The sequence below is a fragment of the Nyctereutes procyonoides genome, unplaced genomic scaffold (assembly GCF_905146905.1).
Source record: "Nyctereutes procyonoides isolate TBG_1078 unplaced genomic scaffold, NYPRO_anot_genome, whole genome shotgun sequence".
Lineage (NCBI taxonomy): Eukaryota > Metazoa > Chordata > Mammalia > Carnivora > Canidae > Nyctereutes > Nyctereutes procyonoides.
Window position 1 is genome coordinate 69,516,363 of NW_026575126.1, and position 136,913 is coordinate 69,653,275.

At 52.0% G+C, this 136,913-nt stretch overlaps 10 protein-coding genes and 1 pseudogene across 14 annotated transcripts; 5 read left to right on the forward strand and 6 right to left on the reverse strand.

The window, feature by feature from the left end:
* Positions 1-6,800: 6,800 nt before the first annotated feature.
* On the forward strand, positions 6,801-10,326 carry TRIM56 (tripartite motif containing 56). 2 transcript variants are annotated; one of them, XM_055339986.1, is made up of 3 exons: positions 6,801-6,944; positions 7,751-7,883; positions 7,996-10,326. In XM_055339986.1, the coding sequence occupies exon 3, from the start codon at positions 7,997-7,999 to the stop codon at positions 10,310-10,312; it is 2,316 nt and encodes a 771-aa protein (XP_055195961.1). In that variant the 5' UTR covers positions 6,801-6,944; positions 7,751-7,883; position 7,996; the 3' UTR covers positions 10,313-10,326. The 2 variants fall into 2 exon arrangements, with proteins under 2 accessions (XP_055195961.1, XP_055195962.1); XM_055339987.1 differs by having other exon boundaries at positions 6,801-6,929.
* A 22,013-nt stretch (positions 10,327-32,339) lies between these two features.
* On the forward strand, positions 32,340-39,876 carry SERPINE1 (serpin family E member 1). Of its 2 annotated transcripts, none has more exons than XM_055339991.1 (9): positions 32,340-32,451; positions 33,243-33,551; positions 34,202-34,435; positions 34,988-35,182; positions 35,776-35,974; positions 36,915-37,015; positions 37,133-37,219; positions 37,752-37,835; positions 38,174-39,876. In XM_055339991.1, exons 2-9 carry the CDS (start codon positions 33,281-33,283, stop codon positions 38,209-38,211), a joined length of 1,209 nt encoding a protein of 402 aa, XP_055195966.1. In that variant the 5' UTR covers positions 32,340-32,451; positions 33,243-33,280; the 3' UTR covers positions 38,212-39,876. The 2 variants fall into 2 exon arrangements, with proteins under 2 accessions (XP_055195966.1, XP_055195964.1); XM_055339989.1 differs by having other exon boundaries at positions 33,280-33,551.
* Positions 39,877-48,260: 8,384 nt separating this feature from the next.
* Positions 48,261-54,261, forward strand: AP1S1 (adaptor related protein complex 1 subunit sigma 1). The gene is made up of 5 exons (XM_055341273.1): positions 48,261-48,362; positions 50,135-50,313; positions 50,976-51,084; positions 52,096-52,233; positions 53,500-54,261. Exons 1-5 carry the CDS (start codon positions 48,360-48,362, stop codon positions 53,545-53,547), a joined length of 477 nt encoding a protein of 158 aa, XP_055197248.1. The 5' UTR covers positions 48,261-48,359; the 3' UTR covers positions 53,548-54,261.
* A 910-nt stretch (positions 54,262-55,171) lies between these two features.
* On the reverse strand, positions 55,172-58,189 carry VGF (VGF nerve growth factor inducible). The gene is made up of 2 exons (XM_055341272.1): positions 58,056-58,189; positions 55,172-57,553 (listed from the first exon to the last, which is right to left on the reverse strand). The coding sequence occupies exon 2, from the start codon at positions 57,531-57,533 to the stop codon at positions 55,683-55,685; it is 1,851 nt and encodes a 616-aa protein (XP_055197247.1). The 5' UTR covers positions 57,534-57,553; positions 58,056-58,189; the 3' UTR covers positions 55,172-55,682.
* Positions 58,190-63,375: 5,186 nt separating this feature from the next.
* Positions 63,376-67,482, reverse strand: NAT16 (N-acetyltransferase 16 (putative)). Its single transcript, XM_055340735.1, is given in 8 exon segments — positions 63,376-64,985; positions 64,988-65,071; positions 65,074-65,209; positions 65,996-66,147; positions 66,418-66,439; positions 66,831-66,916; positions 66,919-67,102; positions 67,178-67,482. Coding segments are annotated over 8 exon segments (1,002 nt in total). The 5' UTR covers positions 67,253-67,482; the 3' UTR covers positions 63,376-64,722.
* Positions 67,483-76,118: 8,636 nt separating this feature from the next.
* LOC129519101 (proteasome subunit alpha type-1-like) lies at positions 76,119-79,917 on the forward strand (annotated as a pseudogene).
* A 984-nt stretch (positions 79,918-80,901) lies between these two features.
* Positions 80,902-84,969, reverse strand: MOGAT3 (monoacylglycerol O-acyltransferase 3). Its single transcript, XM_055339287.1, has 7 exons — positions 84,709-84,969; positions 84,314-84,421; positions 84,147-84,217; positions 83,671-83,875; positions 83,198-83,372; positions 81,391-81,593; positions 80,902-81,298 (listed from the first exon to the last, which is right to left on the reverse strand). The coding sequence occupies exons 1-7, from the start codon at positions 84,779-84,781 to the stop codon at positions 81,144-81,146; spliced, it is 990 nt and encodes a 329-aa protein (XP_055195262.1). The 5' UTR covers positions 84,782-84,969; the 3' UTR covers positions 80,902-81,143.
* Positions 84,970-88,775: 3,806 nt separating this feature from the next.
* Positions 88,776-96,273, reverse strand: PLOD3 (procollagen-lysine,2-oxoglutarate 5-dioxygenase 3). Its single transcript, XM_055341361.1, has 19 exons — positions 95,851-96,273; positions 95,411-95,502; positions 95,136-95,272; positions 94,860-95,023; positions 94,589-94,701; positions 94,384-94,447; positions 93,974-94,071; positions 93,657-93,758; positions 93,346-93,471; positions 93,035-93,156; positions 92,632-92,736; positions 92,410-92,535; positions 91,953-92,094; positions 91,757-91,870; positions 91,479-91,547; positions 90,623-90,727; positions 89,950-90,096; positions 89,545-89,670; positions 88,776-89,214 (listed from the first exon to the last, which is right to left on the reverse strand). Exons 1-19 carry the CDS (start codon positions 95,963-95,965, stop codon positions 89,059-89,061), a joined length of 2,223 nt encoding a protein of 740 aa, XP_055197336.1. The 5' UTR covers positions 95,966-96,273; the 3' UTR covers positions 88,776-89,058.
* A 667-nt stretch (positions 96,274-96,940) lies between these two features.
* Positions 96,941-101,902, forward strand: ZNHIT1 (zinc finger HIT-type containing 1). Its single transcript, XM_055341401.1, has 5 exons — positions 96,941-97,011; positions 100,227-100,397; positions 101,162-101,241; positions 101,374-101,543; positions 101,647-101,902. The coding sequence occupies exons 1-5, from the start codon at positions 96,990-96,992 to the stop codon at positions 101,666-101,668; spliced, it is 465 nt and encodes a 154-aa protein (XP_055197376.1). The 5' UTR covers positions 96,941-96,989; the 3' UTR covers positions 101,669-101,902.
* Positions 101,903-105,229: 3,327 nt separating this feature from the next.
* On the reverse strand, positions 105,230-113,021 carry CLDN15 (claudin 15). 3 transcript variants are annotated; one of them, XM_055339344.1, is made up of 6 exons: positions 112,914-113,021; positions 112,106-112,563; positions 109,301-109,465; positions 108,283-108,364; positions 108,075-108,191; positions 105,235-107,629 (listed from the first exon to the last, which is right to left on the reverse strand). In XM_055339344.1, exons 2-6 carry the CDS (start codon positions 112,320-112,322, stop codon positions 107,509-107,511), a joined length of 702 nt encoding a protein of 233 aa, XP_055195319.1. In that variant the 5' UTR covers positions 112,323-112,563; positions 112,914-113,021; the 3' UTR covers positions 105,235-107,508. The 3 variants fall into 3 exon arrangements, with proteins under 3 accessions (XP_055195320.1, XP_055195319.1, XP_055195318.1); XM_055339345.1 differs by lacking the exon at positions 112,914-113,021 and having other exon boundaries at positions 105,230-107,629; positions 109,301-109,396; positions 112,106-112,901; XM_055339343.1 differs by lacking the exon at positions 112,914-113,021 and having other exon boundaries at positions 112,106-112,901.
* A 1,477-nt stretch (positions 113,022-114,498) lies between these two features.
* On the reverse strand, positions 114,499-118,461 carry FIS1 (fission, mitochondrial 1). Its single transcript, XM_055340446.1, has 5 exons — positions 118,318-118,461; positions 117,305-117,437; positions 115,647-115,723; positions 115,098-115,203; positions 114,499-114,804 (listed from the first exon to the last, which is right to left on the reverse strand). Exons 1-5 carry the CDS (start codon positions 118,360-118,362, stop codon positions 114,707-114,709), a joined length of 459 nt encoding a protein of 152 aa, XP_055196421.1. The 5' UTR covers positions 118,363-118,461; the 3' UTR covers positions 114,499-114,706.
* Between the last annotated feature and the right edge of the window lie 18,452 nt (positions 118,462-136,913).

Genomic DNA, 136,913 nt, shown 5'->3' on the forward strand with positions numbered 1-136,913 from the left:
GCTGGAAAAAGAAGAGCACATCAAACCCAAACTAAGTAGAAGAAAATAAATAATAAAAATCAGAGTGGAATCAATGAAATAGAACATAGAAAAGCAATAGAGAAAAATCAATGAGACAAAAATTGGTTCTTTGAAAACATCAACAAATAGCAAGACTGACCAAGAAAAAAAAAGAAAGAAGACACAGATTCCCCAAATCAGTAATGTCAGAGAAGTTACTACAGACCCTAAATAATCAAAAACATTATAGAGGTCATTATGAAAAGTTTTATGTAAACAAATTAGGCAACGTAGATGAAATGAACAAATTCCTATTAACACACCAATTACCGTAACTGTCTCTATTAAGAAAATCTGAATTGACCAATAGCCTGAAAAAAAAAATTGAGTGAATAATTTTAAAACATTCCCACACAGAAAAGTCGAAGCCTAACATTGCTTCACTGAAGAATCTATCAAACTTTTAGGGAAAAAATAATACGAATTCTATACAAACCCTTTCAGTAAACAGGAGAAAAGAACACTTCCCAACCTTTTATAAGGTTCATATTACCCTGATATCAAAGCCAAAGACATGACAAGAAAATAAAATAATAAACCAATATGACTCATGAACTCACTTTTTTGTCTTTATTGATTTATTTTTAGTAATCTGTACACACAATGTTGGACTTGAACTCATGACCCGAGATCAAGAGTTTCGTGTTCTGACTGAGCCAGCCAGGTGTGGCTGGACACAAAAATTTTTAACAAAAAAAAATTTTTTTGAAGATTTTATTTATTTATTCATGAGAGACCCAGAGACAGGCAGAGACATAGGCAGAGGGAAACTGCCTGGGACTCAGTGGGACTCAGTCCCAGGACTCCAGGATCACACCCTGAGCCAAAGGCAGCTGCTCAACCACTGAGTCACCCAGGTGTCCCAACAGAATATTGTCAAACTGTACCCAACAACACATAAACAGGATTATACACTATGACTAAATGGAGTTTATTCTAGGAATGCCACGTTGCTTGAACTCTAAAAATAATATATCACATTAATAGGACAAAGGAAAAATGCATGATTTTCTCAACTGATGCAGAAAAAGAATTTGAAAAATTCAATTCTCATTATGATTTTTAAAAGCTTCAAGACTCTCAACAAAGCAGGAATAGAGGGGATTTCCTCAATCTGATAAAAGACATCTGCCAAAAACATACAGCTAACATCATACCTAATGATGAAAGACTGACTGCGTTTCCCCTATGACCAAGAACAAGACAAGAACATCTGCTCTTACCACTATTATTCAACATTTTTTGTGGATGCCAGCCAGTACAAAAAGGAAAGAAAAATATTAAAGGTATACGGATTACTTTTAAAGAAATGGATCCTTGGAAGAAATTAAACTGTCTTTATTCATAAATTGCATGGCCTTGTACATAGAATATCCTAAGGAACTGATGAAAAGAAGAAAAAAATCTATTAGAACTAATAAGTGAATTTAGCAAGGCCATAGATCCTAGATCAAAATATAAAAATCAATTATAGTTCCATAAACTAGCAATAAACAAAAATGAGATTTTTCTCTCTCTCTTCCTCTGCCCCTCCTCCCCTCCCATCTGTCTCTCTCCCTCTCTAATAATAATAATAATAATAATAATAAAATTCTAATTAAAAAACTGGCAAAAGATGGGGAATCCCTGGGTGGCTCAGCGGTTTAGCACCTGCTTTCGGCCCAGGGCGTGACCCTGGAGTCCCGGGATCGAGTCCCACGTTGGGCTCCCTCCATGGAGCCTGCTTCTCCCTCTGCCTGTGTCTCTGCCTCGCTCTCTCTCTCTCTCTCTCTCTCTCTGCGTCTCTCAGAAATAAGTAAATAAAATCTTTTAAAAAATTGGCAAAAGAACAGACATTTCACAGAAGATGATATATGGATGGTTAAATCAGCATGTGAAAAGACAGTCAATGTCATTAGCCATTAGGGAAATGCAAATTAAAACCATGATGAGATGTCACACCTATTAGAACTAAAATAAAGAAATCTGACAAAACTAAATGCTGGTGATGATGTAGAAAAACTGAATCTCATACATTCCTGATGAGAAGGTAAAATGGTACAATCACTCCGGAAAATCCTGGGGCCGTTTCTTTTAAAATTAAACCAATGCTTATCACACAACTGAGAAGACTCTATCCCAGAGACTTGAAAACTTAAACACAAAACCAGTAGAGAAATTATTATAGTAGCTATATTTGTAGTAGCACAAACTGGAAACAATCTGAATGTGTTCCAAGAGGAGAATGGATACACAAACTGAGGAGTTCCCAAACAATGTATTATTATCCTGTAAGAAAAGGAATGAACCATTGACATGTATATAATAACTTGGGTGGATCTCCAAAGGTTTCACGCTTTATGACTTTATTTATGTAACATTCCTGAAATGGCAAAATTATAGAGGTGGGCAACAACTCATTGGCTGGCTGCCAGGAGTTAGGGATGGGGGAAGGGAGTTTCTTTGTGTTGATAGGGTAGTTCTGCATGTTGATTATGGTGGTGATTACATGCATCTGCACTTTTAATAAAGCTGCATAGAACTATACACGACACATACACATACAGTGAAAAATGAATAAAGTCTACAATCTAGTTAACAATTTGGTCCCAAAGTCAATTTCCTTATTTTTATATTGTACCATATATGATTGTGTTGGTAATGAGTAACGATATGCATTTGTCAAAACTCACAGAACCATATACTTAAATAGGTGATTTTAACTGTGTGTAAATTCTACCTCAGAAGGCTAATTTTAAAATATAAAATAATAAATTGTACATTTACCGAAAAAGGAAGGAAGGGAGAGAGGGAGGGAGGGAGGAAAAGGTGAAGGAAGGAAGGGAAGAAGAAACAGCTACTTGGGAGTAAACAGAAACCACCCAAAGTAAAGGAAACACACACACACACACACACCACATTCATGTCCTCAGAAAGGGAGTATTATTTTTGTATTACTACAAAAAATGATAATAAAAATAGGATACTCATTAATTAAAACTGTGACAGCAAAATAAAATAAAATAAAATAAAATAAAACTGTGACAGCAGATTTGAAAAACACAATAGTTAGAGGCTTAAGTTGAAGAAATCTTCCAGAAAGTAGTACAAAAAGACAGAAATGGAAAATGGAAGAAAACACAAAATTGGAGGACCCATCTGGGAGGTCCTGCATCTGAATGGTGGAAGTTCCAGAGAGGGAAATGGAGGAGAAATCGGAGAAACCAAGGGCAGAGAATCCTCAACAACACAGGAGAATTTCCAGACCTGAAGGAAAATGTGCTTTGAGACTGAAAGAGCCCAATAAATGCTCAGCATGATGCTACTTGCTGCTAAATGAAGAATCCTGGGGACAAAGAGAAGATTCTAAAAACTTCCAAAGATGACTGGCTCCTGAAAGCTCATTGTTAAATTTTAGGAATTTTGCAGCCAGTTGTTAAATGATTGGGAGCATGAAATCAGCCCTACTGGGAATATTTACACCATTATTTACATCATGGAAACTGCTAAGAGGGAAAGCTGGCTTAACAGCATATTGCTAAACAGTTAAGTACATTACAGCATATAATTTCTGCAGCTGTTAACAGTAATAACTATGAAGAATGTATAGAAACACCAAAAATGTTGAGGCACCTGAGTGGCTCAGTCGGTTAAGTGTTCGACTCTCAATTTCAGCTCAGGTCATGATCTCACAGTCCTGGGATTGAACCCCGAATTGTAGGTTTCCAAGCCGGGTGGGGAGTCTACTTAAGACTCTCTCTCTCTCTCTCTCTCTCTCTCTCTCTCCCTCTGCTCCTCTCCTTCTCTAAAATACATAAGTAAATAGCAAAAAAAATCCCACAGAAAATGTTGATATAACATTGTTAGGTAAGTAAACAAAAAGTATAAGCACTCTATAAATATAATTACAGTAAAATATATTCATAGGAACAGAGACCAAAGGAAATAAACACAGGAAAAAAGTTCTTTTGTTACAATGATGATAGGAGTGTTTTAAAGTTTACATGATCCTTATTATTGATATAAATTAAGATTAAACATGTTTGCTCAGCTCACCCTCCCCAAGTACATCACAAATCTCAAACTTTCTTAATGGAAATCCTATAAATGGTGACTCACTGCTTTAAGGCTTTCTAGGATTCTAGATAGGTAATTTTATTTTTTTTAAGATTTTATTTATTTATTCCTGAGAGACACAGAGAGAGAGAGAGAGAGGCGGGGGGGGGTGGTGCAGAGATACAGGCAGAGGGAGAAGCAGGCTCCATGCAGGGCCGAAGGCAGGTGCTAAACTGCTGAGCCATCCAGGATGCCCTAGGCAGGTAATTTTAAATTTTGTTCTGCCTCCCCAGCCCCATCTCCTACCACTTCCCTCCAGCCCCTTGCACTCCAGTTCTATCAGACCAACTGCCACCGTGAAAGGCCTTCCTTCCCCCCTGGGGTTATCTTGAGGAACCCCCAGCATCCAGGGAGAATCTTCACACCCCACTCTCATGTGTGTCTCTGTGGTAATGCTTATCATTTCGCTGGAGGTGAGTTATGTCTTTGCTTAGGAGTCTGTTCTCTGCAGAGGAAACTGTCTTCCTGGAGCCTGGCTGTACACCGTAGGTGCTCTGTAAGCAATTATTCAGGGTTTGGGGAGGCAGGATAGGAGGCTGTTGTAATGCCACCTCTTCCATGAAGCCCTCCTGATTCCCACACTACCACCACCCTTCTGGGAGAAACCACTCTCCCTCTCTCATATTGGCATGGCACTCGATGTGACCTTGGGTGATGGACTTATTCTCTCCGTAACTTAGCTTCCTCATCTGGAAAGCGGAGGCAATAACCGTACCTATGTCAGCAGATTATCATGATGATTAAACCAGGTTGTGGGGACCGCTGGCTCAGGGGTTGAGCATCTGCCTTGGGCTCAGGTCATGATCCCGGCGTCCTGGGATGGAGTTCCACATCGGGCTCCCCGCAGGGAGCCTGCTTCTCCCTTTGCTTATGTCTCTGCCTCTTTCTCTGTGTCTCACATGAATAAAGAAAATATTTTAAAAATTTAAAAAGAAATAAATAAACCAGGTTGTGTTTTCAACACCCGTGCCATGCTCACAGTAAATACCCAATAAAAAGAAGCCACTGAGATGATGATTTTGACATTTGCCTTGCTCTCTCATATTGCAATATGTAAAAATTCTCACCTCTCCTATTAGATTGAAAACTCCTCTTGAGTGGGGAACATATCCTGTTTATCTCTGTCTGGCCACAGCAGACGTCTGACGGATTGTTCCTGGTGTTCATAAAGAAGCACACACAGAGGCCATACACACATGCAGGTGTGTGCATATGCTTGTAGACACACATGTACTGATATGTCCATCTGTTGGCTAGACTGGCTGGTCTGCAGCAGTTGACCACCTCCGTCTTCTGGAAGTGGGGCATTCCCTAGCATGGCTCCTGCAATCTTCTCTCTCTTAGGGTTCCCACCTGCTTCTCTGGCCACTACTTCTCAGCTTCCTTCACGCCCCCACCCCCACCCTGGCTTGCCCTGAAATGTCTGCTCCCCATGGTGCCATCTCAGCCCTGCTCTTCTCGCTCTGGGCACTATTGCAGGACTTCATCAAAACCACAGGAGAGTATAGAAAGGTCACAAGCCTCGGTGTCCTCAGCCTTACCCTCCCTTCTGACCTCCAGACCTCAAAGCCTGCCTCCTTCCTTCGCCTTCCTTCCCCAGCACCTGTCACCAGCGCCATGGCTTCCTTGCCTTCAACAATAGCGGCCTTATAAGGATCCCATCCTCCACCCTCTCCTATGGCCACCATCTCGGCTCCAGATCCTTCCACGTTTTACCTGGACCCTTCTGCCAGAATGAGCTTTCCTTGGGTCAATGTCCTGCTGAAATTCTGCCACTGTGAACGGAGGGAGGCACACATTGATAGACAACATAATACATCAATGGTCGTTTCTTAACTGTAGAATCTAAGTGGTATGTATATGAGTGTTTGTGGCAATTCTTTCAACATTTTCTGTGCTTCAAATTTTTCATAAGATATGGGGGAAAATATCCTTCAATGGTTTCTTTTGACTTTTTGGATAAAACACAGACTCCATCACGGAGAACAGAAGATCCTCTACAATCTGGCCACTGCCTCCCTCCATAACCTCACCTGATGCTGCTCACATGTCCCCTTTCCCGTAAACCATCCCAAATTACTTGGAGCCACTGGGAAGAGTTGAGGGTATTTCATTCTTCCGTACCCACGGGCTTGCTGCACTCGATTCCCAGAATATTCTTCCCTGTGTTCTTCCCAAAATCCTGCGTGCCCTTCAAACTCAACTCAAGTGATGCTTCTTACAGGAAGCCTTCGCTGACTGCTCAGCTCCAAAGCTCCTCATCTGGTTCCAATGCCTCTGTCCTGGCTCTGCAAAAGTCTGTGGCATGAAGGGCCACACCTAGGCCTGGATTTACAGCTATGCTGCCTCACTGGAGACCTGGCCCTAGGACTGGGCTCTAGTTACTGCTTCTGAATCACGGAGGATCTCTAATTTCTCCCCTCAGAGGACTCGTCCTCAGGCAGCAGTTCCTCTGCGTGTGCCACAAATACACTTAGTTGGCTGAGCTGGATCCAGAGGCTAGATGCGGCAGGCCCACCTGGGGAGGCCCCTCCAGCCCCCTGGGGCCTGCAGGAGTGGCCTGGCGGCCAGGGTAAAGGCCCCCCTCCTGTGGAAGAGGTCCTGGCTGGGGTAGGGAAGAAGGCGGGGCCTGAAGCCGTGCAAGTCGGTGTCCCGGGCTGGGGACGGAAGTTGCAGAAGTACCATTAGTTTCAGTTTTGTTTCTCCCTCAGGCACCCAGCCACAGCAGCGTCCTGGTCTCGGGGGGCTCCCCACTCCCCATCCTGGAGCCCAAGGTCAGCTCAGGCCCGGTAAGGAGGGCCGGGAGGGCAGAAGAAGGAGGAGCTGAGCTGGAGGGAGTGGGGGGAAGGGAGCGGGAGGAAGAGGAAGGGGGAGGGGAGGAGCCCGGAAGGCGGGAGGAGAAGGGAGGGGGTGCGGCACACCCCAGATCGCCCCACTCTGGAACCAGAGGCCTGATGCTTACCTGGGAGAGACCCTCTGTCCCTCTGTTGGCCTCTCCTCCCGGCCCCCACTCCCCAGAAGTTTGGGGGACACTCCCTCACCACAGTCTCATCCTGGGGGATTTTTCCACTGTGCTGGCATCTGGGGAGAGTCACCGACCCACACAGCTCCCCCTTCCAGAGGCTTCTAGGAAAGCAGAAGCCCCTTGCAGGAGGCAGGCAGAAAGGCCTCTAGCAGATGAGGCACAGGCTCTGGTGGCCCTGAGGTTTAGCAGCTAGAAGGACAGCAAGACAGCCCCTTCCCCATAGCCTGCCTTCCTTCTGCTTCAGAACCCCTACCAAGGAAGTCCAGCAGGAAGGAGGGCCCCCACCAGGTGCTGCTTCTAGGGTCTACTGTATGTGGGATGCAGGAACTGGGCTTCAGCTTCCTGCTGGACCCTCCCCTGTGTCCTCTCTGCCTGCCCCAGCTCCCCCCTGGAGCCTACCCTGTGTCCTCTCTACCTGCCCCCACCCCAGCACCTGACCCTAGCAGGACCTCAGGACCACTCACACAGGGCTAGCATCACACTAGCTATAGGCCTGTCACCCTGGGGTGCTAATCATTTCACTCTTAACTCCCTAACGCTGGACTTCTTGGTCTTATCATTTCTTATCAGCCCTAGGCACAAGGCAAGCGGTGTTTGCTTTTGCACTTTTGTTGAATGTATGTACGGAGCGGGGCAGCTCCCTAGCTCAAGAGCAAGTGGCCACAAGCTCTGCAAGATCAGAAGAAGATTCCTGGCCATTCAGGTGAGACCCCAGAACCTGGTGGGGGCTTGAGGATGGGGGGAGAGGCAGGCTGGCAGGCTGGAGGTACTGTGGAGGTACCCTCTGCCCTCTGACCCTGACCCCTCGCTTGCAGCATGGTTTCCCAGGGATCCTCGCCCTCCCTACTGGAAGCCCTGAGCAGCGATTTCCTGGCCTGTAAAATATGTCTGGAGCAGCTTCGGGCACCCAAAACGTTGCCCTGCCTGCACACCTACTGCCAGGACTGCCTGGCCCAGCTGGCCGAGGGCGGCCACCTCCGATGCCCCGAGTGCCGGGAGACGGTGCCTGTGCCACCGGCAGGCGTGGCCGCCTTCAAGACCAACTTCTTTGTCAACGGGCTTCTGGATTTGGTGAGGGCCCGGGCTGGTGGAGACTTGCGTGCAGGGAAGCCAGCCTGTGCGCTGTGTCCCCTGATGGGGGGGGCCGGCACAGGGGGGCCAGCCACGGCCCGGTGCCTGGACTGTGCGGATGACCTGTGCCAGGCCTGTGCTGATGGGCACCGCTGCACCCGGCAGACCCACACCCACCGGGTGGTGGACCTGGTGGGTTACCGGGCAGGCTGGTACGATGAGGAGGCCCGGGAGCGCCAGGCGGCCCAGTGCCCCCAGCACCCCGGGGAGGCTCTGCGCTTCCTGTGCCAGCCCTGCTCTCAGCTGCTGTGCCGCGAGTGCCGCCTGGACCCCCACTTGGACCACCCCTGCCTCCCACTGGCTGAGGCTGTGCGCGCCCGGAGGCCAGGCCTGGAGGAGCTGCTGGCAGGTGTGGACAACAACCTGGCTGAGCTCGAGTCCGCCCGGATGGTGGAAAAGGAAGCCTTGGCCCGTCTGCGGGAGCAAGCTGCTAAGGTGGGGACACAGGTGGAGGAGGTGGCTGAGGGGGTCCTCCGGGCCCTCCTGGCCCAGAAGCAGGAGGTGCTGGGGCAGCTACGGGCCCATGTGGAGGCTGCCGAGGAGGCTGCTCGGGAGAGACTGGGGGAGCTGGAGAGCCGGGAGCAAGTGGCCAGGGCTGCGGCTGCCTTCGCCCGTCGGGTGCTTAGCCTGGGCCGCGAGGCTGAGATACTCTCGCTGGAAGGGGCGATTGCCCAGAGGCTCCGGCAGCTGCAGGGTTGTCCCTGGATGCCTGGGCCAGCCCCCTGCCTGCTGCCCCAGCTGGAGCTCCATCCTGGGCTCCTGGACAAGAACTGCCGCCTGCTACGGCTCTCCTTTGAGGAGCAGCAGCCCCAGAAAGACAGTGGGAAGGATGAAGCTGGAAGCCAGGGAGGGGATGAAACTCAGAGCCGGAGAGAGGATGGAGCCAAGTCAGAGAGACAAGGTGCAATCCAGCCCCAGAGCAGGGATGGAGCTTATGCCCCAAAGGAGAACAGAGCCCAGACACCCCAGGAAGATGGAGCCCAGACCCCAAAGGAGGACAGAGCCAAGACACCCCAGGAAGATGGAGCCCAGACCCCAAAAGAGGGCAGAGCCCAGACACCCCTAGAAGATGAAGGAGCCCAGACCCCAAGGGGTGGCAGATCCAACAAAAAGAGGAAGTTCAAAGGCAGGCTCAAGTCAATTTCCCGGGAGCCCAGCCCAGCACCCGGGCTGAACTTGGAGGGCTCTGGCCTCCTCCCCAGGCCCATTTTTTCCTGCAGCTTCCCCACACGGATGCCTGGAGACAAGCGGTCTCCTCGGATCACAGGGCTCTGTCCCTTTGGCCCCCGGGAGATCCTGGTGGCCGACGAGCAGAACAGGGCACTGAAGCGCTTCTCCCTCAGCGGTGACTACAGGGGCGTGGTACCTGTCCCTGAGGGCTGCTCCCCGTGCAGCGTGGCCGCCCTGCAGGGGGCAGTGGCCTTCTCGGCTGGTGCAAGGCTCTACCTCATCAGCCCTGACGGCGAAGTGCAGTGGCGCCGGGCCCTGAGCCTCTCCCAGGCCAGCCACGCTGTGGCTGCGATGCCAAGTGGGGACCGGGTGGCCGTCAGCGTGTCAGGCCACGTGGAGGTGTACAACATGGAAGGCAGCCTGGCCACCCGATTTATCCCGGGGGGCAAGGCTAACAGGGGCCTGCGGGCACTGGTGTTCCTGACCACCAGCCCCCAGGGCAACTTTGTTGGCTCCGACTGGCAGCAGAATAGTGTGGTGGTCTGTGATGGGCTGGGCCAGGTGATTGGGGAGTACCGGGGGCCAGGCCTGCACGGCTGCCAGCCAGGCTCTGTGTCTGTAGATAAGAAAGGCTACATCTTTCTGACCCTTCGCGAGGTCAACAAGGTGGTGATCCTAGATCCGAAGGGGTCACTGCTGGGCGACTTCCTGACAGCTTATCACGGCCTGGAAAAGCCCAGAGTGACCACCATGGTGGACGGCAGGCATCTGGTCGTGTCTCTCAGTAACGGGACCATCCATGTCTTTCGGGTCCGCTCTCCTGATAGTTAAAGGGCTAGGACTGGGGACGGTCTGGGGGAGGGGTGGGGGGGCTGTAGGGAGGGACGAGGGAGGCAAGGCTGCCATGGGATGTGGTGGCTGAGGGCATTTCCCAGAGGGCAGGGGCTGGCAACCTTTCAATGTGAAGTGCCAAACTGCCAACCCCTCTTCGGTGTGCAGGGATGGGACCAAGGGTGGTGGTATGACCACGGCTCTCAGAAACAGGGGAGGAGGGTGCCGGGGGCTACCTAGGCCTCCTGCTTTTTGTGGGTGACTGTCTGCCTCTGCTGATGCCCTTATAGATTAGGTTGCTGAAATTCGTAACCCTGTGCCAATTTGCGTTCTTCGAAACCATTCCCCAATGCAGTGGCTCAGGGAGGGTTGGTAGAAGGAATCCTCTAAGCCAAGCAGGGCTCAGGGTATGTCAGGTGTGTGCCCTCAGGGGCACGCCAGGTCATAAGAGGCGTAGGATTTTGAAATGGCTGCAGCCAGGAAGTAGAGGCTCCTCTGGTCATGGTGTCCCCCAGTGAAGGACAGAAAATCTGGCTTTCGTTTGGCTGAACTGAAGGGTGACGGGATTTGCCCTCAGGTAGGCTGTTACTGCTGAGGGAAATAACCTAGTCCTAGCCCCGAGGGCTAGGTGTGGGGCCATGGGGCCAAACCAGCTGGAAAACCTGAGAAGTCGGTAGTGGGTCTGGGCTGGGAGGAGGAATGAAATCTACAGGGAAGGATTCCGTTGGAGGTGAGCTGTGACCACTGGTCTCTTGCATGGGCAGTGACAGAGCCAGAACCGAGGTGGACATGTTGAGCCAGGGGCTGTCTTGAGACCACCAAAGGGAATTTAATGTAGGGATTGTGAACGATGGAATGTTCATGGGAACCAGAGGGATTTTGGACAAGTCCAGAGGGAAAGTGCAGGGCATTAGGAGTGGGGAGAAGAAGCCCCTTTTCTGGAGAGGTCATTGCTCATTCATTGAAGCAATAGAGAAAATCATCAATGTCAAGCAGATAAATTCAATTATATAAGAACTTCAGACATTTGCACAGCAAAGAATACTGAAAGATGAAAGGAAAACCAGTTAAGGGGAGGAAGCTATGTAGAATTGGTCCGAATAAGGACCATGAGCCTCTAGTAGAAGCAGTGACCAAGAGATCTACTTGGTTCAGAAGACCAAACAGGCTGGCCCCCAGGAGGTAACTCACACAGGCCAGCGTTAGGAAACAATCAAATAAAGTCAACCCCTTGCATCCATCAGAAATACATTTTAAAAATATGTCGTGGAGAAATAGACTCCCGGCACCAGGGAGTCATGCTTTTTTGGAGAGCAGTTTGGCAATACTTGACAAAGGTAGAAAGAAATGACTGTAAGACTAAGTTATCTCACTTTGGGGAATACATTCTGGGAAAATAATTCAAAAGAAAGAAAGTATTTGCACAGAGATATTTGTGGCCACCTCTATATCACAGTCATCAATTGGAAACTGCTTGGCTGTGGGGGACAGCCGAGTAGATTGTGGTCTATTAAGACTATGAGCTATTGCCTTCACATATGACAACTATGAGAACTATTTTGAAAAATATGATGCTATGTGATGCAATCACAGCAAAAAAAAAAAAAGGGAGAGAGAGAATTTGGAATGATGATCACATAATGATAGCAACAAGGTAAAAGTATTTCTGAATAGTTATCGAGTGGAAATAGGTTCAACATTTGTATATAGTGATTTGGGAGACTGGGTTCTGGTCCTTTCGGCTGTTACTCATATATACACATTCCTACTTCAGTTATTATTGACCATTACATAACACATATGCTTGAATATTTGCATCAAAAAAATAAACCTCTATAAATGATATTCGAGAATAGCTATTGGATTTGCAAATGAATGTGTCAGTTAGCACAAATGAGACTGTCCGGTTGAAGAAGAGGGAGGAGTTGGGGGAGAATCCCAACTGGCCAGGGCCCCGCAGGGAAGAAGAGCCTGTCTGGTGAATGACCATGAAACCTGCCCTGGGAACGTATGCAGAGGTCACAGAGTCCTCTGGGGTGATCAGATCATTGTGGAGTGTCCACAAGGCAGGGGAAGGTCTTGCTGAGCTCACCAACTAATTCAGACCATTGGAAGCCAAGTGGTGTTTCTACGGAACCAATTGTGTAGGGTGAGTTGTACGGGGATGGGGATGGGGACAATGTTTTCTCTTCTTTGCAGCTCTACTTGCAGAGAGCACAGCAATGGCTCATAGTAGGTGCTCAATGAACATTTGTGAAATGAATTAATGCCTAGAAAAAGGACACTTCAGATGTCTCAGCCCCAGCCAACCAAGTTGTCTAAAATCTTGGCTGGTGGGAAATCTCTGGTAGGGGGCACTGTGGACACAGTCCACCTAAACCTCCCAGGGGGTGGCCCAGCTCTGGGTCACACAAGAGATGAGATTGGGGTGCCTTGCTTGTGTGTGAAGGGGAACCTGGTGGGTCATAGGCTCTGGGGGATCATATACCTTCTAGAGCTGCAGGGACCACCTTACTTTCCTGGAAGCTGTAGGAATCCTGGGAAGGTGGGCATTGGAAGAATGATGAAAGTACTAACTTTTCCTCATTAAGGGACAGGGGTAGGAAGGCACAACACACTGACAAAATGTGAGAGGGAAGGGAAATGCAGCACTGAGGATAATTTGGGGGCAAAACTGTAACCATGACCTAGGACCACTCAGCACAAGAAAGTCCTTGGTTAAACTACAGATGTTACGAAACCAGGAACATCCTGAAAGATACAACACCTCCCCCATACACACACACACACACACACACACACACCCTGCATTGGACTATGACCATTAACTTGATCAATCATCCCATTTCGTGTCTGGAACTTTCGAGGTTGTGGATATACTGGTGAAAGAAGCATGTGGTTTGGGTAGAGAGAGAGGGAGTAGAAAACTTCTCCCATAGTCTTTGTGTCTCATAAAGGGAAGGGAATGAGACAGCAGAGACCTGGGTTGAGTGCCGGCTCCTCTATGAAATAGCTGTGTGATTTGGGCTAGCTTCCTAACTTCTCTGAACCTCAGTTGGTATAGCAGTAAAATGAGGATCACATTAGGCACCACACCCACCTCACAGGGTTGTTTGTGAGTCCTGGGTGAGGAGCACGGGGAAGTGCTTTGTGTACCATACGGCTTAAATCGGAGGTATGGGTCAGGAGCAAGCTCAGCCGACCCATACTGACCTAACTTAGACTCTTCTAACACAGAAGCCTGTGTGGGGATGTTATATGAACGTATTGTGAGGTCAAAGCTCAAGAAGGTCCAGGTAGAGTTATGACCCGTTTTTCCTTTGGAGGAGGTGTTTTGTTTTGCTTTGTAGCAGCTATTTGAAAAAGCCATATGTAAGACACAGCAGTAACTGTAGGAGCAGAAGGGACCAATGGCTCGCTTGCTAAGAGTGCTGTTCCTAAAAACCAGCAGAGAACCAGACTGCCAACAAAGGACTGATAACGGTAGGCTCTTAGGAAAAGTTCAAAATAGCAGGCGTGGCCCGATCTTTTGATAGTTTAGAGGTAATATAATGTGGGTGGGGCTAGCTCTCCTGCCATCGTAATCTTATTATTGCTGTATCTATAAAGCCATGTCATTCTTACACACGCTATAGAGATAGAATTCCAGAGGGGCGGAGGTCTGAGAGGGAAGGCAGAAATCTTCCGAGGACATTGGTGCGGCCAGTGATCTGGGCTGGGCGGGATTCAATAGGTGGGTGCCAAGAGCAGGTGTTGGACCATCTCTCCGTGGCAGGGCAGCTGACGATCGCAGATACCCTGCAAATGAAGTGGAGATTGAACAGGTCTGCCTCGGGGGTGGGCTGGGGAGGGTAGCGGTTTGGGACTAGCTGGGGCAGAGGGCTGCTGGAGCGCACTCGAGAAGACGATCGAGCCAGAGAAAGATCAAGTTCAGTGGCAGGCTTAGGAAAATAGGTGATTTGACTCAAACTAGCAGAACCAGCCTGCCCAACTGGTTCACAAATATAGTTTAATTAAATGGATCAGGATAGGAGCAAAAATAGGTTTTTCTGGGGACCATGGATGCCTTTTACAGGAGTGGAGTAGGTTCAGTGGGGTCGAGCAGGACCTCACCTGAAGCCCCAGGTGAGGAACCTTCAGGACCAGGTAGAGAAGGGCCTATATATAAGGAGGTGATTAGGAAGGAGTTTTGGGAACATAACCTGACTTGTCTTGGGAGAAAGTTTGAACTGGTTGGCTTGGCAGCCAAGAGAGATGAGGCTGAAAACAATCGGGACCTCAGTACCCATGGTGTCAGCCCAGTGAATTTTTCTTAGTTGCTGTGGGCCGAAGGATATGCGCGGTAAGCTTTCCTTCCTTTGTATACTTCATATCATTCTTCTGTTTCTTAATAAATTGGAAAATCATGAACCTTTTCTTAGATGGATTCATGACTATGGGGAACTGTCAACACCAAAGCTCAGAGAGCAAAGGGCACCAGATGTCATGACCACCCTGCTGTAGCTCCAAAGATGCCAACACACAGCCCTTGGAGGACACTGTAGGAGCGGAGTGACTGGCACAGACACCACATGTGCCCTCCCCAGTCCCTCCACTCCCACTTATAGACAGAGGGGGCGTCTGGGCAGAGATGTGAATCTTCCAGGATAAGCCTTGGCGGGAGCCAGCAGGTGACCTGGTTCTGTAAGACTGCATGTGGGCACAGTCAGGTGGGGTACAATTGCATGAAGGGGTTGGGGGTTGGGGGAGGCAGGCCAGGGGCCCCAGTCAGGGTGCCTGTGCCCACCACTGGTCTCCGCTTGTTTTCTGGTTTGAAGGAACCAAACAAGGATCTGTGGGCACCTTCCAGCATGCACAGTGGGCCCTGCAGGGCTGGGAGGTATCAGGGTTCTAGGAAGATCTGCCTGCTAACCAACCCTGCCCGCTCTGACTAGTCTCCAGAACCCCTCAAGGAGCTCCTGCAAACACACACCACCACCACCACCACCACCACCACCACCACCCCACCCCCACCACTGGCTGTGCTGAGCCAGAGGGGAAGGAGCTCAGGTGTTTCTAACTCACACAACCTCTGGCTTCCTTCTCCAACACAGATAAAATTGCAGTTACTGAGAGCCTGCCTACCTGTGTTTCCTACCCCTCGGCTTCCAGAAGCCTCCACCTACAAAGTAGGAATCATTAACATGATTTGACAGAGAGGGACACCAAAGGTGGTGAGGCTTGCTCGTGATAAGTAGATTTAAATTCTGACCCCAGCCAACTCTGAATCCCGAGACCGAGTCGCTCTTCCTCTGTTCATCAGTGACAGCTGAATGGAAAGAGATCGGAGGTTCTTTCCTAAGCTCACACACCAGGCCCTTGTCCCTATAATAAGTCTGGAATCTAGACACAGGAAGGGAAACTCAGAGATACTTCTGAGCATCCCACTGTCTAGCGCTCACTGGCGGGGGCGGGGTGGGAGGCGGGTGGGGGCTTGGTGAGCAAAATGGAGAAGAAAAGACAGCGGAGGAGAGAATGTTTTGAGTGGCTTGGTGGGGAAGCAGGGGGTGGGGGGTCAGGGCCCACCACTGCTGCGGTGACAGGCTGAATAAGAATTCCACAATTCATCATCGAATGACTCAGCCGGGCTTTGGACCGGCGCCTCTGTGAACCCTGGGGAGCATGACTCAGCAGCGGAGGGGGCCGGGCGCAGGAGACACAGCCAGCCGTGGTCCATGTGAGCGGTAACTGCGGGCAGAACGGCCTGTTCCCAGCTCCAGACCCCAAGGCGGAGCATCTGCCTCTGTGGTCAAACGCACACGGCCTGGGGTTCCTGGCCATGTGGCCAAACCTCCTCCCTCAGATCTGGGTCTCTCCTCCTCTGTGGTTGAGAAGGCAGCCCTAGAGACAGTGGGGCTGCTCCTTTCCCCCTCGGCCTTGGGGTCTGCAGCAGGGTGCCATGGCCATAGACTCTAGGGGCCTCTCTCCCCTTCACTGCGTGGCCAGGGTGAGGCCAGCCTCCTTATAAGGGCCTCACTGTAGGGGCGGGGAGGTGGGCACATGTCATAGGCTGGGCACACCACTGGGCAGATGGTCACAGCATCCCTCCTCTACTGCTGAGGGCAAGGGAAAGGGGCTCTCTGGTTGATTTTGTTCAAAGGTCTCAGAAAATGTCTCTTCCCCCTCAGACATAAAGAATTGTCTCCCCTTAACACTAAGGTAGGGACAGTCCATCAACTTACCAGCAGAAAACAGCCCCCAGATCCGGGGGAGGGAGAGACACAGAGGTTGTAGGTCATCATGCAGAGCACACAGATCTGCTTGTCCCCGCCAGCGACCCCAGTCATTTTCTCACCTAGATTATTCACACACAGTCCCCTCCTCCCCAGAACAAGAACTTCTCATTCACATGGAGCATCCCACAATCAGGTGTTCTGTAAATATTTGTTGGCTGAAAGAACAAATGAGTGAATTTGTGCTAAAACCTAGTCAGCAGAGGGAGGAGCAGGCTACTCCATGGCCTGGGCAGGCCCTGGGGCAAAAGGGGTTTATCCCTCCTCCTTAGAAAGGAGGCGTGAATAAGAGTGAAGTTATCCAAAAACTGTAATCCCACTCTGCTGTCCCTCCCACCCCAGTCCTTCAAACTTCCACTTCTACTATTTAATTATTTGTCCTGTTTATGTATTGTTTACCTTTTTTTTTTCTTCTCCAGTTGCCACCCTGGGAAGGATGCATGCCCCAGAAGGACAGGGCTTTTTGCCTGTTTTGTGCACTGATCTATCCTACACCCATAGAATAATGCCTGGGATATAGTAGAGAATGAATGAATGAATGAATGATATCCATTGAGCATTTCCTCTGAGCCAGGCCCCTTCCTACCTGCTTTGCACTTTACATGTATTATCTCATTTAGTGCCCTCAACGGCTCTAGAAGGTAACTATTACTATCATGAATTTAAAGATGCCCTGGTTTAAAGATGAGGAAGGTGAAGTTGGAGATTATGCACCGAGAACAAGATCTCGGGGATCTGGGCAAGGGGCTGGGCAGAGGCCAAGGCCAGCTGTGGTCTGTCTGGGGCCAGCTCTCCATCACTCCCCCAGGAGGCGCTGTTCACGAGGCCTTCCAGGGAAGCCACATCCTGCTCATCCAACCCTTCTTGTCGATGTTGTTCTTTATCACTCTTCCTACCGACTTCCCACATCAACCCATCCCACCCCCAAAAGATATTTCTGCCCTGAAATGCAGCTCTCCAGCTTCCAGACTTTTCCTGGTAGAACCACAGAGACTTTGAGGGCAGAGAAGGGGACTAGGAAGCCTAGGCCCGGCTCTTGTCCCCAGGGCCCTGCACAGCTGGGGCAGGGCTGTTCTGTGGCCCACTCCCTAACACCTCCTTTCCTGCTGTGCCCCAGACTATGTGCAGGACTGAGCCCCAAGCTGAAGGAAGGCAGAACTGCCCCCTTCTCAGATCACTTTTCTGTGGTTTCCTACTTCTGGGAACTCAGCTAGAACACAGGGACGCCCTGCTTATGCCAGGGCGCCAGCACTCCCAGACACCGTCTCCTCATCCAGGTGGCTCTGCAGAGCGCCAGGCAGGGGGACCTGAGTCCCTCATCCCCTGCTTTACCCCCCAGTCCCCTTCTCTGCCTCCAAGGCTCTGTGGTTCTCCCGCCAGGAAGACTCTGGAAGCTGAGGAGATGCTGTGCTTCAAGGAAGAGATATCTTTTGGGGGTAGGACTGAGTCATGTGGGAAGTTGGTAGGAAGAGTGATAAAGAAAACCATCAACCAAAAGGAATGGAGGAACTGGGGTGGGCTTCCCTGGAAGGCCTCCTGGGCAGCACCTCCCCGGGGGAGGGATGGAGAGCTGGCCGCATGCAGGCCACAGCTGGTGCTGGCCTCCGCCCAGCCCCTTGCTCCCAAGTGATCTCTGGAGAAAAGAATGGAGGCCCAGGAACTTCAGGAATGGAGAGAAGCCTGCAGTGCAGAGCCCTGAGGGCACACACATCCCTGCTCAGGGAGACATAGCGCCTCTGTCTCTATCTAAGGGCTCAGGGAGGCAGTCAGAGAGGAAAGGAAGGAGGCTGGGATGTCTAAGCAACATCTGGAAGTGGGTCATCAGAGGAGGCGGAAGGCGGATCGGAGGTTGTCAGGGAGAATCTGAGTCCACATGTTGGAGAAGCTGTACCACACCTCCCATATGGGTTTCTGCATGTGGCTGGACCCAAGCATCCTCTCTGGTGTTTGTATGAGGGTGTATCTCTGTGGTCTTGTAAACATGTGGGGGGAGGCATGTTGGTAGGGTGTTCCCGGGCAGGGCGCCATGCCAGCTTACGCCTCATCAAAGAATCAAGACTGGAATTTCCCTGAAGCTCATTTCCTATCATTTAATCCTCAGTCGAGGACCACAGCTGCCAAGTCTGCCCACCACTCCAGGACAAGTGCTGGGGAGCAGGGCAAGGAGCAGAGCCCCCCAGGAGTGCCTCTGTGCCCTGCCTACCTCTCTATCCAGCAGCCCCCTCTCCTACCACAGAAGGTTATATGCCTTCCCTCTGGGGTTCCTCCTCCTTTCCTCCAAGAAAGGGATTCAGAATGAGGAGAGCCACATTTTTTTTCCACCTCCATCATTCATTAATGAGTGACCCCTGCATAGGTTTTCTTTTTCTTTCTTTCTTTCTTTCTTTCTTACTTTCTTACTTTCTTGCTTTCTTTCTTTCTTTCTTTCCTTCTTTCTTTCTTCTTTCAGATTCCATTCATTCATTTGAGAGAGTGTGTGAAAGCGAGCAAACATGGGGGTGGGTAGGGAGGGACAGAGGGGAAGGGAGAAGCAGACTCCCCATTGAGCAGGGAGCCCAGCTACAACTTGACTTAGGGCTCAATCCCAGGACTGGGAGATCATGACCTGAGCCGAAGGCAGAGGCTTAATCAGCTGAGCCATCAGCATCCCCCCACCCCACATAGGTTTCTTAACCTCTCTGGACCCTGTTTTCTTGTCTGTATAATGGAGGCAGTGAGATATCCTGTGGGGCCCCCAAATGAAGAAATCAAAACCACAATGAGATACTGCCTCACACCAGTGAGAATGGTGAAAATTAACAAGACAGGAAACAACAAATGTTGGAGAGGATGTGGAGAAAGGGGAACCTTCCTCTTGCACTGTTGGTGGGAATGTGAACTGGTGCAGCCACTCTGGAAAACTGTGTGGGGGTTCCTCAAAGAGTTAAAAATAGACCTGCCCTATGACCCAGCAATTGCACTGCTGGGGATTTACCCCAAAGATACAGATGCAGTGAAACGGCAGGACACATGCACCCCAATGTTTATAGCAGCAATGTGCACAATAGCCAAACTGTGGAAGGAGCCTAGGTGTCCATCGAAAGATGAATGGATAAAGAAGATGTGGTTTATGTATACAATGGAATATTCCTCAGCCACTAGAAATGACAAACACCTACCATTTGCTTCGACGTGGATGGAACTGGAGGGTATTATGCTGAGTGAAGTAAGTCAATGGAGAAGGGCAAACATATATGGTCTCATTCATTCGGGGAATATAAAAAATAGTGAAAGGGAATAAAGGGGAAAGGAGAGAAAATGAGTGGGAAATATCAGTGAGGGAGACAGAACATGAGAGAGTCCTAACTCTGGGAAACAAACAAGGGGTGGTGGAAGGGGAGGTTGGTGGGGGGTTGGGGTGAATGGGTGACAGGCACTGAGGGGGGCACTTGACGGGATGAGCACTGGGTGTTATGCTATATGTTGGCAAATTGAACTCCAATAAAAAAATATACAAAAGAAAGAAAGAAAGAAAGAAAGAAAGAAAGAAAGAAAGAAAGAAAGAAAGAAAGAAAGAAATGAGAATGTAGATGCACCAGCCAGTGCCTGGCACACAGGAGATGTCCAGTCAGAAGTCATCATTGCAAAACAAAACAAAAAAAAAAGGAAGTCATCATTGCTTCCTCCTCTCACCCCTTGGGACCATGTGCCTTTTCCCCACACCTTCTGGGGACAGAGACCCGGGCTGAGCTGTTTACCTCCCACTCCATGCACAAATCAGTCAGTCCACCATACAGAAGGCATTTCCTGGGCCCTGCCTCTAAGGGACTGATGCAAACAGCAAGTGCAAACATGTCGAGGGAAGATATGGCCAGTTGTGGAAAGCGGCAGGTCACCCAAATGAAGTGACTTTACTGTGTACTTTCATCACAGCCCCTGGGAGGGAGCCCCACCTGGCTCCCTACTAACGTTTTGCACACCATGGACAAACCTATCTCGGGGTCAGCTGACAGCAACTGGACCCACAAAGAGTAGGGCTGGCAACTAAATGCCAACTTATTAATTTGCTGACAGAGCCACGATCCCCAGGCACCTGGACACACCTCTTCGGGTGGCTTCAGAATCGAATGGCTGAATATGGGATCAGAATGAGGCCAGCCTCATTGGCAATGAGGCCAAACCTCATTGATGGTTTCAATGGTTGGATGATATAGGCCGAGACATCCATACCACCTCAGGACAACCCAGTCCCACGACCTGACCCCTGAGGTTTTCAGGACAGGGCACTCACTGTCTGGCACAGCCTAAGACCCAGACCCCAGGTGGGTCTCCTGGAAACTCCATTCATGAGGCGGGGTACTCTCCCCTCTCTGTTGGCATCTTTCCCCAGGCAGAAGACAACATGGTTAGGTCCCTAAAATGCATTTGCAATCTTATCTGTCCTTCTGAGATTTCACCCAGGTCTCCTTAATTGAATTTGGGATATTTACAGACAGACAGTCTCCTAGGTAATTTCTACAGAGGGCTAATATCCTCTCCTAAACTGTGTTTCTTCCTAATTGAATTTTCAGAAGGCAATGTTAACTTCAAGGTACTTGGCTGTCAGGCCTGAGGTCCTGCCCACGTGGGGTGGTATGAAGGCACAGAGGAAAGCGAACACCCAGACAGTTCCTACCTCTAAATGGCACGCAGCCCGGCATAGAAAACAAATCAGCACGTGTGGTACACTTGAACAACCATCCAGTCCTGAGTGGTGTGGCTGACCACGTGGGTCTGATAGCAAGAGTGCTCAAGTTCACAGGAGAGATAGCTTAGGGTGGCCTGGAGGAAGCTAGAAGGGCTTTGGAGAAAAGGTAGGATCCAAGGCCCCTTGGGAGGGTCTGGGATGGGCTGATTTACATAAGAACAGCAGGGGAGATGGGTGGAAAAACCGGAAGTCAGGTGGCAGAGAAGAGGAGACACTTAAGGAAGAATATTCTGTCCCCATCAGGAATGCCTTCCTACTTTCCCTCTTTCACCCATTGTTCCTGCTGATCTTCTTCATACAGGAGTTGGGTTTGTGGAGAAGCCCAGGAAGCTTAGGGAGGCCCTGCGATGAACACAGACCTAGCAGGTGCCCAGCACTCCGGTCCCCCTGCCACCCCGGCCACACACCGCTCAGGCTCAGCCGCAGAGCTAGTGTCCACCAGCAGGAAAGCCCTGTCACAGAGGCAGGGCAGGGAGCCTCTGCCCCAGACCAGAAGTGACAGCCTTGCGCCTTCCACCTGCTGCACTGACTCTGTGCCTGATTCAGCCGGGAAACCAGCCCAGAGTACCAGACACAACAGCACCTCTTCCCCTTACCTACAGTCCCTTGGGGTTTGCAGAAGTGACAACAGGAAGTTCCCGAGTTGGGGGCTTTCCATCTGGGATCAGTGGCTGCCTCCCACCTCAGCACATTTCCCTGAGTGAGCCACTGCTACAGAGTGCATGGGATGCCACTTCCTGAAAGGATAAACCCTTGAGGATGTAGGTCCCCCAAGCCTGTCCTAAGAGTGTAGGTCTACTTGATACATCCAGAGCAGAATGGGCCTGTCAGCAGCAGTCAGCTCAGAATAAGAAGCACCCCCACACTCAATTTCCTCGACCCCAAAGCTCTCCTGTTGGTCTCTCTATAATTTCACTGGTGTCCCCTCTGAAGGGAACCTTGGAAATAAGACAATTGCCCTTCTGCTTCTCTAGACCACTTGATCCTTTGACAGAGCCGGCCAGGGCAGGGCAGAAGGCTCTGGAGGAGGGTGAGGTCCCCACCTGCAGGGTACCCGCACCCCACCCCCAGCTCCTACTGACCCTGGCATGACCCACACAGGCTGTCTGGGTCTGGGGCCAGCCCTATTGGGTGGTGAGTTGGCAGACTGGGCTGCACTCTGGGGAAGAGGGAGTGTGCCTGAGGGAGCCAGTTGTCGGTCCAGGCTGTGAATAACGGGGGCCTCATCACCGCCTGGAGCTGCAGGGGCAGGAGTACCAGCACCAGGGCTGACTAAGAAGAAAGCAGGTCAGGGCGGGTTCATGACAGGCAGGGAGCAGGGAGACTCCACCAGGCACCTACACCCAGGGCAAATCCCCTGACCTGCTCTTGGTGCTCTTCCTTCCCATACTCTTCTCCCCACTCAACTCTGCTTCCACAGACTGACACGTCCTCCCCATCCTCTCCACCATGTCCCTCTGCCTTGTTCCAAAGGTCGGGTCTCCAGACCCTTTGTTGCCTGCCCCAGGCCACAGACATCCCTTGGCTGGATGCCTGGGCTCATGTGTCACTCAAGAGGCATTTGGCACGCTCTTCCTTGGAACTCCTTGTCTTTATAATTGCCTTTTTCTCCAGAACTGGGCCCTCAGTCCTTCCAGGGCCAGAGCCCTGTCTCCAGCCCCAGACCCTTTACATGTTCCACGGGCAGAAAGGACAATAAAAGCAGCTCTCCGCCAAAGCTTGCAGATGGCAGTTATGATAGTGACCATCTTGCAGATCCAGCTCATGGGCTGGCTCTCACAGGGGCTTTCCTGAGCATTCTGTGTGTCACTCTTCTAAGGCCCTCGAGGCCCATCCTGGCTTCTCTGGCTCTGAAGGTTAAGACAGTCCCTCCATGCCCTGGACCAGCTTTTCATCTCCTCTCTGCCTGCTCCACCCATCTCAAAGTCTGGCACGAAGTCCGAGGTCAACAGAGTAAACAGCCCACAAACGTGACTGGGACCGGGAAAGTTCTGAGTAGATGGGTCAAAGGGCAGGGTGGCATGTCTCCCTCCACAGCCCCTTCCAGAGGCTACGGCTCCCTGTCACCATGCAACGCAGGTCAAGGCCTTGGGGAAGACTGTCAGGTAGATTCTTTCTAGTGGGTTGAGGTCCCCACCTCCCAAAGCCACTGGGGGCCCCAGAGGTCTGAAATTGCACACCACTTGCTGGGGTGGTCTTAGATTATACTTGGTCTCTGGATGGAGCCAGTAAAGACAAAACCAAACCAAACCAGCACCCCCAGGATTCTGATTCAAGATTCAAATCATCAGAGGTGGTCCTGGCTCTCAGAACTTTCAAATGTTCCTGGGTAAGCCTCGGGTAAAGCTGGGACAGAGAGTCACTGGACTGAGACACAGAATGTCACAATCTCCAAGCAAGTGTGGCCAGGTAGAGTGGGAAATCATTGTGGCTTGAGTTGGAACCAGTTCCTTGCTCAGCAACTGCTCTGGGGGGCAGGAAGAAGTCAGGGGTGGGAAGGGGAATCCTGGGGCATAGTGAGGGTCAGGGGTTGGGGGTGAGGGCAACAGGTATGCAGGGGCAGCCAAGGCAATGAAAAAAAGAAGGGAGGCTAGTTAAGAGCTGGGGGTGCTGGAGCCAGTTCTTCTCATTAGCTGAGTGATCTTGAGTAAGAGATCCAACTCTCCTGTGAGTCTCCTCTGTCCCTGAAACTCTAAAGAAAAGGCATGCAGACCCCAGCATCCTCGGAATGAATGGAACTGCAGATCAGAAACTACCTGAATAGATCAAAAGGGACAGCCACGAATCCACCTGTCTGAGTTTTCAGACACTCAGCATTCTCCTTCCTCCAGCCTCACCAGCATGGGAGGCTGGGATGCATCTCGGGGGCTCTGTGGCCCTCTTGGGTTGTCTCTTTCTGGCTCTTCCAGATAGAAGCTTCTTCTAGGCTCTGAAAGAGGAAGGAACCTCGCCCTCTGACCCTGCACACAGTGGGGGACCTGGCCTGGCCTCCTGTATCCCAAATGGAGCTCTCACAGGCTCTGACCTCCGCAAATCCTGCTCTAGAACCTAGAGTTATCTTACTTGGTTTCCAGCAGCTGACTGGCCATTTGGGGCTGGGGCTATCCCAGCCTTCGCATAGCTGGGCTTCTCTGCCAAGTGCCCCTTCAGTTCTGCCTTTGGCCCCCCTTTGATCCTCCTAACCTTGGCAGGAGATCCTGTCCCCTCCACCCATCCTGCCACAGATGACTGCCTTAGAAGGCCAGAAAGGGTACAGGGGACCATTTCTCCCAGTTGTCCCAAAGCAGGTCCCAGATCTCTAGCTTTCTACGCCAGCATCCATACCTGGAAGATAGTTCATGTTGGGGCTTCCCCAGTCTGGAAGTTGTTTACCTGCTCAGGGCAGGAAGGCCCTGTCCCTTTCCTTGCCCCCTTGTTCTCTGGAGTGTGACTCTGTCTCCCATGTATTGTTTTCTTTCCGGTGGAATTTTGCTCTTGAGGACTCAGTGTTCTGTGTTACTACTCCTGCTGCCACCACCGCCAGTCCTCACATCCTGGTTTCCTCCTGTCCAGACAGTGCTGGCCACTGGCCAGGACCTCAATCATTCGTGGCGAGGACAGGGGTCGAGAACAGCAAAGGGGTTAGCAGGAAGTGGGAAGTTGACATTCCTCCTTGGTCAGGGTCTTGGGCCTCTACTGTGGGGCCTGCGGTATGTCCACTGTGGGTGGCATGTCCACTGTGGGTGGGCGAGCCCTCCCTTGCGGTGGGCAGTGTGAACCCAAGGAGCATGGGGTGGATACATGAGGAGGTTTCACACAGATGCCCCCCCTTCGCTCCCCAACAATGTGGGACTTTGAAATCCCCAATTGGTTTCTCCTTAGATTGGTGCAAGACCTCCTGGCTCTAAGGAAGTCAAGGGGACCAAATCAACAGGCCAAGGCTAAGGCCACAGGGCAGGGGGTGGAAGGTGGAGGTGATAGGCAAGACTGCCCAACCTGTGCCAACTCCCCTGCCCACAGCACTTCCTGTGGGGTTGCACAAGGTCAGGAGAAGGGGCAGATATGGGTAGGGGTAACTCATGCCTCCTCTTTCCTGCCCTAGACTCTGGCCCATAAGGCGGCTCCAGGGAAGAGCCCAGGTCCGATTCCTGGGGTGTTAAATGCACCCCAGGTCAGTCTTTATGCCAGCCCCGGAGCCCTTGTCAAGCCCGAACCACTTCACCTTGCCACCTTGCCCCCCCTCACCCCCACAGCCATGGCTCCTTCCCCCAGCACCCCCAACCCCAAGACAGAGCTACAATGTGAATAGGTTACTCATTCTGCCTGCATTGGCCTTTACCCCCAGTCCTGCTACTTCCTGACACACTTGGGAGGGGGGATGCACAGCAAGGCCCCCCAGATAAAGGACCCAGGAGGAGGGCATATTCTAATTCTGGGTCCTGGATGAGGAGGGACAGCAGGCGCTGCCAACCTTGAGCACCTGCTTCAGATCCAAGTTCTTAACATGGTGACAGTGCTTTCATCAGACACTCATAGGAAACCTGGTCCTCTCCTGCCAGAGCCAGACATGGGCCTGATCCCTTGGTGGACCCTCCTTGCCCAGTGGGGGGCTTGTCCAGTCACACTTGCTGACCTGCTGGAGTTCCTTACCTGAGGGCCTGATTAGCTGACCCCCTGTAACACAGGAGTCCCAGTCTCCCCCTTGGGAATCAAAGGGCCCAAGAGAGGACACAAGAGAGAAAGAGAAAGAAAAATTAAGAATACACATTTTTTCCGTTTGTTTTTTGAGCCCAATGCAGGGCTCAAACTCATGACCCCGAGATCAAGACCTGAGCTAAGATCAAGAGTTGATACCTTCTGTAGAGAGAGACAGCATCTCTTTCCGAGCCTCAGTGTCCATCTTAGGGAGATGGAGGCCCTAGGAGGAAGAGCCAGGACTGTCTGGTTGCCCTGATGACCATCAGGGAATCCTGTGTTGAAAGTGAGCACACTGCACTCATCCTCCCTGACCCTGTTGCAAATCCTGGGAAGGTTATGGGAAGACTTCTGGGCCCTTGTATATCCAAGCATGCCAGAAACCCTAATGCATTATTGCTCAGGGAGCCAGCTGCTCACCAAGTAGCCCAGGGTGACTCAGATGGAAAGACATGCCGAGAGAGCCTGCTTCCATATGGCAAGGAAGTAAGGGAGAAGGAATGATCAGTGACTCGAGAGGCCCCTGACTCTCCAGTGGCAAATTCCATCTGTGCTACATCACCCAGGCTACTCCATCCCCGGCACCTCCGCCACCCACAGATCCCCCACTGACCCAGGGTCACTGTCTCTCTGGGCATTTGTTCAGTAAAATAGTGGTGTCCAGAGCCAGGAACCAGACTAGAACGAGAACATCTATTTCAAGGAGCTAGAAGGCGGGTACAGAAAGAGCAGAGGCCTGCAACAGTACAGAGCCTCCTAGAGAGAGCAAGAGACAAGAAGCCTCAGGCAGAAGAGAAAAAATTGCTCCCTGGAGATGAAGGCGTGGAGAGAGGAGGATGGACACATTTTCTTCCCTTTCCCAAAGCGGCTCTGTGCCTCCCGGGCCCACCCCACCCATACAGACCTCCCTGCTTCTCTTCCAAGACCACACTGCCTCTCCCTCATAACCCAGCACCAGTCCCTCTTCCTCTAGGGAGCCTTCCCCCCCCCACATTCAAGCCTGCGCCCTGACAGCCTGGCTCACAACCTGGCACACAGATGGTTTTATGCTTTAATCTAATTATCACGAGAATATTAGTCTTCTGCCCCAGGAAGTGTGTACGTTCCTTCAGGGAGGGAGAAGTGTATATTCCTCTAAATCACACCAACAGGCCACCTGGGTGGCTCCATTTGTTAAGCATCTGGCTTCAGCTCAGGTCATGATCCCAGGGTCCTGGGATCGAGCCCCTCATCGGGCTCCCTGCTCATCAGGAAACCTGCTTCGCCCTTTCCCTCTGCTGCTCCCCTCGTTCATGCTCTCTCTCATTCTCGCTCACTCTTTCTTTCTCAAATAAATAAATAGGGACGCCTGGATGGCTCAGTGGCTAAGCTCTGCTTTCAGCTCAGGGCGTGATCCTGGAGTTCAGGGATCAAGTCCCACATCGGGCTCCCTGCATGTAGCCTGCTTCTCCCTCTATGTCTCTGCCTCTCTCTCTGTGTGTGTGTGTCTCTCATGAATAAATAAATAAAATCTTAAATAAATAAAATCTTTAAAAAAATAAATCACACCAGCAAGCATTCACCATCAATAAATATTGGGCTGTCTTAGAGAAGCCAAGATTCACACAACAGCCACAGTAAAATAAAACAGGATGTGTCTAGAGAAAGTTACAAAGGGAGTTTCAGGAATTTAGAGAACGAGGAACAAGTTCTGGTAAAGATGAAAGAAGTGAATCAGAGTTGGACAATCCACATTCGTGAGTAAAGAGAAATGGAAGGGGGCCCTGGGGTATCCCTGGGGTGCCCCACAGGCTTGTGCTGCCTTGTTCTGGCTGACACCAGCAGACTGTGGTCACAGCTACTCCAAAAATTGCACACTCCACCGTTCCCTGATCATCAGACTTCCCCTTGTGGCCCCACTGAGCCCCATTCATTCCCTCTGCCTCTTTTCCCCTACCTGGGGGCGTGGGGGTCTTGGTGCTCATTGAATAGTGACATTGGGAGAGAGCCCCCAAGGGGATACTGCCCCTCATGCTCCCCAGGACATAAACATACATGAGACATGGCGGCAGCTCAGTAAATGTGATAAGTTCAGACGCGACTGTGAGACAGGGGAAGTGTACGCAACGGGTGAAGCATAGGGGGACTCCACAAGAGATAGGGGACGTGGGTGGCAGAGAAGGGCTCAAGAGGGCCAGGACTAGAAGAGTAGATCAAGCTCAGTTTGGTTTTTATGTTACTAAAACAAACTCCCTTCCTTCCCAGGGCACGCTCGAGTGATCAGAACAAGTGTCAAATGTCAGGAATGTCAGTGAGGTCCACACGTGATTCCACAGTCGAGAGAGCAATCTGTTCCTAAGATCTAAACTCTGTAAAATCAGCCAGGGGGAGTCCATCAGGCCTAGGGGTGCAGAAGTGTAAAGATCTGGCCCGGAGTGGACGAGACGGGCTGGCAGCCATTCTCAGGTAACCAGTGCCCCGGGCTCCGGGCATTTGATACCAACAACTGCCCTTGGGTCAGAGGAAGTGAACAAGAACATCTACGTGTATCAAAATTAGCAGCTCGAGCCCTCTGGGTTCCTGTGCTGGCCAGCCAAGAGTGGCTGCCACTTAGTGAGAGCCTAGAACATGCCATGCACTCGCAGACAGGATTTCATTGGATCCTGACAACCTCGAAAGGTGGGCATCATTGTCAACCTCTCTGTAAGTTGTCATCTACAGACCTGTCTACAGACAAGAAAACTAAGGTACCGATGGTTAAGTTTTGCCTAAAGACACATAACCAGCAAAGATGTCAGATCTGTGGCCACATGGGTCTGCCTGCTGCAGTGACTGCTCTTCTCCCCTTTGGGACTAAATGGTTCTCAGGTGCTCCCCTGCTCTGAAATGCTAGGTTACAATTGTAGGGGAAAAAAAGCAGCCTTGGACAAGCAGGGCCGGGGTAGGAAATGAACTGGGGGCTGCCCCTCTGCCTTCTTCAGGCCGCAGGTTGGTAGGAGTTTAAGGAAAGACGGCTAGCAGTGGCCAGAGAAGGGAGAGGGGGTCATGGAGACAGAGGAGAGGACATCCAGCATGGCACCAGTGTGAGGAGGGACCCTGGACAAGCCAAGGTGGCCTGTGTCCGTCGGGGTCCCAGGGTCATGATCTTAAATGAGGGGAGCCAAGGAGACAGGGCACTCACTCCAGCTCATTCTTGAGAGAGGGACAGAGCCAGGGAGCCCAAACACAGGCTATTTTTAGTATTGTGTTGTTTGGAGGACAACCAGGCCAGAAATAGTGCTGTGAGTTAGTAGGACCCTGTCCTGCTCCCACCCCCGGCTCTCCCAGTGAAATCACCAGGAATGAGGAGATAGGCTCCAACATTCCAGGGAGCCTGTGTAAGGGATAGGGGGCAGCGCTTTCCTCCCCACAGGGAGACTTGGAGCAGAGCATTTGACTGTAAAAGGGCTTCTGCAAGAGGAGAAGCCAGAGAGCGGGACTGAGTCAGAGAGAGCGGAAGGGAGAGAGGGAAAATGGGAGAGATCTCCCATGGATGAGACCAAGGCTAGGGGTGTACACCCGTTGACCAAGGGTTGGACAGGAAAGTCACTAAGAGGGAGTCCCCGAAAGAGAGAGAAAGGGAAAGTGAAAAAGCCAGTGGGCAGTGGTGTTGGGAAAGCAAAGTACAAGCAAAGGGGAAGAGAGGAGAGCTGGCCAGAGGGCAGCCAGAAGGCAGGAGGTGAAGGGTTTGCTGGGGAAGACCCGCTGCCCTGAGGCCAGAAGCGAACCAGGGCTGCTGGGGCCTGTGGGCGTGGGGTAGGGGCCAGTCATGGAAAGTGTGAGTCTGGTCTAATCATGAACCACCTGCTGGTGGACAGACAGCCGGCAACATCTTTCCCAATTGGCTGGAACTGAAACTTCCCCAGAAAATCCATACTCTTGTAACTCACCCTCTTATCTCTGACCCTCTGGGAATCAGAGATGGAGCAGTTTCAAAAGCAGGGACTTTTCTCTTTCTGTTTGGCCCCTTACAAAGGAGCCACAGCTTGAGCTAGGTGATGCGGCTTGGGCTTCAGGAAAAGGAGGGAAACAGATGGCCCCTTGAGTCAGGATGGATTCTGAGAAGTGGGTTGTGTGGAAGTCCTCCGGGGGGCAGCGGGCGATCAGGCTGCACCGTGATGTGTGGAAGGTCTCCAGAGGCCAGACAGGGTGGAAGCAAGGCCTTCCTGCCCAGAGGAGTGACAGGGACCGCAGTCAAGTATGGGTTTAGATCATCTAGCGGCCGTAGCTCTTCGGAGAGTCAAAGGAAGAGTCAGAAACTCCAGCATGGGACCCAGTTACATTGGGCCTTGCCTCTGTTTCTAATTCACACCCACCAGGTACCCATGAGTTCCCTCCAGTTTGGGAAAAACTCTTTATCAAGTCAGCCCTTTGTGTTTCCAACGCAAATCATGTTGCTGCTTGGCCCAGCAGGACATAGAGTTGCTCCCTTCCATGCCTGGGAACAGAGTGTCTTTTCTGGAATGGCATCAGGATCATCCATCAGGTCCAGGAGTAGGGATGGTACTGGTCACTGCCCTGGCAGGACCCAGACTCTGCACAGCAGGGGCTTTTACAGCTAAGGTTGGCAGGACGAGGGACAACAGCCCCCGCTATGGCCATTGGAAGAAAGGAAAGAGGCTCCGCTGAAGTGGCTGGAGAGGATGGGCAGTGGGGTGCCTCCAGGGACCCCCTTCCAGCCACCTCTCCACCCATTGCTCTTCTAGCTTGGGGCTTCACACTTCTGACCCTGACAACCACGTCCCCGTCCCACTCAAGCCCCCGGGGTGGAGGGCAGGGCACTGGGAGCATTTCCGAGGGTAGGGGATGGGTTGAGGGCTGCACTTCTGTTTTCTCCCCTTGAGAGAGATCAGGGGTAACCACCTCCTCATGCTTAACCACTCTCTCAGGGACTCCAAGCCAGACCAGCACAGGAAAAGGACATAAACAAGAAGTTACATGGGAATGGTCCTGTACTGGTGGGTGATCCTAACTTTCCAACCGAGGTTTGTCCTGCTTTCCCTGCCACCCCATCCCCACCTGACTCCCAGGGGCAACGGAGAAAACAAACGGAGGTGGAGGCAGAGTAAAAGTGGGAAAAGCTGTCCAGCTGTGGTTGCCCTTGGCATCTGCTTACTGAAAAAATCCAAAACAAATATCCCGATGCTTCCACCCACTTAAACTTCCTGTGATTCTGCTATCGGCTGTCTCTGTGGATACTCCTAACTGAACCCCACCACCTGTACAAAGCAAGACAGTGTGTAGACCGGCAGGTCAAAGGCATCATCTCCCCACCCAGCCACCCCTCTGCCCCTGACAGCCTGGGTATGTGGCCTGACTCCGCCAAGGCCCCAGTCCCACACACCAGCCTCTGGCCAATTCCCACTCTCTTTACAATCATTCAGTCACTCCTCCACCTCCAAGCCCCATGTCCTAGAGGCACACCCCACAAACCCGACACAGATCCACTCTCTCACCTGCTGCTCCAGCCCTAGGGGTGTCTGCGTCTTGAGGGAAGGATAAAAGGTGTAATTCTCTCCCCAGGAGCTGCTCACAGCTACTAGAAATGAAACACATTCCTTGCCAGGGCTTCACCCCGTTAACCCCTGGTCCCTCTCATCCCCCATCACCCCACCCAGCACACTCAAAACCCCTCCAAACACAGCTGTTGGCACAAAAGAGAGCCCTGGGGGTGCCACGAGAGTCTGGACACGTGGGAGAGTCAGCTGTGTATCATCGACGGGCTGGCGGCCCTCAGCAGGGAAGAGGGAAAAAACGGAAAGGAGTCCTCTGTGTGCTCATGTCCTAGACAGTCAAAACCCAGACAATCACATGGCACGCTCCATGCCCTCTGGCTGCTGGGATGAGGCCAGGAGGAGGGAGGGGTGTTTCTTCTAGGCTGGCCGGCTCATACAGACTGGATAAAAATTCACAGCTTCTTTGGTCACTATGTGGCAACCCATTTCTCCCAAAGAAAAGGAAGAGGTGTACACTGTTTCTCCTCAGCTGAGCACTGGGGAAGGTAATCCCCAGCACTGGGTGTTGGGAGCCATCTGGCACGGCCAGGGCTCAAGTTGGCAGATCATCCAAAAAGAGAGGGTAGCAAGTCCAGGGAGGCCCTTGGGCCAAGGCAAGCAGGGTTTGCTCAATTGTTCCTGACCCCTCTCACACATGTACACACACAGAGCAGCACGCACACATGTCTCAGCAAGTTTGGCAGAGGGAGGTGCGGAGGGGGCCTGGCCAGGCTTCCAGAGCCAGAAAGTGGGTGGAGCTGAACCATGAGTTCATCTATTTCCTGCCCACTTTTGTATAAAGGGAGGTAGCAGGCTCCCTAGGAACACAGCTGCGGCTGGCTTTGGGGCGGAGAGGACTGTCAAGAGAGCCACACCCCCTCTGGGAAACAGAACTGCCACAGTCAGCGGCAGCAGGACAGACCGCCAGTCACAAGGCACCTTTGAGAACTTCAGGTAAGAAAAAAAGAAAACCCTCTGTGGTCCTCCCTCGGGTTAAGGCAAAAGAACACCCCTCCGTGAAATGTCCTCCGTCCATGATCCTCATTTTAACTTCTCTCTCCCTGCTGGAGACTGCAGCCCTGAGTTCATGGAAGGGGGCCAGGCCCCACAACAATCCCACCACCCGGAAACAAGGGCCTGGGGCCTCCATCCTTGTCCATCAGGACACTCCATCCACCTCTGGAAAGGGGCTTTTCATGCCTGCCAACTTGAATGAGTTCATGGTTGTGAAAGCATTAGAAGGGAATTAACAGCACTGGGGCACCTGGGTGGCTCAGTCGGTTAAGCTTCTACCTTTGGCTCAGGTCCTGATCTCAAGGTCCTGGGATTGAGCGCGCCTCGGGTTCCCTGCTCAGCGGGGAGTCTGCTTCTCCCTCTGCCCCTCCCCCTGCTTGTGCTCTCTCTCTCTCTCTCTCTCTGTCAAATAAATAAATAAAATCTCTAAAAAAAGAGAGAGAGAATTAACAGCATTATGCAAGTCAACGGTCTTGTTATAATTTAGCCTTTTGGGCCCCCTAGGAGAGAAGGGAGAGACACTGCAGGGAACTGCCAGGGGTTTGGGAGAGTTCTGCAGATAGAACCGCACCTAAGACTCCCTGGGGCTGAGACGGAGGGGAAAGGCTCAGAATCAGCACCCTTCAGTGTTTATTAAGGACTCTTGCCCTCCTGTTCACTTATCACCTGCCCATGGCAAACACAGCCATGGCTGAGGGGCCATCTCCCTTCCCCATTCTTCGGTCTTCCAGAACTTTCCCCCACTGGATCCTTTCCTGCTTGCTCTAGGATGCAGATGTCTCCAGTCTTTGCCTGCCTTGCCCTGGGCCTGGCCCTTGTCTTTGGTGAAGCATCAGCCTCCTATTCCTACCAAACTCGGGCAGCGGGACTGGCCACAGACTTCGGAGTGAAGGTGTTTCAGGAAGTGGCACGGGCCTCCAAGGACCGCAACATGGTTTTCTCTCCCTATGGGGTAGCCTCAGTCTTGGCCATGTTGCAGCTGACAACAGCAGGAGAGACTCGTCGGCAGATCCAAGAGGCCATGCAATTCCAGATTGATGGTGAGAAATAAGTCAGAGTGGGGAGGGAGGGCAGGCACTCATCCCATCTTCTCGGGACAGGGGCATAACCAACCAGAAGCAGAGGGAAGGCCAGCTGAACTGAGCCAGCTCCTGTGGTGGCATGTCATAGGGACCGCCCACCTTTCCAGCATACCCTGCATGTCATACTGTCATCAGTCATGAAGTGTACAGGCCTGGGGATGTTATGTAAAGCAAATCTGTCTTTATTGTCCACTTATCAACCGCGGGACCTTAATGCACCTGGACCCGTTTTGTCATCTGCAAAATGGGGACAATAAAATTACCTACCACACACAGGTGCTGTAATGCTTAAATAGAATTATGCATGTGAAGTACTTCTCATTGCTATTATTCTGATAAGAAAAAATTTAGGGCTCATAACTTAAAAGCAGAGAAAAAATATTCTAACCCATCAAAGAGTTAGGACCTGAGATTTTGGAGGAAAAGAGGGAGATGCAGAAAAGATTAAGGTTTGGAAGGAAATCTCTCTCTAGCGACCCCCTCAGGGGAGGGGAACAGATGAGCCCCATCCCATAGGGGCAGGATTGGGCCTCTCATAGGGGAAGTTGGCCCAACTGGGGGCCCTGAGCTCAACATAAGCTAATGTGTCCTTTCTGCCCTGGACACAGAGAAGGGCATGGCCCCTGCCCTCCGCCAACTATATAAGGAACTCATGGGGCCGTGGAACAAGGATGAGATCAGCACTGCCGATGCCATCTTCGTCCAGCGGGATCTGAAGCTGGTTCACGGCTTCATGCCCCACTTCTTCAGGCTGTTCCGGACCACAGTCAAACAGGTGGACTTTTCAGAGGTGGAGAGAGCCAGGTTCATCGTCAACGACTGGGTGAAGAAACACACAAAAGGTGAGCAGGCTGGGAGAGGAAGCCAGTCCCATGGACCTACTGAGGAAGGATCTGGAAACAAATCCCTGGTATGCCAATCTCTCCCTGTCAGCATGCTCTCCTCTGTAGATAGGTCAGGTGCTTTAAGAATCAGAGCATCTTTGTGTTCATAAGTAGGCCCTCTCGCAAACTATCTCTAAGGGCAGCCCTAGAAAGTGCTGTGAGATGTCATAAGAATGGTACAGCTGTGAGAAACGTACACAGCTCTTCCAGACTGCAGCTTAGGGAGCAAAGGCAGGGAAAACTCAAAGTAAGGGAAGATTTAAGTCTCTGTGTCTGATCCCAGACAGGATCCCAGGGCCAGAGCATGTGCTGAGTGGGAATCTTCCCGAGACTCCTAGAAAGATTTAACTGGTTCAACACAGCTAGACTGGCTCACTTATACCCCCCGTCTGCCTCCTGACTGGATCCCCTCAAAGACACACATCCAATCTGAGGACTGAAGGGAACCATCTAAAAGGATTAAAAAATATCTAGCCCCTTTACCCCCCAGCTCACCTGGCTTTCTCATAGGTATGATTGGAAACTTACTGGGCAGAGGGGCCGTGGACCAGCTGACGCGTCTGATGCTGGTAAATGCCCTCTACTTCAACGGCCAGTGGAAGACGCCCTTCCCAGAGTCAGGCACCCACCACCGCCTCTTCCACAAATCTGACGGTAGCACTGTCTCTGTGCCCATGATGGCTCAGACCAACAAGTTCAACTACAGTAAGTTCAAGACTTCTTCCAAAAGTCCCACAACTACTGCACCCCATCCCCTCGGGTATTCCCCTCAGGGAGGAGAAACCTTTGAATGTAGCCCAGCTTTGCCAGAGCCTCCCCAGACAGGATCTACTGGGATGACAGGAGCAGCAGAAAGTAGCTTCATCTCATGCAAGCCAAAGCTGACACCCAGAAAGTCCCTCCAGCCTACATATGGCCAGATGACCTCTGTCTCTGGTCCCCAAGTGTTTCTAGTGTAAATATGGGGGCCTCACAAGTGCAGCTGGGGGGGCGGGGGAAGGCTAGTGTGGAAATTGAGATGAAGAGAAAAGAATCAGAATGAATTCCTAGCTGCCTATGAGGGCGGGGAAGTAAAGGCAGAGAAGACCAAGAGGAGACAGAGTAACCAGGAGACACTGAATTGGCAGAAGAGAAGGGAAATAGGGATAAAACCACTGACTAGGGGAGCCTACAAACCAGGGTACAAAGTTGGCTTCCGGAAAGAGTGGAGGAGACAGAATTAGTTGGAAACTCATTGGTGGGTGCAAACTAAAGAGAGCTGAAGCCATTTTCAGGATGCCAATCTGGTGTCTTCGCAGCCGAGTTTTCTACCCCCAGTGGCCATTACTATGACATCCTGGAATTGCCCTACCATGGGGACACTCTCAGCATGTTCATCGCCGCTCCCTATGAAAAAGAGGTGCCTCTCTCTGCCCTCACCAACATCCTGGATGCCCAGCTCATCAGCCAGTGGAAAGGGAATATGACCAGGCAGCTCCGCCTCCTGGTTCTGCCTAAGTAAGCCACCCCTTGCTCTTGCCACACCTGCCAATGCCCTAATTGCCTCTATCCGTCTCCTCCCCTCTCCCAGGCTTCCCTGAAAGGACCACCCCTAGGTTGAGTTTCCCAAATGTGACATTTGCAGAACAGGGACATGTGTGGGAAGCTGATGGGAAACACTCCAGCCTGGGTTTGACTAAGATTCCTCTCATCATCCCTCCTCCTGCTTCCACTGGAGGGCAGCGGGGAGTTTCGCTAGACCATGCCCCAACACTCACCACCCTCAGACTACCTGGCAAGAGAAATGATGGAGGTGGGGGGATAGATAGCCCTTGGAAAGACCCCCTCCCACCCCCATCTGCTCAAGTCAACATCCAAACAATGAAGACAAAAGGAGCCCGAGCAGTTTCTAGCTGGCTTCCAACAAAGAGGATTTTAAAAATCCTTCTGCAGAAGCACAGAGGGTAGAGAAGGCTGAGGCTGGGTCATTCCAGAATTATAGGGAAGCCTCCCACCACACTTACCCCAAATTTCCCGATGCTGTAATGCCAGGCTTGGGGAAAGAGAATTTAGTTGGTGAGTCTGTGCTCTTTCACTCCCCTCCCCCGCCAACACCCATCCTTAGATCCCTAGAAAGCGAAACCTGAGGTCATAAGAGCCCAGATGATGGGAAGCAGAGGGAGCCCAAAGCTTCTCTGCTGGAGTCATTTTCAGATTCAGCTCCCAGAAACATGATCTAGAGACCAGGTTCCAGGGGGCAGGGAGATGACAGAGAATGTTCATTTATATTAGACCTTACACAGATTTGAAACAACTAGCCTCCCTCCTCCACTTTCACATCAGTCCTCACCCTGTGGGCTACTAGCCAGCTGGGAGGGGGATATGTGGTCAGGGACTGGGGGAGGCGAGGCGGCTGGGCCATGGCCTGAGCTAGAGCCTTTCCTGCTCTCGTTCACAGGTTCTCCCTGGAGACCGAAGTCAACCTGCGGAGGCCCCTGGAGAATTTGGGCATGACCGACATGTTTAGGCCAAACCTGGCGGACTTCTCAAGTCTTTCAAGTAAGAGATTTTTCTTTCCCTTTCCTACACTGGTGGACTGTGGGGCCCTTGAGAAACCAAAGGAGTGTGTCTCCGAGAACCCCAGCTGATCTACCCTCGGATCCACTCCTGTTTCAGATCAAGAGGTGCTGTATGTGTCGCGGGCGCTGCAAAAAGTAAAGATTGAAGTGAATGAGAGTGGCACAGTGGCGTCCTCCTCTACTGGTGAGTCTGGCTCAAGTGTTCTCAGTCTCAGTCCAGGACTTCCAGGAGGGGCCCACATCTGGGATGACTCCCACGGCTCTGCTTTACCGGCCTCTCCCCTCTGTGCCGAGGGCAGCACCCTGACCCCACCAGCGTCTCTTAGCCTAGAAGGTGGGCCCACTAGGCCTGGGAGCCCGGCCCCTTACTCGATGGCTCCTGAGGTCCCCTCAAGGTGAAAAGGCCCCTCCAAAGGAAGCCTGACTTCTCACAGTGGCTAGTCAGCTTAAGGAGCTTACTTACTGAGACGCTCTAGAAGGGTTTACATAAATGGCTATTTGTGAAGAGCGGGTAGGTCTGTACAAAATTCCTGGAGGAAGGCAGACCTCAGAGGACTTCCCTCAACTGTTCAGGTGCTTGGTCAGGAGAACCACCAAGCTTCCTAGCGACCCTCCAGAGCTGCCATCGGAAAGCTGATGTCAGCAGATCTCTCACGATCGACCCAGGCAACAGGGCCCGGTCCCTCTGTTCTAGATCATTGTTCCTTCTCTCTTAGCCATTATCGTCTCAGCCCGAATGGCCCCGGAGGAGATCATCATGGACAGACCCTTCCTTTTTGTGGTGCGGCACAACCCCACAGGTGAGCCGGGGCTGCGATGCTCCTCTGTCCCCTCCTTGGCCCTGTCTTCTCGCCTCAGGCACCAGTCTAGACACCAGTGTAGACACTACCTCCCCCAACCCCAAGAGAACTCCAGACAGAGAATCCTTAACTCTGCTCCACCTCTTCCATTCAAGGATGATGCTCTGTCACAAACAGAGCACCGTGCCAGGACCCCAGCCCTAGCTTAATCACTACAGCAGCTGTGACTCCCAACAGCCCACTCAAGCTCTCACATCTCAGCTCATCCATAAACATGGGGCTGGGTGAGCCGTGCTATTTCTTCCCACTCTCATCTCTCATGATTCTTCCATCCTCAGGAACAGTCCTTTTCATGGGCCAAGTGATGGAACCCTGACCACGAGAAGAGCAGCCTTCATCTGGGACAACACTGGAGATGTATCCGAGAAGAAGGAGCAACAAAGAGAACATTTTTTATTTTAATTAATTTTTCTGGAGAAAAAGAAGGCATTTGCCTTTTAAAGGAAAAAAAAAAAGGTAAATCTTTTGAATCTGCCTCCCAGACCTCAGCCTCTCCCAGGAGCAGGGAAGAGGACTTTGCCATAAACCTCCCTGTGGAGCCCCAGGAGAGACCTCCGGAGCTCAGCTGGGTCTCCACGCCAGACCGTAAAACTCGTACAACCACTTGTGCAGCTGCTTCTGCCTATTGCTCTGCCCATTCGGGTCTTCAGACTTGGACCCCACTGAGACCCTGGCAGGATGGCACCACAAGGCTTCTGGGAGCTTTTGTGTGCTTGGTAGAAACTATTTGCGTTCTGGTCACGTTGCTGTCACTTTTGCACTGTCTGCCACTGCTGAGGAGGCTGGCGGCAAGCCAAAGAAGGCCAGTGGAAGAGGCACCCTTTCCTTTCGAGGTCTGCACTGCCCCGGCTCAAGAGGTCCTGCAGACTGGCAACGCACCTGCCCACCCTGGTGCAGAGATGCACCCTGACCTGGTCGTCTCCCTCCCCAGAAACAGTGTGCATATATTATTTTGGAGTGTAGGTGACTTGTTTACTCTAGGAGCAGGTTTCTGCTTCCCAATAACTTTATTTTGTAGGAATGGAGGAAGAAAAGTAAGGTGTGTGCCTGGTTCTTGGCTCTAATCTCCTGATGGGGAAGGTGGGATGCCAAGGGTGTGCTTGAGTATTTATCACATCCTTGTCCTTGTGTGCTTGTTAGAGAGAAAGAGGGCTACCAAGAAAAATGTATTATATGAATTTGCTTGTACTGTTCCTTGGTGGTCTGCATCTTGCATCTCAGGGTCTGGCCACTAGACTGGCTACCCCTCTGGGCGGCCAGCGTAGTGGGGCCCACACTGCCACCTTGTGGCTTCCTGAGCCCCATGGCTCCTGTCTCTTCCTTGCTCTTCCACTGGATGGCTAAGACCCCCACCAAGATTATTTAACTTTAGGGACCAAAAGGATGTGGTGGGTCAGGGAGATTACAGCGAGGACACAGTGGTTTCAAAATTTTCCAATATATTTAGGAACAGGAGAGCAAGGGGCTGCGCGACCTAGCAGGACAGAACTTTCCCCAATTACAGGGTGATTCACAGCCGCATTGGTGACTCACTTGGATGTGTCATTTCCGGCTGCTGTGTGCGAGCAGTGGACACGTGAGAGAGGGGGAGAGAGACTGAGAAAGAGAGGAAAATGAGAGAGACCATGAGTTCTGACTTAACTACCCTAGCTAGATAATCCTTCTGAACGCCAACAAGCTAGGGGGCATGGCATAAAGACCGATTTATTGAAGAATTACACATAGATGTCGAATGAATGAATGTAATCCAAACAGGACCCTAATAATGCCCCCCTCCCCGTGCTTTTCAGTGAAAAAAATATTTGTTCGTTTGTTTCTCATAATGCACTGGACAGTAACAGCCACACATAGTACCCATAGGGATACCCAAAATGTGGGGTCCAACATTCTTGAAGTTGTGTTGAATTATATGCTTTTTCACTTTTGATATATAAACAAGTAAAATATTATTTAAAAATAATAAAATAAATAAATAAAAATATCTTCCAGAGAGTCCCTTGTCTTTACTGTCCACATTTCACACAGTACAAAATCAGAACCCCATCAGCTCATAGACGTCTCCAGTAAAGGGGAATCTTTGTGAAACATGTACCCACAAACCCAAGGCATGAAGACCCGCCACGGGCAAGTTCACAGGGCTGGCCACTGGGCCTCTGCAAGAAGGCCCAGGGGACATGTTGTGTAGGGCGTAGTTCTCCCCTTGGGTCCCCCAAACACCTTCCACCTGCCCTGATGCCTGTTTGTGCACACTGTCCCTGTGGGGTCCATCTCTGCTCCTGCCATTTGTTTCCCAACCAACCACCACCCACCCTGCTCCCCACTTCTCAAAGCCCAAACCAAGTCGGCTTCTTCAACCTCACGTTCCCCATGGGTCCAGTCCACACCATCACTCTCTAGTTGGCATTTACCAAGATTTCTTCTTCCTGGTGTATAACAGTGCTCGTATTCATGTGTGCTCTTTGAGTGTGGGTTACCCTCACCATCCCCGTGTACAGATCAGGTTCCTTTGAAAACAAGGCTCTTTTGTTATATAGACTCTTAATATCCTTCTTAAAAACGACATCCTGAAAAGTCTTTTATTCTCTTCCTCTAGTCTCCTGAAGGCTCTTGCCAGAGGACATACCTTCCCCAATTATTTTCCATTCTATCTTCAAAAAAGTCACCTTTTAAACTGGAAAAAAAAAAAAAAACAAGAACTAGCTGTCAAAATTGTATGCTGTCCAGCTCCAGAATCCTAAAGATAGGATTGATAGATCCAGCCTCCTGGAAAGCTAGGTCATCTCTTTTTTTAAAAAAAATTTCTTTATTTATATATTTATTTATAGATTATTTATATATATTTATATATTTATATTTATTATATATTATTATATATTATATTTATTATATATAATATCTATTATATATTATTTTATATATATATATATATATATAAGGAATCTCTATGCCTAACATGGGGCTCAAATTCATGAACTCACGATCAAGAGTTGGATGCTCTTCCAACTGACCCAGCCAGGTGTCCCTAAGTCTTGTCTTAATAGGAACTAATTACCATCTGGGAGCTCTTGGTCAAAATGCTGTCTGAGTGTTAATAGGTAGTGAGCTCTCCATCACCGGAAGTGTTCTTGGTGGCGTCGCTTCCACAGTCAGGCTATACTTTTTAAAGTATCTATTTTAGCCCATATTGATTGATTGATTGATTGATTGATTTTTACTTATTTATTCATAAGAGACACAGAGAGAGAGCCAGAGACAGGCAGAGGGAGAAGCAGGCTGCCTGTGGGGAACATGGTGCAGGACTCGATCCCAGGTCCCCAGGATCACAAACTGAGCCAAAGGCAGACACTCAACCACTGAGCCACCCAGGTGCCCCTTTAATTCAAATTTAATTTTAAATATGAGATGACTTGTTTAAGTGATAACCGAACACATGCTTATAATAAGTTATTCAGTTTGAAACGTAAAAGTGGTCACTTAATTGGTCCACAGTTTCTTCAGTGTTTAGAACTTCAATAAGCAGGATCAAGCCCCACGTCAGGCTCCCTGCATGGAGCTGCTTCTCCCTCTGCCTGTGTCTCTGCCTCTCTCTCTCTCTCTCTCTCTGTCTCTCATGAATAAATAAATAAAGTCTTTAAAAAGAGAACTTCAATAAGCATTTATATGCATATTTAAAATATTCTGCACTTTCACACAAATTAGGCCATTATATATATATGCATATATATAAAATGCATACACACACACAGTGCTCTGTAGCTTGCTTTATTTACCTAATGATGCATCCTACACACCTGCCCCTCGTTCTCTGTACCAGTTGCATCTATAGATGCACTCTAATTCCTTAACCACCACTGATGGATTTTGGTGGTTTCATGGCTTTTTTATTGTTGTTACCAACAATGCTGAGACGGACATTCTTGCATGTTTATCCCAGTGCACGTGGGCTCCTGTATCCATGGGGTAACTTCTAGCAGCAGGGCTAAGGAGCTATCAAGAATCTCTCAATCCTGCAGTCATGTGACTCTAATAATATAGACATTTTCAAAAGGCACAAAACAGTCAAAAGTGATCATTCTGCCTGGTTAGACTCATACCTCTTCCCAAGCTTAAATAAGGCTTCACAACTTTTCTAAATAAGCCCTCTGCTATGAATAAAGATAGATTTTAGGCCTCTAACTAAAAGAACCTTCACATTATAATTTTCTCTAATTGTGTTAAGCTTCCTTGGACCAAGTTTAAATTATGATGTAAATCCAGAAAGGGCATTCATTCACCTACTCACTCCCCAGTCATTCAACATTTGCTAAAGGCAATCTCCCTGACTCTGTCATTCCTGTTTCATTCCCTGGGGACAGTTAGGGACCCTTTGGGGTACCTCCAACATAGTGCACTAAGTTGTTCAAAAGGGATGCAGTTGTTTGGCATCTTCTCCTTATGGATTCCTCTCTTTGGATTCATCAGGCTTTCTCTTCTCCCATGAGGGTCCATATAGTTAGAAGGCCCTCAAAACCCAATAAAACCTGGAAGGAAGCTCTTCCTCTTTCCTTAGAAAGCCAATGGATTAACTCTGCTGGAATTAAAATGTAAACTCGAAGGAAGGAAGGAAGGAAGGAAGGAAGGAAGGAAGGAAGGAAGGAAGGAAGGAAGGAAGGAAGGAAGGAAGGAAGGAAGGAAGGAAGGAAATGTGGGAAGGATAGGGGTAGGGAGAAGGATGGAGGAAGTGGGTAAGGATGGGGGTAAGTGGTAGAAGGATAAGGGGAAGGGCAGAGAAGGATAAGGGACCAGAATGCATAGCCCACTGAAGCTACTCCGAGCTTTAGAAAGGTGCTCTCAACTTCAGTGAGTGTGTCCTCTTTCGTTTTCAATTCTCCGGCAAGCTCTGTGGGACCAAGATAGAATTAGAACTCACCACAGAACCAGAGAAAAGGGCCCATAGAAGCCACTAGGCCTGCTTCTAGCTGACTCAGAGCAGAAATGCCCACACCAGACACGGCCTGATCCAGTTCACAAGATCACTGAGATTTGTAGCCAAAGCTTCAGCTGGTGTTGAAGTATTCCTCTTCCTGTGCAATCATTCCTTCTTCTTGTACAGCTCTCCCTTTGGGCTCATAGTGGATAGCTGGAGTCATGAGAGCAATGGCTTAAGAATTCAGGGGTACAGGGACCCAGACAGATCTTCTGTTCTCCTTACACCCTGAAAATATGACCAATTCCAGGCACTGGGCTAGTTGGTGAGAATATATCCATCTGTAACAGATTTGCTTAGAAACTAAAAGAGTCTCAAAAAGCAGAACAGGTTAGCCCAATTCAACAGTGTATAGTTCAAAAGACCATCCATACATGCTGAGAAGTCTCAGAAGACAAGGGTTCATCAGAAGGCCTCACCCCCGCAGAGAAAGAGTTTGCTCTGGGAAGTGCCCTATTTAACTGTGCCCTCTGCTTTTCTCAGATATTTTGGGGACAGAGATGATAATACAACTTCACAGGACAAAGCCTGCCCTGCCTGGCTTCACCTGGTGCCCCCCCTCCTCACCCTTCCAGATCTCTCCTCCTCCAACTCTTTAGAAATGAAAAGCCAACAAGATCTACTTCCAGCCATCATTACTGCACATTTCTTATAAACCTCACACAGTGGAATTATTTATCTGCCCACGCGTGGGCAATGAGTATGACTCATTCTGTAAATCCCTCCATGGTAAAAATATTCCATCAGAATGAAGCTTGTCAAGGAGACACCATCTGTTTTCCAAGCCACTTTTTTTTTTTAGGTGGCTCCTCATGTAAGTTTCGTTGTAATAGTAGCAAATACTTATGTAGAGATGAGGAACCAGGCAGAGAGGGGTTGAGAAACTTGTTACTGTTGTTGTTGTTGTTGTTGTTATTATTATTATTACTATTATTACCAAACAGCCCAGGTGCCCCTGTGCTCCTTGTTACACTGTGCTTCCCCTCTGTGTGACATTTGTGAACACAGGTGTCCCTGCCCCCACGTGCCAGCCACCAGCCCATCCTTACACCTCTGCCTTCAGCCTGCACGCCTACGACCACATAGCCTTTTCCTTTATTCCCTAGCCACCAGATGTCGCTTTGATTCCAGTGGAAAGCTTTTCTTGAAGCAAAGCAGCTGTACCCTCAGCCAAAATCTTGCCAAGTTTGAACCCCATACAATTTAACAAGTATTTATTTAAAAGCTTAACTTGATCCCAGATGCTGCGAAGCCCTCTTAAAAGGCACAAGTGATCTTTCTCACTATCAAGTACCTAGGGAGACTAGATGCCAAAAAGCTGAAATGTTATGTGAGTCACTGCAAAAGATGGTGGAGGGGAGCATGGTCAAAATGACCGCCAAGGTCTACACTAGAGTGTCAGGCTCTTCAGGAGTGGGGGCTTGCTGGAAACTTCCAGGTTGCATAAGGTGGATTTGGATCTGTAGGGCAGGAATGGTAGGGCATTTCAGAAGACAGTGTGAACAAAATGACAAAGGAACAATATTGGCAAGCCATGTTCAAGGCACACACCTGAGAAGGAAGTCCCAAGTCACCAGGTTGGCCTTCAGAGCCAGTCAACTCTCCCCCTCTTCCAAACACCCTCTCCTGATCTAGTCAGGCACGTCTGGCCTATGTCTCTTGAGTCAGCCTTGCTTTCTTGTTTATCCTTCATGTCCCAGGATTATAGTCTGCAAGCCTAGGAAAAGGCGGTGACACTGACCACAATGGGAAACCAAGAGAGGGGATGGTTTCAGGGGAAGGTGAAGGAAATAACTCAATGAAGTTTAAGAGGACAATGGAATTTTCAAATGGGGGACCCAGTGTACACTTGTTGAACCAATGTTGGATATCTCCGGCTGTATGTTAGGCACATGCCAGGCAGAGCATAAACAGCAAAAGAAGACAGTTGATCCTCTAGTAGAAATAATAGGTACCGAACATGCTACCACTATTTGCAATATTAGAATATAGCATATTCTGGATTAGAAGATTTAAATATCTAGATTTGATAATCATGGATACCAATCATATCCATGATAATCCATGGATTATTAGTCATGGATCCATGACTAATCAACAAGCACTCTACTGAAGGATGCTGTGAAGAAATAAAAGATGAACAAGATACCATCCCTGGAAGGAGCTTCCAATCCAGTGGAAGAAACAAGGCGACGGGGATCCCTGGGTGGCGCAGCGGTTTGGCGCCTGCCTTTGGCCCAGGGCGCGATCCTGGAGACCCGGGATCGAATCCCACATCGGGCTCCCGGTGCATGGAGCCTGCTTCTCCCTCTGCCTGTGTCTCTGCCTCTCTCTCTCTCTCTCTCTCTCTCTCTCTGTGACTATCCTAAGTAAATAAAAATTAAAAAAAAAAAAAAGAAACAAGGCGACGTACACGCACAGCCGGCAGACAAGATGGCATGCTTACCGAGTTTACCAGTCAGGGCTTTTGAAAAGAGAAACCAACTCTAGCTAAGGGAAGCACCAAAGGAAACTGGGGAGCTTGGGGAATTGCCAGGAGGACCAGAGAACCAGAGGGAGGTCTTGGCCTAGATACCACACCCCAAAATCACATCAGTGCCCCCACCATAACCTTCAATGGGCACAGGACATTGCCATTGGTACTGCTGCATCGGTACCCTAAATTTTGATCCTCTGGCCCTCTGCCAGAGTCTTACCTCCCCCTCATCACCTCATTCCTTCCCAGACCAAAGTCTGGGCAGATGCACGGACTGGCAGACATGCCAATGTCGTGGACACAACGAAGGCTGCAAAAGTGAATGTCAGGAAACTTCACATGCTTCCCTGGGAGGTTGTCCTATCTCCCCTTAGACTCTTAAGGTGGGATTCCTGAACCCTAGAAGGAGGGGTTAAAGCCTGGGAGGTGAAAGAGAATAGCAAATACCTACCACAGAAGGTATTCTAACTGTCCAGACTATTAGGAACAGCACATGGTAAGGTCTCAATTGTTCAGTTAAAAAAACAAAACAAAACAAACATGGCTACTAATGACATAATCAGGGAACTATGGACTACTTAAAAAATGTGCAAAAAATAGGTGCAGGGGCATATGGGTGGCTCAGTTGGTTAAGTGTCTGGCTCTTGATATTGGCTCTGGTCATGATCTCAGGGTCTTGGGATGGGACCTTTTTAAAAAATGGATGCAGAGAGCATCACAAGAGGGAGAAACACAGACCGTAAAATCATAGGGATGAAAGGTTTCAGGCCATCCCTCCAACCACTGCAGGAACCACTGCTACAACCAGATAAGAAATGGCCCGGGGAGGTTTCAGCATGGTTTGTAGGGTGACAATACAGATGCCATCTGCACCTATAAAAGTGAATCTCCCCTCTAACCCTCCAGACTTATCTTTGACTCTTCCTTCTCATTTACTTAGATGAGTTATCAACGTCAGTTGATTGGCCCATTACAGGCATCTCTCCAACTTGTCCCTCTCCATTTCACCTTTGTGCCTAGATTCCCAAAGATGATCTTCCTGCCTTCCATTTATCCTTTCAAATTGTCCCCCTCATTGCTATAAAATTAACTTTCTTAAAACTGCTCTCACCAAGTTATTCACCAGCTCCCGCAACCGTAATGACTCCCAACTGCCCTGTGCATGAACTCTGAACTCCTCCTCTGCAGACACAAGCCAAGTGGGATCCACTAACTCAGAGATTCGCTACATTCATCAGTTGCTAACAGTGAAGAGATCTAGTCCACCGACTTCAAACTAGTATGAACCACTTGAAGTCTAGGACTCCACATGAGCAAAACCTGCATTTCTAACAATTCTCTCATGAATCTTCTCTTTTCTGCAGCGAGGCATACCACGTTGAGACAAGGAATTCTAGAAAGTATCAGCTTTCCAAGGAGTGTAGGAGTTCACATCTCTAGAGCTTCCAAATTTCCATGCGCTGTTGCTCAGCTCTCTGCTTTAGGTCTCTGCCTCACGGCTCATTACTTCCTTACCTACAACCTCCTCTCCCCTCCAGTAGCACATCTCTTTTCATCCCTTTTGCCTTCTGCCCCTTCTACACACCTCCTTTCCTTCTTTTCACTCAGTAATGATTTATCCTTCCTAACTCCAACAGCGGGCTCTATTGATCTTATTCTTGACCTAAAAAAAGAAAAATACCAAGATAGTTCAGCCAACCTCTAAGTCACCGGCAAGCTGAAGGTATAGACAGAGGAGAAAGGAGACTGATGAAGAAAAAGAAAAAGTAGAAGTAAGAAGCTGAGAAAGGGAGAAAGTGAACAGTGATATCATCGAGTGTTGACTATCCAGGATACTTTCTAGACATCCTCAAAACAGCCCTGCAAGGCAGATATGGCCATCCTCAGTTTTCTAATAAGGAAACTGAGAGCTAAATGACTCACCTGAGGCCAAGCATCTATTAAGGGTCAGAGGCCACACTGCATCCCAGGCAAATTAGGCCCCCTGTCTTGCAAGGATAGCATATTACTTCAATACTTAAGAGTAAGAAAAAAATACTATAAAATGGAGACAAGGTGAGGCCTTACCAACAATTGCTTCAAGTGCTACTCAAAAGCAACACCGTTGTTTTCAACATGAAAAAATGGAAGATTTTCTCTTATTCCGACGTGCCAACCACTTTACTTGACCGCGAGGAAACACACACGCGCACAGGCGTGCGTGCTCACATGTGCACGAAAAGTCCATGTTGCAATTCACAGCCTCATTTTTACACTTGTGTCCAGGTGACACCTGTCTCTTTTCAGTTTCGACCGGTGCTACCGGAACATCTCAAAGAGACTCTTTTCGGCTCATGCGTGCTCCTCCCCACCTTTTCCTCGCATCACTTTCATGTCAGCCCCTCCTTTTCTTTTCTTTCCCATCTCCTTCATTACCTACACTTTTCTCTTACTTCAGGCGAGTGCCGCATCTAGCAGGTTCTCAGTGCGTATCTATTTTGGACTCCATACTTATGTCACGTCAGCCTCCCCCACCCCCCCATCACCACCACGCTTTGTCTAGTCTTCCTCAAGTCAGGGCTCCCTCCCCACATCCAGTTCCCACTCTGAGCCCTTTCCATCGCCCCCGCCCTCCATCAGTCCTCCCTACTGCCTCATAAACTCCAATGGTCGTCCCCTCCACCTCTCATTCCTTTTCCCGCCTTTTTCCCCCCAAGGTTCCGAAGCGCGAGGACCTCATTGTCCTCCTCCCCCATCCTCCAACCTGCCCACCAGACGGCCTTGTTACCATGACGACAGAGCTACTCGAAGCTGAAGTCGAGGACCTGGTTGCCATGGCTTCCGCTTCTCCGCCTCCAGCCCCGCCCGCGCGCCCCGCAGCGCTGGCGCCTGCGCAGTACGCCCCTCGGAGGGCCTCCGAGCCGGGGCGGGATGGGGCGGGGCTTCGGGCAAGAGGGAGGGAAGGAGGAGAAAGGATAAGAAAGGGAGTGGAGCTGGCGCGTACGGTGGCCGAAGAGGGTCGCGCCGAGCCGGAGGCTGCAGGATGGTAGGCTGTGCGGAGAGGGAGGGGAGGGGAGGGGGAACCGAGGGGCGTGGGCTGCACCTGCGGGGGTCCTCGGGGGCCGCCCTCTCTCCCTCCGGTCCTCGGAGGCCCCACTTACCCGGGCGGGTGGGCCAGCCGGCCTCGGAAGGAAGAGCAGCTGGAAATGGCTTTAGGGAGAAGGGGCGGGGAGGAGGCGCATTTGTGGGGCGAGAGGGGGCTGTGTAGGGGCGGCGGGACCGTCCCGAGCCTGGGGGAGCGCGCGGTGGCGGTCCGAGGGGTCCCGACCACTCACTCACTCCCGCAGGGAAGTCCGCCCGAGGAAGAGGGGCGCCGGGGCCTGCCGGCGGAGGGGGGCGGCGGGGTTGGCGGGCCACAAGACCCTCTGTTCGGGTGCAGCCCAGAGCAGAGGCTGTGTGGGAGGGGAGAGTTTCCGGGTCCGAGGAGTGGACGTCCTGCCTCGGTTTATCGCCCTGCTCGTCCACAGGCTGAGGTGAGGTGGGAAAGCCAAATGGACTCGAGGTCTTGCTCTCCAGGACGCAGGCTTCGGATCCCCAGACCCCGTGCTCTTGGCTCTGCGTCCCCCACCCCATTCTCTTTCCGGAGCCCAGGCCTTCCGCCTTCCTGCTGGCTTCCCGCTTCCCCGCCCCCCAGTCTCAGACACGCAGGGCTCCCAAGCGCCCCTCTGTTGCCCTCCCGTCACGCTAGCAGCGTGTCCCCTTCCCCACCACCCCAAACCCTTGATTTCTGATCTAGCCTCCTAAGCAAGTACTGTGTCAAACACCCACGGATTCCAGCCGTGGTAATGTCCAGGGAGGAGCTAACTCCAGGATGTAGCCTGGACCCCCTGGAACTGAAAGCTGGGGGTGCACGGGGTAGTGACGGCTCTGCACTCCTCCCCACTCTACTCAGCGTGCACTTTGTTTCACAAAGCTTCGGGAACCACCCTGGGTGATGGGGTCCTTAACCAAGGAACTGAAAGGGAAATTGGTCACCTGGTATCTGAAGAGGAGTGGGGGCATAGCAAGAGGCACCCTAGAAGGAAAAAAAGAGAGGACTGTCAGTGGCCAGAGGCCTGGATGGCTGAGGAGAGAAGAGGGTGGAATCTCCCCTGGGCATATGACTAGCACTGGAGGGCAGTGTATTGGGGATATCCACAAGGGTGTATGGCCAGGATGGGGTGGAGAATTGAAGTAGCTTCTGGAGAGACAAAATCCTTCATTTCGGCATGGTGGTGGATAGAAGGACCACAGAAGAAAGCAGACATCTCTTTGACTTCATCTATGAGCTGCTTGTCACTGTACTGGGCATTTGACTGACCTTTGGAAGGCAGAGGTAGGAAACAAGAGATGAAGGCATGATAATAGTGACACCTATTGTGTTCCAATGCTTACCATATGACAGGCACAACTGCATATATCAACTCATTTAATCCCTCCAAACAGGTAGGTACTTATATTACATCCATCATACAGACCAGGAAACTGAGGCCCTGAGAGGTAAAATAATTGCCCAAGGCAAATTTCTCAACTCCTGGAGCCAGGAGGATTTGAACCCAAATGACAGACTCCAAAGCTCAGACATGTCCCCAGAAGTAAAGGCACCTGCTGGTGGGGATACCCAGAGTTGACCAGCAAGGGCTGATTTTTGAAGCCAGTGGGAGCTGTGAATGGACAGGGGTTAGCTGTACTTGTAGGACGCATGTATGACTGTGTTTGTGGAGTAAACAAAACCAGGGAACAGAATCTCTGACCCTCAGCTCTGCCCCTGCCCCCTAGATGCGATTCATGCTGCTGTTCAGCCGGCAGGGAAAGCTGCGGCTGCAGAAATGGTACCTGGCCACATCAGACAAGGAGCGAAAGAAAATGGTCCGGGAGCTTATGCAGGTTGTTCTGGCTCGCAAGCCCAAGATGTGCAGCTTCCTGGAGTGGAGGGATCTCAAAGTCGTCTATAAGAGGTGATTTGCCGCCTACTTTCACAGCTATCTGGATCCTGCTTGGTGGGGGTCTGGCAGTGGTTCAAATGGCTGAGAAATAAGGTCAGGGAGAACAGGGAGCTAAGGACATCTGGAGGTCAGTGATGGACTCCAGCTTCCTTCAATTTCCAAACTTACCTTGAAGAAATTCTTTGTTTTGCTCCCCGTTTGTTTTGCTCATGCCTGACACCTACTTTACGCACATACCTCTGTCACCAAGGCCCTATCCTGTCCATCGTACGTGTCCCTTGCAGCCTCATTCAACAGTGATAGATCCTGCACCACCTTTCCCCAAACACGCACACGCACATGCACACACACACGCACAGAGACACACTCTGTCCAGTTCCTTCTCTGAGCAGGTGGATTACTTGGCTCAGGTTTTTGCTGAGTCAAACTGAACAGGTCAGAGGGCAAAAGGGAAAGAGTTTGTGTGTTAGCCTCCGTTTGTGAGTTTGTGAGAGTCACCAAGAGACAGAGTGAGTTGTTACTATTTGCATACCCTGGGGCCACCCCGCCTATGTCCAATGGACACCAGACCCTGCCCTGGGAATGAGGAATGGGAGGTTTGGGTGCAAGAAGCCTGGATCCTGAAGCAGGTGCAGCAGCCCCTCCAGCTACCCCATGTGTGCCCCTGTCCTCAGATATGCCAGCCTCTACTTCTGCTGTGCCATTGAGGGCCAAGACAATGAGCTCATCACGCTGGAGCTGATCCACCGGTATGTGGAGCTCCTGGACAAATACTTCGGCAGTGTAAGTTTCCCCACCCACCCTGTTCGTACCCAGCAGTCCCCTCTTTCTACCAAACCCCGGGACCCTTCTAGTCTCTGCCTGGAAGATTTAGAAGAGGCAAAGTTGGAGTAGTGAGAACAGTAATTAATTCCCCTCTTTAAACCATAAGTCTATTAGCCATATCCCTTAATCAGCCCAGGGGAGGGGTGTGCACCAGAATCAGTCCATCTAGAGCTCAGCTCAGAGGTCTCAAAAGGACGAAGACCACATTCAGATTTTATCACTGGCTCCTGACTTGACTTTGCATTGGAATATTCTGTAGTGTTGGGGGGGTTTCTTCGTTTTTGTTTTTAATCAGTGACGCCTGGGTCCCATGCCCAGCAATTCTGGGTTAACTGAACTGGGGTATAGCCTGGGCATTGATAGTCAGCTCAGATCTTAGATGGGGAAGAGTAATAACTCCATCACATATACCCCACTTAACAGTTTACAAAGTGCTTTCAGGTTCTTGTGTCTGCTCCTCGTTTAATACTGTGAGTAGGTGTTGTTATCTCAATTTTCAGATGAGAAAACAAGCTCAGAAAAATGAAACGACATGTCCATCTAGTTGCGTAGTGGCAGAGCCCTGCTTGGAACTCAAGTCTTTCTGCCCATGATCTAGAATCTCTTCCTTCCCTGCCCTGTAGTGCCCAGGGAGAGAGGCTAGCCTGGCCCCTATGGGAACAGTGTCACAGGTTTTGGGGGGAAAAGCAGCAGGAACCACAGTCAAGGGTAGATTAGGGCAAGTAATATTTCATGTTCACAGAGAAAAAGGCAAGAGGAGAGAAGGAAAAGTCAAGGTACTAAGGCCTAGGGATTGGTGGTGGTGGCGGAGGGAGGGGGTTGATCATAGACCTGGGGCAAGAGCAGGAGGTGGGAGAAGTTGTCAAGAAGAACGTGGAGCCATGATAAGGAAAGAGGCAGGCGGCTAGGGTGCAGGCAGGATGCAAATGCCCCTTGACACTCAACTCTGCCTTCTCTCTGTCCTCCCAGGTGTGCGAGCTGGACATCATCTTCAACTTTGAGAAGGCCTACTTCATCCTGGATGAGTTTCTGATGGGGGGTGATGTCCAGGACACCTCCAAGAAGAGTGTGCTGAAGGCCATCGAGCAGGCCGACCTGCTGCAGGAGGTACGGGCCCAGGACAGTGAGGAGGAGGAAGCATACCCTCCCTTCCCTGGACACCTTGCCTGCCACCCATGGCTGCCCCCTTCCAGCCGCCAAGGGGGCCCCCCTCCCTGTGGTGTCCCGCCCCCACGGCTCCCAGTTGGCCAGCTTGCCCTCAAGCACTGACTGCTCAGCATGGGAGGTCCTGGTGGCAGGTAGCCCGCCTGTGCCAGCTCTTCCTCCTTCCCCCAAGACCCAGGGTGTTCATCCCAGCCAAATCCCCTGTATCCCATCCTTCTCTGGGCATTTAGGACTGCAGGGAATTGGAGAGGGGCACTTGAGAGATAATTCTTTTTTCCCTGGTGTCTCCCCCACCCCCTTTTAAACACACTAGGACACGTACACTCAAAAGCCTCTGCTCCACAGAAGCAAAGGGCTGCGAGGGTTTGGGGGTTGGGGTTGAGGGTGCCTGGCTGTTGGTTCTCCTATCGGACACCCCCGCCCTCACCCCATTACTGCCTGCCCCCTCTCTGCTGTGCCACTGCTGAGACTTGGTGCAGGGAGATGAGTCACCGGAATCTGCAATGACAAGCAAGCTGGCCTGAGCTGGCTCTGAGGAGGGGGAGAGATGGGGGCTCATCTCTGCAGAAGGAGAAAGGGCAGAATTGAACTTGCCACTTCACTGGTCCAACTTCCCCTTCACACACACACACACACACACACACACACACATACACATGCACACACACACACAGTTCCTGGCACATACACCTACCCCTGTTACTAGAGCTCTGCTCAGACCCTAATGACTCATTTCTCTGCAGTATGGTTCACTTTCCCTCAGGGATTTGATGGCAATTTATTACTCCCTGCCCCCACTCTGAATACAAGGACCTAGCCATCTGGCACCTGGCACCCCCAATCTCCAGAAAGCAAGCTTCCCACCCCTCAGCCCCAGCTTCATTCCCTTTCCCCCTCAGAGACCAAGAATGAGCCCCCTGCTCCCCAAGCTTCTGGTTTTAGGTTTTCTGGGTGGTGGTGGACTCAACCAGAAGCCCCTCCTTACCACAGTTGGCTCTAGAGGGTAGTCCCTGGAGACTGGGCAGCTCCCCTGAAGGGTCCCTAGCTGTTCTAGCCTTGAGCTCACTTTGGCTTTTCTCTCCCCTCCCTGTGTCTCTCTGTACTACCTCCCCCCCCCCCCCCCGCCACTCGTGTGACTGTCGTTGTCTTGCCCGCATTCCTTGTCTGCCTGTCCTGGTGTCTCTGCGTCACTCTCTGTCCCTGCCTCAGGAGGATGAGTCGCCTCGCAGTGTGCTGGAGGAGATGGGTCTGGCATAGCCCCCCCCCACCTGGGCCTCGTGGAGCTGTGGGGAGCTGGTGGAGAGGCAGGGCATGAGTGCCCCTTTTCTTGGTGGGACCCAGCTGCCCCTCCTCTGCTGCCTCACCTTCTTTCGGAGTGAGCTGTGGGCTTGGGACCCTCAAACATTCCTTCCCTCCACCTGTATCTCCTCTTTCCCCTCTCCCCAATGAAGGTTTTAGGAGGTAGGAAAATGTGACCAAAATGGGGGTGCTATTTGGCTTTCATTCCCTGCCTTTGAAGAACTAATGTTACCTAAAACTTGTTCCCCTCCCTTCTAACTGTAAATATATAAATACGTCAGGTTAAAGGGAAAAGGTTTTCAGGGCTCTTCTCTTCTCCCTTGCCCCATAACCTACCTCCACCCTGCCCCAGTAGCCAGCCAGGGCAGCTTCTCTGCCTGGGGTGCAGGTGGGGGGAATTTCTGAGTACTGAGAGTCCTCATCTACCCTCTTTGTCCTCGGTCCTCGGCCGCAGTGGGGACTCTGTCCAGTGCCAGGGGAGGAACAACATGGTTAATTTTTTTCTAACCTTGCCACTTGAGGGAAGTGAGGGTTGGGGGAAGGGCAGGCTTTATGGGAGACTGTTCCTCCTTCACTCCATGTTCTGGGTGAGGCAGGAGCTAAGGGGTGGGGTGTGGGAAGAGTCTGACTTTATTTCCTTTCTTCTGAAATAAAAGGAAAAGCATTTCTGGACTTTGCCTGCTTAGGTTCTGTGAAGGAAGGAAAGGACCCTGGGATCAGCACTCATGGGAACACTGCCCATTTACCTCCTCCGAAATAGGATTGCCAGAGTTAGAGAAACACACACAACACACACACGCACACACACATAGAGAGGACACCTCATTCAATTAGAATAATAATGAATATTTTTAGGATAAGGGTATCCTATACAAATAGATTCCTTGTTTATCAAAAGTGAAAATTTAACTGAGCTTCCTGTAATTTATTTGGCACCCCTATTCCAAAAGGATTTGTCAGCTCATTGCCTCTCTTGAACTTGGTGCCTCCAGCTACCCAGCTGCCTTCGGCCAGGGTGGAACAGCTCCTGGGGACATGGTTTCACTCCTGGGAGATTTCTTTGTGGAAGATTTCATTCGGCTGGTTTAGTTGTATTTGGAGAGAGAAACCAGGGGTTCAAGGGCATATCCAACCCTGTACGTTTACCAAAGTGTTTAGAAGTGGTGAAAAGCAGGGTGCCTCTGTGGCTGGAGGTTCCTCCTCCCTGTTGTAAAGTGCCCAGGACCAGGGAGTATAGGGGGCAGTTAAGGGAGGTGACAGGATGAGGTGGAATAGGGACTGTGAGGAGCCACCAGTACTAAGTGGCTGGAGGATCATGGATAGAACAGCTTTCTAAGTGTCCTGGAGCTGCCCCTCTCTGGGAACCAATGACTACCTCCACCACCTCCAAGCTAGAAGTGGAATTTGGGCTTTCTTAATAGGTACAGGCCATACTCTGCTCTTGAATACGGTTGAAAGTGGTTCCACCACCCTCGCTTTTGAACAGAAGGAGTTGGTTGTTGTGGCTGGCGCTTCCCTCACCGCCCCTTGGGAAGGACCACGGAGGCCCAAGGGGACGGGTGAATAACGGAGAACAAAGTCCTAATAAAATAGTCACTTTTATTTCTTAGCAAAACTATTTCCTCCGTGAGGGGTATTTACAACAGAGAAGGGAAAGAATAGGTAAATTCACGGCGATCTGGAGAGGGCGGAGAGGCTCCTGGGAGGCCCAAAGGGCGGGAGACAGACACTTCTTCACACAATTAACTGGAACAGCTTTTTCCCGGTTTTGGACGGGGACGTCCCTAGAGGGACTAGGTAGGGACAGAGGCCCGTAGTGGGGGAGGGAATTCGCTCAAACCACCCGCCCGTCTGGGGTGGCCCCGGGGGCCTCCTCGAGGGAGTTTGGGGAGTTCGGGCTTCGAATCCGGGAAGCGGTCTGACAGGTCCCAGAGCAGCCCGGGGGCGGGGCGACCCAAGGGCGGGGGCGGGGCCGGGAGGCGGCCGAGGGCGGGGCTGGGGGAAGCATGCAAACACCGAGAGGGGAGGGGTGTAACACGGAGGGGGGTGGCAGCTCGCGCTGCAGCGGCGCGCGGGGGCGGGACCGGGGCAGGTCACGGGCGCCGGAGCAGCACGTGCTCGATATAATTCTCCAGCTCCTCCTGCTCCTGCATCCGGCGCTCCTCCGCCTCCGCCTCCTCCTGCGCGCGCCGCGCCTGGGCCTCCCGGCCTGGATAGTGATGCGAAGGCGGCAGGGCGTGGTGGTAGTGGCGGCGGCGCGAGGTGGCGGGCGGCTGCAGTGTCCGCGGCCGGATGTAGTTGGGAAAAGGGTGGTAGGGCCCGGGGGGAAACAGCTCGTCCTCCTGGCGATCCCAGGGTGGGAGCACCTCGTTCCAGTCGGGCAGCTCCTCTCGGCCGGGGGCGGGGGCAGGGGGCGGGGGCTGCGGGGAACGGACGTGGGTGGGGGCGGGGGCGGCCCGGGGGTGCGGCACGGGCTCGGGAGGGGCGTTCTTCTTCCGCTTCCGCTTCTCCTCCACCTCCTCGATGATGCTGACCACGTCGTCTGCGGGCAGGTGGAGTTTGGTGGACAGCTCGATGAGGCTGTCGATGGTCTGAGGGTCCATCTCTTCGTCGTCGTCCTCCTCCCCGCCCTCCTCTGCCCCCTCAGCCTCCTTACGACGGTGGCCGGGCATCTCTTCCTGGGAGCGCTTGTCCTCGGCTCCGGCTTCTCCGTCCTCCTCCTCTGCGAACAGCAGCGCGTTCTGCCGCGCCCTCTCCGCCTCCTCCGCCTCTGCCTCCGCCTCCGCCGCCTCCTCATCCTCTTCCCCCACCCTCTCCGCCCCGCCGCGTCGCTCCTGCTCCGCCTCCGCATCCTCCCTCACGCTCTCTCGCTCCTCCTCCTTCTCCTGCAGCCCCCGACCCCCAAGGCCGCGCTGCCGGGCCCCGCCCTGCAGCAAATACTGGAGCAGCAGGTCGGAGGCGAGGTCCGCCAGCCGCTCTTCCTGCGCCGCGGCCTGCCGTGTGGCCTCCGCCTGCCGCCGCCCGGCCTCTACCTGCGCCAGCCCTTGCTGTAGAAGGCGTTCCCCCGCTTCAGAGCCGCCCAGGAGTGAGCTCTCCGGACGGCGCGCCTGGGGGAAAGGGGCACCCAGGCTTTGGTACGCCTTGGAGAGGGGTGCCAGTGCCTCACCTAGATGTGTTTTGGGGGAAGACACTCCTTCCCCGAACTGGTGGGCTTCAGGAAGGGGCCCACTCTCGGGCATACGCGCCTGGAACTGCGGGGGAGCTGGGGGTGGCAGGGGCGCGCGCTCCGGGACGCGCGCCTGGAACTCTCCCCAGGAAGCGCGCCACACACGCTCCGGCCCGGGGCTCTCCAGGTTGACTCGGGTCAGCGTGTGCGTGCGAGTTTCCGTCTCTGCTGCCGCTGTCTCTTGCTGGCGCTTGGCGCTGCTCGGACTGAAATCTCGCAGTTCCTGGAGCAGGGAAGCTAGCGCCTCGAGCTCCTCGGAAGGGTCGCCAGCCTCGGGACCATTCTCCTGAGTCTGAGGGCGAGGCGGGGCCACAGGTGCCTGGGTCTCTGGCGCCGGGAGGCTGTGGGTCTGGCTGCGCACCGTCTCAGTCAGCAGAGCTTCTGCTGCTTCTTCCTTTGGCCCCTGCTGGGAGCCACCGGGCGCCGGAGGCGAGGCGGGGCGGTCAAGTGCCTGCAGCAGCACCGCGGCCAGCGCCCGGGGATCCACGCCCTGGAAAAGCTCTCCCTCATCCTGAGGCTCGGAATTTCGAGCCGTTCGGACCTCTGGGGCGCTAACATCCTTCGGCCCGGGCACTGAGTCCCCAGCTACCGGCTCTTTATGTTCAGAGCTGAGGGGAGGTGGCTGCGCCTCAGGGTGCCCCGGGGGCGCTGCTCCCAACCCCTTGATCAGTAGAAGGAAGCAGAAGAGGGTGGAAGCCGGCAACCTGAGCGATTTCATGACCAAAGGACTGCCGGAGACTGAAAAATAGAAGGGACCAAAGAAAGAGAGGGTTTCTGTAAGAATTTTCCGCTCTCTGATTCTATATCCCCTTCCCCCACCTTTAATCAGGAAATCCAGGGCTTCCCTCATCCCCCTAACCTTACCCAGAAGAGGGACGTTTAGGAGCAAAGGAGGAAGATGTTGTGCCGATCTCTGGAGTCGTGTAAACGGGAAAACGTCCGCAACCCGCGCTCCCCCCAGTGCCTCCTCGCCCCCTTGCCTAAGCCATCTCACTGCCAGCGCCCACGTACTAAGCAGCTAAGATAAGGGGGGGAATCTCTGCTCCCTCCCCACAGGACTCCCCGGATGGTGCGTGGGCGACTTCAGCAGCAAGAGAAAAGCGGCGACTCCCCCATTTAGCAGGGACCCTTACCGGGGGCACCCCGCTGTGTTTTTAACACCCCCATCCGGGAGGAGAGAGAACCCTCCCTCACGCCCACGGCTGCCGAGGGTTTGAGGGATGGACAGCGGAGTATTTACCAGCTGGTGTCACGATGCGGGAGGTGGAGAAGAGGGTCGGGGCAGGGTGGGGACAGGGGAAGATCGGGACGCGTCCGCCTCGGCTCCGAGCAGTGGCTGGGATAGGAGCGACGGTCGAGTTCTGGCGTCCAGTGGGTTGGGCTCAGCTGGGTCCGCGCGGCTCTGGGCGACTCGCTCGCTCCGGCTTCAGCACGCTGGACAGCGCCCGCGCCGCTGCCGCCTTATAAAGGGGAGAGCGCAGGGTCACGTGGGCTTGCCCCGCCCCATTGACGTCAATGTTCATTCATGGGGAAGCGGGCGGGCGCCTCGAGGTGGGGGGCAGCCCGGTGATTGGAGAATGTGTTCCTCTCCCGGCCCGCGCCTGCGCGCCGGGAGCCTCGGCTGGAGGGGCGTGCGCTAGCCGAGCACCGGGGAAATGAATGAATGAATGAATGAATGAAATCGCTGAGGCGGGCGGGGCAGGGGGCTATGAATGAATGAAGGAGGGACGAGGAGAAAAGGATGAATGAATGAATGGGAGAGTGAATGGAAGGGTGGATGCAGAGACGTTGCAAGGCGGGAGGGTGGGTTACAGAGCAACTTGCAGCTGCGGGAGCCCGCGTCGCTGAGCCGAGTATGATGGGGGCACTCCCAGAGTCTGACTGGGCATCAGTAGGAGATCCATACTGGGGAGGGGGAGGATAAGGATTCCAAAGCCGAGGAAGGGGCTGGACTCCCCATTCCCGACCGCACGCACGGTCCATGGGGAACACACCCAAGGACGGCGTGAACCCGAGAGAGGAGGGACTGATCTGCGCGCCTGCGGGCGCTGTTCGCGGACCTGCGGTGCGGGCTTCCGGCCCTGGGCCGGGGCAGATGGGTGAATCTTGCGGTTTTGGTAATCCCGTTGGAAAGGGTCCGAGTCGGAAGAAAGGGGAAAGGCTGAGGATGTGTATGCCTCTGTGTCGTGTCTGTTCACAGTCGGTGCGTGTTTGGAGAAAAAGGTGTGTCTGTCCTTCTGTCCAGCTCACTGTAGCGTATGTTGGTGCCCCGGCTTGCTCCTTGTCAGCCCACCTCTCTGCACCCTCCTCCTGCTTCTTTCCCTCCCTCTGCTTCCCCCCAAAGGACGTTTGGAGGGCGAGAGCAGACCAGGTGGGGAGGGGGTTGCGCAGGTTGGGGGGGTGACTCAACCCCAGCTCTCTCCACTGCTTAAAGGGAAGGTTTGAACGCGTTGCGGAGGGGTGGGGGTGGGTGTGCAACGTCAGAGATAGCCCCTCTCTACCACCAGACCCCTTGTCCGTATCTCCTGCCAGAGGCGTTGGGGTTGGGGGCTTGGACAGCTGGGGGGGGCGATGACGCACAGATTGCGCAAAGAGAATCCATCAGCGAGCCGGGTCCAGTGAAGGGAGACCAGCCCGTGGGCGGGGGTGGGGGGGAGGACGGAAATGGGGAGGGGGCAGGGGAGCAGCCACTGCAGGAATGAAGGGGAGGAGGGAGGCTGGAGGGGGCTGCGGTGCAGGCAGAGAGCTGTGCGGGGGCGTGGGCAGGGAAAGGGGGGAGTGACAATGACACATGCCAGACACACAAGAACTGCGGACACAGGGGTGCCTGTGGGCACACGCAGGGCACCCGCACCCTAAGATTCTGGAAACCGAGATAAGGGCTGTCTGTCAGGGGCGCAGGGACTCTTTCAGAGCCAGTCCTCAACCCCCTCCTCATCACTTCCTAGCACTGACCCTCCTTTGCTTGCTCTCTCTCTCTCTCTCTCTCTCTCTCTCTCTCTCTCACTGTCACACACACACACACACTCACTCACTCACGTGCTTTCCCTCTATAGCCAGCAGTGGCTTCTCGGTTCCATCAGTGGCTCGACTTTCCCAGAAGAAAGCCCATCAGCTCTGCAGGGAAAGAGGTGGGGAGGAGTAGAGAGAGAGGAAAGAGAAAAGATGGGAGCAGGAGAGGGAGGGAGGAAGGAAGAAATCTGGAACAGGTAGAAGGAACAGGCTAAAGGAGGAGGAAAAAAAAAAAACAACAACAACACAGCACTAAGAACCAAGGTGACTGTGGAAATAGCAAAGAAAGCAGAGAGAGGAGGGGGCAGCCGACCCCAAGGCTCTGCCTCTCCCGCCACCTTCAACACACACACAACTATCTAGGACCACTCCTTAACCTGGGGGCTCCTCTCATTACTCTTTCCCCTCCTCTTCTTTTCCCCTTTATCTTCCCAGCCTGGTTACAGTGAGCAGTAGGATGGGGAGGGGGTCACGTTACCTTCCCGAGGAGGATGAATCAGAGAGATGGCTCAGACATCTGGAGGGGGGAAGGGAAGCCATCCAAGAGAGAAGGAAGAGAGGAGGGAAAGAGCCAAGGGGGGCAGACAGAGGCTGATGGGGTTCACAACTAAGTGTGAGATGAAGGGAGACAGGCACCTAGAAAAAAGGTTTGTGTTCCTGTAGGCTTTTGTACATGCACGAGCACCTATGTGTGCATGTACATATATATGCATGTGCATGTGTGCACATGTGCAGAGTTCAATGAAACATATGGGGGGGAGAAAGGGAACTGGAAGACCAAGTGTGTATTTAATCAGATAGAATGGATGGGCATGATAGTGTTCTACTTTAAATATGAAATCTTCTCTTGCAATCTGTGTGGCCATGTTTTTGCCTATTTCCAGATGTCTTTGTATGAGTGTCTGGGGTTTCCGGTACTTCTGAGTGTCTATATACCTGTGTGGTTGGGAGACTTTGAGTGGATCCAGTCTGGGGATCTGCTGATGTCTGAAAAATGAGCCTGGCTTGATGTGTCAATAGTGTGTGTGTGTGTGTGTGTGTGTGTGTGTGTGTACACACATGTGTCTTTGTGCATTTCTCTGGATCCTTCTATGCTTTTTGATTTATGTTAGAAGTTATGTGCATGTCTCCATGTCTTTGATCTGCTGCCCCTCCCCCACATTCACTATCTCTAGGTTGCTGTGCAGTAAAGCCACTCATCTGCAGCCCCCAAGTTCCAGTCCTTGCCCCCCTGTTTTCAGAGTGTTCCATTCTTCCCCAACTCTTCACCCCTTGCTTCCTCCTCTCAGCCCAGAAGCTCAGGGGACCTTCTCAGATGCTGACATCCCAAGAATCTCAGTCAGCATGGAGTGGGGGACAGGGGCAGCAAGATGGATCCCGAGGCACTCGGGGCAATAGGCTCGGTGATTCCACAATTTGGGTCATGTCCGCATGGACTCTGAATCTCTGAGTCTGTTTCTGCCTCACTTTATCTCAGTTCCCTACCTGGGTCTGCTCATTCAGACACACCCCACCTCCCAGAGATGTGCTGTGCCCTTCATACCCTGCTGCCTCTAGGGGTTTCTGGAACTGGGGACAGTTGCCTGGAATTGGTAGAGGAGGAAGATGGCAGGAAAGATAAAGAATGGAGAGCCAGAGCTGGAAAAGGCAATGCTGAGATGGAGACCTGGAGGGGATGCCTGATGTTTGCTCTGAGTTATTTGTATAAATCTTTCTCTCTGTCTTTGTTTCTGAATCTCTCATACTCTCCAAGAGGGCAACAGGAAAAGATGGGGTCCAGTGGAGTAGTGATCCAAACTGAAGATTTGGAAAGCCAGGGGAGGGGGGAGAAAGAGCATTGTCTTTTCCCTGAGAAGCTTTGGAAGAGAAAAAGAGGGCAGGGACTTGGGGACCCCCGCAGCTCACCGTCCCCCCATCTTTCCCTTCCCCCCACCGGTGACTCACCTCTGCAGCCTTTCATTGCGTCAGCCATTGGGGGACAGGCAGGGAGGGGGGCACTTTATGAGAGGGGCAGGGGTCTCCACTTTGACCTGAAAGAAGGTACTGAAGGTCCCCCTGAAAATGGCCCAATTAAAAAGCGTCATTGCCCTATCGCCTGCCCAGCCCAATTCAGTAGAGTGGGGAGGGGACTGAGAGGGGCTGGGGGCCACTGATGGGTCTGGGAATGATAAGTAATAATAAGAGGGCACTCACCCTGATTTTCAGTTCCGGGGTCCCATTCTCTCATGCCCCCACCCACTCCTGAGTGGGGGATGGGAGACCCAGCAAGCCGGGGGAGGGCAAAGCCGCAGAGATGAGTCACCAAGAGAATGAGAGAGAGAGAAAGAGACAGAGATGGGATGAGGGGAGACACAGAGATAGCTTCTGGAGAGATTGAGAAGGAAAACACACACGCCATGAAGGTGATAGCCACAAACTAACCAGAGAAAGCAAATTATGTACTTTCATAATCCTGAACCAGCCTCCTCCAGACCCACCTGTCACACACAAACATACTATTATTCAGAGTTACACTGATATTCTGAGACACACCCACTTACACAAACACAATATCACACCTAGCCTGGCAGTGTCATTCGGACACATGCTGAAGATGTGACCAGGGTAATGGAGATTTGCGTTGAGAGCCCTCATTCCTTTCACATGGGATGGTGGGAGGGGGTAAAAACCCTGAGGGAATGTGACTTCAAAAATCCAAGATGCGGTTTCAGGGACTCAAAGGCTACGCCTTGCACACACGACGATATACAGTTGTCCTACCTCCCCATCCACACATACAGAGTAACATATCAAGCATCGTCCTCATCAAAAAGCCCCTTGGAGTACCTGATTCTGGGGTACACCAGGCACGTTGTCCCGAATACATCCCACCCGGACACCCTGGGACTCGTACACACATGTACAGAAACGCAGACACACAAAGACGCCCATGGACACACTCACACGGACGGTAACCACCTTGCGCTGCCTCGCCTGCGTCCGTGAGTCCTGGCGCCCCCGCGTGTTACTTTTCGGAATCGCAGTCTCCGGCGCTCCGGAGCTTGGCTCCGGGGGCGGGGGGGACGGGGGGGCGGTGCCCATGCTCCCTCCACCTCCTCCCCCTTCTGCGCGGTGCCCACCCAGGAATCCGGAAAGCGGGCGCGCTGGCTGAGAAAGCCCGAGAGCTGGGAGTTAGATGCCTGGATTGTGGGGCTGGGGGAGGCCGGTCCTGGATGCCAAGGGGAACTTGGGAGAGAAGCCCATAGAATTTGGGTAGCCCCAGACTCCCAGGTCCAGTGGAAAACGAGACCCAGGCTTGTCAGGGCGCCGCGCAGCTGCCCGCCTCGCTTCTGAGCAACTGCTTCTTTCTGCCGCTTGGCTGGGGTGGGGGTGGGGGCGCACAGCGGCCAGCAGCCCTCTCCAGCTCCAGGAAGTCATTAGCCCCATTGCCACAGGGCTTAGAGATCCTCTCTAATACAGGCTGCTAGGGAAAGGGGGGGAGGATAATGCGTCTCATCCCTCCCCCACTGAGAAGTGAAACAGACACAGAGGGTGGGCTAAGGGTCCGTTTTATTGCAATACAGCCTCGGTTGAAGTGATAGGGAGGGTGGCAGCATGGCCAGGCGCCGAAGGCAGCCAAGCAAGGCAGTGCAGCACAGCAGCAAAACCGGAACTGGGGGAAGTGATGAAGCAGCCGCGGGCCTCTTTGCCCACCTTCTTTCACCTCCAGATGCCCTGCTCTGCCCATGTCTTCAATTCCATCCCCAGTGCCCCCTGTGCTTGCTGTCAACAAATCCCCACCAATTGTGCATCACCCAACAAGAAGTCCAAACACTCATGGTCACAGAGTGGGGTTCTGAGGCATGCCTGGGGCTTGGGACACCTGAATTCTAGTCCCTGCCAGGCTCCCAGCTACTTTGAGTGACTTGGGAGTCACTTTGATCTTTGCGAGCCTCTGTGTCCTCCCTCGGTGGTAAATGTGAGGATCCAGTGTAGGAGACAGTGCTGTGCAATTGCAGCTGTTACTACTTGCATTCAAATAGAAAACTGCCAAAGTCCAAGAAGCATAAAGGAACCAGAGAAAGGGAGGCACGTCCAAAAATATCTGGGGTGGGGGTTCCAGTGGCGCTAGAAGGCAGCCTGGTTAGAACCGGAAGACAGCCCCATACTGGGCTGTGGGACCTGCCCACCCCACACCAAACTCTCCAGCCCCACCTCCCTGGTCCATGGCCTGGTTCAGGCCACTGGTTGGGGGCATGGGAAGGGGGCTTTAAAATAGCAACAGGGAACAAAGTGGGAGGAAACCCTCCGAGGGAGCAGGCTTGGAAAAATGTGTTAGGAGAAGGTCAACAGGACATTATAATTCTAGTTCATTTACAGGTGCTCTCTCTCCCTATTGCACACAGGGCGGATGATGAAGGGGTCATGGGGAAGAGGAATGGAGAAGCAGACAAATGGGCCATGAGGAGCTCAGTGTCTGGGAGGTCCAGGGAGGAGGATAGGAGCACAGAAAGAAGGAGGGAGAGGATGCAGAGGCACGGGAGTCTGAGAAGGAGGCAAGGATCGGAATGCACAGCAAGCTCTGAGAGCTTGAGAAGGGAGGGAGGAAGAAAAGTAATACGTGTTGGGCAGCTGGGTGTAGCACATCCCTCTGCCCCCTTTCGCCCCTGAGGGGGCAGAAGGGAGAAGTCAGGAAGGCAGAGTTCACTGTTAGGCGAGGGCGGACCGACCAGAAAAGGCTCATGAGTCTGGGAAGGAACCCATTCTTTGCCCGGTTAGGGGGGGAAAGGTGGACAATAGCAACGCAGGGGCCTCCCCCAAGCCCAGCGGTTCGGATCAAGGCGTGGGCAGAAACACAGACGCAGGGTTTGGACGCGTTAGAGTCCAGATGGCAGACAGAAAGGTAGAGTAAACGTTTAGGGAGGGCGCTCCTCCGGGTCAGGGTAGGCTTCAGAGCCAGCAGCCGAGCGCCCGGTGGAGGGGGCGGAGCTTGCAAACGGTGGAGGGCAGGGCTTGCTGGAGATCAGTTCTAAAGTGCTTCTTCTCTCCCCTCGGATAGGAGCGGCCCTAGTTGTCCGCCTGCAGAAGTCAGCCAGCTGCGACCATAACTGGGGCGCTAGGAAAACCTGGCACATGACGTTGAGGCCGGCGAGACGCGGGGCCTAGCGGTGCAGGTGTCAGAAAGCTGGCTCTGCACCTGCGCGCCATCGCTGCCAAAGGCGTCGATGTGGAGGTAGCGCCACGACCTGTCACCGCCCTGAGGATGGAGAAGGGGCGCGTGCACAGCGTGAGCACTTGCGGGTATGCGCGGCTGTCCACGTGCCACTCCAGGCCCTCAGCCGCCAGCAGGCGCAGGTTGCTCGGCCAGTCCTGGGTGATAGCCCCGTCCGGAAGCACGTCGCGCTGCGGGAAAGGAAGGCGACAGGAGGAGGTGTGCCACGTCGCCACCAGCCTCCAACATGGCCTCGGTGGGCAGCGTCGAGAAGGTGCCCGAGGCCCACACGTCACCAGCCGCACGCCCAGCCCAGCCAGTGGGGTTGAGATCTAAGGATGTCCTGCGGGGGTCAAGTGTGAGCACCGGGTGGACAGCGGGAGGCCTGGAGAGCCCAGTGCTTCTTGGCATCTTCACTCCTACATTAACATCCACGGGATCCCGGTAGGGCCCCCTCAGGAGGACCTATAGTGCCAGGCCAGGTGGCATGGGGTATGTGAAAGCCTGTGCCCACCCTCACCCCACCCCACCCCCAGGGTAGCATGGAGGAACCAGGTGCAAGGCCTCAGAATATGTACCTGTTCCCCAAGGATGGGGTCAGAGCCAGGGAGCCAGAGACGGGGGGAGTGGAAGGGAAGGGAAGAGATTAGTCGGTAGGACAGGGGAGACGCAGAGGAAGGAGAAAGGCTCAGGTTAGGATCTTTGGGTCCCTGGGGGAAGGCAGGATCGATAGAGGGGAGGCAGCGAAAGGGTCCAGCCATCTGGAGTAAGGAATGAGGGTTTGACACCTCGGAGTCTGGGAGCTTTTTGACACCCCCTGGACAGAAGGGCCTGGATAAGGGCTGGGAGTGCGGGGGGGGGGGGGGGGGCAGGGCTCACGGGCGCCCCCACTTGGCAGAGCCAGCAGAGATAGCAAGCCAGCGAGTGGGTGAGAAGGGGAGGACGACTGGCTCTCTGAGCTCCCCAGTCCTTCTCACCTGTTTGGGGATAAGGCGGTATTTCTCCAGCTCCCGGAGGCCCAGCTGGTTATCCCGGATGAGCTGTGCCACCTCGACCCCCGGGTGCTGTGGCTGGACTAGCTGGGAGCAGAAGCGCTGCAGCAGCTGCGCGACGCCCTTGCCATCGCGATCTGCGGACCCTGGCGGTTAGGGGCCCCTCCGCCCCTGCTAGGGCTCTCGGCTCACAGGGCTTTCCTCTTCCCCCACGTTGAGCGCTCCGTCGTCACCACCCCGGGCGCCAGGCCAGACCCGGGCCTGCCCAGGGAGATATCCTCAGCACTCAGGTCTCGAATTCCAGAGCCTGCAGAAAGACCATTCGTCATTTCGAGATGATCGAGATGGTCGGGTTCGGCTGGCACCCGGTCCCTGAGCATCGCCACGCCCCCTTTCCTTGGCTCCACCCCAGGAGCTTGCTACTAGTCCCTAGTCCCTGCTACTAGTCTCCTTAACTCCGTCTAGACCCCGTCACCTGCTCACCGCGTCCGGGTGTTCTCCATGCTCAGTCTACTCAGAGGTCCTGACCCCACTCTTGCTCTCACCTCCGGTCTACCCTCTCTTGACTGCTCTCTTCTTTTTGCGCTCCTGCCCCCAGAAACTCCTCAAAGGAATCCTCAAATATAGAAGCTCTCACCAGCCCCTCCCTCCGCTCCTCGGAGTTCCGTGTGTCCTCCATCCTACTCAGTTGCCCAGGCCCCTGGATCCGTTCACCGGACTCTGGTTCTAAAGTGGACTGGCTCCTCTTTAGAGCCCTCTAGAGGAGGGCTAGGGGAGAGATTTGCCTCTTCTCCTTCCTAAGATCTATACTCACCCAAACGTGGTTCCCCCTCTTTTCCCCTGGGCCCTGCCGGTTTACCACTCCTCCGTTGCGTGTGGCCAGCACCATGCTGGGATTGGGATCCGGAGCCAGCTGTGGTAGTGACTGGGAAGGTAGTTGAGGCCACCGTAGATGTTCCCTGAGATGGCCAGCACCTCCTCAAACTTCTGTTCTGTTTCTACCATGAAGTCCAATGGCTCAGCCTTAGCCTCAGGCCATGATCTGGACCTGGGGTTGGCCCTCCAGGACTTGGCCTTGGCCTCAGACCCTGACTTAACCCCCAAGGTCTCAGTCTCAACCTCAAGCCCAGATTCGGATCTGGACTTGGCGGGATGTCTGAGTGTGACTCCACATCTGGATCAGCCTCTTTCTAGCTTAGGGACCTCTGAGCTGGCTGTGCCATAACTGGTTTCCAGCTTCATTACTCTGCAGAAAAGAGACAACCCCGTATTGTGGTTAGAGTCCCTGTTTCCACATGTGGCCCCTAAACACTCAGTCCCCCACAGCCCTTTCCTACACAAATACTCCTTCTCTTCTGCTCTCCACAGGGACCCTGGGAATACAGGACCTCCAGCTCTGATCAGCTCCCAGAGCTCCCAATCCTACCCTGCTCTACCCAGAATACTACTCGACAGTCACAACTCATGAACCCCATGAGCTCCTCAGAGACTTGCCTGAGATCTTTACCTCCAGTTGCCCCCAGGGACTCAGACAAGGGGCAGAAGGCCCTTGGAAGGGTAAAAAATTGAAAGACATCCCTACAGGGGATGTCTTAGGTGTCACCTTTCTAAGACCTCTGCAGGAACATGAGAAACCATCATCTCCACTCTCCTACAAAAGAGTTCCCTGGGAAAAACAGAGGGTTCAGTCCTTCCCCTTCCTACCACTACCAGTCACAATCCCAGGGCAAAGGGAGGGGGAGTAGACTCCAGATTCCCCTCATTGCCCCCCCCAGTACCCTCTGACACATACATTCAAACATAAGCCAGAAGAGTAAACAGATGGACAGCTCCATTAGAAAATTTAAAGTCCTTCCTCCCAGGCCAATCAAACCTGCCTTTCTCTTACTCCTGCTGGATTTTGTTCCCTCCTTCTCCATAGGGAGACCCGGCTCCACCTGAGGGCTAGATGATCATTTGGGAAAGGGCTCTGTGGGAGCTCTTGCAAACAAAATGTCCACAAAGATCACCCATGCCCCTCTCTCCTATTTACCTTCCCTCCAGAGAGTCTCTCTGTTCTTTCTCTCCATCTATTCTTCTTTCTAATTTCTTCCTATAATTCTTGCTCTATCTTCTACTCAAGACTTTCTGTGTCCTTCCTATTCACATTTTTTGGGTCAACTCCTATGGATCTGGCACCCTTTGGCCTCCAGCCCTTCTGTTTTCCCTGCCAGAGGCAGAGCCAAGAGAAAACCCCCTCCCCATGTCCTAATGACTCCTCATTTCCAGACGTCTCTCCTCCAGACCAACCAAATCCACCAATTAAACCACTCTCTTCTTATTCAGCCAGTTATAATTTTCCCTTCACATAACCTACCTTAAGCCTCATTAACCAACATCCCAGGAAATAAATATACCAGCTACTATCTGGGGGATGATATTGGTTTGGTTGGATTTTTGTTTTTGTTTTGTTAACAAGAACATGAGCTAGGTTTGGGAGAGGGGACAATCAATGACACCAATGAATTTAGGGATGGTCTTAGCTTCCATGCCACAAACACAGCCCACATAAACACGGTGTGCTTGCTATACAGACATGGCTTCAAAACAGGAGTCCCATCTCCCTCTTCTTTTCCACCTGATGCTGATGTCTAAGGCTCTCCCAGGTAATCCTTACCTGGACGAGGTAAGACAGCACCAGACCATCAGAGAGCAGGGAAGGACAGGCCCAGAGGATCTTAGAGATCACTAGAGACCATCAGATTCAAACCACTTCTTTCATGATGAGAAACAAGCACCGAAGGAGGCTAAGATCTTGCCTAAGGTGACTCAGCTTGGGCAGAGCCAGGCTAAAAGTTAAGTTATCCTGGCTCCAGATTCCTTGTGGCAGGGTCTGGGAATGATGGGTCTCAGAGATGAGCAAGTTGGCTTGTGGCTCCTATCTACATTTCTAGGCAACCTCACCAGCTGATCACAGGACCCCCCAAAATACTAGCTGGTAGTTCTGTATAGACCCCAGCCATTCCCTGATGCCCCAAAAGGGGACAGAACATAAGCAACTTGTAGACAAGGACACATCCAACTAATTCAAGACGTTAGGCTTCAGTTACCGTCCTTTGCTTTCCAGTTAGGGGAGACTGTTTCCAAAGGGTGTGTCTACATCTTAGATAAGATTGTTTGTAAGGGGGTCATAGGAAAGAAAGAAGAGCTTGCAAATTCATCTCTCCCATTTTCTTCCTGGGCACTCCTCCACACCTCTTCCATTTGTGGGTGGTGGTGGTGGTGGGTGTAGCTAGACAAAAGTTCTAAGTTCCTCAAATCCTGGGGATGGTGGGTGCTGGGAACAAAGCAGACTAGGGGTTCCAGGCCAAGCCAAAGCTGCGGGCTGGCCCTACAACCCTGGTTCCTCACTCCAATCTCTTCCTAACCTTCAGAACAGCGTCTTCCAACCTGGCTCCTTGAACTATCATTCCCATAAGGTGTCTAGGCAGAGGCAGCCCTGTGCCTCCAGGGCACTGTGGGAGATGTAGTTCAGGCATCTCCCGGACCCAGCTCCAAGAAGAGGGGCAGCGTTTCCCTTACCCTCCACATTCTCGCATCCTTGGTTCCATTCTTTCAATCTTATAAATATGAATGACCACTCGGGAGGGGATGATTATTGTCCTCGCTGGGCATGCTGGGAGCCCCCCACTCCACCTCCACCGCGCCCCACACACCTGAAATATTGATGCCCTTGAGGTCGACAGCTTCTCAGAGCTGGAAGAGGGAGGAGAGGGAGCAGAGGGAGCATTGAGCGGAGAGGCGGAGACAAAGAGACAGCAGCTACACAAAGCGCCCAAAGAAGAGAGCCGAAAAGACAGGAAGGAGACAAAGGCGGACAGGGTGATGCTGGGCAGGAGAGGATGGGAGAGGGGAGTGGGAGGAGGCACGGACAGAAACACAGACATGACACCTCGTGACTCAGGACACAGCGGATGCCAAAAAAGTCCTAGCGCTGCACCCCCTCCCCAGGGAGACCAGAAATAGAAAGCAGCGACACATCCCCTTCTCCCCACGGTGTGCGATGGGGGGGAAGGGGTCAAGGGGAGGAGAGAGCCAGAAAAAGAGTCTGGAAGAGAACAGAGACCTTGGAAACAGAGACAGGGGAAACAAGATGAAATGGGGCAGAGCCAGGGGATGCGAAAGATAGACGAAGGAGAGGTGGGGGAGTGCCCCAGAGCCACAGCCATGGATTAGGGGGCTGCACTGGAGAGTCTTCCCCTGTCTTTCCTCTTCACCTTTCCAGGAGTGGGGAGTGGGGGCGGCAAGCGGGAGGGAGATTCTGAAGGAAGCTGTCTACTTGGCAGGGGCCCCCCTGGGCGCCAGGCTCTGGGGACAGGTGGGAGCTCAATGGCGACGGGGTGGGGGAAGGATGACGGACGGGAAAGTGCCTCCGAACATCTAGGCAAAGTCCCGGTCCCCGTTATCTGGGTCACCGGACCGGAGGGGTTGGGCTCTAGGGGGCGCAGCGGCTGTCTTCCCCTGGGGGGCGGTGGCCTTCTGCCGCCCCCATTCCGCAGAGGAGGAGCACGCCAGCCCCCAGCCCCCAGGCCCGCGGCCCCCTACCTCGCCGGAGCCGGAGCCTGGGCAGGGATGCCGCGACTCGGAGCGGGGCGGGCCACGCGGACAGCGAACTGGGCCGGGAGAGGGGTCACTTCGGAGCCCCGAGGGTCGGGTTCGGGTGACGCGCGGGGACCGGAGCACCCCGACTCGGAGTCCGAGTGCGGCTGTGGGGTCTGCCGCGGCTCAGTCCCGCAAGCGAGCGCCCGCGGGGAGCTTCGGGGTCCGGCGCTGCGGGCGCCTCCCGCTGCGTTGCTCTGCTGGGCCGGGGCGGCGGCTCCGAGGGGCGGAGACCCCAGCGACGCGGGGGAAACCCGGCCCGGATCTGGAGTGGACTCGGGGCGGCCTGGGGCGGGCGGGTGGAGAGCGGGGTGGGGGGTGGGGGTCGTAGGGGCCCGGGGGCCTGCGCAGCCGAGTGGCCTCAAGTGGGGCCGACGAGACTCCGCCTCTTGTCCCGTCCGGGGAGCAGGACAGAGGGTGGGAGGTGCCTTGGGTTTGGCGGAGGGGGTACTGCTGGCTAAGCCCCCCGCCCGCATCTCTAGCTCTGTCCCGGAACCTCCTCTCCTCCCTTTGCCGCACGGCTCCCCCTCCTCCAGAGGTCACCCTCTGGACCTGATCGCGTTCCCCCCGACCTCCCGCTGCTAGATAAATCCGAGCGACTGGAAAGGGCACGCAAAGCCCCAGGGACCTGGTCGGAGAAACTGATAGAGGAAATTGGAAACCCTTGCAGATGAGGGTGCGAGGAGACCCCGGGAGACAGAAGCAGAGAGGCTAAAGGGAGCAGAGCAAGGCCCAGACCGCTCCGAAGGGCCACCACTCCCCGGGGGCGCAGAGTAGCCTCTTTCCGCGGGTGCACAGGCCGGGGAGGTGGGGGGCTCAGCTCACACTCAGCCTCTGGCCGCCAGGCAACAAGGCACCCCGCAGGGCAGCACGCAGAAAGACTCCAGGTACAGCCACGAACCCATCTCCCGCCCCCAGCGCACGAACACAGACCTCTGCAGCACTCACGTCCTGGGGATCTGCGCACACAGCTCAGCATCCAGTGTTACACCGGGTGGGTGGAGGAAGGGTGGGAGGAACAAGTGTGGACTTGGAGCACTACCCCCACCCCAATGAGCTGGTGGCCCAGGCTCTTAACTCCTGAGCACTAACACCCGCCCCCCCCCCCAAGTGAGATAAAAACCACTTGCAGTTCTACCCTGTAAGGAACCAGGTTAGTGATGGATGTGAAAGTCCTATAGTAACCGTAAAGTGCTACAGGGAGTAGTAAGGTCTGTTGGGGACGAGAGCCCGTCGTCCCCCTGCCCCTCCCTCCAGGGTCTGACCGGCTCCCTTTCCCACCAAAGTTGATTTCCTACCTATCTTATTCCACTTTTTTTTTTTTAAATCCTTTCCAAAGTAATAGCTCAATTACCTGGTAAACTGATCCAGTGGGCTGTGCTAATGTGATCAGGTGAAGGTTCATTTCAAGTTCCTGGGCTCCCACCCACACGGCCACATCAAGGGTGAACTGATGAGAGTCCTCCCTAGAATTCTAGGCCCGGGTAGACCAATAAGTAACTGACAAGTCACTTAACCTTCTCTTCCTCTTTCTATTTTTTTTAAGTTTTTATTTATGTAATCTCCACACCCAACATGGGGCTTGAACTCAGGACCCCGAGATCAAAGCCCGAGAAGTGCCCCTCTTCCTTTTTTTTTTTTTTTTTTTGCTTTGTTTTGTTTTCTTAAAAGGACTTCCTCCCATTTCTGATTTTTAAAACTAATACACTGCACCTCTCACAAAGCCTCAGTTAAGGTGGAATATGCCCAATTGTGGGACAGCACCTCAAGAAGCTACATGTGTTGGAGGAAAAAGTCACTAGTTCCGGGAGAGAGATGCAATGCTCTAATCCCTCCCTTTGCTCCAGAAGCCCCGCCCTCCGCCACCAGAAACTCTTGGATTGGTCCAATGTTCAACACTTCCAGTTCCCTCAGCCAATGAGAATATAAAGTTTCCCGAAGTTGAAGTTGCTAACGCTTTGTGTCTGAGCCACTCAAAAGGAAGAAGTCACTGCTCATTGGTCCAGTCAAAAACCATGTGGTTCCAAAATTACCAGGCTCAGACTTCTGTCCTGACTCTCCTGGGAGGTTAGGGGGGCGGTGGTGGTAAGAGGTGGGAGGATGACTCATCTCCTGGCTGCCCCTCCCAGCAAGAGAGAACAAGAAGCTTTCAGCATCCTTAAGTGCTTTGAGGATGCGGGGAGGTGGGCCATCACTTTGTGCTAGTGTGCTTTAAAATAGACCAAGGTTAAGATGGTTGAGGATGGAAGAGTGACCTGCTTGCTGGTAGAGAGGTGAGAGTCCTGGCTTCACAGGTCTGGGTTCCAGGGCCACCCTGTACCCCTCCTGGTGGTGAGCCACAGAACCACCCAGAATGTTTGCACAGCCCTTTGGTTCAATTCTTACAACGCTGTAGGATGGGTGAGGCTTGTTTAGTCACCTTACAAATGAAGAAAGCGAATTCTGAGAAGTCCCATGATGTGAGCTAGGTCCCATAGCTGGCAAGGGATGCTATGAGGGGCTTTGGCTTCAAACTCCGACCCCACCACCCACTCACCCCTCAGAGGTCAGATGCATTTTGTGAAAGTGCTTTGCAAACTGTACAGTGTGAAGCAAGTGTCAGTTCTGTTAAGGATGGAGATTTCCCTAAGTTGTTCTGAATTTTGTAAACACTGCCTCATACCTTAGGATCCATATGGGTTTTGACCCTCATGCCGGGCTTGTTTATTTGAAGTCTATTTGTCTTCTCTCTGGGAGGGTGTGCCTTACTGTCAGGAGGGTAGTACTGTTGCTTCTTGTCATTTCTCCAGGGCCCGACCTCTGCTGCAGGACCCTCCCTATCACCATCATCCTCTCTCACCCCTCCCTTTCAACAGACCACCTTGGGTCTTCTTCCCTGGCTCTGAACAACTCCCATCCTGGGATTCTGAGGACCAGGACTTCTTCCTCCAGATTTTTGGTTTTTGAGTGTTCTCCTCACTGACTCCTTTTTTCACTCTGACTCTCTAGCTGAGACCCTCTGACTCACCAAGGCTAAGACCCCTGCCCTCTCCCTGATCCAGTGACCCCTCTATCTGGGCAATTCCCCAATCTATGAGTCAAGTCTATCTGCGGGACATCTGCATTTTGCTGATAGCAGAGAAATAAAAGATGCTTTACAGGTATGGAGCCAGGCACCTCATGTCCTTTTTGTTGTATAGGCAAATGACCAGGTTATTTGTAGATAAGGAAGGAGACCAAAGATCAAAGGGTTAAGTAATTCACCTTAAGTCACAGAGCCGGGGAATGCATAACAGTCTTACTCAGGATTATGGCACTGAAGAGAATCTTCTAGATCACCTCAGAAGGCAAGGTATCACAGATGCCACATACTCACTGGTGACTCACGGTTTCCTCATCTGTAAGGAGGGCAGAGCACCTAACTTCCAGTAAGGATCGAATAAGATAACTTAAGAAAAGTGCCTGGCATAGCACAGAGATGTGATTAAAGGTAGGTATTACGATCTAGCCAACTGGAACAGCAATTCTCCCATGCAATGCATTGCAGCTTGTGCACTGAAATTCAGACATAAGCAGAAGGCTGCCATGTTCATTTTTCCTTTGGGACGCTCAGATTCTAGGAACTTCATGAATCATGAGATAGAAAGCTGGGAAGCCATTGAGCTTGACTCTGAACTCTTAGAACAGGATTGATGTTACAGCTATCTTTTTTTTTAAGATTTTATTTATTTGAGAGGGAGAAAGAGAACATGAGTGGCGGTGGGCAGAGAGAGAAGCAGACTCTCCACTGAGCAGAGAGCCTGATTCAGGGCTTGATCCCTAGACCCCAGATCATGAACTGAGCCGAAGGCAGATACTTAACCAACTCAGCCACCCAGGCACCCTGATGTTAAAGATATCTCTATAGTTCTGGTGCTTCATTCAGGTGTTGGTGCATAGTAAGTGCTTAATAAGTATATTGTGAAAAAATGGATGACTTCAACCTAGTTTTAGGTTGCGGTATCAAAGGAGACCACCTTTGATCATTTATCAAAAGTCACCCACTGGGTAGAGATAAAACCAGACTCCTGGTGTTCTAACCCCAAGCCAATGCACAACCAGGCCTCACAGGATTTTCTAAAGGTTCAGTATGAAGGCTTGTGCCCTGAAATTCCATCATCTTCTCTCCCCACCAACCACCAGGTTCCCCTCTCTGGTCCACATGAATCAACATTCGCTGTAATGTCTTGTGAGGAGGCAGAGAGAAGGTGGCTGTCTACAGGCCGGAAGAGAGCCAGCACCTTGATCATGGACTTATAAGCTTCCAGACCCATGAGAAATAAATTCCTGGGGGCACCTGGGTGGATCAGTGGGTTAAGTGTCTGCCTTTAGCTCGGGTCATGATCCCAGGGTCCTGGTACTGAGAGCAGGGTGGCGGGTTCCCTGCTCAGAGGGGAGCCTGCTTTTCCCTCTCCCCACCCCCAACTCATTTTCTCTCTCGCTATCTCTCTCTCTCAGATAAATGAAATCTTAAAAAACAAAAAAGAAATAAATGTCTGAAAAAAAAATAAATATCTGCTGCTTATGCCTAGTCTGTGGTGTTTTGTTATGGTGGCGCAAGGTGACTAAACACACACCTAAAATATTTCCTCTCTCCTCCTCTCTCTCCTTCTCTCTCTCTCTGTCTCTGTCTCTCTCTCTCTCTCTCTCTCTCTCTCTCTCTCCCTTTCTGCACTCACTCTAGGGGAAGCCAGCTGTCTTGTCTTGAGAAACTCAGATAGGCCTATGAGGAGCTCAGTAGCCTCAATCCCACCACCAGGAACTGAGGCCTGTCAACAACCATGTGAGTGAACTTGCAAGTAGATCCCTCACCCCAGGGGAGCCTTGAGATGTTGCAGTGTTGCAGTCCTGGTGGACAGCTTGACTGCAGCCTGAGGATTCTAGGCCAGAATATCCCAGCCAAGCCCCGCCCTCTGAAACAATGTGATAATAAATGCTTGTTCTTTTAAGCTGGTTAAGTTTGGGGGTAATTTGCCCTACAGGAACAGAGAACTGATAAAGTTGATATATCTTCTAAATGTGTTTTAATCTATAGATTTCCCCTCCATCTCTCTCTTTTTGCAACTATTTGTTGAAGAAACAAGGTTGCCTGCCTCCTGTAAATGTCCTCACCATCTGGATTCTGCTGATTACACCTCCATGGTGGTGTTTACCATATTCCCCTCTCCTGTTTGTCCTGTAGACTGAGAATTAAATCTCCGTCCCCTGGGCAATAAGGTAGCCATTAACCATGTGTTGCTATTGGACACCTGAAATGTGGTTGGCACCACTGAGGGACTGAACTTTTTATTTCATTTAACTTGAATTAAATTTTAAAATAGATCATTGATCTAGTTATTGGAAAACTTTTTTAGAAAAAGATTTTATTTTGAAGTAACCTTTACGCCCAACATGAGGCTCAAACACACAACTCCAAGATCAAGAGTCTGATGCTCTACCCACTGAACCAGCCAGGCATCTCTGAAAAGCTTTCAAGTATGTTCAGAACTACTTTTTCACTCATGAACCTACCTTTGCACTTGAGAATTTTGTAAACTCTAAATATGGATCATATATTTCCTATGGATGTTTAGCATCTAAATTGAAATATGTTCAAAGTAGAAGTAGAAGTCAGATTTCAAGGACTTAGTCCAAAAAGAAAGCATGTAAAATCTCTCATACTGTTTTCTTTTTTTTAAGATTTTGTTTATTGGCTCCTGAAGCCGCCACCTCTGCCGGAGGCCCAGCGGGACCCGCGCCGGAACCATGTTTCGCAACCAGTATGACAATGACGTCACTGTTTGGAGCCCTCAGGGCAAGATTCATCAAATTGAATATGCAATAGAAGCTGTCAAACAAGGTTCAGCCACAGTTGGTCTGAAATCAAAAACCCATGCAGTGTTGGTTGCATTGAAGAGAGCACAGTCAGAGCTTGCAGCTCATCAGAAGAAAATTCTTCATGTTGATAACCATATTGGTATCTCAATTGCGGGACTTACTGCTGATGCTAGACTGTTATGTAATTTTATGTGCCAGGAGTGTTTGGATTCCAGATTTGTATTTGACAGACCTCTTCCTGTGTCTCATCTTGTATCTCTAATTGGAAGCAAGACCCAGATACCAACACAACGGTATGGCCGGAGACCATAGGGTGTTGGACTGCTCATTGCTGGTTATGATGATATGGGCCCTCACATTTTCCAAACTTGTCCATCTGCCAACTATTTTGACTGTAGAGCCATGTCCATTGGAGCCCGTTCTCAATCAGCTCGTACTTACTTGGAGAGACATATGTCTGGTTTTATGGAGTGAAATTTGAATGAACTGGTTAAACATGGTCTGCATGCCTTACGAGAGACACTTCCTGCAGAACAGGACCTAACTACAAAGAATGTTTCCATTGGAATTGTTGGTAAAGACTTGGAGTTTACGATTTATGATGATGATGATGTATCTCCGTTCCTGGAAGGCCTTGAAGAAAGACCACAGAGAAAGGCACAGCCTGCTCAACCTGCTGATGAACCTGCAGAAAAGGCTGATGAACCAATGGAGCATTAAGTCACAAACCAGTCTATATGTGTATTATCAAATATGTAAGAATGCAGGAGCCCTTACTGATGACAGTAATCTATACTTTGAACCAAAAGATGCGGCGTGATCTTCTGGTATGTTTTAGGAATCGGTCCAGATGTGTTTTTCCCAAGTAACTTGTCTGAACCATATAATGGTGTGCATTTTTCTTTGACAGGGTCTATATAATCATTTTCTAGAAAGTATAGTTATCTGTACTAATGTTTTTATATGAAGAACATAGTGTCTTTGTGGTTTTAAAGACAACTGTGAAATAAAATTGTTTCACCTGCCTGTGAAAAAAAATTTTGTTTATTTATTCATAAGAGACACAGAGACATAGGCAGAGGGAGAAACAGGCTCCCTGCGGGGAGCCAGATGCAGGACTCAATCCACGATCCCAGGATCACGACCTGAGCCAAAGGCACACCACAGATGTCCCTCTCATTACTATTTTTATATAGATTACATATTGAAAGAATATTTTAGATATATTGGGCCAAATAAAAATATTATTAAAACTAATCCCACCATTTTCTCTTTATCTTTTTGAAGTGCTTACCAGTAGAAAAGCTTAAATCATATATGTGGCTCCCATTAAATTTATTCCTAAGGGTCAGGTTGTGCTTTTTTGGGAAGGACTGTGTTCTTCCATCAAAACCTCAGATGTAGTTGTCTTGTTGGAATCTTACCGGGCACTGATGCTCAAGACTGAAATCCAACCAAGGGCACCTGGGTGGTTCAGTTGGTTAAAATTCCCTCCAGAGGATAAAGAAGGGCCAGGTCCTACCAGCAGCAGTGGACAGCCTGAGCAAAGCCCAAAGCAACAGCCAGCTTCACAAGAACAAGCAGTTCTGGGTTGTACTCATCTTGTAGGCAGGGGCTGGTCAGCTAGGAAGGGGTTTAAGCCCCAGTGACACATCTGCCTTGTGAGTAGAGACAGCCCTCTGGTGGCCACGGGGAGAATGAAAGGGGAGGAAAAAGCTAGAAGAGGCAGTAATCTGAATTCCTAAGGCTTCTTCAGTTCATATATTCATAAGGTAGACTCATCCAGATCAGGAGGAGAAATCACAGTGTTGGGGCTTATCATTAAGCTACATGGAGGAGGAATGGCATGGTGATGCTCATTAATGGTTCTGGGACCCAGGCCTCTTGAAAATACAATAGACCCTTCCGGACCGTCTAGAGATCCCTGTTATTCTATTTGTGCACCTGCCACGTGTGCTCCCCCAAGAAAATATCCCATGGCAAATGCTTGCCACCACCCAATATAATTTGCACAGAAGACCATCTTTGGGTGGGTGCAGAGAGGACTCTTTGTGAATTTTTAAAAGGCACCTGTTGAGGGCTGAATTGTGCCCCCCGCCCCTGCCTCAGAAAGATGGGACGCTGACGGGTGACAGTTTTGCTCAACCTCAACACAAAGACATCTGTGCAGCTGTCCTGTGAGTTTGGATGCATCTCATTCGCTTCCCAGAAAAGCCCTGTGTCTGTTCAGTTGGTGAAAATTTGAGCTATGCCCTTATGATTTGTGTGCTTGTCTGTGTGGTATTTCAATAGAAAGTTTTAAAACCCCACAACTCTGAAGTAGGTAGTCCGATGTTACCAGGAGGAACTGAGGCTTGGAAAGATTCAGCGGCTTGACCAAGGTCACGATCGGTAGCTGGCAGAGCTGGACTCAAAGCCAAGTATGTGGCTCAGTGTTGGGTGCCAATCAGCAGACTCATCCCTGCTGCTCCCGTACAGTTCAGAAATGCCTCTTGGACCACCTTGGGGCCTCAAATTCAAGTTCTGTGTCAAGCTTCCCCTTGAAATATTTGCCTTCCAACTCTGTCCTATTCCTGTTTCCAATAAATGGCCATCATCACCCTGTCAGCAGTGTGGCATATTTCTCTGCGAGGACCTAGGACCTGGAGTCTAGAACTGGAAGGGACCGGCCCCTTGGTCTGAGGCTTAAGCACAATCCCAAGAAAATAATCTAGAGAAAAACACACGTGCCCCCCTGCCCCAAGTTTGGGCTGAGGCATGAAGTTCCAACAAGCAGGTCCTGCATTCCAAAAGGGGCCTGACCAGACCACATGCAACAAGCAAAACCACATTTTCCAAGCAAATAATTAAGAAGTGACTCTCAGGTCCCTCACTCTCAACAAGGATCACAGTTTGGACACATGGGAGAGTGGTGGGGACGGGCGTAGGCCTTCAGGTCTCTGGGAGTCCTACCCCTGGAGGACAAGGCTTATTACCTCCACAAGATCAGTGACAAAGGTTGCAAGATTCAAAGAGTTTGGTATGCTCCAGCATTTGGGGGATGTACCCGCCAGAGAAGTCTCATTAGACCAGACAGTAGCTGACTAGAAGCTCCCATCCAGGAAAGAAGGAAGGACAAGTAGCTGCATTGAGCCCCGGCTATACTCTGGTGGTATCCAAGCTAAGAATGTTCCAGGCTGGGGCTGGGTTTTTCCATCCCTCTCTCTACTTCCAGCCTAGAAAAGCAATGGGAATTCCATCCTATGTCAAGTGCATGGGCAGAAAACCAGGGATAGATGGTGAGACAGAAGAACTTAAAAGGGAATCCAGGAGAGCCCCCATGAAAAAATGGAATCAGCTTGGGAGGTCTGGAGGTGCAGGGAACACAAAGCTATCTTACCGATAATATCATCAAGAACACTTGGGATCATTTTTCTCCTCCTTTGCCCCACACTCCAATCCTGAGGGGTTCAGTCACAGCAGCTAGTAAGGGAGGGGGAGGAAATAGGTCAACGCCATCCCCTTTCTGCTCCACACCCTTCCTTCCCCACCCCCACCTCCCACCTCTTCTGGTCAAGAGGGCAGCTCACTTGCTGCCCTGGCTGGAGATGGAAGATTCCTACCCTTGGATGAAGACCAGAGTGTGGATTACTACCCAAGCTACAAGTCTATGTACCAACCTGGGTGAATGAATAACATGCCACCTAAGCAGTCACAGGACTGCTCAGATTTTCATCCAGGAACAAGAAAGAAATTCTTCCATGGAATATATTTGAGAAGACAGTGGGAGACTAGTATAGTTGCATTCCAATTACATTTCAACAAGTTGTTCTGAAGTCCTGGATACAGATGCAAATCCAGTCAGTAAATAGAACTGATGTAGTCAGGGGGACGGTATGACCCACATGAGGACCCTTAGACTGTCCAGTTTTACCCTCTCGTTGGACAGACACCATGTCTGTGATGAGGATGACAATATTTTGCCAATCTGTGTTCTAAGCCCTTAAATATTAATTCCGCAATCATCACAAGAGTCCCATGCTTACTGAGCAGATAGATTAATGTTGACCTGATGCTGGGTTTGCAGTAGGGCTTACTGCTGTTCCAATGGGTCCCTGTTTCATTCATCTTCCAGCCACAAGGGGACATAAAGGATGGAGATGGGGTGCAGTAGTAAGCTATGGACTAATACTATCTTTTCTACTATCAAAGATCATTCCACTCCCCATACAGCCAGGGATCCTTGAGCAAGCTCAGCTATCTTCTCCAGCTTACCCTGCAGACCTACCCCTCTGCAGAGCTGACCTCCTCAACTCAATCCTGAGGCCCTACAGTGCTTAGGGAAGCAGATGCCTTCGTTCACAGAGGGAGAAAGGGGTCAGCAAGGAAAAGAGACTTATGCAAGGTAATGCAGCAGAATTAAGGCTTGCAGGGAGGAGGTTGTTGGAATCAGGGTTCTGATCCCCAGTCCAAAGCAGCAGCTTTGCAGTGCAGGAAGATGAGGGCAGAGTATGCCTGGGCCTGCTTACCCCCAGAGCAGGAGCTGGAGCTCCACAAGGCATCTGACTCTACAAAGTAGTGGGGAGAGAGAAGGAGCTTTTATTGGAGCACTGACGCCTGGCAGTGGGTGCTCTGACAGCCCCCTCAGGGCCTCAGGGCTGGGGGAATGGCAAAGCCAGGGCTATTTAAAGATGAGGTGAGTAGAGGCTGGGACACCACAGCTTTCCTTGTGTTCCTCAAACAGTTGCTCTAGAGCCTCCATGTAGAGCATGTGATAGTGGTCAACTTCCTCCTCAGTGGGGTTGAGGCGCTGTGGCACGGGGATGGGGCGGCCCACTGCAGGGAAAAGGGAGACAGAGGTGAGGGGTGTGGGGAGGGCTGTGCTGCCTGCACAGCTGACAGCAGCTTTCTTCCCTGGAGGTACTCACCCACAGTGGTGATAGGCTTGGCGAAGGGCAGTAAACCCCAGGAGTCAGCTGAAAAGAGTCCGCGGCCCCAGAAGATGCAAGGAGAAAACTTCATGATCTTCTTGATGGTGATCTGGCACAGATACTGCCAGGAGTTTGTGGGAAAAGCCTTAAAACTGAAGATATCATTCTCCCCAAAGGAGTACACAGGTACCAGGGAAGCTCTGGGAAGAGACAACGAGAGAGAAGGATGGTCAGGCCAGCGGCTTGTGCAGCGCCCCAAGACGGACTGCAAATCCCTCCCCGCACCTACAGATTCCTCTTCCCAAGGTCTTGTTTTCAAGCAAATGACAAAGAAAGATGGAAAGACTCACAATGCTTCTTCTTCTTTTTTTTTAAGATTTTATTTATTTATTTGAGAGAGAGAGAGCACGGAGCAGTGGGGAAGGGGCAGAGAGAGAGGGAGAAACAGACTCCCCACTGAGCAGGGAGCCTGATGTGGGCCTTGATCCCAGGACCCCAGGATCATGACCTGAGCCAAAACAAAGGCAGATGCCAAACCAACTGAGACACCCAGGTGCCCCTGGACTCACAATTTTTTTTTTTTAAGATTTTATTTATGAGAGACACACACACAGAGAGAGAGAGAGAGAGAGAGAGAGAGAGAGAGAGAGGCAAAGACACAGGCTCCATGCAGGGAGCCTGATGTGGGATTCGATCCTGGGCCTCTAGGATCATGCCCTGAGCCATAGACAGATGGTCAACTGCTGAGCCACCCAGGCATCCCAAATTATTTTAATTAAATTAAAATCTTAAAAAGAAGGAAGAAAGAAGAAAGAAATAAAAGAAGGAAGAAAGGAAAAAAGAAAGAAAACCATCAGGGGGCACCAGGGTGGCTTGGTTGACCAAGAACCCAACTGTTGATTTTGGCTCAGGTCATGATCTCAGGTTTGAGGAACTGAGCCCCACGCTGGACTTTGTGCTCAGTGCAGAGTCCAGAGTCGGCCTGAGATTCTTTGCCCCTCCTCCTGCTCACACATGCACTCTCTCTAAAATAAATAAATCAATAAAATATTTTTTAAAAAGTAGAAAGGAGGGATCCCTGGGTGGTGCAGCAGTTTGGCGCCTGCCTTTGGCCCAGGGCGCGATCCTGGAGACCCGGGATCGAATCCCACGTCGGGCTCCCAGTGCATGGAGCCTGCTTCTCCCTCTGCCTGTGTCTCTGCCTCTCTGTGTGTGTGTGTGTGTGTGTGTGTGTGACTATCATAAATAAATAAAAAATTAAAAAAATTAAAAAACATTAAAAAAAAGTAGAAAGTAAATCATCAGGAAGAGAAAATACATTTAAAGTCTAAACTGTAAAAAAAAAAAAAAAATCCCTGTATAAGGGACCTGTGTAGTTCAAACCAGTGTTGCTCAAGGGACAACTGTATATATTTTCTCATCTGGTCTTTGCAACTGCAACATCATAGCATAGTATTAGTCTTGTCTCACAGGTAAAAAACCATGTCCAAGGTCTTGCCTTTGAGGTGGCATCAGAAATCCCCAGGGCTTCTGAGCATAAGGTCCTGCTACTTGCACTATGCTCCTGCCTCTTTCAGAGAGGGAAGAAGCCTTGCAAAAGTGGGCCTGGTGCTTGGTGCAGAGAAAGCACTCAAGTGTTGACATGAGGGCCCTGTGGATACAGGGCACAGTGTGGGCTCTGGGGACATAGGGGCCCAGCTACAGGAACCTGCGTGTGCAGGGACAAAGAATGTGGACCCCTAGACAAAATGTGAAGTTCTGATCATCCACAGCAGCCCCAGGCTGGGTACCACACCCCACTCACCCGTGCCTCAGTGCCAGGCGCACGAAGCCTTTGCGGTTCCGGAGAACGAGGCAGTGCATCCCTGGGATCGCAAACAGGGACTCGTGGGCACCCCCAACTACGATGACTACCGCCTGCCCGGGCTGGGGCTGGGACAAAATAAAGTCCAGGCTCCGGCGGTTCACAGAACACAGTCCTGCGTACATGAGGAGGTAGGGAGCAGTCACCACCCCCTCCTGGGCTGCCTAGTCCCTCACCTGCCATTCAGGGGGATCCACACCCCATTCCTCCCACACCTGCTCCCCATGCCACTGGCAGTGTGACCTCTAGTGCCTTTCCCAACAAGGATGCAGGACACTCGCTCCAAAGCCATGCACTGATGCCCACTGTGAGCCAGGCCAATGTTCAGGCCAGGTCCCTGTGTTGGGTGGTGGGAGGCAGTCTGGTGTGGGGGGGTAGGAACGGGCCCTCCTCCCACTCAGCTTGAGGCTTACCAAAGGCCATGAGGTAGTCACGATAGATTGGGAGGTACAAGAGAGAGGCCAGTGTTACGGGTGATATCTGAATCCCCGGGAACTGCTTGGAGAAGTTGTTGATGTCCGTGGAGAAATTGCAGAAGGCTCCCACGCACATGATCCCATGTGGGTGAGAACCCACAACATAGTTCCGGTCAGGGGGCAGCTCTGCTGTCTTCACCAGCTTCAGGGTGTTGGGCAGGATGAAGGGAAAGAGGCATGGAAGGCAGGACACCAGCTGAAAAGAGTTGCCCTCCACCCCAACCGACTTCAGAGTTCAAGGTCCTCAAATAGGGTCAACGGACAGAGGGCCTACTCTGGAACACCACTCCACCCCTGTCCCATGTGTATTCTTGCCAGAGTTTACCCCCCCCCCGCAAGGGCAGGGGTGAGCAGGGGTGGGGGGCTGGGGAGAGAGAGGGGACAGAGAGTCTCTGTGGAGGGTGACCTGTCACCTTAATAGGATAATAATCTTTCAAGTGTTTCCAAATGGTACAGCTCCTGATGCACTCAAAGCGCCTCCCACCTTGGGGCAGAGAAATGGATGGAAGAATCTCTGGAGGCACCGGGCCCCCATCTCTGCTCCCTGGGTGCATGTCCAGCCACGCTCAGCCACGCTCACCTTGGTTGGGTGTGTCCCAGTCCAGGAAGAGCCACACCAAGTAGAGAACAGAGATGGACCAGAATGAAGTGAAGAGGAGGAAGAGGACAAGAAGGGAGAAGAAAGGGCCTGGGTGAAAGATGAGAAAGCAAAACGCATGAGTTTTTGAAGCTGGGTCATTCCAACCTGCACAACCTTGTGCCACCCCCACCCCCACCCCCCTCCCCCGCCTCACCCCCCTCCCCGCCCCTCCCATTGCTGGAATGCATCCTGCGGCCTCCAGCCTGACCTCTGTCCCTCTGCTGCTCTCCTGCTCCCTTAGCCCTCCCCTATACAGGCAAGTGGGGCCCCAGCCCAGCCTGCGTCCCCGCAGTCCCTGCTCCCCAGGCGGACCCTCGGTGCACCAGGCGTCTCACCCATGAAGAGGAAAATGAGCACGTAATAGAAGGCGCCTAAGACTTCTAGCCACTGTTTCTGCGTGGTTTTCATGGTGGGGTCGCGAGGCGGGCTGTCGCTCCCCTCCGCCAGCGGGGTTCCAGGGCCTGGAGTGCAAACGGCGAAGGTTTGGGCACGGAGTGAAGGCTTTCTTGCTGCAGCGACCAAACGCTCCAGGCCCCCGGGGCCTGCAGGTGTGCTGCCTGAGTGTGGGTAGGGAGGTGGATAGGGAGGTCCTTGGATCTGGGGCCCTAGAACGATCTTTGAACTGCCTGCGTCAGTCTGTTTGGACTGGTCCCTGGGCGGAGCTGGGAGGCGGCAGGGTGTGTGTGAGGGGTGTGGGGCATCGGTGGCCCAGAAACCGATGTGGAGGGGGGCTCAGAAGAAGCAGGAGCGCCCGCCAGCCGGGTCCCAGCTGAGACCACGGCATACCCAGCGTGTCCGGGCAGGCCCCTGGTGCGCGCCCCGGCTCCGTGTGCAGGTCCCCGGGAGTGTCGGCACCTCAGGGACACGGCTGCGCACAAACACGCACACACTGCCAGCTCTGGTCCCACGTTTAATTTCCACTGCCCGTCCCCAGTCGCCGCGGGGGCGGGAGGATCGGGGCTGTGCCCCGCGTACGCGTACGGAGGAGGTGCGGGTGGCCCCGGAGGCCGGAGCGCGCCTTGCGCTCCCGGAACAGCCACGTGAGCCGCCCCACTTAGAGCAGCTTCGCGGGGGTGGGGGCCTCACTGCGCGCAGAACGCGGTCCCCGGCCCCGCCCGGCCCCTTCCTGCCCAACGGCGCGACCGTCTCGGACAGAGTTCAGGGCCTGGGAGGTTGTCAAAGAGGGTGAGGCCGGTGTGGCCAGGCGTGGCCAGGCGTGGCCAGCAGCCACCGACCTTCACCGCCCCGCGCGGGGAGCGCGCTGGCCCGAGCGCTGCGGGAGCTGGTGCGCGCAGGGGAGCCGAGGGGGCAGAGGCTGGGACTCCCGGACGGTGCGGATGGGCGCGCCCGGAAGGGCAGAAGGAGGCCCAAGGGTCCGGAGGGTTCGGAACGGCTGGAAGAGCTCGCTCTTCCCGAAGGAGAAGACAGGCACCAGGGAGGCCCTGGGGAAGCAGGGGCGCGCCTGATTCCAGGTTCCTGGGGCGGGCCGCGCTCCTCCCCAAGTTAGGCCGAGCCGGTGCAACCCGGACACGGCGGCTTCCTCACCCGTGTCCCGGTGCCAGCTTGACAAAGCTCTTCTGATTCCGGATCCGCAAAACAGCGCTTCCAGGGGCCCTCCCAGGGCCAGCAGGGCCACCTGGCCGCCCCCAGGCCCGGACAGGAGAGAGGCAGCACTGTCCCTGTCAGAGGACAATAAACCTGGGGGGAGTGCAGAGGGGGCCTGATGCCTGGGCTTTTGAGAAAAGGGGGAGGAGGGCACCAGGAAGGTAGAGCTGGGACCAGGAGCCTCCACCTGCCCTCTAGGGAGGTAGGGGCAACACAGCAGGGACTGAGGGTCCTGAGGCAGTTCTCCCCACTCCTCCCCCTCACACAGGATGTAGTCCCGGAAGAGAGGGAGGTGGAACCAACAAGGCCGGTGAGACCAGAGGCCAGGGAAGAGGCTGGAGAAGCCTGTGGCCTCAGTGCAGAAGTTGCCAAAGATGACCAGGACCCTGTGAGGGTGGAAGCCAAAGAGGTAGTTGCAGGAAGTATCCAGTTCTGCGATTTTAACCAGCTGGGGGCAGAGGGAACCTCCCCCACTCTGGCGGTGAGACTAGACTTTTGAGGGTGACCAGAGAAGTCTCTTCCAAAGCCTTGCCCCCACTCAGCACACCATTCCGGGTGCCCTCACCGAGACAGAGAAGTAATCTCAGAAACATCTCCAGATGGCCTAGCTGTGGCCCCAGGCAGAGTGCCAGCCTCCTGCCCTCCGCGTGTCCTTGTCTCTGTAGAGCCAGACCAAGTAGAGGACCGCAAGGAGCAAGCTCGCCTGGCTTAGAAATGCCAGCACACCTGGGCTGGAGGAGGACAGGAGAAGACTCGGGACCCAGGCATTCCATCCCCAATTATCCCCCTCTGCTGCTCCCTCTTCCCTGTTCCATGGCTTCAGGCCCTCCTGTCCCAGCTAATTCCTTCTTATTTCCTCAGGAGCCTCCAGAGATCCCTGTCCTGCCTCCCTCCTGGCAGTTGGGAAGCAGAGTGCCAGGTGCTGGGCCTTACCTAGCTTCAAGAAGGAGAAGACCCATTGCAGGACAGCAACCACTTGAAGACCCCAGTGGAGGCAGCTGGAGGAGGCCAGCATACTGTGGAGGGGTCCACAGGGGTCACCCACAGAGGTCACCATGGGCTCTTGAGTACACTCATTGTGGTCCAATCCGCTGGCCCTGACTCTTGGCCCTGGTTCTGCTCCTGTGTCCTCCCCCTTTGCTGATCTGAACACCCTGTACCCTTGTGAGCCCCAGCAAGGAAGGGTTAACCACTGCTGGAACTCAAGGGGCTGTGACACACAGGACCAAACAGAAATGCCCAGGGGTGTGGCCAGGAGCCTGGGAGTGAGGCAGGTGCTTGCACCATGTGGAAGTCAGGACCTCCAAGTAGCCAAGTAGCCAGCTGGCAGAGGTCTGGGAAGGTGGGGGTGTTGCCAGCATGGTGTGTACCATGAATGGCAGGGCTCCCCCCATGAGTGAGAACAGCTAGAAAACCCTTTAGCTGCTCTGGTCTGGCCCCTAAGGAGTAGCTTAGGTCTCTGTGGGGACACAGTCCAGAAGGAGGGGCTTTTGGAGAATGGTCAGGGATTGGTGAGCCCAAAAGAGGATACCCTTCGAGTAAGCTGGGGTTGGTCCTCCCATCACCACGGCCCTCCTGACACTGGCCAGAGCTGTGAAGCCAGTACCGTCTCAGGGTCAGGGAACGTCATTTCTCTAGGTAAGACTGACACACACCCCATTAGGTGCCTCTGTCACATGCTCTCCTGGCATAAAATACTTTCCCTCCTTCATGGCAATTTTCTGGCCCAGCTGTGAGCGATGAGAAGACAGCTGTTGCTCTAATAAGCAGAGCCCTTGTGACAGATGCCCAGCAGCTGGGAGCACTCAGTAAATGAATGGTGGGTCATAGGAGACAGGAGGAGCCAGCATCCAGTGCTGCTCAGGCTGGCACCCCCTTTCTATCCCTGTCTCCCGCTTCACTCTCATGTGGGTTGCCACCCCACAAGGAGGTATTTTCTCCTGTCCCTGATCAGCCCACTTCCACCTGCAGGGAGACCCAGGTGAGACACACAGGCCAGAGAGATGCTCAGTCTACAGTCTATGAAGGAAGGCTTCATAGAGGAGGTTTTCCTGGGAGTCCAGGCAGTAGGGAGGAAGGCATGGATGGCAAGTTAGGTGTTGGAGGTGAGAAGTGCCCTGGGATCCAGGAACAGGCCATTTGGTTTTCAAAAGGCTTCTGCAAGGGACCAGTTGGGAGAGAAAACCAGCAAGGTAGGCTGGAAAAGGAACTGGAAAGGACCAAGCTAAAGGAACATGGCCTGCAGTCCCCAGGGCACCTGTTTGCAGAGGCTGGAGGCCACATCAGCTCTCAGGAGGTCTCGCCTCTTTTTCAAGGCTGCTTCACATTCTCCTCTTCCAGGAAGCTTTCTTGAGAGGACTCTCTAGGGCTTTCCTGATCCTCCCTAACCAAAAGCTGGAGTCCTAGAAGCCTCCTGTGTCCCCTTAGAACACATGCTTCCAGGGGGCCTTCCTTCCCTTTGCACTGGCCCCAGAGCCCCACACAGGGCTCTGACATCCCACAGATGCCCTCAAGTGACAAGAGAGTCAGGGAGAAGAGGCTGGGTTTGGCGGGAGAGTGGGGGTAGGCTTCCACCTAAATCTAAGTGAAGTCCTTGGGGCCTGGCCCTTCTCAGGCTCCCCATGCTACCCCTACCTCCAGAAATGGGACCCAGGGAAGCTTCCATGTTCCCACACTGCTCTACCATCTGCTTCTGCCTTCTCCCCTGTTCTTTTTCTGTGGGGTAACTCCCTCCGCTCTGGTGGCAGGAGGGATTCAGGCTCAGTGGGGAGGTGAAAGACATACACAGACTCAAGAGTTACAAATCCTCCTTTATGGGAGGGAGGCTGAGAAACAATAATTTATTGTATGGGGAGCCCCCAGAAGCCTTCTCCCCAGGAACATTTGGGGACCATGGGAAGGGGCATGGGGGCTCCAGGAGCTTCCTGAGAGGGCCGTGTGTTGGGGTGGGGAGGCGACACATTCAGTCCCAGGCACACTGAACATCCGCTCAGGAAGGGAGGCGCCAGACAGACCCCCTTCCAAGGAGAGGGGTGCAGGAAGGCACAGCGGCAGCGAAGGTTTGGCAGAGTGGTTGAGTGTCAGGGGTCGACAAAGGACACCATGATGTAGCGAGTGCCCCGAGTAGTGGGCAGCCCCTCGTGGTAGTGGGTGAGACGGCCGGGATGCAGGAGCCCCCAGCCCTTCCGTGGGGATGAGACTATGCAGTCATAGCGCAAGAAGCGACAGCCACCTCCCTGGAAGAGATGGAGGAATGGAAGTGGGCAAATCAGTAGATGGGGGGCGGGGGGCATAGGAGGGTGAGAGGCTGGATGGGGGGCTTGGGGTGTCAGCATACAAGAGAGGCACTGGGGTGGGCTGGGGTGGGGGGTGATGGCAAGGCACACAGCCTGAAAGAGGTCCGGGAGGTCGTGCAGGCGAAGTAACTGGAACCAAGAAGAGGACAGGCCAGGGGCAGGTGCCTGAGGGTGTGTAGGGGTTGTCAGGAGGCCCAGGGCTCAAGTGTGTATGTGCGTGTGTGGAGAGGCCCTGCTAGTGCCCTGACGGGGGAGGGCACTCGGGCTCACCTCATAATCCAGGCCCTTGTGGTTGAGGGCCACGTTGAGAGTGAAGGTGGATGAGTCGTGATGGGGCCGCAAAGAGGGCTGCTCATCTGGCCGGTAGCGGACCACAAAGTTCATCACTGCCCGGGTCTGTGGGGGGTGCGAGAGAAGAGGTGGGAGGGATGGCCGTGAGGTCACAGGGTGGGCGGGGGCGCTTCTGAGGAGGTGAAGCCTCAACCCAGTGGGAGGAGGGGAGGAGGGCTGCAGGGATCTTGGCCCTTCGGGGGTATCCTGCGAACTCCCCGGGGGGCTGCCGTCCCGCGGTATCCCTTCCCTCGGGACTCCGGATGCTACAGGAGCTGAAGGGGCACCATGTGCAGACTTCCAGCCAGGACTGGGGTGTGGGAGGAGGCAGGGGTGGCAGCCCACCTTGGTGTGGTAGCCTGGGAACAGGCTCTCTGTCATGGGGCCCACGTATGTCCTCAATAGCTGCAGCCACTGGTCTTCATAGCCCACCTGCTTCATATGGATGTCCACAGTGGGCACATTCTCGTAGCCTCCAGCCAGCCTTGAGTCCTGTGGGCAGTGGGCACTGAGCCCAAATAGGGCCATGCCAGCCGCTCCCCCCTGCTCTGAGGCCCGAAAGCTTGTGTGACGTGCATTTAGGAGCCTCGACCACTCTACCTGACTCCCTCTAACTCGCCCTGAAGATGGTACCTCTTCTGGGAAGCCCCTTGGTCACCCCCCACATCCAGGCCAAGGGCCCCTCCTGTAACTCCTACAGCATCTGGGCTGCCCATCACAACCTTCAGGAGCAGGGCTCCTGCTATTGCCTATAGCAGGTGAGGTGCAGGAAGGAGGGCAGGGCTCAAGCAGGTGCTCAGTACACCAGAGCGCCCGTTCAGTGGTGGGCGTCGCAGACCTGCCTGCCTGGTAAGGAGTTTCTGAATGAATGCATGCATGCAGTTGTGCCCCCTCTGGGTCCCCAGCACTCTGGGGGCCCCACCCTGCTCCGACTCTCATGATTCCATTTCCCTTCATCACAGCTGCACCTTCCTTGCCCCAGGGGGTGGGGAGTCCTCCCTGCCCCAGCCCCTCTCACCTCATGCCGGCCTCCTGACCACTGGCCATAGTGCTCCATTTCCTCCACCAGTTCGTCACACATCTGGTCGGACAGCAGGGGGAACCAGTACACATCTGGGCAGGGCTGAGGACAGACAGGGCAAGAACAGGGCCAGGGGAGATGCTTGCAGACCTCTTGGGGAGCAAAGCAGCCAACCCAGGGGAGTAAAGGCAGGGAGCAGGGATGCCTGGGTGGCTCAGCAGTTGAGCGTCTGCCTTCAGCTCAGGTCGTGATCCCCGGGTTCCGGGATTGAGTCCCACATCGGGCTCCCCACAGGAATCCTGCTTCTTTCTCTGCCTATGTCTCTGCCTCTCTCTCTTTCTGTGTCTCTCATAAATAAAATAAAATAAGATTAAATAAATAAATAAATAAATAAATAAATAAATAAATAAATAAATAAATAAATAAATAAAATAAATAAAATAAAAATAAAATAAAATATTAAATAAATAAAATAAAATAAAATAAATAAAAAAGCAGGGAACAGAAAAGGAACCCAGGAGATGGGAGAAGCTCGGGGATTGGGACTCTGAGCATGGGGGCTAGCCAGGAAAGGCTGGGCCATGGAAGGCAGGTGTGGCACTGGAAAAAGTACAAATGGCAGATTGCTGTCGGGGCTTTACAAAACTGTCATGCCACCCATAATACCAATAGGCCGACAACAAGAGAGGATTGCTCTGATCAGTGGCAGGGTGGGGAGCCGAAGGCCTATCTGCTGGGCCTCCACCTTTATCTGCCTGAGCAGAAAACCCTCAGACACCCAAGAGAAGTCGGTTTGAAAATGACTAATCCAGGCAGGGGACTCAGGGGGTCAGGGGTCCTACATGGGGCTCACCTGTTCCACGAGCCCCTCCCCTTCAAGGGCCCGGCTGTAGTTCTCATGAATGTACTGCTCCTTCCAATCCTGGGGGAGAGGGAGGGGTACACACCTCCATGGGTGCCCTCTTCACTCCCTCAGCTCCCACTCAGGAAGCCCCAGTACCACAACCACCACCAACTCTCCCCACACAGTTGCTGAACTTGGGAGCAAGCCCTTGCACATGTGTGCAGGTGCCTGCATCCTCCCAGAGTGGAGGGCATGTCCCGTTCTCTGAGCAAGCAGTTGGCTCTCACCAGGGGGTTGTCGAAGATCTGCCAGAGGTCCGGGTGCAGATGGTCTGTGTCATACCGGGAAGTGGCCAGGAGGCGGCCAAACTCGTGCTGATTACTAAGGTGGAGGAAGATGCCCTGGAGTGGGGGGGGAGGGTGTGAGGAGACATGGGTGGCTGTTTCTCTGCACCCCAGCTTTGGGCGCCCAGGCCCCACTCACCTTATCCCGCAGACTCTTACAGAAGGCCATGTCTGGGTCGGTGTCACTGCCTGAGAACACCTCCCTCTGGGGCAGCTCTGTCCTCAGGGTCTCACCACGGATCACGTATGCCTGGGATATATAGGGCACATTCCACACGCCCCTGGAGGCACCCACGCTGGGGTCAGATCAGTGGGTGGCCCTCTCCCCCAAATTCTGACCGGTTCAACCCAGGAACCCCTTCCTTCAGGGCACCCCACCCTCCAGGCCAAAAGGTCCAGTCGCTTCCCTGCTAAGCACTGCTAGTCACAACACCTCAGTCTGCTCCATAGTCAGCCCCAACTCTGCAGGGGTGGCACTTCTGACTGGTGGCCACTCTGGACCCCCGAGAGCAGGGAAACGGGGGAGCATGCAGGTGTTTATGGTCTCCTCCCCCAGGCCAGACAAAAGGGGGTTGCAGCCCTCCGGCAGGACTCACACTCGCTTCCGCTGTACCAGCTCCACATAGTCCTCCGAGCGAGCGTAGTACTCATCGGGGCTCAGGGCTCCCCAGAAGTTGGACCAAAGCTTCCCGTGGCGGGACAGCATGGGCGCTATCACCTTCCTGTGGACAGGCAGAGGTGAGCCCTGGGCCCCGGGAAGGAGGTGGGGGCTCCCAGGAGACTATTTGGGGGCCCTCTGGCTGAGCGGGGCAAGTGACCTGTTCTCTTCAATGAGGATGCGCAGTGTCTGTGGGTTGCTGATGACGGCATCAGCGTCCAGGCTGAAGTAGAATTCACACTCTGGGTCCTGCCGACAACTGTCCCTGGAGGTGATAGATCAATGAACACTTGAGCTGAAACGGGAGCAGGTTGGGGAAGGAAGGGACTGTGTGGTAAGTGGAAGAACTCCCCCACCTGTCGAGGAGAGCAAGAAAGTGGGTAGAAGCACCAGCAAGAGGAGAAGAGGAAGGCTGGGGGTTCTGGGGGGTGCTGTGCTTGCTTCCCCAGGACCCCAGGTTCTCCTGGCTGGGAGGGCGCCCCTGTGGAGGCCGAGCATAGGCTCCATGCTGCATGGAGCACCCCTTCACCCTTGCCCATCCTCCCCACCCAGTGCTCACTCACATGGCCATGTCCCTGGCCTCGCCTGGTGTCAGGGCCTCCTCTGGTCCCACCAGCTTCACAGCTGAGAAGTGGTCCTGGAGCTGGGGCCAGGAGTCTGCGATGTGGGGCTCATGGTACACCTCCTGGAGATGGGAGAGAGGGGTTAGAGAGGGTAGGAAAAATGGTGCCTGAGGGACAGGAGGGGGTAGGAGGTGGATGGAAAGGATGTAAGGAAGGAGTCCGGGTGGGGGTGGGGGGTGGGAGTTCCAGACCAGGTAGGGGCAGAGTTCCTTGGGAGGGTGCACAAGGGAGAGGCTGTCAGAGTGTCTCACGTTGTTATGCAGGAACAGGGTGACCCTGTCAGGGGGGTAGTCCAGGAGCAGCAGCCGCTGCAGGAAGCGGGGCAGGAATGGGGTAGGTTGTTCTACAAACACAGCCAGAAGCACCCGGGGGGGAGGCTGGAAGATACAACATGACGACATGACGGGGCTCAGAGGAGCCCAGGCCCCCAGACCAGTGTGTCCTCTACCACCCTGGCGGTTGGGAATCCCTAGGAGCTCCCCATGCACTGCTGCCCAGCAGGCTCTCCCTGTGCCCTCTGCCTTGATGCCTGGTCCTGCAGCACCCTGGCACCCCTCCTCACCTGCCCCCCCGGGAGTGTCCTCCGGTCCCGGCCACAGAACCCACAGCCTCCCTGAGGAGTCCAGCCATTAGGAACATAGTTTCCCAGATAATTCAGCTGGAGCTGTTGGGAGAGGCAGTAAGAGGTAGAAGCCAAGGAGTCCAGCAGCAGAGGTGAGGGAGGTCAGGTGGACAGGCAGGGGACAGGGCAGGAAGGGGAGAGATGGACACTTAGCACCTCTCCCAGCACCTCTGCTGCTGGTGGGGTTAGGGAGGACGGGCTTGGAAGGGCTAGAGGTAGGCAGGGGCAGGGGTGGAGGGTATAAGCCATTGGAGCACCTTAGTAGGACCATTCCCATGGACCACAACAGGAAGTGTGTCGTAGGCCACATTCCGGATCCGCACACGATTCCGATCAAACTTTAAAACCACCTCATCTGGGGAAGAAAGGCCTTGCTTTACACTCCTTTCCTCTCAAAGCTGCCAAGCAATGATGCTTCTAAGTATGGGATGCGGTTGGGTGGGGGAACCTGGGAGGGTTTCTCTAGAGGATGAAGGGCTGTGGCTCTAGGGTAGGGTTCTGTCTCTCTCCTGAGGGTTCTGACCAGGCTCTGGCCACCCTGGGGGAGTTCCTGGGTAAGTCACCAGTCCCTCAGAGAGGCACTTTCCTCCCTGTAACAGATGGTAAGCCCAGACCTTCCCTTTGAAGGGTTAAATAAAATGACAGAAGTAGAGCCCTTTGTTCTCACCTAAAGCCCCATTGAGGTTCTGAAAGATCCGAGATTTATGATCCAGATTGAGGCTGAGTTTTTCCTGGATGGGATGAGATGGGGCAGGTCACTATGGAGGGAGGTAGGCCAGCACTTCCCACTCCTTTTACATCCTCCCAAAAGCCCTACCCTCTCCTCTCCCCTTCAGCTCGAGGCTGGACAGCCCCCCTCCAGCCTTCCCTACCCTCAGCCCTGGGTCCAGGTAGAGCCGAGTATAGAACAGCTGGTCGTCATCGTCATCCTTGTACTTCCACTGGCGGACCACTTTGTGGATGGTGGGGGCAAAGCCAATGAATCCTGCAGGGGATGGGTGGGCAGGTGCTGACTCCAGGACTCTCAAGGCCCCAGGGCCCAGTCCCACTCCCTCTCTGGCCCTCAGCACCTGGAACGCTCCATATGCCCCTCCATATGCCCCACCACTCTTTTCCCTCTGCCTCGGGTGCTCTGCCACTCACCACCAGAGTTGAGGAAGCGCTTCCCCGTGCCCACCTCAGGGTACTGCTCGGCCAGCCCCCACTCGGGCCAGCAGAAGCCCTCAGCGGAGAAGAGCAGGCGACTGCCACTCTGAACGAACTTCTTCAGCAGCTCTGCGGGGCTGCCAGCCAGAATCACATCGTAGCTGGGCGAGGAAGAGGGCACGACAGGACAGCAGGAACCTCAGTATCCTGACCCCCGCTCTCTGCCTCCTGCCTGCCCCTTCTTCTCCTCCCCTTCAGCAGCCCCTTCTTCACCTGTCCACGAACATGATGACCATATCCTCCCGGTCTGCATATTTCTCCATCTCCTTCTTTAGCCACCTGACCTTCTGTCCTCCACCAACCGTTCGGGCCACATCACCCCCTCGCCACTCCTCTCCCAGGCCCAGGGTCTGTGGGGGGAGACCCGCCATGCCAGGGAGGGGCTCAGTCGGCCAGCCGGGCCCTCCCGACCAGGCTTACCGTGGGGCCCTGGCCATCCAGCCCTCGGCCCACCCCTGGGGTGGGGGGAAGGAGGGCATTCCTCTCACCCGCACAGTGTAGTTGAAGAACTCCGCCGACCACAGGAAACGCCGGTATCCTTCCGTCTCGGCCGTGGCCACCGTGATCACCAGCAGCTTCTCTGTCACCAGCCGGAATTGGTGCTCAGGACCCACTCACCCAGCTCACCGCCCACCCCCTTCGCCTCCCTACGACTCTGCTCCAGTCCTTCGCTTTTTTCCAATTCCTTCTTAAACTCGGCCCAACCAGGGGAACTCGGGCCCCAGTTGAGAGCGGATGGGAGTGACACCCAGGAATTCGGGGTCCGTTCACGTGGGGAGGCTGGAAATCCCGGCTCAGGGTGGGGAGTGGGCGAGGGCGCAGGGCGTGGAAGAGGCCGGCACCCCCTCCAGACCTCGACCCCCATCCCGGCCCCGCGGGCGGGCACGCAGACTTGGCACCACCCACTCGGCGTTCCCGGGGCTCTCACCTGGGTTGACCGGGTCGCCGCCCCGGGGACGGTCGGAGGCCGAGGTAGCAGGCGGCGGCGGCAGCAGCAGGAGGAGCCCCAGCAGGAGCCGTAGTCCCGGGCCGGAGGAGGCCATGGCCGGGAGCCGGCGCAGACGGCACACAGGCCCGCGGGGCGCTGGGGCTGTGCGCCCGGATCCCAACTCTGGGGAGGGGTTCTGGGCAGCGCCGCCGGGGCCGCAAGGCGGCCAGCCCCGAGGAGGAGCGGGGCTTGGGCGCCGCCCTGGAAAAAAAGGCGTAGCCCGAGGCTACTGAAAACTCGAGAGCCGGCGCCGCAGACAAGGCTCGGATTGTCCCCGGGCGTGAGCGCGCCGGCTGCGCGGAGCCGCGGAGGGGGCGCCCGGCGGGAGGCGGGGGAGGGGCGGCGGCTCGGGCCGGCTATCCCGAGCCGAGGACTCTGGCCAGAGCCAGCCGGGCCCAGCGCCGCCTGACACGCGAGGAAGCTGAAACCCGGAGAGGGGAAGTGACCCCCTGCAGGCCGGGCGGGATGCGGAGGCGGGTCTTTGCCACAGCCCTGCCCGGAGCGGCGGGACGGAAGGCGGGGAGAGCACGGCGGTGGGTGGGGGTCGCGGGGAGCGGGGACGAGTGCAGGAGCGGGCGGCCAGAGGGGCGAAGGCCGAGGAGTCCGCGGCCCCAGCGGCGCTGCGGGGCGAGGTTTCCGCAGACGGTCCCCGGGGCCTCTCGGCTTGCCCACTCGAGCCTGCCCACTTTCTTTGGAAGTCCAGCCCCTCGCCTCAGCCGCCCCGGGGAGAAGCTCCAGGGGCAGCCTTTGTGATGATGGCATCTTCAGAAGGACGAAAGGAAAATGACATTTCTCAAAGGACCACCGGCACCACCTCTTTAAGGTGATCCATTTCAAGGGGTCCCACAAAATACACAACCACACTCAGGCCGGAAGTGGTTTTGCCCCTATAAAATATGGCGGAAAGCTTTCTCGTCTCCTAGGCAACACCACGTAACGCGTGGACGCAGTGGCATGCCCTCTGGGATCGTTCTGCGCACGCGCAAACAGCACGCGCTACCGGAAGTGATGTCATCCCCTTCCACGGGATGGTTTAGCGCGCGTGCGCAGTAAGCTCTTCCGTCAGGTGTGTTGTGGAAATGGTGGAGAAGAAAACTTCGGGTATGTGAGCCCCCGGCGGTTGGCCTCCTACCTCTTCCCAGACCCTGGCCTCTGATGTTCGCACTCAGTTATTAGTCTCAAAGCCCTTCCCCGGTCCTCGGGTCCTGGCGTCGGGGTAGCCCCTCAGACCTGGCATGCTCCGTGCCAGTGCCGGGGATGGAAAGGGGAAAAAGTTCTCTATCATCGTCGAGAAGCTGGCTCTCGGGGACGGGGACAGAGTGCAGGCCCACCGCTGCATTTCAGGGCGATATGTGCGGCGGCAGAGGGGTGCACAGCTCCTGGGCGCGGGGAGGAGTGGCACCTAACCCTGCTCCTGGGACGGAGGGGACCGGGAAGGCTTGGAGGGAGAAAAAAGCTTGAGCTGAATCCTAAGTCGAGTCACGGTTTCGCTCAGTACGGGCGCTCTGAGACTCATTCCCGGCAGCGTGAACCTCGAGTGCAAAGGCAGGAAAGCGAGAAAAAGCAAGTCGCTCAGGAAGCCAAGTGCACATTTGGGGGCTTGCGGGGGAATAGTGAGCGTCTGGAGGCTGCGGAAAGGTGCACTTGAAAGGCATTCTGTACACCGCTGGAGAGTTTGAATTCTGTGGAGAGGGCAGTGGAGAACCATCAACAGGCCCTTTTAAGGCAAAGGCGTGACCGAAACAGATTTGTCTTTTATTTTATATTTTTAAAAGATTTTGTTTATTTATTCATGAGAGACACAGAGAGAAGCAGAGACACAGGCAGAGGGAGAAGCAGGCTCCATGCACCGGGAGCCCGACGTGGGATTCGATCCCGGGTCTCCAGGATCGCGCCCTGGGCCAAAGGCAGACGCTAAACCGCTGCGCCACCCAGGGATCCTGTGGCTACCTTATTGTACCGGGCAGGTGTAGAGGCTGGAAGGCCAGTTAGGGAGCGATGGCGTTGTAGACATAAAGAGGTATGTGGGTGGAACACCCTGCCATATTGACTGCAGTCAATCCAATCATGTCAGTCCTTTCTTAAAACTCTTTGCCAGATTTCCATTATTCGCACTGTAAATCCCCAAATCCAGGGATCCTTGGGTGCCTCAGCGGTTTGGTGCTTGCCTTCAGCACAGTGCATGACCCTGGAGCCGGCGAATGGAGTCCCACCTTGGGCTCCCTGCATGGAGCCTGCTTCTCCCTCTGCCTGTGTCTCTGCATCTCTCTCTCTCTCTCTCTCTCTCTCTCTCTCTCTCTCTCTCTGTGTGTGTGTGTGTCTCATGAATAAGTAAATAAAATATTTTTTTAAAAATGTAAATCCCCAAATCCAAACTCCTTTAGATACTTAAAGGTAAGACTTAATGGTCAGCCTGACTTTATATCCGCACAGTACCCCCACCCCCACCCAACATACTTTAGATAGCAGCCCTACTTGAACTTTTTACAATTTATTGAAGGCACCTCCGTCTCCCATCCAAGCTTTCTCTCGTGCTGGTACGAAGACCTGACATACCTTTCCACCTCCCCCAACCAAGCTAACTTCTATTCTTCTATTCTTCTAACTTCTATTCTTCTTCTAGGTCAGATCTCAACCTAATCTTTACTCTGGAGAATCTTGACTACCCCAAGGCCAAGTTAGGTGTTTCTGACATGTGCTCTGTTGTACTTTGTACTTCCTTGTGCTAGCATATTCTATGCTGTACTCTGCTTGTTTGTTTGATCATTGGCATTCCTCACCTGACTGTAAGCTCATGTGTTCCCAGAGCCTAGGGCACTGCTGGGCACTTGGAAAAGAGGCAATATGCAGAGATCCAGAGCTGAGCAGTTCTGGGTTTGAATTCTGACCAAGCTATGTGAGCTTTGGACATGCTTCTTAGCCTTTGAACTTCAGTGATCTGGGGATGATAATGATATCTCTCTCTTAAGGTTGATGAAGGGTTAAAGCTCTTACACAAAGTGCTTAGCATAGGGCCTGTCTTGTAGTATATGCCCAGTAAGCGTTAGCCACTGGTGCTGATGCTATTATTATGGTTACAGGCACTCAATAAATATTTGTTGAGTGAATAAAGAGATATTTAATGTAGAATGATCAGACCCTGATAAAGAGAGAGAGGTCTGAAATAACTCCTAGGTTTCTTGTTTAGGATGTCTGTGTCAATGGTTCCACTTACTTAAACATTGCACAGCGGGAGAAGCCGACTTGGATGGGAAGATTCTATTTTGAGCTACAGCATCAGCAGAGCCATCTCTGGCTACTCTTCTAAGCCTCTCATGTGGCCTACTGTCACCCCCCTAAGGAGAGGGCTGTCCCTATCTCTGTCTCAATCTTTTCACTCTTCCTGGGATTTCAAACCCAAACACAGGGCTCTCACCCAGATGCAAATGACTCCAAAAGTGGTTCTCTTAATCCTGAACTTTCTCCTTAGCTCCACAACTGTTGGCTGTTTAGTCGACTGCAGGAAATCACTTGCTGACCTCACCATTTTAAACCCCTCCAGCCGTTCGCTGGGGTCTATTAATTCTACACAAAATATCTCTTTCTTTATTAAACGCATATTCACTGAGTGCCTATAACCATAAGGAAAACCTGAAGTCATGTCAAGGAAGCAAATGAGGGGATTCTTTCCACCTGAGGGAAACAGTCGACAGAGTCTCAGGGTGTCATAAAAGGCAGATTGCAGAAATACACAGTGAATTTGGCACCAATTGTGAGTGGTTCGCACTGAATGGGAGTCAGTTTGCTGGAGGTTGAGGGGTAGATGGGAGGGGAAGAAATGAAACATCCCATGGACCATTCTCTCAAAGATGAGTCACAGGGACATAAGGTCAACGTGAGAGTTTGGCAGGTTTTCCAGTGAAGGGAAAGTACCTGTGGGGTTGCAGATGCAGGAGGGAGGAAAGAACTCCAGTGGAGTCGGGGAGGAGTTGGGGGGGGGGGTGTTGTATCCATTTGGAATGGAGGGAAGGCAGGTGCCCATATAATTATGTTTGAGGGTGGGCTGAAAGATGAGCGTCTCTACATGTGGGTGGCCAGTGTCCTTTCTGCAGGAAATGGGATTGCTGAGCATGAAGGTGGGGGCATTAAGGTCCACTGAAGGCTGGAAGTCCAGAGTGTACAACGGTCCCCATCCGCACGGTTGTGTGACTTCTGCCAGCAGTGAGAGGTCTCCAGGAGGCATTTCATTGGTTGGGTCTGGGAATTGGGAAGAAAGGCTGGGGACGCCCCAGCTTCTCTCCTGTGCCCCCACGACTCTCAGGCTCTGCTCCATCCAGTTCGCTCCCAGGATCCTGGACAGCGGCGGGTTCTGGACCGGGCTGCGCGACAGCGCCGCATCAACCGGCAGCTCGAGGCCTTGGAGAATGACAACTTCCAGGACGACCCCCACGCAGGACTCCCCCAGCTTGGCAAAAGGCTGCCTCAGTTTGACGATGATGCAGACACGGGTGAGGCGGGTGGAGGAGGAGGCGGGAGGAAGGAAGGGCGGGGCGGGCCTGGGGACACTGGGCAGAGGAAGGGGGAGGAGCCTGCCCCGGGGCATCAGGCTGGGGGTTGGGCAGATGACCCAGGAGCCCGACTGTGAGCCAGCCTCCCTCCCCTCTCTGCCTTCACTGCCTCTAGCAGATTGAGAATACAGAACATGGAGGTGCTGAGCTCCCAGAGCCCCTCCAGCTGGGACTCAAAGCCTTAGGGGAGCTTGCAGTGCATGTAGGTGCAGGCTGGAGAAGTGAAGGGAGGGACACACTGGGTAGAGAGAGGCCAGCTTGGAACCCAGGGGAGCAGGTGGGCAGGGAGTGGACATGTGGGTGTTGGGAACAATGGCACAGAGAAAGATGGTGTCTTTCTTGGCATGTGCCAAGTAGCTGCAGTTCACCTTTGAACAATACAGGTTTGAACTGCATGGGTCCCCTTGTGTGTGGGTTTTTTACAGTCCTGTCCTGTAAAGGTGTTTTCTGTCCCTTATGGTTTTCTTAATCGTTGGTTTTCTCTAGCCTTGTTAGAAGAATACAGCATGTAATACATACAATGTGTAAAATCTGTGTTAACCACCCTTGTGCTATCAGTAGGCTTCTGGTCAACAGTAGACTATCTGAAGTTGTTTTGTAGGGAGTTGAAAGTTATACACAGATTTTTTGACTGCGTGGAGGAGGTCGGTGCCCCTAACGCCCTTGGCATTCAAGGGTAAACTGGAATTGCCCTTCCTCTGTAGGAAAGAAGAAGAAGAAAACTCGAGGTGATCATTTTAAACTTCGCTTCCGAAAGAACTTTCAGGCCTTGCTGGAGGAGCAGGTGAGGGGGGCTGGCCTAGGGACTGGGAGGGCCCCACAAGGAGGGAATGAGCCCACAGTGGTCCTTGTCCTGAGCAGGTGTCTGTTATGTGGGTGGGTGAGGAGTTCTGGAGCCCTCCTCTTGTCTCTGCAGAACCTGAGTGTGGCCGAGGGTCCCAACTACCTGACAGCCTGTGCGGGACCCCCCTCCCGGCCCCAGCGCCCCTTCTGTGCTGTCTGCGGCTTCCCCTCCCCGTATACGTGCGTCAGCTGTGGTGCTCGGTACTGCACTGTGCGCTGTCTGGGCACCCACCAGGAGACCAGGTGAACTCAGAACCTTCCCCGGGCCCCCGGGAGACATCGTCTCCCTTGCATCCCCTCAGGCCTCCCAGAACCTTGCCTCATCCTGGGCTTCCTCTACCTGCAGGTGTCTGAAGTGGACAGTGTGAGCCTGGGGGTCCCCAGAGGAGAAGGCCTTCGGTGCATCAATCTCCCCAGCCTCAGAGAGGGCTTGGCCAAAGGGAGAGGTACTCTCATGGACCAAGAGAGGAGCCATTCCCGCGCCCAACGAAGCTGTGTCCTACGTACCGCGGAAGACCAGTCTTACTCCCAGGGACTGTTTGCAGGGAAGTGGGCTGGGCCCTCAGTGTGCTGTTGTAATAAAAGGTTTCATGCGAGGAGGAGCCTGCCTATTTGGTCACATGTGTTTTGGGGCTGAGGGTCATAGGTCTCCTGTCCTCACTGCCCTGTGGCTTTTCCTTCTATATGTCAGTCACCCCTCCCACTGTCTGCCTGTCTGAGTTCCTGATCAAGGAAGATTTTGGTCCCATTCACCTACCACACCCATGTCTCTGCATTTCTTGGCTGCTGCTTGATGTCATTTTTTGGTGATTGATTGATTGAGTGCATTTAGTTTTGTTTTTTGTTTCTCTAGTTCTTCTGAGTTGATATCATCTGAGGATAGCCAGGACTGGGTGACAGAGAAGTGGAGTGAGCTTTGGGGACAAGGTGCAGAATGCTATTGTGGAAGGAGCCACCCCTGCCTTCGTCCTCTGGAGCTTAACCCAAGGGAGAGGTCATCCCTTGTCCTTGGTGCTGCCAGGCTAAGGAGCAGCTGTTCCAATGAGGCTGTAATGGGCTGTGGTGTGTGAAATTATTAGTAGCAGAGAAAACCCAGAAATTTCTGGGAAGCATGAGGGAATTCATGATATAGAGGCCTCTGTTCTAGGTGGTTCTGGGTGCTGTAATTCTTTTTTTTTTTTTTTTTTTAAGATTTTATTTATCTGAGAGAGAGCAAGCAAGCACAAGTGGGGGTGGGGGACAGAGGGAGAGGGAGAAGCAGGCTTCCCGCTGAGCAGGGGACCTGATGTGGGACTCAATGCCAGGACCCTGAAATCATGACCCATACAAAAGACGCTTAACCAACTGAGCCGCCCAGGGGCCCCCAGATGCTGTAATTCTCATGTGGTGGTAAAGCTTCTTAGACCCATGTCTGCTCTAAATTGATTGCAAGCTATGAGCTCATAAGCTCCTTGGAGTTGTTGTCTTAAGAGCCTTACCCCCTTGGAATATAGCAAAGCAGATGCTGAGGAAGTATTTGTTGAACAAAATGACCTCAGTAAGATATTAATGGATCCAGCAAATTTGGTGGTAGGCACCTTCATAGGCTCTTCTCCCCCTTTTGGTACTTTACAACAGTTGGCCCAAATGTTCCCAGTGTCTTCTTGGCCTTTCTCTGGAGACTTGAGGCTGGGTCAGTGGTACTGGGGACAGCTCCAAGTTGGATGGTGGTAAGGACACAGTTTGGGGACAGTCCCAAGTATGGTGGTTTCAAAAGGGTGTACATTTTCTGACTATCCTTTCATCGAAAAATAGGGTCTTTGCCCCCTTCCCCTGGGATCAGGGCAGAGGCATGCCTGCTTCAACCAGCAGAGAGTAGCAGAAGTGAGATCATGTGACATCCAAGGATAGGTAGTAAAAGGCCAAGAAGCTTCTGTCTTGTCACCTGGGACACTTGTTATTTTGGGTCCCTCCATCACCATGTGAGGAATCCAACCATCCTGAAGCCGCCGTGCTATAAGGAACCAGGCCCCACGGGGAGGCCACACATGGTGCCCCCACTGGCGGACCCTGCTGAGTCCAACCCAGCAGCTTCTGTCATGGGACTGAACACCTCCAGATAATTCTGGCCGCCAGGCATCAAATCGCCCTTAGCCATCTGAGGCTTCCCAGCTGTGTCCGCAACATCACGGAGCAGACACAAGCCGTCCCTGCTATGCCCCAGATTGCTGACCTACAGAAGCCATGTGTATAATCAAAGCTTTGTGCCGCTGAGTCTCAGGATGGTTGTTACCGCAGCGGTAGTAACTGGGACACCAAGAGTCTGGCGTGCTGGCTTCTGACTTCTGGCCTAAATTTATTGTGTCTCCCATGAAGGGAAACTTTTGTGGGTCCTAACCTTTCCATCTTCTGCTCTATCATGAAATATATTTGAGAAAGAAAAAGAGAAAAAAAAAGAAAAAAGAGGGAAGAAGAAAAGAAGGGATGGAAGGGAGGAGATGAAGGAAAAAGAATAAAAGGCTATGTCCCCCTGGCTGAGAAATGCCATCAGCGCTCCGCTGTGATCACCTGCATTGGACTTCCTGTCAGATTTGCACCAAGTCAACACAGTCTCCTTGGTTTATTTTCTAAATTCTCTGGCTTTGTTTCATATTTGCTATTACAAAAAGAACCATGAAGGTACTGCCTGGTGTGAGATTTGTCTATTCAGTGACACATCCCAGCTGACCTTGATCGGATGGAGCCAAGCCCAAGGGCTCCGCATGGCTCTCATGCTAGGTGGCTCCAGGAGTCTGGTCACATTCTCTAGGAAGGATCTATGGACAGCCCACCCCCTGAAACCACACTCCCTAAGGAAAGCCTTGAGCAGTTTTTGCCGGCTTCCTGTGTGCTGAGGAGATTGGTCTCTACTTTGGGAGACCCGGGTCTTTGGGAAATCTACACTGTGCCAAAAACTTGTGGAAGCTGTGAGGCAGCAGCACAGCCTCCTCCTGGGCACAAAGAGACTGGAAGGCTAGAGCCTGGGGGCTCACTCCTACAGCCCTCAATGAGAATTAAATATAGTTGACATGAATTAGTTTGGAAAGCCAAGAATCCTGGGAAGCAGGCCAGTTGTGTTTTCAGTCTTGGACAAATCCTGGTCCTACTGTCTACTAACTGCATAGCTTGGACAGGTCACTTACAGGTCACTCTGACTCCCTTATAACCACCGCCCCGACAGTGGGAAGATGAAATCAGATGGCATGCCCAGCCCAGTACCTGGCATCTGGAAAGTTCTCAGTCAGTGATAGCTGTTGACATTATTGCCCAAGGCCTCCAGCAGTTCGTTGTTGAGCTTTGTCACAGCTGGTTCCTCCAAAGACTGGACATTCCTCGCAGTAGCCTTAGCACCTTGCCCACTGCACAGCAACCAGCTGCTTACATTTCTCTTTGCTCCTGGTTTGTGAGTTCTTTGAGGCCAGAGGCCATGTCTTGGTGCCACACTAACTTATGGCAAAGAAGAAAATCAGTATTGTTTAAAAGGGTAAACGTGTTGATAGCTCTTAATAGCCATGTGACTATGCATAAGGAAGAAGAAATCAAAACTTAACCTAGTGCCCATGTTAAGGTACCTACTTAGATGCTCAAGTGTGAAGTCTGACTTGTATTAGTTTTCCTGAAAGTGGGAAGGAGTGAGAAGAGGCAGGCTGGGGTCTCAGAAAGGAGGTAGAAGCTGTGGGGCAGGGGGAAGAGTGGAAGTTTGTGTCTGACATGTCCAGGTGGCTTCAGGAGATGTAATTAACTTTTTTTTGTAAGATTTTATTTATTTATTCATGAGAGACAGAGAGATGCAGAGACACAGGCAGAGGGAAAAGCAGGTCCCATGCAGGGAGCCTGATGTGGGACCTGATCCCGGGACTCCAGGATCACACCCTGGGCCAAAGGCAGGCGCTGAACCGCTGAGCCACCCAGGGATCCCAGCTTTTTTTTTTTAAAAAAAAAAAAAAAGATTTTATTCATGAGAGACACAGAGAGGCAGAGACATAGGCGGAGGGAGAAGCAGGCTCCCTGCGGGGAGCCCCATCTGGAACTCAATCCCAGGACCCCGGGATCACAACCTGAGCCAAAGGCAGGCACTCAACCGTTGAGCCACCCAGGCGTCCCTATAATTAGCTTTTGTCCTTCATTGGGTGTGTGTAGGGGGGTAGATACAGGCATCCTGAGGAACTCTGATGGCTTCTCAGAACTGTGAGATCCTTCTTAAGGTGTTGGTCACATGTTTGAGAGAGAAACGCACTATGGGTTTGCTAACAAAGCGAACCCCACAGGGCCAATGCTTGGCACAGTAGATGGGTAATTGTGACACTAGGGGCCACCGTGAAACAAGCTTTCCAGCACCCACTCTCTTGTGCAGTCCCTTCCATGATGACTCTTGACTTGGCCACGTAACTGGCTTGGCCAACAGGACATCCCCAAACTATGGAGGCAAAGAGTGAGGGGGGCATAGGATATACAGACTTCAGCAAATTTCTTACCAGGAAACCTCTTCACAGCTGAAAAAGCACCGGTGCTTCTGGGTAGACCCTTAGGAAACCCCAAGCCAGTGTGTGTCCAAGGCCAGTGAGCAAACAGGTTTGCTAGGAGAGCAGGATTGTATGGAGGAAGAGTAGGGACTGGGGACAGCAGGTGGGCTAGGACCAGGCAGTGTGTTAATGGTCTTGGGCTTTTTTTCTGAGGCACCAGGGAGCTGCCAGAGCAGCACAAAGCATGGTGCTCTGTGACAGGAATGTGGACAGGATTAGAAAGACAGAGGAGAAGCTCAGTTAGGGAAATCCTTTCCTGAGCAAGGGAGAATGAGGGCCTGACCAGTGTAGGGAGCAAAGTAAGTGGATGTGAAAAACACTGAGGCGGGGGGGAATCCATAGACTCTGGGGGACATGGCGGAGGGGAAGTGAAGGGAAAGCCTGAGATGACTGAGGTCAAGTCGTGCAACTCAGGAGTCGACTATGCTGGTCACAGGAATGATGGGAAGTGGCAGCGATGAATTTGATGACTTTGCCCAGCCTGGGGAAAACACACGGGGCGGGGGGAGGGGGCAGGGAGTGTATGCACTTCTGAGGCTCAGGAGAGAGGGCCCAGTTAGAATGCAGATGTGGGGGTCTCTACATCCTGGGGGACAGTCCGTGCAGGTGAGTGGATAGGATGAAAGAGAAAGAAGGGGCGAGATCGGAACCCAGGCCACCCCCAGTGACTGGTCACCAGGTCAGTGCTGCTGGGGCTAGGGTATGGTCCCAGCTCCCCTCCTTCCAGCAGGCGCCAGGCCTCTCCCCCCCTTTTTTTTAAATTTTTTTTCCAGGCCTTTCTCTTGTGGCCTCGTTCTCCTGTCTCCAAGCCAGTCCGTGACCCAGTGCGGAGTCTGAGTTGGACACCACGGAGTCACCATGCACACAGCACCAATATGCAAGCCTCCGTGGAAAGACATTCAGAGCCTTTCTGGAAGTCCTCATTGAATTTTCCCCAGGAAAATCTGCCTGCACCATACCTGACTGATTTGACACACAATTTCAAAGGGTTTATCAATTTGTGATGTCCACTCTTAGACACAGCTAAAGGGACTCTGCTCAGGGTCAGCTGTCTCCTTGAGGAAGGTCGAGAGAAGAGAACGACTTGTTATCTCAGGCTGGCCAGGGGAAATCTCTGCCGCTTCCAGCTTCCTAGAGCTGTGTCTTCCTCGGTCTGCTCCTTGGGGACTCTCGTCAGTAATTCGGAGTGCCACACTCTTGAAATCACTTGCAACCGCTCCTCTTTTTCAGATGAGACAGTCCAGAGGTGACAGAGGGACAGGTGCCAGCCTGAGGTCCAGAAACTGAGACGACCCTGGGGGCCACCCGAGTCACCCATTGCTTGGCCAGCCACTTCATGTCATCCTCCGTCCCTGGACAGTTCATAGTACAAATTTATTTAAGCATGTATTTATACAGAATACAAACCGTCGGGGACGCCTCCGCCCCCTCAGCCAACCAGCGCCCAGACCCAGAAGGTCCCGCCCCAGGAGTCTGAGCTGAGTTCTCAGGAGGCGGGATCTTCGCCCGGCGGAGGAGGCGAGGCCGCGGCGGGGGGCGTGGCCGGGGCGGGCCCGGCGCTGGGCGTGGCTTCCGGGCCGGGGCGGAGTCGGGGCGTGGCCCGCAGCCCGCGGTTAGCCGGACCTCTCCGCTCGCCGCAAGGCGAAGGGAAGGGGTCCACCGGCGTCCTACACGTAAGCGTTCTTCCCGTATTTGCCAAAGGTGCTGTCGCCTTCTTCGTCCGAGGCCGCGGGGCGCAGGCGGTCGACGAGGCCGGGGGACCGCACCGCGGAGGCATCGTAGGGGAGCCTGGGTCAGCGGGGCCTGGGTCAGCGGAGGCGCGCCCCCCATCCCGGCCGCCCCCGCCGCCCCCGCCGCCCCCCATCCCGGCCGCCCCCGCCCCGCCGCCCCCATCCCCGCCCGCCCCCCCATCCCGGCCGCCCCCCATCCCGGCCGCCCCCGCCGCCCCCGCCGCCCGCCATCCCGGCCGCCCCCGCCGCCCCCATCCCCGCCGCCCCCATCCCCGCCGCCCCCATCCCCGCCGCCCCCCCCCATCCCGGCCGCCCCCGCCGCCCCCCCATCCCGGGCGCCTCCGCCGCCCCCCATCCCGGCCGCCCCCCCATCCCGGCCGCCCCCGCCGCCCCCCATCCCGGCCGCCCCCGCCGCTCCCCCATCCCGGCCGCCCCCGCCGCCCCCCATCCCGGCCGCCCCCGCCGCTCCCCCATCCCGGCCGCCCCCGCCGCCCCGCCCTTACCTGGGGGCCGGGGTCGCGTCGGGAGCGCGGCAGCAGCCGGAGCCGAGGCAGACGCCGCCCAGGATGGCGAGAAGGGAGGCGCTCCAGCCCAGGTAGAGGGCGGGGCCCAGCTCGTACCTGGGGACAGGGACGGTGCGCGGCGGCGCTGGCTCGGGCCCCGCCGCGTCCCACCCCCCAAGGACCCCCAGGGCGGGGCTCCCATACTCACTTGGTCCCCGGATACAAGGGGTCGAAGAATTCCCGGGTGATGTTGAAGGCGTACCAGGAGATGGCCACCATCCCGCAGAATCCTGGGGAAGGAGAGGAGGGCCACGCTCGAGCCCCAGGCCCGGCAGAGGGGGGCGGGAGGGGGGCGGCGCAAATCCAAGAGCAAGTTGCCGTCCCTCCCTAGGTCCTGGCCCTTCTGTCTCCTAGGGTCCCAAGCGCAGCCCCTCTTTCATGTCTAGTCTCCCACGCTCTGCCCTCGGTCCGTTCTTTATCCCCGACCTGCCTAGCATCTTGATCAGAGTTGACTCACGTGGAATCTGCCCCATCCAAATCCTACCCATCCTGGAAAGTCCCGCTGCCCCAGCAATTGTCCGCGAAGCTTGCCCTGATGCCTGTTGCTTCGGCCTCCCCAACCCCCTACACCCTCCAGCCTGGGACAGGCCTTTGCCACTCAGGGCAGTGAAGGCGTGAGGCCAGTGAGACCTCCAGCCTTGGCCCTCTCCGGGGGCTCCTCCAGTATCACCTGAGCTTTCTGAGCCTGTTTCCACAGCTGGAGAGGAGGCCACGCCCAACCTACTTCACGGGCTTGTTGTGAGGCGATGCATGCAGGTGCAGGTGTTTTACAGACTGAAAAGACGGCCAGTCCTACAGTATCGTTCCTCTTTGCTGTGGGTTTGCACGTACACCCCTGACTCTGACCTTCCCAGGCTGGCTGTAAGCTCTGGGGGCAGATGCTCACTCACCTTTGGGGTCCCTCTAACACCTCACTCATACCTGGCTCCTAGTTGGTGCTCAATAAACGTTGCTGATGGATTGATTTGTAGCCAAGAGAGTTGGTGAGCATGAGTGAGGCTGGTGTGAGCAGGGGAAGAGGGAAGACTGGGCAGGGAGGGCAGGTGTCTATGCCACGGGGGAGGTGAGACACGCACTGGAAGTGGCAAGCTGGAGAGGACAGGGAATCCCGGGAAGCCCCCACAGACACACAATGCAGGGCACACCCACCACCTTCCCCCAGTTACCAGCCAGTATGTGTAGGACCCCTGCGGTGGCCGCCAGCTTGGCCTTCCTGGAGAGCTCCATGCCCCCAATGTTTATGCAGCGCAGCCCCACCATGCCTAGGAAGAGGCCCAGGAAGCCCAGGAAGATGGCGGTGATCATGAGCGCCCGGCAGGCCTGGAGGTACCCTGGGGAGGTGGGGCGCAGCCATGGGTCCCTAAGCTGGCCCCTTCCCCCTCCACCACTAAACCAGCCCCTTACATACAGCCAGCCCCTGTTTGGGTCTTAGCCCATAAAGGCCCTCAAGTCCTCTCCTTCCCCTTCAGGCCCTATTTGGCTGATGGAGTCTCCTTCCCAGGGTCTCACCTCAGCCTCAAGGAATCTCAACCCCTGCTCCCCCTGCACCTGGCTTTGGGGCGCTTCATGATGGGTTTTCTCCCTGACACTGCTGACACTTTGGCCAGATGATGCTCTGTTCTGGGGGGTCATCTGTGCATTGTGGGACGTTCAGCAGCATCCCTGGCTTCTATTCATGAGGTGTCAGCAACAATCTGCCCCAAGAGGGACAATCAAAATGCTTAGACACTATCAAATGATCCCTGAGGGACAAAATCACCCCCAGCTGAGAACACTGCTCTGTTAGGTCGCCACCACGCTCTGTTGTGAATTACAGAAATTGCACTCAAGCGCCCCAGCCCCTTGCCCACATCTGCTTCTCTCCGGGTCCCACCAGGTGCCTGGCACAGCCCTGGGCAGCCTGAACTGAGCTTTCTCCCGAAGCAACCAGTAGGGGGCAGCATGGGTCACAGGATGAAGGCCATTTCTGATCTGCAAAGTGGGATACCTGGGCGCAGGAACAATCCAAGCCCGTCTAGTTCATGTTATGTTTGGTGCCTCAGATTCCCCTTTGTCAAAGCTGAAGGAAACAGCCAGCTTCGTTCCTGGTCCCCTTCCCCCTTCTCTGTCTTTGATAGTTGCCAAGCACTCCAAGGACCTTGCTCCCCTTCCCGGGTGGGGCCGCGCCATGGTGCTAAAGGAGAGGCTGGGTCCCTGCCAGGAAGATGTGAAGTGGCCCGGGGCTGGCGGTTGGGAGGAGGGACAAAGTTCCCTGGAGCGCATTCTCACTCCCAGCCACTCCCTCTGGAGTTCCCGCCCTCTCCCCTGCCTCCTCTACACACACATTCATCCACGCGACTCTACCCGGGGCTGACCAGCTCTGGGTCCCCAGGCAGCCAGGGTAGACAAAGGAGAGATTATTGATGGGCCCCCAGGGAGCAAGGGCTGGGCGTGATTAAATAAACGAGAGTCAGGACCCCCTTCAGGACCAGAATCACCCTGGAAGTGTCGGCTCCCTGGGTTCCAGCCCCCCTACCACCTGTGGGACTCTGGGTGGGTTAACGCTCGTCCTTGGGGCTTTCCAGTAAGACGAGGCCGCTAACCCCGGCACAACCAGGCCATCGTAGACAGCACTGAGGGAGGAACCCAGCACCATGGCTGGGACCCGGATGACCCCCCATACGGGGCAGCATCCCTCCCCCTTCGCCTCAAGAATGCTCCTACTGCTCTGTCAGCAGTTCCAAGCGGGGCCCTTCTCTGGCGGACAGGCTCACAGCAAAGGCCCCTCCTCAAACCACGGGGTAGGTGAGGGTGGATGAGGGTGGGTGAGGCGGGAAGGGCTGTGGCTGCTGGGCTGGCTGCCTCCAAGGCCCCCTCTGGTCACCCAGCCTTCTGTGCTTCTGGCCTAGACAGTACTCAGCTTTATAGGGAGCTTTGGGGGGCACCTGCCTTAAGTCCTGGGAAGAGGGATGAAGGCATGACGCCCCCACTGCTGTCTCAGGAGATTCTGGGAACAGTGGGGGCCTAGAGACCCACACAGATCCCCTAACTTCTCAGAGCATCTCTGGCATTCCTGGGGGATTTCCAAACCCAGTGTTGGCATTAGTTCTGTCCATACCCCGCACCTGCAGTACGGGACGAGAGCAAGATGGCTCTGATCTTCCCCCTCTTGCTGTGGGGCTTGGGGCGGAAGGGGGACCCCCCTGGGGCACGCTGGTGGCTACTCCTAGGGTGAGCGGGAAGCAGGAAGATGCTACCACCACCAGGGGGAACCTTTCTGGGCCAAAAGAGCTGTAGGCTCCAGCCGCTTCAAAATACTACAAAAATACACTGCCTGAGAACACCAAACACACGCACAGCACACACCCCTACCTGCTTCCAGTGGATGCTGAGCTGCAGGGAGACTCCCTTTAAAAGGGCCCTTTAGAACTCACCATGGCAGTGGGACGGGTGCCCCCACCAGAGCCTGAGGCTCTTAAGTGTCTCAACCCCAAGAACCCAAGACAGGGCACCCTCTGCATCCCACAAACCCCTGTATTCCCACCCCAGCGCTAAGATGCTGAAGTCAGTCGTGTTTGTACTGGGCTAACACAACATGCTAACGTTCCGTATGCTTTATCCCAACACATAACCGTCCCCTGAGCCAGTGCTATTACTCGGATTCTACAGGTGGGAAAATGAAGCTCATTTTATCACCTGCCTGGGGCACAGAGCTAGCAAAGTGCACCCGTCAGGCTGACCCTGGTGCCTGCACTTGTAACCACTAGGTGTGTCACATTAGGGCAGGGGGACACGTGGGATGAGGTCCCTACTGCAGTTCCAGAAAGGGGGCTGCCCCCAGCACTCCCAAGCACCTCCCAGCTTGATCTAGGCCTCCCTTACTAGTACAGTGCCCAAAGCCCGACCATGGGCAGCACCACCATCCCCAGGGGTCTCTCCCTCCCCCAGCCTCCTGCCACCCTCTACCCCCTGGAGCTCTCCCCATCCCATACCAGAGAGAGCCAGCAAGGACGGAAACTCCCGGCAGCTGTAGACTCCTAGGGAGTCGGTGGCACAGCTAAACCAGAGGTTCTCGAAGATGGTGTTGGTGGTGATGACGCTCCCGTGCACGGTGGACACTCGCCAGTAGCTGTTTGGCAGGGTCACCCCCAGCATCAGCAACCCCAGGGCTGCCATGAAGAAGCCGAAGGTCTCCACAGCCACCGACATGGTGGGATGCAGGGCCCTGGGGGGCGCCTGGGGCCCCAGAGAAGGGGAGGGGCTGAGCCCCAGGGGAACTTGAGAAGCTTCGGCTAAGCTGGACTGCTCAGGCAAGCTGGAGAGAGAGAAAGGGGAGCCAGCAGCAGTGTGGGCTTCAGGTCTATCTCTTGGTTTCTGGCCCCGGCCCTCTCTCTGGCTCTTTGCTTCCCGGAAGGTCCGGGCAGAGGAATGAGCCTAGAGCACCAGGCAGCTGTTGACGAAGAGATGGAGGGAATAAACGAAACGGGCCAAAAGTCCACCCCCTCCCCCAGCCTCTGGGCTGCTCTGGGCTCCCCGCCCCAGGAGGGGGGCGGAGAGGACTTCTGGGAGTGACTAACGGATACGGCCAAGGAGGGGCCCCCATGGGAGGCGGTGGGAGCCAAGGGGAAGCATGTCTGACTCAGCTTTCATCGGGGGGCCAGAACATGGGAGAAGAGGGTGACGGAGAGGCAGAGACAGAGTGCCCACAGACAGACCTCTGGTAGGGCAGCAGCTGAGGAGCAGAGCCACCCTCCCAGATGTTGGTGAGAAGAGTTTAGGAAATGCAAAAGATGGGGACACCTGGGTGGCTCAGCGATTGAGCGTCTGCCTTCGGCTCAGGGCATGATCCTGGGGTCCCACATCGGGCTCCCTGCATGGAGCCAGCTTCTCCCTCTGCCTATGTCTCTGCCTCTTTCATGAATAAATAAAATCTAAAAAGAAAAAAAAAACACAAAAGACCCAGGGTTTCCTTCCTCCAAGGAAGATGATGGTTGGATAAGGGAACAGGGTATCTGGGAGAAACCCACTGCCCTGGAGTCCAACCAACCCAGAATCAAACCAGACCCACCATTTACCAGGGACCCAGGCATGCAGTCAGCCCTGTGCTGAGATTGTTTCTGCTTCTGTGAGCTAGAACCAGCTTCCTCACCTCATGGGGTGTATTAAGAAGTGTGACCCCAGATCAAAAGCTCCCGCAAGTGTGAAACGCTCCCTCCCCGGTGACCACCCTGGGTCTGGGTACTGCAGGCCTGGGCTGAGGCCACCAGTGGGTTGCTTCCCCTTGTTGTGCTGATCTTTGACTCTCGGCACCGAGCTTGATCTTACTGCCAAGGGCCACTGAGGAGGATAAACCACAAGCCCAGAATGTGATCCTGTGGGTAATCTAAGCTGCTCGGTTATCAGAACTGTCATCAGCTCTATTAATTATGATGGATTCAAAACCTCTGGGTCCCCACCCCAAGGCAAGGCTGAACACCTGTCCCGGTGTGGACAGTAGCATTTCCTACCCCTAAGCCAAGCCAGGGCAGCTCTGCTCTCCTGCAAGCACAGCAGGGGCTCAGTCTCCAGGGACAGGGGACGGAGGCTACCCCCAGGCAGCACCACATCATTCGGCCAAGTGTATTCCCCCACCCCATGGCCCCCCTCTCGGTGTCAGGCTCCCCTGAGCTCCCCTCAGGTGCCTCCTCAATCCCTCCAGGCTAGGCTGGCTTGGCTGTGGAACGAGAGGTATGCAGTGAAGCAAGACAGGCCCACGCTGAGCCTGGCACGAGGCGGGTGTGGGGCCAAGCAGGCTGGGTGGGGACTGGGTCCCGACCTTCCATCTCTGAGCCTACAGCTGGGATGTCCTAAGTTCGTAAACTTTTCTCCAGAACTGATGACCCCATGCCAAATGCCTATTCCTGCCTCTGGGCAGCAGCCCCTCCCCTAAGGGGACGGGGGTGGGGGGTGGGAGTTGGGTCATGGGGAGGATAGAGGGGGGGACAGGGAGGGGGCCACAGGAAGACAAAAGGAGGGAAGGGCGGAGGTTTTGGCGGAAACGGAGTGGGGGCCCCCCTGGTGTGGAAAAGTCCACGTGCTGAGATGCAGCTGTGTGGGTCAAAGGAGACGGACACATAAATCCTGGCCTGTCCCCTCCACTCTGCCCTCCTGCCTCCACTCACTGCTCTTTCCTGGGATTCAAGCACCATTCAAGGCCTCGTCCCTGTCTTGGAGCTGCCAGCTTTGGAGGTGGGGGGCGGGAAGAGGAAGGAAGGGTGTGGGGTCTGGGCAGCTTGGCAGACAAAGACGAAGCCCACACCAGCCACAGCAGGCGAGAAAGGACCCCGGGGGACCCCCACCCTTAGGCCCAGTGGAGCCCGCCCCTTCCTCAACACGGAAACAGCAGTTCCCAAGCCAAGGCCCAGTTTTATTTACACTCATTCCGGAGCACATGGTTTGGGGCTGTTGGACAAGTCTCTGGGGAAAGAAGAATGAAGGCCGGTGGGCAGTGACGGGGTATGGAAGGGACAGCAAGGATGGACGGGTCCCCCCTCTTCGACTGTCCTCTACAGTCTCCAACATATCCCTGGGCAGAGGTGGAGGTGCGGTCTCATTCAGGATTTGGACTTGGATACAGCAAGTCCGATGAGTCCAGCCAGGCCCGCCACGCCCAGGGCCATGCCTCCGACAATGGCCATGCCCACTAGTCCATCTAGGAAGGGAAACGGGAGACTGTCAGGAGCTCAGCAACCCCAGGAACCTTACCTGATGCTCCTCAACAGATGTCATGAGGTGAGGGGATCCAAGGCTTGGAGGGACCAAGGGGAAAGTGCTTGGGCGGGGGTGGGGGGGTGGGGTAGGGGGCTCATCTCAAGGGAAACCAGAGAGCCCAGGCCTGGGGGAAGGACTCAGACTTAACCAAGAGCCCAGTGGCACCCGGGGGTGATGATGGGGCCCGGCAGACAGGAGAGTAGGAAGTGGAGGGAGCAGAGAGGAAGGGTTCACCTTTCTTCATGGCCTTGTCAATGAGCCGTTCCAGTTCCTTGGCCTGGTTGTTCTGGGGCTCTGTCTGCAGCAGCCCCCGCACATACTTTAGTGCCTTCTCATATTCCTGCACTCAGGGAAAACACACAGACACACACACCCTTAGTATTCTAGCACTCCTCCTGCCCATCCGAGTGGCCTTCCTTTCGCTGGCCCTGGGGGCTCCTCCCTCTCTACCTCCTCCTGTAGTCCAGCCCCACCCAACGGAGTAGAGTCCACAAACAACCCCAACTGTGTGGGGGTGATAAGATGGGGGAGATAACAACCCAAGGCTTGGGGCTGCACCCCAACCTGAGGTCACCTTGCTCCCCACACCCTTGGCAGTTGGATCCTTTGGCTCTCACTTTCCCTCAGTGACCTGGCCTGCCATCACCCTGCACCTCTGTACCCCCTGTCCATGGCCCTCTTCGGCCTTCCCAATGGCCAGGGCTCTCCCCTGGTGGAGAAATGAGAGGATGCCAGTGGCCCACCCAAGTAGGGAGGGGTAGGAAGAGGGGCAATCTGCCTTACCTTGAGCCGGTAATTCCCCACAGCCAGGTAGAAGACATAATCCCGCTGCTCTTCTTTACTCCCCTTGGGCAGCAGTTCTAGGGAAGGTGGGAAGGGAAGAGGGTGAAAACTACTTCTCACCTTTCCTAGTGCTTGTGTATCAGGGACCCCTTCCACTCTCTGTGACTCCCTGTATGATCCAGGGAGAAAGTCACTGTCCTGAGCTTCCGTTTCAGTTCTAGTGACTCTCGACTTCCCAGTCGGACCTCTCAGGCAGCGTGGACCCAGGCTGCTGGACACCCGGGTGATCAACACCCTGATCTCAATACTGCCGTCAGCTCTGGTTCATCTCAGTGAACTGAGAGGAAATCAAGGCACTGGAGAAGCCAAAGGCATCTCGACTCACTTTGGCACCTGCTGTGCATTCTCACTGCCCTTGTTTGCTGCCCAGATTAGTGTTCAAGTAAGCCTGCACTCCCTCCCCCTTTAAAAAAGGCAACTTGAAACTCATCTTCAAAAAAAAAAAAAAAAGAAAGAAAGAAACTCATCTTCAATTAGCATTCCCTGAATGATGCAACCTGACTCTCTCCTAATTCAGGGACTTCTCAGAGGCTTATGTGCTCAGTTGTATGCTGTGCAATGGGATCTGTGTGGCTAAGTAGTTTGGCAAGTGTTGACAAATCTTCCCAAGTGTCTGTCCTGTCTCCTCAACAGGACTGGCAATGCTTAGGAGACCGCACCTACAGCTGTGCACTGCTCTGCAGGAAACCTGAAAAATCTGAATGAGCGAAAGGGGCAAACATAGGTGGAAGTGATTTGCATCAGAAAAGATTCTTGTTTTCATAGATTTACCATGGCCATCTTTTGGCCGTACACCATTTTAGTACATGATTACTGACCAAGAGAAAGGGGATGCAGGGCACAGAGAAATTTAAAGCTCATGTGCTGCGGACCTCTGACAAATGGTGACCCATCCCAAACCAAGGGGAAGTAGGATTCCAATCACAAAAGGACCATCTGGGGATCCCTGGGTGGCGCAGCGGTTTAGCGCCTGCCTTTGGCCCAGGGTGCGATCCTGGAGACCCGGGATCGAATCCCACGTCGGGCTCCTGGTGCATGGAGCCTGCTTCTCCCTCTGCCTGTGTCTCTGCCTCTCTCTCTCTCTCTCTCTCTCTCTCTGTGACTATCATAAATAAATAAAAATTAAAAAAAAAAAAGGAACATCTGCTCACAGGTTTTGGGGACTGTCTTCTGCACTTCTTCCACGCCACCCTCGTGAAAAATTTTCAACAGCTGCTGAATAAGCAACATGGTGGGGGCAAAGAGCAAGGGACTGGGACACACAAGACAGGAGCTTCTAGTCCTAATTCAGCCACTAATTCATTAGCTGTGTGACCTCTAACAAGTTCCTTATGGTCAGACTACCAGATCGCCTAAGTCCTGCTGGGACTGTCCTGCTCTGACTGGCTAAACAGGGATGAGGTGGTAATTAGCCAAAAGCACATTGGGAGAAGCCAGGCTAAGCGGCAGCCCTTTGTTGCAGGTGTTTATGGGAAAGTAACTGTGAGATGACTCCTCTAGGGTCCCATGTTGAAAGAGGATCCCAACACTTTAGATGGAGGGAGTGAATGAGGCCATGGCAGCAGAGAAGGGGAGAGTCGCGTAGCCTAGCACCTCACCCTCCAGCAGTGCGATGCCTTTACGGATGTCGTCGTTGTACTTGCTGCGCACCAGGCACCAGGCATACTCAAACTGCGTGCTCTTGGACACGGAGCCTGCTGCCTTCTCAGATTGAAATTTCTTTTCAAACTTCTGCCATAGGAGAGGAGAGGAGTCATTTAGAAATGAAGAGGCACGCCATTCTCTACCAGGCCCTGCGTGTCCATTTCCCAGTCATACCCCATCTTCCACAGTCTCTGCCACATTTCCCTCGCGGATCTTGGCATCTGGCCTCCCAGGTTCTGCTAGCTTCATCCCTTGGACCCAGACCCAGGCATCCTGCTTCTTAGCGGCGGGCTGTCTCCTTGGACAGTACCCCCGTCCGTGTCCCTCCCCCTAGTGGTACCGAGCGGAAGGGCCACCTGGTGGCGGCTCCAGGCACCGCTCCGGAACCAGCTGACCGCGAGCGGCTAAACAGTAAACATGCTGTCAGAACTGCTCAACAACAGCCCACGCGATCCCTCGTCGGTGGCTGCTTCCCCCAACCAGCCCCCTGGTCGGGTCTGGACCTTTTCTTATCTGCAAAATGGGAATTAAATAGTGCCCACCTCCTAGAGCTACAAAAATCGAGATACGACCTGCAATGCATTTAGCACCGTGCCGTATTATATGAAACTTCAAGGTAGTCTCTATATTCTCCCGACACTAAAAGAATAGTGGGGTGGGGGGGGGAGAAGGTGTCCGCACTCTGACCTAACTCCTGCACGAGCCCAGAACCTGTCAGCTTTTCCACGCCAGACAAGCAGGCCCTGAGTCTGGGGCGTGGTGGCCCGGGAAACTACAACTCCCATTAAGGTACGGGACAAAGTAGAACCACTGGGCAGGGGCCGGGCGCTGCAGAGGATGCCGGGAGCCGTAGTTCGGCTTCTCTAGGCTAAACTGATGCTGGGTAGGGGGTCTGGCCCCAACCGGACTCTCCTCGGGACCCGCCCGTCCGAAGGTTCCCTTTCCCTCCCTCGGGGCCAGGCCTCACCAGCAGGTCGTCCACAGACACCAGCTCGTTCAGTACGGCCTCCATGGCCTCCGCCCCTGCAATCCTCACACCTAAGTCGCTACTGTGCCACCGTCTCCATGGCTTACTGGCAGGGCTGGAAAGCCACTTCCGTCGTCCGGCGGAAGTAGGCCCCCTCCCCAGCGCAGAGCCAATCACCTCACGCAGCTGATGCCAAGCCCGCCCACTGCCAGTGGCGCCCCGCCCCTTCCTCCCAGCGCCATCAGCGCACACCTTGGGGCACTAATGCGCACGCTCCGACCGGACCACCTTGTTCCCCCATCTGCCGACAGCTCGAAGTCCCACGTTTGTCCTCGCGGGTGCCGCGCGTGTGCCCTCCTCCACCGAGGCTGCCTTAATAGAGTTTGGGCCTATGTCTTGGTGGTTAGCCCTTGGGCTGGAAAAACAGCAGAAAAAGGATGGTGGAGAACCTGGCATGATCTTGAAGTTTGGGGGATCACTTCCCCTCCGGCCCCACCCCCTCTAAGTCTAGGAAATTGGAGGCTACGTTACATTTCGGTGCCTGTCACAAAACCATAACCTGGTACCAAGGTTTTTAGGGTCTCTGCTGACTTACGAGAGGATTGACAACTGGACCTGTAACCATACACCCAGAGACTGGAATACATATGAATAGGGGATACTATGGAAATCTTAAAATGTAAAAAAAAAAAAAAAAAAAAAAAAAAAAAAAAAAAAAAAAAAAAAAAAAAAAAAATCTTAAAATGTGAATTTAAAGAAAAGTTGTTACCCCATTACTTGCAGAGATGGTCCAATCTTTTAATACTTAGAGCATCCTTTGGGTGTGCCTGAGGGGAAAGATGTGCTGTGGGTCATGGGTAGGAACAATCAAAACATGGGAAAGGTAAATGTTCACTCCTCTGGCACCTGTGCTGTGTAGTGAGGGGACTGGGTAGGTAGTGACTTTCATTCTTTTCACCTTCACCCACAGTGCTCCAGGGCACAGTGTAAGTTCCATGAGGACAGAGTCTGGATCTTGTTTATCTTTGCATCCCTAGCACCTGGCACAAGATTGAGGTCCAATAAATATTTGTCAAATAGACATGAAATAAAGTGAACATAGTAAAGAGGGGGATGCAAATGCAGGGAATTGTGATCCAAACACCTTTCATGTTTGCAAAGCCCCTTTATTTATTTATGTATTTTAATTCTCTTAATAGCCTTGTGAGTTAGGTCAGCAAGGGATATTCTCTACTTAGCTCCAAATGAAATGACTTTGATATGGGGAGTCTGTTAAAGAATGAAGAGGAGAGGATAGGACAAGTTCCTAAGTACACTCTGCTATTCATCTTGAAAAAATTCAGGTGTAAATTTGTAAAATTTTGGTGGTATACAATAGAGGACTTCCCTTAAGCACCAGGGTAAACTAGGAACAACTCAGGTTAATTTGAAACCTAGAAGTAAAAGCAATCCTGAGAAACCATTTGTTTCAAGTACAGTAGGAAGATTAAAAATGAAACCCCACAAACTACCACCAATGCTGCTGAAATTGTAATACTGGTTTCATAGTCTTGGGTAGTGGCCAGTATTTTAAATTCACACTATTTGTCAGTTTGTAATTATACATTTGTGTGATAACTTGATGGATGACACCCTCTCATTTGAGACTAGAAGCTACATGAGAGTAGGGTCTATGTCTCTGTTGCTCCTATGATGCACTTAGGGCCCAGCTCAGGGCTCACCACCCGTAGATACTCAATTTGTAAATGTTGCATAAGTAAATATTTCTGTTGCCATCATTAACTCTGGAAAGCAATAAAGGAATATGTAGTAAGAGCTAAAAGATGTAATATTATCTGACTAGTAATCTATTCCTGTAGAAATATTCAACAAAAGCAAAAAAAAAAAAAAAAGAAAAAGGAAGGAAGGAAGGAAGGAAGGAAGGAAGGAAGGAAGGAAGGAAGGAAGGAAAAGCAAGACATGAAGACATTCATTCCTGCATTATCTCTGGAAGTAAACAAACAACAAAAGCACCAGGGAATGGTTTTATTAAATGAGGATACATCAATATAATGAAATAACAAACAGTCTTAAAGGCACAGTCATTTGGATTCTTTGCATGTGGATGATAATATTCAAAACAAAGCAAAAGCATCCACTTCTCAAATTTGGTCCTCTAAGTGGGCAGAAGGGAAACTGACATTTTTTGTTGCTGGGACTAAAAGTTAGAACTGGTACTTGTTAGCACATTCTGGGCCCTGGGCCCCTTCCTTGACTACACTGGTTGCAGGCCTGCTCTGGTCTTTTTGGCCTACAGCATCTTGGTGGGCAGCCCAAACACCCACTAAACAGGGCTCCACTATTTGTGTTCTAGTCTTTGGTGATCGCTTACCTCTACTTCCCACTCTCATTTGCTATCCAATCACTTAAGTCCTATCCACCCTGCACCCATTCATTCATTCATCCACCCAACAAACTAATATTCAGGGCCTACTGTGTGTCACGTACTCTTCTGAATGCTGGGCAAGAGAAATGAACTAAACAGACACAGTCCTTCTCTTATGCAAGTTACATCAACAGAAGAGACAAGATTGCTAACGGATAAATGAATGTCGGGCCACTACCACCTCCATTCTGTCACCATGCTTTTTCCTCCTCCTCTAACCCAGCCTGGCTGTGTTGTATTTTAAGGGTGCGAATCAGAGCTTGTATGTCCTGCTTAAAAACACTGTCTGGGCTACGCGGAACATTGTTTAAATGTCTTATCACGCACACGAAGCCCTTCGGGGTCGCCCCTGCTTACCTGCCCAGCTTCAACTCCAGGCACCCTCACGTCCTGCACGGCAAGACCTTTTCCTGGCAGCCACCTTTTCCGTTCTTCCACCCGGAACGCTCTCCATTCACCAAACACCGGGGCGCCTACGGGGCAGGCGGCTGCCAGCCCCGGGGCCGTTACCCTCCAGGACAGCCTTCCTCGATCCCGCGCCGCGCCTCGAGCCCCTCGGAGGTACAGAGTTCACCACCCAGGCCTGCAGTCCTTGGTGTGGACACGGACCGGGTTTACTCATCTCTCTGCCAAAGGCCCGGCGTCCAAGCATCGTTTGAGGCGTGAACGAAAGAGTAACGACAGGAGATCTCAGCATGACCCTAAGAACTGCGGAGAGGGTGCCCTTCCGGATAGCGGTTAAGTTGGCACCCGAGGAAGCGAGGAGTCGGTGTCTCCCCCCGGGGCTGCCCCAGGGAGAGGGCTCGGTGGGCCGAAGGACCCCGGGAACCGCCGGCGGGGGCCGGGGGGCGGCGGCGGGTAGGAGCGCGCCGCGAGGGCTTCTGCGCAGCCGCCTCCCGGGGAGGCGGGGCCGAGCGGAGCCCGGGGCGGGGGGACTCCGATGGCCAATTAACCGGTTGGGCTCCCGGTGAGGGGCGGGGCGGGCGGCGGCGAGGCCGGGGAGTCTCGAACCTCCCCCCCCCCGTCGCCCCTGTGACCCCGGGGTGACCGAGGTGCTTGCTCCCTGCTCACCCAGAGACGCCCTCTGTAAGTTAAAAGTTACGTGTTGTCCCCTTTAGGGTCTGTCTCGGTACAGAAGTGTGTGATGGGTGCACAGGAATCACCTGGAATCGCTAAACGTACAGTCTGATAGAGCTAGGGTGAAGCTGGAGATGTTTCATTTCTAAGAAGCTCCCAGAGGATGCTGCAGCTGTGCATTCTCTAAGATGCTTTCAGAAGTAAAGGTGTGAAACTGGTTCTCAAAGTGCAGTCCCAGGAACAGCGGCATAGACATCACCTGGGAATTGTTTAGAAATGCAGATTATTGGGGCCGCTTGGGGGGCTCAGTGATTGAGCATGTGCCTTTGGCTCAGGTCGTGATCCTAGGGTCCTGGATCCATTCCCATATGGGGTTCCCCAGCGGGGAGCCTGCCTATTGCCTATGTCTCTGCCTGTGTCTCTCATGAATAAATTTTTAAAATCTTAAAAAAAATTTCAGATTATTGGAGCCCTCTCCTACGCCTGCTGAATCAGGAAATCTGCTGGTGGGGTGGCAGTCGGTGTTTTTGCCAACCCCTGTGGATAATTTTGATGTACGCTGGAATTTGGGGACCAGTGGATAGTGGAAAAATAAAACAGCCTCCACTGTCTATAGACTTGTGACCATGGTCAGTTTGTCTTAATCTAGTGAAACTTCAGTTTCTTCAACTGAAAAATCAGGGTAAAAATATGCCTTCCTAATGAGGGAATGTGAGATGATGAAAGTAAAGAAGCTGGCAACCTAATAACCACCATCCTATGAAAAGGTAAACTGTCATTACCATTCAAACAGACTGCCAAAGGCCAATTTGAAAAGGGATTACCCATCTGGCCTGAGGTGCTAGGAAAGTCTTCAGGGAAGAAATGTGAGTTGACATTCCAACCAGGATTCTAAAGTATAGAAATGCAAGTGGAGAAGGTGAGAAAAGGCATTCTAGGAACACAGAACATCCTAGGTAGTCTTGAGAAAGGGCCAGGTGGGGGAGGGACAGTGTTGTGGGAGGACTAGAGGACAGGTGGCTGCAGAAGAAATCAGAGACCTTGTGTGCCACACAGTGATGCTTATACTTCAGTTTTTTAGGCAGAGAAAATGCTCTTATGAGAAGGACATCTGCCATATTTATTAGAATGGCATATCTTGCAACAGTAGTGGGGAGGTTGTTCTGGGGAGCAGAGAGATGAGTTTGAAAGAGATGGTCATAGGTCAGGCTAGAATCAACAAAGACTTAGGCTAATGCACTATCAGTGAAAGTAATGAGAAGACACAAGAGGGAGGAAATGTTTCTCTGATAAAATGGACAGAACTTGGCAGTCAAAACGGAAATGGAAGACAAGAGAATGAGAGGACTCCGTGACTACTTACTAGGTTTCTAGCTTGCTGAACCGTTAGAGAAGGGTGAACTGTTCTCTAAATATGTAGAAGGAAGAATACCTAGATAGAGATTGTACAAATAGAAGCCAGAACTCCAGGAACCAGAAAACCTTTCAGAAGTAGGTAGAAGAGGGGGGCTGCATGGCTCAGTCAGTTGAGTGTCTGCCTTTGGCTCAGTCCTGGGAGTGAGTCCCACACTGGGCTCCTTGCTCAGTGGGGAGCCTGCTTCTTCCTCTCCCTCTGTCTGCTGCTCCCCCTCCTTGTGCTCTCTCTATATATCAATAAATAAAATTTGTAAGAAGAAGAAGAAGAAGAAGAAGAAGAAGAAGAAGAAGAAGAAGAAGAAAGAAAGAAAGAAAGAAAGAAAGAAAGAAAGAAAGAAAGAAAGAAAAAAAGAAAGAGAAAGAAGAAGAGAGAGACAAGGAGTATAAGAAGTGGATACAGGAAAAAAAAAAAAAAAAAGAAGTGGATACAGGAGCTGCCAAAAGCAAGTCCAGGAAAGTTGGTGTCCTGAGAGCCAAGACAGATTTCAGTTGATGCCAGTGGACAAGTTATTTTAAAAGTTACAAAGATGTTAAATAGGACAAGGACCAAAAATAGGCCACTAGATTTAACACCAGTTGGTCATTTGTGGTGAGCTTAGAGAGAGTAATTTCACTAGTGTGATAAGGACACTAAGAGATTTTTTTAAAGATTTACTTATTTTATGAGAGAGAGAAAGAGAGAGAGAGAGAGAGAGAGCCAGAGACACAGGAGGAGGGAGAAGCAGGCTCCATGCTGGGAGCCCAACTCGGGACTCAATCCCGGGACTCCAGGATGGCGCCCTGGGCCAAAGGCAGGTGCCAAAACGCTGAGCCACCCAGGGATCCCCCCAAGAGATTTTTTTAAAGCAGGAGGTATAGGCAGGGGCACAGGGAGTAAGCATATGGAAAAATAACTTTAAACTATTCTTTTGGTCCACTACAGTGGAAAAGACAAGGCTCCAATGGTAGTGATCCCAACAATTTTACCTCTCAATGACGGTGATTATCTACAAAGTCATTTATTTGGGAGGGTGAATAGTTTCAATTATTTTAGGTAACTCTTTCAAATCACTGAATTTTAGAGAGAGATGGCATAGTTATAAAGAGGGATTTTTTTTTTCAAACAACAGATGTACCTTAAACTACTTAGGTGTGATTTTTCTACTTGTCTATTCTGAGAATAACATCACCTTTGCAGTTTGCCACTTTGGTTGTAGGATTTGGGAAAGAGAAGAAGAAGGACAAATCAGAGAAAGGTAAGAGAATTTTCTGGGTCAGTGAGTTTTCATTCATTTCATTCAGCAATGAATTCAAGCTGCCAAAAGAAGAACCAGAGCATCTTTCACCCCAACCTTGTACACTGCCCTTGTCTGGCTCTGAGCTACTGGATTACTGACTCTATGAGTTCTTTCAGGACTCAATGACCTTCCAGAATATGGCTGTATACATCACCAAACATGAATGGAGTTGCTTGGACCAGGGTCAGAGGGCCCTTTTTCCGGAATGTCATGCTGAAGAATTACAGGAAAATGGGTTTACTGGGTAAAGATCCTGCCATATAGACAGGAAGCTTTTGAGTTTTGTTTTGTTTTGTTTTGTTTGTTTTTTGGGTTTTTTGAAAGAGAGAGAGAGAGAGAGAGCATGTGTGCACAAGCAGGGGGAGGAGCAGAAAGAGAGGATCATGGGTGTGGAGCCCTACGTGGGGCTTGATCCCGTGAGCCTGAGAGTAAGACATGGGCTGAAATCAAGAGTTGGAGGCTTAACCAACTGAGCCACTCTGGCACCCCAGCTTTCAAGATTCTCTTGTAATTAACATTTCATTGCTTTAACAACCACAACTCTTAATTTAGCCATGATTTGCATGTAAGTTCCATTTTGTTGCTATCAGTTGGGGAGATAATGGAGCATGTACCGGGCTGCAAAGGAAAGGGAGAGGTTGTGAGTGACTTTCCATGCCTTTCAACCAAAAAAATTGCCCCAACAAGTAATGTTTTCATTAATTGAGTAGATTTGGAGAGGAGCAGGTCAGTTTGCCTACGGATCTCCAGACTAATAAGCCAAACACTAACATATTGGCCTTTTAATTTTAGTCCAGTGTAAAATATTTATTTTGCGATAGATTTTGTAAATGAGCTTTTGTTATTGTCGTTATGACTTTTTGGCTTTGCTGTGTTTTAGATGTCTTTGTATTTTGGCAGCTGCTGTTTGTTTTTAATTTGTTAAAGATTTCAAGCATAGAACTAGAAAAAAAAGATTCTTGGATATTCAAATGTAGGCAAAACTAAAAAATATTCCTAAAAGCATAATTAATTCCATATATCCTATATGAAATACATTTTGTCTACTAAGTGCCTCCTTAAAATATATAAGGTGTAAAAACACTTAATGAATTGACCAAAAACCCCAGGAAATACTCAAAACCAGGTGAAAGAGAAAAAAATGCATGTAAAACCATAAATATTCTCAAATGAGGAGGAATCATTTTATTTAATAAATGTTGGGGGAAAGCTTCTTGACATTGGCATCGGCAATGATTTTTTTTTTTTGATATGACACCAAAAGCACAAGCAACAAAAGCAAAAATAAACAAGTGGGCTGATATTGAATCAAAAGGCTTCTGAGAAGCAAAAGAAACCATCAACAAAATGAAATGACAACCTACGGAATAGGAAAAACTATTTGCAAATCACGTATCTGAGAAGGGGTTAATCATCAGGGAAATGAAAATCAATACCACAATGAGATATCACCTTGCACCTGTTAAAATGGCTATAATTCAAAAGACAAGAGATAACAAATGCCAGCTGGGATGTGGAGGAAAGGAAGCCCTTGTGCACTGTTGGTGGGAACGTAACTCGGTGCAGCGGCTATGGAAAACAGTATGACAGCTCCTCAAAATATTAAACACAGAACTACCAGATTACTGGAAATTCCACTTCTGGGTGTATAACCAAAGGAAATGAAATCACTACCTTGAAGGGATATCTGTAGCCCCATGTTCTTGTAGCATTATTAATAGCCAAGACATGGAAATAACCTAACTGTCTCTGGGTGGATGAATAGATAAAGAAAATATGATACACACACACAATGGAATATTTATTATTCAGCCTTAAAAAGAAAGAAATCTTGCCATCTGGGACAACATGGATGGAATCCGAAGGCATTATGCTGAATGAAATAAGTACATTAAAAAATGCTGTATGATCTCACTTATACATGGAATCCAAAAATGCAGAACTCATAGAAACAGAGCAGAATGGTGGTTGCCAGGGGCAGGAGGTCAGGAGACATGGGGAAATGTTGGCCAAAGGGTAAAAACTTCCAGTTATAAGATGAATAAATTCTGGGAATCTATGGTAAAGCATGCTGAGTATAATTCACAACACTGTATTATATAATTACAGTTACTCAAAGAGTAAACCTGAAATGTTCTCAGACACACACACAAGTGGGTAATTATGTGAGGTGATGGACATATTAACTTTACTGTGATCATTTCACAATATATATGTGTACTGAATCATCATGTTGTACCTTAAGCTTACACGATGGTATATGTCAATTATAGCTCCATAAAGCTGGGGAAAATAAGTGTTTAGGTGATTGATTATAAGTAAATGTATTAATAGATTGATGAAACCATTGGCTCTAAATGGCTCTAAGTGAATTATCTTAGGCAATTGATTTCAAGCTAATTGGCCTAGAATTACTTAGGTTGTGTTGCATGTCAGTAGATTTAATTACTTAAATAGTTGGTAGATTAAGAGAGATCAAATCATTGACTATGTAAGTTGATCAGAAGTCCCAAACAACACATTTAGAGTCTATTGGTAGTAAGACTGCGTTGAGGGGCAACTGGGTGGCTCAGTTGGTTAAGCATCTGCCTTTGGCTCAGGTCATGATCTCAGGGTCCTGGCCATGAGTTGGGCTCCCTGCTTAGCGAGGAACTTGCTTCTCCCTCTCCTTCTGTCTTGCCCCCTGCTCGTGCTCACACTCTCTCCCAAATAGATATCATAAAAAAAAAATTCTGATAGGCTAACTTTCTAGGCCCAAGATGGAACCCTTCCTGCCCTAGGTACGTCGTCAGCACACCGAAACTTAGATAGCTTCTTTGTCCCTATAAATGCTCAGAAACAGTCTATGCAGTCAGCCAATCCCCAAATGCCAGGCCAACTTTGGGCCTTCTCATCCCAAGCCATGTTGACTAGATGGCCCCAGCCAATCAAATATTTTCTATCTTTCTCTTCCGTGTTCTTTACTCTTTATCTTATCAAAGCTTTTTGCCTTCTGCTCCATTTTGCAGCTGTCTTCAAGTGTTAAAGTTTATATCACCTCAATTATCTACCTTAATTAATCGATGGATTAATTTTTATTTATTCATTTGAGAGAGCACAAGCAGAGGGAGAGGCAGAGGGACAGGGAGAAGCAGACACTCTGCTAAGCTGGGAACCTGCTGTAGGGCTGGCGGGGCACCATTCCAGGACCTGGAGATATTGACCTGGACTGCAGGCAGACGCTTAACCATCTGAGCCACCCAGGAGCCTTTCCTTTCATTATTTTTTAAACAATTGTTCATCCATAGCGTCATGGTTAAGAAGTGAAGAGCAGGGCAGCTTATGGGGTTCTGGAGGGCACGTGTGTAGCCTCTGCGTTTGCAACTCAAATTTTATCTTAAAGATTTTATTTTTATTCATTCATGAGAGACACAGAAAGAGAGGCAGAGACACAGGCAGAGGGAGAAGCAGGCTCCCTGCAGGGAGCCTGATGCTGGACTCTATCCCGAGACCCCAGGATCACACCCTGAGTGGAAGGCAGAAGCTCAATCATTGAGCCACCCAGGTGTCCCAGTAATTATTTTAAATAAGAAATCTATCTGGGGTGGCCGAATTAGACAATGGCAGGTGGGCAGAAGGAACCCTTTGTTTAGAAGCCATTCTCTTTCCCGACTGTCTGAAATATAAGGACAGTTACTTTTTACAAGCATCTGTGTGTATGACATGTGCAATTCATTACTGCTCTCTCACTATTTGGGAGATGATTTCTGAAGCAGACTCTTTTTTGGACCATCCTCCCAGTTCATCATTATGCCATTTCTTTGAAGAATGGCATCGTACCACCTGGATAGCGCACAGTTTTGGGGTGAGGAGGGGTCAGCCACACTCTGTCTTGGGATTTAGCTGTAGTTAGTTTTGGGACAGGCCTCTGTCTGTGGCTGGCCGTGAGGTATAAATAAATTCAGCCCTGTGGGAAGCCCTTGTTCTGCTCTGTGGACAAAGCAACAGAAAAGCAGACAGAGACCATCTATATACAAAAAGACAAGAATGAAGTGAATATGGAAAGAAAAGCAGGGACAAGAGAACCTGAGAACCCAAAAAGAAACATCCTGAACCATCCTGGTGGGCTGGTGTCTTTTCAGGATTCTGGTTTTAGTGCCTCCTGAGACATTCTGGGTAGATTCTGGGTAAAGGTTCATACTCTTCTTTTCTTAGGCTAACTCAAGTTGGTTTCTATTATTTGCTACAAATATATAATATAGTGAGGTAGTGGAGGTTCTCTCTCATCCTCACAGTTGAAAATTACCAAATAAAGGCTAGCACTGAACCTGCCAGGTGGCTCAGATTGCTCTCAAATGGACCCTAGCTGGTACCGATCACCAGTTTTCACATTTTTTGGCAATTAAATGAATTCCCAGGGTAACCAAGCTATATTATAGTCCTACCACTTAGCTAAGCAGTTTTAAGACCTTTTTGTTTTGAAGTATAATGCACACTTATGCAAAAGTGCACACAGAAAAATGTATAGTTCAGTGATTTTAGAGAATGAACGATTATGTAACCACCACTCAATTTAGAAATAGGACGTTGCCAATCTTCCAAAAGCCCCCCTCCCCAACCTAGACCTACTACCAAAATTACAGTCCCCTACTTTTCTAATAGTGACCAATATCCTGATTTTTATGACCACATCCCCTACCCCCCAAACTAAGCATGCATATATAATGCTATAGTTTACTTTTGTTGGGATTTTTTTTTTGAAACTTCTACTTTTTAGTGTCTGGCTTTCCTTGCCAAATGTCCTGTTTGTGAGGTTTGTTGATGTTGTTGTATATAACTTCAGTCTGTCACATTTTTCACTGCTGCAGATTTTTCCATTGTGCGGATGTACCAGAGCAACTATATGTTGCACAACTGCATTTAAATAGAATGCAAAACCAGACAAATGGCATCTTTATTTTAGAAATTGTGTTAGTGGTCCTTCTTTGTGGGGGCAGGTAGAGATTGGAAAGGATAGTGAAGGGACTTCTGGGATGCTGTTCTAGTTTCTCTAGTGGGTGCCTATGCTCAATTGAGCTGTGATCAATTAATTCAGTAAAGTCACAGGATACAAAATTAATATTCAGAAACCTGTTGCATTTCCATACACTAATAAATAAGTAGCAGAAAGCCAAATTAAGGAAGCAATCCCACCAAAAATAATAAAATACCTAAAATAAACTTAACAAGGAGGTAAAAGACCTGTACTCCAAAAACTATAAATCATGGATGAAAGAAATTGAAGAGGTCATAAACAAATGGAAAGATATCCCATACTCATAGATCAGAAGAACCATCATTGTTAAAATGTCCATATTATCCAAAGCAACCTAGAGATTTAATGCAATCCATTATCAAAATACAACCACATTTTTTCACAGAACTGAACTCTGGATGGAACCACAAAACACCCTGAATATCTAAAACAATCTTGAGAAAGAAGAACAAAGCTAGAGGTATCACAATCTCAGAATTCAAGATATATCTCAAAGCTGCAGGAACCAAAACAGTATAGTAGAGGCACAAAAACAGAAAAGTAGGCCAATGAAATAGAACAGGGAAGCCCAAAAGAAACCCACACTTATCTGGTCAATTAATCTTTGACAAAGAAGGCAAGAATATGCAATGGGGAAAAGACCATTTCTTTAACAAACAGTGCTGGGAAAACTGGACAACTACCTGCAGAAGAACAAAATTGGACCACTTTCTTACACCACACACAAAAATAAACTCAAAATGGATTAGAAGGACACCTGGGTGGCTCAGTGGTTGAGCATCTGCCTTTGGCTCAGGGTGTGATCCTGGGATCCGGGATTGAGTCCCACATTGGGCTCCCTGCATGGAGCCTGCTTCTCCCTCTGCCTATGTCTCTGCTTCTCTCGGTGTGTCTATCGTGAATAAATCTTTATAAAAAATGGATTAGAGACCTACACCTGAGACCTGAAACTATAAAATTCCTAGAAGAAAACATAAACAGTAATTTGACATCACTGTAGAAATATTTTTCTAGGTATGTCTCCTCAGGCAAGGGAAGCAAAAGCAAAAATAAACTATTGAGACTATACCAAAACACAAAGCTTTTACACAGTGAAGGAAATCACCAACAGAAGGGCAAAGTAACCTGCTGAATGGGAGAAGATATTTGCAAATGATATAGCCAATAAGGGGTTAATACCCAAAATACATAAAGAACTCATACAACTCAACACCAAGGAAATGATCCAATTAAAATGGACAGAGATATCACCTTACACCTGTCAGAATGGCTAAAATACAAAATATTCTAGTGTCAGGGAGGATATGGAGAAAAGGAACCCTCAGTACTGTTGGTGGGAATGCTCGCTGGTGCAACCACTGTAGAAAACAGTATGGAGGGACACCTGGGTGACTCAGTCAGTTGAACGTCTGACTTCAGCTCAGGTCATGATCCTGGGGTCCTGGGATTGAGTCCTGCAACAGGCTTCCTGCTCAGTGGGGAGTCTGCTTTTCCCTCTCCCTCTGCTGCTCCCCCTGCTTCTGTTCTCTCTCTCAAATATATAAAGAAAACAGTATGGAGTTTCCTAAAAAAATTAAAAATAGAGATACCATATGATCCAGTAACTCCATGACTGAGTATTTACCCAAAGAAACACTAAATCAAAAAGATATATGCATCCCTATGTTTGTTGCAGCATTATTTACAATAGCCAAGATATGAAAACAGCCCAAGTATCCATCAATAGATGAATGGATAAAGAAGATGTCTTATATATACACAATGGAATGTTAATCATAAAAAAGAATGAAATCGGGCAGCCTGGGTGGCTCAGCGGTTTAGCACCGCCTTCTGCCCAGGGTGTGATCCTGGAGACCCAGGATCAAGTCCCATGTCAGGGTTCCTGCATGGAGCCTGCTTCTCCCTCTGCCTGTGTCTCTGCCTCTCTCTCTGTCTCTCATGAATAAATAAATAAAATCTTAAAAAAAAAAGAATGAGATCTTGCCATTTGCAACAACATGGATGGATCTAGAGGGTATTATGCTAAGTGAAATAAGTCAGAGAAAGACAAATACCATATGATTTCACTCATATGTGGAATTTAAGAAACAAAACTAACATGGACTTTTTTTTTTTTTTTTAAATTTTTATTTATTTATGATAGTCACACAGTGAGAGAGAGAGAGAGGCAGAGACACAGGCAGAGGGAGAAGCAGGCTCCAAGCACCGGGAGCCTGACGTGGGACTCGATCCCGGGTCTCCAGGATCGCGCCCTGGGCCAAAGGCAGGCGCTAAACCGCTGCGCCACCCAGGGATCCCCTAACATGGACTTTTAAATACAGAGAACAATCTCGTGGTTGCTAGAGGGGAGGTGGGTGGGAGGATGGCTGAAATAGATAAAGAGGATTAAGAAATACAAAGTTCCAATTACAGGGGTGCCTGGGGGGCTCAGCGGTGGAACATCTGCCTTTGGCTGCCAGGGTGGGGGGCGGATCCCGGGATCCTGGGATTGAGTCACACATCAGGCTCCCTGCAGGGACTCTGCTTCTCCCTCTGCCTATGTCTCTGCCTCTCTCTCTCTCATGAATAAATAAATACTTAAAAAAATAAAAAACCACACACACACAAACTTCCAGTTACAAAAATAAATAAGTCATGGAGCCAAAAAGTCCACCAAAAAGTCCATATAGAAATGTGGTCTATAAGACGGTAATAACGTTGTTTGGGGACAGATGGTAACTCTTCTTAATGCAATGAGCACTGAATAATTTATAGGATTGTTGAATCACTATGTTGTACGTCTGAAACTAATGTAACACTGCATGTTAATTATACTTCAACTTAAAAAATCAATTGAGCTGTAAAGTTATGATCTGTGCACCTTGCAGAATGTATAATTCACTTCAATATTATGTTAAAAAAAAAAAGCTGATGGACATTCCAGCCAACAACGGTCTGCAATTGGGGGATGTCCCCAAGGAGAAAGGCAGCCAGCCCTCTTGGCCAGGCTCTCATTGCAGAACCTCTGTCCTTTCTGGGACTTGGGGCTGGTAATTTTTCACTTTTTTTGTTAGCTCTCTGGTGCCTTCAAGTGGATGTTTGTTATATTCCACCTGTTCTTTTTTTTTAGTCTCCTCAGGAGAAGAGATGGGCTGAATCACCCAGTCTACTTTTATCAGAAGCAGATGTTATCATAATAGTTATCTCTGGGTTCCAAATTAAATTGAAATCCTGGATAGAGGTATAGTCACATCTGTTCAATTTTTGGGGGTAAATCTTCATGTTACCAGTGACTGTTACCCAATGTTATTTCTGAGAAGAAAATGTATCTTATTGATTGCTCAAACATTTCTGTTATTTTTTTTTAATTTTTATTTATTTATGATAGTCAGAGAGAGAGAGAGAGGCAGGGACACAGGCAGAGGGAGAAGCAGGCTCCATGCACCGGGAGCCCGACGTGGGATTCGATCCCGAGTCTCCAGGATCGCGCCCTGGGCCAAAGGCAGGCGCCAAACTGCTGCGCCACCCAGGGATCCCAACATTTCTGTTATTAAAGTCAGATTTTGTTTTATGAATTTACTTAATTATATTAATAGGGGGAGACCTATTTTTCTACTGAAGTACAAAACTTCCAGAATTTTCCATTTGAACATTTTCCTATTCTGGTCAATCTTACTAAAAGCAGCAAGACTTATTCTATAAATACATCAGTACAAACCAATAATAAAATATGCCTAGGGGTGCCTGGGTGGCTCAGTGGTTGAGTGTCTGCCTTTGGCTCAGGCCATCATCCCGAGGTCCTGAGACAGAATTTCACATCGAGCTCCCTGCAGAAAGCCTGCTTCTCCCTCTGTCTATGTCTCTGCCTCTCTGTGTGCGTCTCTCATGAATAAATAAAATCTTAAAACAAAAACAAAAACAAAAAAAAATGCCAATCTGGGCTATTGCAACAATAGGAGCTTCCTTAAGCTTTATTTTTTTTTAAGATTTTAAAAGAAATCAAAGACACAGAGAGAAGACAGACACAGGCAGAGGGAGAACCAGGCTCCTCACAGGGAGCCCGATGTGGGACTCAATCTTGGAATCCCGGGATCACTCCCTGAGCTGAAGGCAGACGCTCAACTGCTGAGCCACCCAGGCATCCTGCCTTAAGCTTTACATGACATTTTAAGCTTTAAAAATTCCCATGGAAAGTGCTTTTCCTTTTTCTCAGCATTTTAATTTGGATATACTTACTTGATAACCAATGGATTAATTATCATCCTTGTCGTTGAGATTATTTTATCTACCTTTTTTTTGTAAGTTTTAAAAAAGATTTTATTTATTCATTTGAGTGAGACAGAGAGAACATGAGTGGGGAGGAGAGACAGAGGGAGAGAGAGAGAGAGAAGCAGACTCCCTGCTGAGCAGGAGCCCAAGTGGGGGAAGTTTTATCCCAGGACCCTGGGATCATGAGCCAAAGGCAGTTGGCCTGAGCCACCTAGGCACCCCTATTTTATCTACCTTCTTAAAAGAACTTCTTGAGAAGTGTCATCTCTGAGTCCTTTTTGGCCAACTCATGGCCACTCTTCTGGTCATTTCCTTTTTCTGCTCCAAAGACTTCAAGAGCTAAAACTGACCTTGGATAGCCCCAGGTTCATTTTTCCATCACAAATAGAGCAAGAACAGGAGCACAGAGGGCACATGAGAGGGTGGCCATATAACTTATTATCCAAACAGGGGCACTTTTAAGGGTGAGACAGTGATGATACCAATCATTGCATGAGAACAATAGGAGTAAATTGGTACATCTTGGCAAACCAGCTATTTATTTACCCTAGTCAAATAGGACTAGCTTGGGAAGGGCGCCTTATGTCATGCCCCCTTTTCTGAACCCTACATCACTGCTTCACACAGATGCTCCTGTTAGCTTCACTATTTAGACTTGCCTTTAGTTGACACTGAAACTCAGGTTTTTACTTGAGTTCTAGAACAGTGGTTTTCAAATTTGAGAAGCACCTGAATCACCTGGAGAATGCTAGATCATATCCCCGGTTTCTGTGTCTGGTGTAGGTCTGGTGTAGGGCCCAAGAATCTGTATTTCTAAACAAGTTCCAAGTGGTGCTGATGTATCTAGGGACCATTTTATTTATTTGTTGGTTTTTATTTGTTATCAAGACTCTAGGGGATTTACCATGCAACTCAGTGTTGCTCCTTGTTCTGACTGAACCTGAACTGATGTATACTAATCTAATTTGAAGGAGACTCTTACTTCAGAATCCTGATTTATAGCAGATAATTGTGATCATTGCTGGACTTTTTTATTCCCTGCAAATGAGCCCTTCCAGGTCTTGCAGGATGTTGATGTGGAGATACTTCACACCATGTGAAACACTGTAAGGTACACTATCCATAGAATCTCATCAATAGGGCCCTTTATGGTCATCCCAAGGTCTATTTCCAAGCTCACTGCTGTTGAAATGCCTTTTTTTTCTTTCAAGATTTGATTGATTGATTGATTGATTGATTGATGGGGTAGGGGGAGCAGGGAGATTGAGATTGAGAGAAAGAACAAGAGTGGGAGATGTGGCAGAGGGAGAAGGGGAAAGAATCTTAAGCAGACCCTGCAATCAGTGTGGAGCCTGACACAGGGCTCCATCTCACAACCCTGAAATCATGACCTGAGCCAAAATCAAGAGTCAGATGTTTAACCAACTGAGCCACTCAGGTGCCCCTGAAATGCCTTTTCTGTATAGTTTGCCAGGATTATCTGAACAGTAGGGAGTGCAACACATTGTGGCGCATCATGGGACTTGAAATGTTTTCAACATTTGAATCATTAAACCCATATCTCTATTCTCTTGAGCTTGACCAGCAACAGGCCACTGGGCTATGGGGCTGTAGGGGAAAGAAAAGGAGCTGCACCTTTCCAAAAACAGAAAACCCTGATCTGGATAGAAAGCGCTCATTTTCAAAGAAATCAAATCAATTTTCAAATGGTCTATCTTATTAGCATGGAATTTATCTTAAAATAACAATGCTTTCATGAAGGTGATAGAAAATAATATTGTCATCAAACTTTTGAATCACTCTCACCTACTGAAAACATATAGTGTAACTTCCAAATATATTATGTTTTCATTTCCTCTGTAATCCCAGCCCTAGCCTCAGCCCATGTAAAACTCTTCCCCTTGTGTCTCTTGTTTACTGTCTCACTACCATCACACGCTCAGCACCAGGTGTGTGCTTGTTCTCCCCCCCCCCCCCCGACCAGGCAATTCTCTGTAACCTGTACCACCTGGGTACCCCACAAGTCAATTCAATTCAACCACCCTTCCTTGGATTTGATTATTTACCAGAACAGCTCACAGAATTCATGGAAACAATTACCTATATTTACCACTTTATTATATAATAAAGGATACAGATGGACAGTCAGATGAGGAGATACATAGGATGAGGTCCAGAAGGATCCTGAGCTCTGGAGCTTCTGTCCCCCTGGAGTTGGGGTGTGCCACCCTCCTGGCATATAGATGTGTCCAGTAACCCAGAAGCTTTCTCAACCCCATACTTTTGGGATTTTTAAAGAAGGTAAAGTAGGTCACACATATTTTAAGACAATGATTAAGACAAAACACGATGCAAAATATGTTTTTAAATGTGCACCCATTTAGTTAATATCACACATATTTACACACTCGTTCTGTAGAGATTACTCAAAAGTACAAGGCAGCTTTAAAAACACAAATAGTTTAAAAACCAAAAATTTAAAAATCCCACAAATCACTCGACAAAAAATAGCCAAGCTTTTGCAGATTAAAAAGTTTGTTATAATCTATCTGTTTTTAAATGAGCTCTAGGGATCCCTGGGTGGCGCAGCGGTTTGGCGCCTGCCTTTGGCCCGGGGCGCGATCCTGGAGGCCCGGGATCGAATCCCACATCGGGCTCCCAGTGCATGGAGCCTGCTTCTCCCTCTGCCTGTGTCTCTGCCTCTCTCTCTCTGTCTCTCTGTGTGACTATCATAAATAAAAATTAAAAAAAAAGAATATATTAAATGAGCTCTATTTTCCTAAGAGTAGGATGAAGTTAGTCACTCAACACACCACCCACTTTGCTACCCCACCAGTCCCAGCAGACATCCGGGGTCCTTGACCTGGGAGGGGAGGGTGACAGTGTCTATGGGTAGGCTTGAAAAGATTCTTGAACTCTATAAAACTGTAATATATACACATACACATTTATATTTGGGGGGGAAGAAGGAAGCCATAGCTTTCATCAGATCCTTCAAGTCATAAATACAGGAAAGCAAGGACCTTTCTAAGTCATGGGGGTGGAACTCCATGAGGTGTTGAGGGCCGATCTGAAGAATCTGGGGGCACCTGGGTGGCTCAGTCAGTTGGGCATCGGCCTTTGGTCATGATCTCATGGG

Coding starts and splice junctions, on each gene's coding strand:
- TRIM56 (XM_055339986.1), top strand. CDS start 7,997: ATGGTTTCCCAGGGATCCTCGCCCTCCCTACTGGAAGCCCTGAGCAGC.
- SERPINE1 (XM_055339991.1), top strand. CDS start 33,281: ATGCAGATGTCTCCAGTCTTTGCCTGCCTTGCCCTGGGCCTGGCCCTT. Junction 33,552..34,201: donor CATGCAATTCCAGATTGATG/GTGAGAAATAAG, acceptor CCCTGGACACAG/AGAAGGGCATGGCCCCTGCC. Junction 35,975..36,914: donor CGCCTCCTGGTTCTGCCTAA/GTAAGCCACCCC, acceptor TCTCGTTCACAG/GTTCTCCCTGGAGACCGAAG.
- AP1S1 (XM_055341273.1), top strand. Junction 50,314..50,975: donor CTCAAAGTCGTCTATAAGAG/GTGATTTGCCGC, acceptor CCCTGTCCTCAG/ATATGCCAGCCTCTACTTCT. Junction 52,234..53,499: donor AGGCCGACCTGCTGCAGGAG/GTACGGGCCCAG, acceptor TCCCTGCCTCAG/GAGGATGAGTCGCCTCGCAG.
- VGF (XM_055341272.1), bottom strand. CDS start 57,533: ATGAAATCGCTCAGGTTGCCGGCTTCCACCCTCTTCTGCTTCCTTCTA.
- MOGAT3 (XM_055339287.1), bottom strand. CDS start 84,781: ATGAAAACCACGCAGAAACAGTGGCTAGAAGTCTTAGGCGCCTTCTAT. Junction 84,218..84,313: donor CTGGGACACACCCAACCAAG/GTGAGCGTGGCT, acceptor CTCTGCCCCAAG/GTGGGAGGCGCTTTGAGTGC. Junction 83,373..83,670: donor TGACTACCTCATGGCCTTTG/GTAAGCCTCAAG, acceptor TCATGTACGCAG/GACTGTGTTCTGTGAACCGC.
- PLOD3 (XM_055341361.1), bottom strand. CDS start 95,965: ATGGCCTCCTCCGGCCCGGGACTACGGCTCCTGCTGGGGCTCCTCCTG. Junction 93,157..93,345: donor CCCTGTTCCTGCATAACAAC/GTGAGACACTCT, acceptor TCCCATCTCCAG/GAGGTGTACCATGAGCCCCA. Junction 91,871..91,952: donor GTAAGAGTCTGCGGGATAAG/GTGAGTGGGGCC, acceptor CCCCCACTCCAG/GGCATCTTCCTCCACCTTAG.
- ZNHIT1 (XM_055341401.1), top strand. CDS start 96,990: ATGGTGGAGAAGAAAACTTCGG. Junction 100,398..101,161: donor TGACGATGATGCAGACACGG/GTGAGGCGGGTG, acceptor CTTCCTCTGTAG/GAAAGAAGAAGAAGAAAACT. Junction 101,242..101,373: donor AGGCCTTGCTGGAGGAGCAG/GTGAGGGGGGCT, acceptor TTGTCTCTGCAG/AACCTGAGTGTGGCCGAGGG.
- CLDN15 (XM_055339344.1), bottom strand. CDS start 112,322: ATGTCGGTGGCTGTGGAGACCTTCGGCTTCTTCATGGCAGCCCTGGGG. Junction 108,365..109,300: donor GGTCCTACACATACTGGCTG/GTAACTGGGGGA, acceptor CTCCTTCCCCAG/GATTCTGCGGGATGGTGGCC. Junction 107,630..108,074: donor GACGCGACCCCGGCCCCCAG/GTAAGGGCGGGG, acceptor CCGCTGACCCAG/GCTCCCCTACGATGCCTCCG.
- FIS1 (XM_055340446.1), bottom strand. CDS start 118,362: ATGGAGGCCGTACTGAACGAGCTGGTGTCTGTGGACGACCTGCTG. Junction 115,724..117,304: donor AGGCATCGCACTGCTGGAGG/GTGAGGTGCTAG, acceptor CACCTTCCCTAG/AACTGCTGCCCAAGGGGAGT. Junction 115,204..115,646: donor TGGGGAATTACCGGCTCAAG/GTAAGGCAGATT, acceptor CCCTGAGTGCAG/GAATATGAGAAGGCACTAAA.